The sequence below is a fragment of the Dipteris shenzhenensis genome, chromosome 18, assembly GCF_047967505.1.
Source record: "Dipteris shenzhenensis isolate YYH24624 ecotype China chromosome 18, Dip_SZ_1.0, whole genome shotgun sequence".
Taxonomy (NCBI): Eukaryota; Viridiplantae; Streptophyta; class Polypodiopsida; order Gleicheniales; family Dipteridaceae; genus Dipteris; species Dipteris shenzhenensis.
This window is the reverse complement of record NC_141613.1, coordinates 46,332,294-46,476,472: the sequence shown is the minus strand read 5'-3', so window position 1 is coordinate 46,476,472 and position 144,179 is coordinate 46,332,294. Positions and strand designations below refer to the sequence as shown.

The window sequence follows — 144,179 nt, the reverse complement described above, 5'->3', positions numbered from 1 at the left end:
AGTATCATGTAGTTGACCCGCTGAATGAGACTCTTGGTCAACTTAGGCACATGTCTCACATTTTTTTAAAAAAATGTAGACCCATTTGCAAAAGAAAACTTTATGTCACCTCCTCCCACTATGTCACATGCATAGTTATTTCCAAGATGCACACAACCTGTCTTTCCACTATCATAAAGTGGAGAACCATTCCCTATGGGGAGTAACATGGAATGAAGCACTAGAATCCAAAATCTAATCGTAGGAATATGCATCATCTAAAGTGGTAAGAAACTCTGCAGGTATACTAGATATGAAGAGAATTTCATTGTCACTATCATCAGTGAGACGATTGCATTGATCTCCTTGATATTCACTTTTCCTTTGTCCTCCCTTGGACTCTCTTTCTTCTTATTTGCACCCCAATTTGCATTTTTTTTCTTATCCTTTTGCTCTCTTTTTATCTTGTAGCAATACTTTTTCATGTGGCCCTTCTTGCCACAATGGTAACACTTAATGCTCCATGCTCTAGATTTGCTAGGAGACTTTTCCCTTGAACTGTGATATTCCCCTTTGCACATTTAAAGTTGCATCCTACTTGTTCCCATCCATAGAATTTCGCCTAATCTCTTGGTCCAACAAGCTACCCACAACATCATCAAACTTTTGTACTCCACCAGATGCAGAGTTACTGTGACAGCTGTACGGAAGGTATCCCATGAGGATGGCAATGAACACAAGGGGAATATTGTCTTAGTCTCGGCATCAAAATTCAGCTTTTGAGCCTGAAGCTGGCTGAAAATAATATTGAATTCATTCAAGTGAGAAGCAATGGAGACCCCTTTCTTCATTTGTAACTCAAACAGCCTCTTCATGAGGTAAACTTTATTAGTAGTAGTTTCCTTCTCATAAGTGGCACATAATTTCTTCCACAAATCTTCTGTAGTCTGCTCATATGCTAGTGTGAAATAAACTGACTCTGCAAGATGAAGTCTAATAGTAGACTTTGCTAATGCATCCAACTCATTCCAATCATCCTCAGACATAGCTGCAATCCCTGCCAAGGGTTTAATCTACTTTTTTTGAATGAGCACATCCCTTATCTATTCTTTCCACAAAGAAAAGTTTGTCCCATTAAAATGGTTGATGAATAAGAGCAAGAATTGCCAAAAGCACCCCACGAAGAGCCACAGCAACTCAGACAATCTACTAGGGAAAGCAGACCTCCAACTAGATTGACATATGCTATTTTATTGAGTGAAAGAGATTTTGTACATAGGTTCCTTCAAATGTTTCTTTGAGAGTATTTCTTGTGAGAAAGAGAAAGGTCTCCATTGAGAGATGGAGAACTTAAATCTCTTCCACTACTCCAACTCTACAAGTGGCTGTACTTTTGTGAATGAGGTTTTAGTGTGTGAATGCATCTCTTGTGTTTGGAAAGAGTCCCTTATAGCAAAGCTGAGCTCTGAAGGGCACATACAACAATAGAGAAAACTATATAGACCATCTAGAAGCATCAATAGCCACCTCCAAACAGCTTAACCACACACAACCCACAAGCCATCTACAACAACATAGAAGTCGCCAAGATTCTGCAATGCCCGCCCCTATCAAACTAACAACTGCCAATCCAAAATTGTCAAAAGGCAGAGGAATGATGAGGATTAAACTCTGTTGCCTCAGGTCTAGCCTGCCAGATACAAGCTATTAGAACATCAAAACTGCCACACTCAAGCTCTATTGCTTCACTTTATATACGATAATGCATCTCTCTTTGGCAATTGCTCCAAAGCACATCTCTAGCTGCTCTCAGGCTTCTTCAAAGGCTACTACAAGCACCTTCTATGAAGAGACATCACCATAGCTAGAGCTCGAGCTCTTGCCTTTTATCCATAGTCATGCTTGAGCTCACCATTGCCAAAGCAGCAAGAAAAACTCCATTCCTATTGTAGCAAATGCTCCTGTGCCTCTACCAAGGACCTCCTAGTGTAGCCCATGGCCAAAGCTACATTCCAGCCCGTCATCCCGATTGCCTCCATTCAAACAACTAGCCGCCTCCTACATGCATCTATGTCTCCCAATAGCTAGGCTCTCTAGTAGTAACCAACTCATCTACTAACAAATGCTTTGATGCCCACAGCTCCATCACACATGGGCACATGAGCTCACAATTGCTCTCAGGCTCTCAATCGATATCAGCAATATCTGCAAAGGCTCTAATGGCTAGGCCACGCTCATGATAGCCATCTAGGTCCCACGCTCCTCCAACCGTGCAACAATGGGTTGCATCTCCATCAACAGTAGATGGCTAGCCATAACCTTTGTAGCGACCCTTGTTGAAAACTCTCCACAGCAAGGCTCTAAGTCCAAGTGACTAGATACAAAAATGTTACTATGGAGATAAGGATAGGCTTGGTTAGTGAGGCTTGGTCAGTAATTGGCCACGTGGAAGAATGCCACTTGTCAACCATGTCATCAAGTCTAGTCATCAATGCCATGTCATAATAGACATGTCAGCAATGCCACCTAAGCACACAGTACCTTGCTAAGAACTGGTTTGTAAGCAGCATGTGACTCCCTATGCCACCTCATTAAAGACCTCCTCTTCATAAAAACTTTAACGAGCCATAACTTGCAATCCAAGAAGAATTTGCACACGCTCCAAAAAGGAAAATTGATAATATTTTCAAGCTCTATGCACTTGTCAAGTCAAAATCATTGTTAGCAATTAGATACTACCATTAAAGCAAAACAAAGCTCATGGTAAGACCTTTGCAACAAATGCTAAAGCAACGCATGAATGCAAAAAACATGCCAAAAGCATGAGTGCATGAGATGACCATATCACAAAATATGGCATCCACACATAAAGCTGTTCTCAGCCTCTCAATCAACAACAATGATCTCTACAAAGGCTCCAATGGATAGGCCATGCTCACGATAGCCACCACGCTCCCAAGCTCCCATGCTCCTCCAACCGCATAGCCCCATGGGCTATATCTCCATCGAATGGCCGGTCGGCCATCCATAACCTATGCAGTGACCCTTGCTAAAAACTCTCCACTGCAAGGCTCACGATTCGAAGCGACCAGACATGGAAAGGTTACTCTGAAGATAAGGATAGGCTTGGTTAGTAATTGGTCATGTGGAAGAATGCCACTTGTCAACCATGTCATCATAGACATGTCAGCAATGCCACCTAAGCAGACAGTACCTTGCGAAGAACTAGTTTGTAAGCAGCATGTGACTCCCTGTGCCACCTCATCAAAGGCCTCCTCTTTATAAAAACTTTGATGAGCCCTAACTTGCAATCCAAGAAGAATTTGCACATGCTCCAAAAAGGAAAAGTGATCATCTTTTTGAGCTCTACATGCCTATCATGTCAAAATCATTGTTAGCAATTAGACACTACCATTGAAAAAAAACAAGGCTCATGGTAAGACCTTTGTAACAAATGGTAAAGCAATGCATGAATGCTAAAAACATGCCAAAAGCATGCACAAGTGCGTGAGATGACCATATCACATAACATGGCATCCACACATAAAGCATTAAAGGAACAAGAAGAACAAAGAATCATGCATCAAGCTACATCAAGCAAAGAACAAAATGCCATCGACATCAAGCATTGAGAAGCAACAACCTTGCCACCTTTATCCCACATGTTTTTAAATCAATCCTGACCACCTGTAAGTAGCCATGCAAGCACTCTGGGGAGGTATTGACATGTAAAAACCACACTTGATAACCTTAAGTAGCACGGTATGCACTAAGGGGAGGTGATGGATTTGTAACTGACATCTGACCACCTTGTAGGATTATGGCACCAAGGGGAGGTGTTGAGATATGGTGCCATGTGCACATAGATTAAAGGCTAAGGTATAGTAAAGGAATGTATTAAAGTAGCCACCCCAGGATGTGGATCCATTGATCTGAGGATCAAGGACATCCACAAGGAGAGATGTGGATCGGAGGATCCCACAAGTGTTGACTATTGTAAAGGCTCTCTCTATATAAGAAGCCTATAATATATTTTTTATTATATACACATACACTCAAGATTTTGTTTATGAGTCCAAGCTAATCTATCATGGAACCTAATTGACTTGAGGTACATGTCATGAGTAATCTTTACATCATGTTTCCACATAGGTTCCATCCACCTTAGAGTACTCCATAGATCCTGAGGCACACATGTTTTCACAAGGGGCAGCGTACTTTGAAGACGTAGTTGACAAGACAAAATAGCAAACTACCATGAATAAAGAAATGGAAGCTTTGTAAAAGAATAATACTTGGGAATTATGTGACCTTCCACTAGGAAAGAAGGCTATCGCAAACAAATGGGTATACAAAGTGAAGTACAATCCACATGGAAGTATTGACAGATACAAAGCTAGAGTGCAAAAGGATTTGCACAGCAATATGATCTTGGACTTATACACTATTGTCTTGGAATTGAGTTTTGGAGAGATTCAAATAGCACCTTCATGAGTCAGCTGAAATATGTTGATAGTCTCTTGAAGAATTTCATATGGAAGATTGCAAGATTGCAGCCACTTCTAGGGAACAGAGTTTGAAACTTACAAAAGATTTAGAAAAGCCTACCCTCAATGAAACGTACTATAGGTAGCTCATTGGATCTCTTATATATTTAACTATCACACGGCCATATATTTATTATGCACTAAGCTCATTAGCACAGTTTATGGCAAATCCAAAATAGTGTCACTGGAATGTAGACAAAAGAGCCTTGAGATACATCAGAGGTACAAGACAGCTTGGGATAGAATAAAAATGAAGTCATCCAAGGTTGCATGGATACTGTGACAATGACTATGCTAGAGATCATGAGACCAGGAGATCGACATAGGGATATGCATTTTTCCTTGGTCAAGGTGCTATATTATGGTTGTCAAACAAATATCCAATGATATCGTTGTCTTCAACTAAAGCAGAATATAGAGAACTCACTACAAGTGCATGTGAGGCTATATGGCTCAAAAGACTATTGTCAGAAACAAACTTCTTTGATGAATCAAAGCCAACAACAATATACTATGATAATCAATTGGCTCAACATTGGCCAAGAATCCAGTCTATCACTATAGGACCAAGCACATTGATGTCAAAGAACAATTCATCAGAGAAAGTGTGTTACTTGGTGACATCACACTGTAGCATTGTGATAGCAAAGAGTATATTGCAGACATCTTTACCAAACCACTCAATAAAGAGCTTTTGAAGAAGCACTAACAAGCCCTTGGTTTGACACAGAGGAAGGAAATTCCCATGAAAGGGTTGTGATGGAATGCAATGCTCAGTCCTTCTTCAATTCCCTAAAATCATCATCTTGAGGGAAGGCCTACTTCATGATGTTGATCTTGAGGGAAGCTATTGAGAAACAATGCTCAACATCATGTGATCATATGTGCACATCACTAACACATATAGAGTGCTTAAAAGGAAAGGGTAGATGCCCTAACCCTAACCCTAAAAGCATTTGTATATATTCTACAATTTCAACTAAATCTAGTGTACCATTAGTCATTTGTGGTGTGCTCTCTAGCTGTGCCCTATCTCCTCATCTCCACTCTTCTCCTCTCCCCTCTATATATTTTGTCAGCATGTCCAATAATTTTATTGACAGTCAAGGAGAAAGCAATGCATAAATGCAACTTGCCCAACATTAGTTTTCCACGAAGGAAAACTCTACACATAAGACGGTGCCACCATGCCTTAGCCAATAATACGAAATGCATCCATTAAAAGAAAAATGACACCACCTTCCTTGGCCAATAGGATTGCACAATGTTTCTAAATACTTACAACCCTAATTTTCCCATTCACAACTCTCATACCTTTGCTTAGACCTTCCCCCCCGGGCAAGCCAAAAATATTCAAAGTTCAAGTAATGAAGTCGCAACTATAGTTAGTATTTGTATATATGTTAAATGAATCTTGATTCCACCATTGAGCCCTTTTAGCATGTTAGTCCTTAACAAGCTTCATGTTTAGCTACCTAGATATGGGATATACCTAGCAAACCACTTTAGTAAATGATTCCTTCAGTAGTTTCATGTTTAGCTACCTAGATATGGGATATGGCATATACCTAGCAAATCACTTAAGCACTTTGCTAAAAAAGTTTTGTGAGTGGGCTAATTGACCATATAGTCAAGGATGGGAGAGAACCCAACCAGCTTTCTAGACAAGTAAACATAGCCAACTAAAGAAGTAGAGTCAATAGGTGAAGAAGATTTCATCCAATATGATGGTATGAGGGTTGATAAGATTACAGAACAAGAAATGGTTGATGTGGTTGAGTCTAAGACAAGGGACATTGGATACAAGGAATTGGTCAAACAATGTTTGATGTTGGTGTGGCAGAAGGGTAAAGCTGCTTTGGTGGAATCTGATGCCTTAAAGGGGGGTAGTCAATAGAGCGAGCAAGAAAAAGCGAGCGGGCCCAAAAAAGCGAGTGATCTTTTCACAATCCCTTATAGAGGTAGCCAACATAGCTCTGTGAAATCCACTATTTGGAAAGAATCTCCAAAATGAAACTTAACCTACTTTCCATATTTGGGAGATAATGAAACTTAACCTACTTATAATTATCTTGATAATGTAACTTGGACTTGGTAGCATAGGAGAGACTAAAGCAACTAACACTTTTCCAACAACTCAATTCTCATATCCTTCAGTGAGTCTGTTGACGATGACTTGCACAATTTATTGATATTTCATAGTCCCTCATATGGCTGGAAGTTGTATATTCATGCCTATGAGTCTCACTATATATGCATGTCAAAAGCTTTTATTGATTTGCTTTCTCTTCATCAAGATCCTAGGTATTCATTTGCCTCATATAAAGTTGCAAACATATCTCACGCCTTTTTTAATGTTTTCATTGTATTTGACTATCCAAGCACAACATCTTGTACATTTTGCTTTCTCAAATGGTAATTGTATTTGTCCTTCCTATCCCATTTAAATTGTGCATGTGAAATACATTGTGTCTATGAAATACATGTTTCTTGTAGTTGACATGATTTGGGTGTCAAATGACCTGTATACAAACCCGATGTCAAAAAGTGATGTTTTGGACTAACAGTACAAGAAAAGATACAAAATTGATTAGAATTATCTCAATAATGTAACTTCCAATATGTGTCATTAGTAATCAAAAGAAAGTGAAGCGTCACTTCAAAACATGGGCTTGCATCACATACACAACAATTCTTCTGCATTCAAAATGGGTTTTATTTTCCTACAATCAAAACATCCACATTGCTTGAAATTATACTTAATAACATTAATACCACTTCACCCATATGTGGGAGAACCCAAGTGTCATTTGAAAGCATAGGAATGCATAATACATAGAGAAATATTACCGCATTACTGTTAGCTCACCCATATGTCAAGAAACCCAAGTGTCATTTGAAAGCATAGGATTTCATAATACATAGAGCAATATTACCATATTCAAAATGGGACTTCTTTTCATAAGCATCACCAAGCTCTCATCAAAATGGTCTCTTAAATCATATTCTACTCCTCTTGACACTCATCATCAACAAAGTAAATGCGAGCTCGTGGCCTATCTGAATGCCTCTCATCATATCTTCTTTCAGTTGATATGAATCTTCCATTTCTTCTGCATAGCATGGTAACAAACTACAATCAAACATACATTTGAAACCATAGTAAGTCAAAACGTTAAAGACACAATAACAACAATCCAAAAATATCCAAACATCATTAAAGAAAGATCTAAGTTTAGTACCATACTAATCATCATATGGATTTGTGATGGGGTCCACTCTATCTTCATCCCCATTGCCATCATGCTCTGACCTCACCCGTTTCCCGGAATGGTCTGCTACAAGTGGCTCAACAATGGTAGCCATAATACTGCTATCTGAATCAAAAGAAAAACAAGGTCTACCAGTTGCCTGACAAGCACGCATAAGAGGAGTTGTGCCACAACCCATCTCCAAAACCAATCCTCCTAGAACACATAAGAGAGACACAAGGCACCCAACAAAGTAGCAACATCGCTCAAGTCCACCTCGCGCCATCTGAGAAGACATAGGCGCTATTGTCTTCTCACTGAGAGGCACATAGTGAGTCCATAAATCAGAATAGCGGATCAATGGAAAGGTTTTGAAATAGTGGAACACTCTCTTTGAAATAAATTGATGGAGTCTTCTTAGCTCTACGTATTAGAGCCAACATAGATGACTGCATCTGTGAATCATGCATAGAGAACCACATACCAAAGAATGACCTTAGCCAACAAGTATCATAGCATGAAAGACTACATGTGACCACACATATGGAACACAAATGAAATATATGATTTTGCCATCAAAACCTAGCATGCATACTACATGTAACATGGCATCTATCAATCCCACATAAAGTGACACATTAAAAAGTTCATGAATGTAGCATTACAACACACCATGCATGGAATTGTAGCATACCTTAAGAGTTATACCATGGTATTTACAGCATCCATGTGGAAGCTTGTCATGAATGACTACACGTCTGACAACTTCCAAGCCTTGAACAAATGCAAAGTGCTCCATCCACGAAATACAGTGTCCTACAATCAAATGACACTATCTCATACAAGAAAAATGGGAATAGAGGACATATAACAACAATAGTGCTAGATATTGAACCTTACCTGCCATAGGACATATAACTGCCAGCCAACCACTATCTGATAATGAAGCTGTTGCAACGGCAAGCCCATAACACACATGGTCCTCCAATAAGAGGTTCCAAACTAGGATGGGTCCTCTCTCATCAAGTGGAAATCCAGTGGGAAAGTCAACCAATATAAAATCCACAGCCCACTTAATCTTCTTACCCAACCGCATGTAGTCTCGATCAGCAGGGCTAACTACATTCATGAAAAACTCATGCAAAATAGTATACTTTTCATTTTTCTCGGAGTGTGAAAAGTCCATGCCCATGGTTATGTAATCACCCACCATACAAGCATATAATGGAGTGATACCACGAGTCGATAGACTATCCGGTGACTATGCCTTATGAAATACATAATGTTGTACTAACTTTGTGATAGATTGTGAACCTACATGGAAAATTTATATCAAACACAACCAAAGGAAATTTTGAAACACTGATAGCAAGAACAAAAAATAACTAGAACCTTACTTGCATGCTCCATTTGATCCTTATCTTGCCTTGGTGGACTAGATGGCTCGTCATCTAAATGGATAGGAAAGAATAACGTTAGTATACTATTCCAAACCCTCATCATAAACAATATTAGAAACTCAACATGTATGTATATTTCTTACCTTTCTTTTGAGCTTGTTCTTGTCTTTGTGCTTGTGTTTTTGTTTTTCTAGAGCTTCCCCCCATTTTATCCTTACTTTCTTCAATGTCCTTAGATGAAGCATATTTCTTGTGAAAGTCTCTCTCACGTACCAAGACTTGTTCCTTGGGGAAGTCTATCCACCAAGGACAATTTGCAAGTTCCCATTGAGAGTGATTGTGCATGCCAGGAGGATACATACAAGCAGCATGGCCAATTTCCACCCAACTCTTGCACAAATTTGGAATCTCTAAGATCTTTCTCTCTCTTACCAAATGAGCAAGATACCTACAAATCAACAATCACTAATTATTTGGACCTCCTATATAAAGAAAGGTTCACAAAAAAATTGAGACAAATAAAAATGATTGTCAATTCAATGTTGTTATAAGCTTCACAAAACAAATAGAAAAGCACCATCATGAAAACTAAAAGGGAGCCCTGTAGACAACCCTGTGAGCGGCCATGTACAACTCAGAGAGACCGTCTGCTTTCTTTTCTCCCTTACTCTCAATCTTTGAATCCTTTGATCATAGAGCTAAGAACAAATGCTTTCTTCCTTCTAATTTTATGTCCTCCATGTACTATTGCATTGTGTAATCTTTTGGTGTCTCTAAAGGAACGCCCATGGTTGTTACAATCCTCAAGTCATCAAGAACTTTCAAAGCCTGGGTCTCTACTTTCTCAAGAAATATCTCTCCATTAATCCATCTACACAAGTGAAAAACAAAGTATTCACACAACTAAGACTTATGGCACTTCTATAATACATACTAACACTGCAAAATAAGTTTATTTATGAAAGGAACAACTCACCCTCTATACTCCACATCCCCCACAGGCATGAAATACATATCCCTCATTGGTTTGATAGCCTCCAACAAGGAAAGAAAAATGATTTTTTTCTCCAATCTCAAATCAAACTTTGCTATGAGTTGCAGCTTCTCCAAAGTTACACAAGAGTCCAGACCATCAAATCACAAGGCAAATAACTTTTCCAACCAGGCCTCACCCAAGCTTGGATCTATGTAATTTAAAACCTATCCAAGCATTGCATGTTAGATGCATAAAATGATTTAAAAATGTAACAACAAGAAGAATTAAACTCTCACCTTTCCCATCCTGTCAGCAATTCTCTTTTGAATCAGGAAGCGTTGCTTTCCTTCAGCTTCTGTTCTTTGGTCTATAGGCATCTTTGTGGATATCTTATCAATTGCTTTTTTAAGCTTTGTATTGTACTCAACCTACACAAAAGATTTCCTTTTATAGAAAGAAAAGGAATGAAAGAGAATAAGCACCAAGAGAAGTGTAGCATTAAACCTGAAAGATCAATCTTGCAAGATAGCCTCTTGTCATTGGAAATTAGGGCCTTTTTCCTTTACTCTCATGAGCCCTCCAGTTCTCTATGGATTTTACTTCATTAGGAGACAATGATTTCATAAATATCGTAGGATCACACTCATAAATGTTGTGTGCATTTATGAGTGTGTCTCGGAGGCTAGGTTTGACAATGGCATGCTCATTCATACTACAAGATACATCAAAAGATTAGTTCGCTTGTACAAAATAAAAATAATGAAGGTAAAGAATTATACAACACAAAATAATGAAAGAAAAAAAGGTATCAAAGTACTTACGAATTCATACGCTGTAGGCCAACCAATAGAGCAATCTCACTTATTTTTCTAGGATCAATTATCGTGCAAACCACTCTTATGTGTCATTTTTTGTTTGTAGGAAAGATATCCTTTATAACACTCATCCAAGCAGTAGTCCTATGATTTCCCTCCCAAACAAAAAACATCCTTCTTGACATAAATTTAAATTCATGACTTGATAGCAAGTCATTCTCAAACTCTTCATCAACATCTCTCCAAGTGGGAGACCACCTCTCCATCATATCATCTGTCACTACTACCTCCTCTCCATCACTTTTGAAATGGACACTATGAAAGATCCTTTCTCTGGAAGGTAGCCCTCCACTTTGAATGCGTTTTTTAGTGAAGACACATCATCACGCAGTCCTCGTACTCGTGCATAGGGGATCAATCTACATAATGGAATGCGAGGACAATGATCTGAATCAAGCATCCTGCATTTTCCAATCACATCACCTTCTCCTTCCACTTGCACTTCAGTGTCATCTAATTCAACCTCCTCCAATCTTGGTCCTTCATCTCTTAGAGCAGAGGATGTATCATGCTCAGAACCTGCTGCACTCCTTGGTTCTTCTGTCCCACCTACTAATGATTGGGCAGGGGGATCTATTTTCTTTCCTCTTGCTAACTTTGGAGGCAGAGCCTCTTGAGGCTTTTTACCTTTCCTTCCAGTCATCCTGAAATGAAATACAAAAATAACACCTTTTCATACACTGGTCACATATGAAATGAGATTGCAAGACAATGAAAATCTAATCCAAGAGCAAATATAGCATAGCAAACTATAGAAAAAATCTATTGTTCACAGCACATGCTATTCTTCTCCAAAACATTCTATGAAGATCAAGAGTTTAATGTGAGCGCAACTGTTAAATTTTTTAAACACTAATCAGAGACATGTTTACACTATCATTTTGAACACATGCATTTAGGATCTAGTTTATCTTAGAACCAACAGTCAAACTCCTATACTATTAAAGATACATAGAGCTAATAGTCAAACTAATATACTATTATTGATACATAGAGCTAACATTCAAACTCCTATACATAGATGTGTATAAAGGAATATCTAAACATATTTATTTATCTTTATACACATGTCTTTATTTATCTTTAAACACATTTGTTTTCACATATTTATGCATATGTATGCATATCCTTTTCTATGTACAAATAAGAAAACACATGTAAATAGTTTTATGTATGCATGTATAAACTTATCTATGTATGAATTTATATCTACATATACATACATAAGCTCTCAAACTCTCAACCCCATATAGCACTCATTTGCTAATGGAAGAGACCGCATCTTCCATGCATATGCTTACATTTACAACAGACTTCCATATATACATCTTGACATTTTCATACATGACATATGGACACAAATAAATGTACAATAAATGTATAACACACATACATGTCTATGAATACTTAAGCATGTCTATTTATGTACATGTATCGTGTAATACATGTACATGTGGCGATCTTTTGGGGGATTTCTCCAATATTCCACAAACTCTCACCCCCTTCCATAGAGGACTTTCCTCAATCAAGGAGTTCCTCCTTTAACTTGAGGCATGATTCAAGAATATAGATTAAAAGCAAAAGCATACAATGTGTTGGCAAAATCATCCTTGTGGTCAAAATAACTCGCAGAATTGAAAGCTACATAGATGACATTTATGTCGACCTTATATCTACTTAACTCTTCCTCTTTGAGATCTTATGTCCAAAGAGCATTCATATATAATAAAAATCTTAAAATGTACAGGTTGAATGCAACTGTGAAAGCACACATTAGTAGTGTGCATTTTAGTGCTATTTCTACCAAAATGGACAGCACATCAACACGTTGTCCATTTCAGTGAAAAGGGCATATAAAATGCTACCCCAATACAAGGCCACTATTGAGCAAGAGTTGACACAAGATGGCTTGACATAGTAACTTTGGGATCTGGAAGCTAACTTTATTTTCAAGTCACCATGCAGGTTAAGTGTGGGAGCATTCTTGATCCGAACAACCAATCTTATTGTAGGAAGACTGTTGCAATTGTGGGAGCATATCAATGTCCTAAACTGTGAAGCTCTTTCTACCAAAAAAGATAGTGCATTGACACGCTGTCCATTTTGAAGCAAAAGACATCTAAATGCCACCCCACTGAAAGCCTATTATGAAGCTCGTTGATGCGCTGCCCATTTTGGTGTCACAAGAATCAAAATTTCCTTCTTTACTCAAATATGAAGGTGGTACATGAAAGATACAATGGAGGATTTAGATATTGAAATGGACATCACGTCAACACGCTGTCCATTTCAATGGAAAGGGTATCCAAAATGCTCCTACAAATGCTTAACACAATTTCGAAATCAATTTGAGGATGTGAGGAGAAGAAGGATTCACAATTTCAAAATCAATGTGAGGTGCATAGACAAAAATCGATGAAAGTTTTTAGTATACCCCCAATGCTTTTTAGCATACCTCCTTTGACATGATTCTGATCTACTATCCATGAGAAAGGGCAGTGCGTTGACGTGCTGCCCTTTCTCATGAAAAGTAGATCAAAATCAGAGACGCGCTGCCCTTTCTCATGGAAAGTAGATCAAAGAGGACCCAATGATTTTGATCTACTTTCCATGAGAAAGGGCAGCGCGTAGTATTATCCCAATGCTTTTTAGTATACCTCCTTTGACATGATTCTAATCTACTTTCCATGAGAAAGGACAGCGCATCAACGCGCTGCCCTTTCTCATGGAAAGTAGATCAAAAAAAGAGATGATTTTGATCTACTTTCCATGAGAAAGGGCAGCATGTCAAAGGGCAGTGCGTTGTCTCATGGAAAGTAGATCAAAAAAAGAGATGATTTTGATCTACTTTCCATGAGAAAGGGTAGCACTTCAATGCGCTGCCCTTTCTCATGGAAAGTCGATCAAAAAAAGGATGTGTGTAGCTTGATTATTGTGAAGCTTGGAATTCCTGAAAACAAAAGCATGGGCAAGGAGCGTGTACCTTGGTGGGAGAGAAGGTGGAGCATGGAACGAGATCAAGGGAAGATCAAGAGGCCAACGACGATTGCCAACGACGACTGCCAACAACGACGACTACAGCGGGGGATGCAATGCTCAATCCCATAGCCTTGCTCGCCGATGGAAGATGTGGACAGGGAGGAATGTCCCCCCGAACATGCAGGCTAGAAGGAGCAAGGAATGGCCCCTCAGAATGAGGTTGGTCCCAAGATCCAAGCTCTCCCATGGGTGGAGAATGGACATGCAGACAAAGAACTCAGAGAACTCAGAGAGGTCCCTAGCTGCAAAACAGAAAACGAAGGCGAAGCGGAAGCGGAAGCGGAAAGGGAGGGAGAAGAGAAGCTAAGGTAAACAACTTCAGTGACTGCTCGCCTTCAGTAAACAACTGCTACATTCCACACGACCAATAGCTACATTCCACACGACCAACAAAAGAAGCATCAGTAACTCCGGCTAAATTCCACACGACAAAGCTTCAGTAACTCCGGCTAAATTCCACACGACCAACAAAAGAAGCAAGCGGCTAACAACAACAGAGGCTTCTACGACCATCAAGCAAGGCACCAGCAGGTGTGCCCACAAGCTCCTCAAACCACAAGCGCATTCCATCGACTCAGACCTTCAACGGAGCTCCAAACGCTGACACACCCCTGACGACTCCTTTAGCGCAAAGCCTTTAGGAGAGGGTGCTAGAGGAGCAAGGAAAGCTACGGCGAGGCAGGCGAGGAAGCTGAGCAAGCATCGACGAAGAGGAAGAAGAGGAGGACATCACCGACGAGGGAAGCTCAATCAAGCAACCTGCAGTAGCAGCAGCAGTAGACAGAGCAAGGAAATAGCCATAGCCATAGCCAGAGCCAGAGCCAGAGCCAGAGCATCATCTGAGCTCCCGTCCCCCTTTGTCCAAGGCTGGTGCCATCGTCGTCGTCTCCAGCTAGCCCGGCACTAAGGATTCTGTTCGAGCGCGAGCACGAATTGCTGGTGCAATGGCAGTGGCACCTCTTCAAGAGCTACGTGGAGGAGATACAAAAATCGATGGGGAGGACCTTGAAGAGCTATCTGTGCAACTACTGCTGGAAGAAGCTTGGCTATGGTGAGCAATGGCAGAAGAAGCTTCATTTCGACAATGGCGAAGACAAAGATGACAATGGAGACGATGACTGAAACTCAGAAGAGCAGCTCACTCTCTAGGCCTTCACGCAAAGCCTTCAGCACCAACACGATTCCTACGTTAATGCCAAGCCTCCACCTACAAGTGGCTCTACAGTGCCACAGCCCGCGACTCCATCAATGCTCGTGCAGCCAGTGAATCTGACTCCACGACCACCCAACGGCCATCTGCAAATGTCCAGTAGATGAGACCTCCAAACAAGCAGCTAACTAAGGCGTACCTCCATCAACCGAAGCGGAAAGGGAGGGAGAAGAGGAGCGGAAGCGGAAGCGGAAAGGGAGGAGCGAGCGAGGAGCTAAGGTAGAGAGAGAAGCTAAGGTCGCCCGCGAACCTTATCTTCGATTTCGTTTTAATAGAAAAATCGCACTGTTCTGAAGGATGAACTATGGAGAGAGAGATGGAGAAGAGGAGTAAGCATGCGATGTCGAAGCTAAGGTCACCCATGAACCTCTCTTCGATTTCGTGAGAGATGGCTTCCCTCCTTTCTCTTATCTTATGAATTCAAACAGGATCAGATACTGCAAGCGACCACAATGGAGAGCGCCAGTCAGTTTGCATGTTCTTCTGGTGTAGCGAAGGCTGCTCGCATGGATCAAGTGCTGCTTGCATGGATCAAGATGTAGGTGGCGAGGCCGAGGAGGAGATGAAGAAGAGGAGGAGGAGAAGCTATGAAGGAACATAAGAGACTTGCAATGGAGAGAGCTTGCAATGGCCAACGCTATTGTGTAGAGCTGTAACGTTACAGAAGTGGCAGAGCTGTAACGTTAAGAGCATTTGTTAAGATCTTTTTCTGTGCCAATGTTCCTCTACTAAATCTTGACTAAACTTGATTCTGTTCATATTGACAGAAGGTAACGGTACATATTGATTCGGTTCCTTTCTTGTTGATCCAACTAAGCTTTTGGAAGAACTAGACAAGCTCACTGGTTTCTTGCAAGTTCACTGAGTAGAGAGGCTATTGCATTCCCCTATCTTTCGGGAGATATATGACAATCATATCTCTTACAACAAATTCAACACTTCATGGAAAATGAGTACAAGGGAAAGAAGAACTAGCTGGATGGGAAATAAGTACTTGGAAAAGAAGACCTAGTAATCTTTCATGGCCTACTTGTCTCCTGGCATTTTAATGAATGTGAGAGCCTAGTACACTGAGCATACTGAATTGCACTATGTACAGTGCAGTGTACATTGAGCATACTGAATTGCACTATGTACAGTGTAGTGTACACTGCATATACTGTACACTAGTGCAGTGTCCACGATAGCCCATCTTTGCAGCCCGTCTTTAATAACTGCGATCACAGCCAACCTTGCATGACTAACCCATGTGTTACTAACTAATTCTGTCATTACTAAAATTAACATTCTTACATGACTAGCATTTCATGCGTAAATGTATGCATTAATTAATATTCTAGTTTTGTAGGCAATGATATTAAATTTTTCCTCTTACCAGATTCGTGTTTGCAAGTTATGGAGCCTTTATTCAGATTACCATCTTGTGAAATGATTACCATTTTCATGGAAAAGAAATAGGATATTATGAACCATGTCATGGAGCCTTTATGAAGATAATTGTAACAGCGTCATCTAACTCGCCACCTTTCAAAGACATAATTTCTTCATGTCTTCTCTTCTTTTGTCATCTCTTCCTTCTATCAACATCTTCTCTTCCGCTGCCATGTCCTCTTCTATCAACCTCTTTTCTTCTATTTCCATCTCTTGTGCTTCCATTTGCTCTTCTGATGTCACCTCTTCTCTAGCAATGTCATTTTTTATCACACTCTTCTACTGGCTACATCTTCTTTTGTAAATGAAGAGCCGCTAGCTATTCTAGAGCTTCGTCTTCTTTTGCGCTTGCAAATTGATGAAATTATTCTCGTAGTGGGTGGCGCTAATCCTTTAGTGTTCATTTGTGCATCTAAAACATGCCTGCATCTGTGTTCATTTGCTTTGGAGAATCAGAAACATTGTCCATTCGTTATGACACTCCTTTATTGGAGGTCTCCCTAGTAGATCTCAAGGAACACTTTCACCTTGCGGATGAGGAGATTAGTCTAGATCAAGAAATTAGAGTGGATGACATTGCCATAGTGCTTCCCTTGCTGGACTTGGAGGATGGTCAAAAAGGGTATAAGATCAATGGAAAACAACATTCAACCTTCAGAGTTGAGGTGATAAGAAGGAAAGATTCTCATAGTGACTTTCAAAATGCTGAAGTGAATAGTGTTATTTCACTTATAGAGAAGATGCCTTTGAATAGTTCTTTGCATGTTGCATTAACTTCTGCAGTTAGAGTTGAGAAGGTTGATGAACTGCCTAAAACTTATGATGGGTATGTTGTCTTTGAACTCCCCCCTTTGCCTGATGGATCTCCAATGTCTGGAATGGAACAAAATGCCGATGGTCATGTATGGACAAAATATTCAACATGTTCACAAGACTTTTTCAATGGAATTGTAAGGATGAGTAGATGTTCTGGATACTTGAGATGCTGTAACGTTCATTGTCCTTACCTTAAACGAATGGGAGTTCTGAATGATACACAATGGAAGGGAAAGCTTAGGAAGCCACCTGTGCCTGGTCCAATTGATCCAACCTTGGGATCAATTGTCTGCAAGCATTGTTTGGAAATCCCAGAGTGTGTTTATCAATGCAGTGCTATCATATATTATTGCTTGCCTCATGAAAGAGCGAAGACGACAAGATGTGCTCTGCATGTTGGGTTCCATGACCATCCTGTTGAGAAAGGAAAAAGTTGTGCAAAGGAATTTCTAGTGGATGATCTTGTTTCAATGTGTGCTAGGGTAAATGCAAATTCATCTTGCAAAAACGTTGAGGTCTCAGTTACACAAGACCTTATGATGGATATGTTGCTTGCAAAGGAGGGGGTTGCTATGGAACCTCTAGATTACCAACAATTTGAAGAGGTTTTGGATACAATCACACCAATGACACAAAGGAGAAGGCTTCAGAGAATAGTGCAGAGTGCAAGATGTGATGCTAGAGGAGGAGATGGTGAAATGGATTCAATACTGGGTTTGAAAAAGAGATGCAGATATCCATATGTGCAAAGTATCTTGTTTCCTGGGCAGTTGCAAGATGAACAACAACCACATATTTTCAAAATGTCGACCATTGGTCCAGGATCAGGGGTTGAGTTGGTGAATCGAATGCGGCCAGGAGGTAGCCTTGGATCACAATGGGTGCATTTTGACCACGTCCATCGAGTAAAAGGATGGTCAACTATGGGTGCTCATGTGTATGACCCTTACATAAGGGAACTCTTAACAATAGCTATATGTGAATTCAAGGTGGAAGATACCCATGCACAAGTGCAATTCTGGAAGCTTTTGAATAGTCAGATGGAGAAGAATGGTTTTGAACCACCTGAATTCCGAGGATTCATGGCAGATGGAGTAGGAGCAAATTGGCTTTCTATCCGCATAGTTTACAATGGTGGGCCTAAAAATGTAATGGAGGGTAAAGAAAGGACTTGTGGTTTTCACTGGGAGATGAGCATGGTTGAGCATACCAAAAGATGCATTAAGCCACAATTTCAAGAGGAGCATAAGGTTCTATGTAGGAAATGGAGGGAGGCAATGACAGCTGCTTCTACAGATCAATGCAAGAGAACATTGACCTTGTATTGGTCTCCATTGCATGTGAAAGAGGGTGAGTTTCCAGCACTCCACACATGGTTGGCTTGGTGGGATGTTAGAGTCAACCAATGGGGGGGAATGTTTTTGCAGCAAGAGAAAAATTCTGGGTTTGTTCCTACAGTAAATCTTTCGGAGACAAAACACTCTAGCATGAGAGTAGCACATGGGTATGCAAGACACATAACATTGTATGAAACTTGTGCTGCAGATCTTGCAATGAGTGTCCTTCAGAGTGCTCACTATAATGCCTTTTTGAATGGAAAACACTTGGGTACAGGTCCAAATTTGGATGTTCTATGACAAAGAATACTTGATGGTGGTGGATCTAGTAAAGGAGATAGAAATAGGCTTGTTGATTTGTCACACACTGTGATTGAAGAGGCTAGGTTACACTCTCCAGAGATGGATAGACCGATGACAGAACTGATGAGTATGAGAAGAAAGAGGAGTTCTACATGTTCAACTGTGGTCCATGCACTTGATAGTCATCGCCCTGAATACATCACTGTCACTACAAAGAGAATGATTGCAAAAAGACAACTTGATTTTTTAAATCCGACAAACCAAGGAGTTTGTAGAGAGGCAAACATTCATGATGCCAATTGGGCAATTAGGAGAACTGAAGCACATAGTGTTGTCACATGCTTTGGTTACTTGATAGAAAGTTGGAGACGGTGTGGGGCAATGATCAATGCGCTTGGTAGAAGTGCAAGCAATGGTGTGCCAGCGCCTTGCTTTAAGGGAAGAAGGCAACATTCCAATGGATTGATAGAACAATTTGTTTGGTTTTGCAATAGTACTGTGACCCATACATGGAAGGTGGATAATTCCATTCACGGTGTTCCTGGAAACTCTCTAGGTGTGTGGAAGGTTGCATGTGGGACATCAATTACTGTGGATGACAGGGAGACCCTGGTAAGGGCAGGATTTGTATTTGAGACTGATGATGCTATTGGTGTCATGAGCTTCCCATCTCGTATGCAAAAAATCTGTACACCAAGCCATGTGCGCCCATCTCGTTGTGATGGAAAGCTTGTGTCATGGAGAACTAGGTTGAATAAAGAATTCAAAGAAAGGATAAGCAAGGCAGTTGTAGAGAATGGGGAGGTTGTAAGAGAGAGCACTATTATTCCAAATGAGGTGCATCTTTTCCACATTCATACATCAGGTTCAATTTCCAAGGGGCTAACATACTGTGTCTCAATTTCAGAATTCCCACGTTGTACATGTCTTCATTTTACTCAAAGGGAGACAAGTAAAACTCCTTATATGCCTTGCAAGCACATATACTTTGTGTTCATTGTAGTGCTAGGATTGAGTGATACAGTGCATTAGTTTATGCATCAAGTAGTGTTGACTAAGATTGAGTTGTTTCAAGCACTGGCTAGAAAAAGAAATCCATCTTCCATAGACTAGATGATGTGAAAGACATTCTGTTGTTCTTTGCTGAACATGCAGATTATAGAGGTAGGGATCCTTCTATGTTTTTGTAATGGAAGTAAGGATATACTTCTGCAAGCATTAGAGGCAGGATATGTCAGCCTTTAATGTGAATAGTAGAAGATGCAATAGATGTAATGTGCTTTTTTTCTCTACATGCCTTCCATTTTTTGGATCAGATGTTTGGAAGATGTACTTCTGCAAACATGGAAGGCATGATATGTACATGTAGAGTATGAGCACGTTTTGGCTATATTCTACTTACTCCTATGTTGTTGTCTCTCCATAAGGATTTCAGTGTGAAAGTAAGGAGAGAAAGGTATTTAATATAATGTGTAGGCTACTCCTTTTCTTTGGATGGGTGTATGGAGGAAGATACCAAGTATGGGTAGGAAGGATATGTGTAGCCTGATATTTGTCTTCATGATGCATGTATGGAATATGTAATCATATAAGCATGGTAGGCATGATATGTAATGTAAAACTTGTGTGCAATGTTAGTTCTTTTTCAAATCTCATATTCAGTACCACTATGTGTTTGTTTGCCAAATTTATTGTAATGTAAATATATGAGAAGGAAGGAGATATGCAATTCGAAAAATGTGCCCTCTAAGTAGTCTTTGTTTTTGTGAATCATATATTTTATATACTATTGAATCTCTCTCCATAATGAGTCTAATGTGATAGCATGAGAAGGAAGGAGGGAAGCAATATCATTTTGGGGCATGACTCCTCTCTCCAATGAAATTTGATTAATCATATAGTGGATCAAGGGCTGCTTGCTTGCCTGTTGTTTAATCACGCTCGCTTTATTGAGCGAGCTCGCTTTTCCTTGCTTGATCTTTGGTAATACTCCCTTGAAGGGTGAGCTCTCTCTTGAGTCTTAAATGTGTTGAGTTTGGGGTGGTGGATTCTAGCTAGGTGTCACATCTTGTCTCAAATGTGGATGATTTGATTTCGTGTTGTTGAATGTCTATGGGTGGTGAAGATGAAGTCATGCTTTAAACTCCTTGTGATGACTTGCATCAAAAGAAGCATTGGGGAGGTTGGAAATGTTCCCAAGGGTCTCATTCTCCAATAATGGTTCCTAAATGCATTAAGGTGCATAGTATTTGGAGTAAGAAGGTCAAGAGGTTTCATTTTTTTCATGATGCATACAAGGTTTTGCCACAATAGGATTGAAATTTTTGGGGGAGTGGATATCTGATTACCTAAGTTGTCAATGGTGGTCATTTTGTCATGGAATCTGACAGGGATGTTGTAGTAGGGGGAAGCAGAGAGGTTTCTTAAGAGTGATTTGTGAGGATAAGGTGATCATCATACTATTGTAGGAGATTAGGTGGTGGGAGGAGGATTTAATTTGGCAAATGTTTTAGAATCTAGGGTTTGATGTGTTTGTGAATGGCTGTCCACCGAGAATGAATGAAGTAGGCATGAATAAAGACACAAGCATACACTAAGCACATACAAAACATGTGATCATTCCTTCTTCTTTCATCCCTCTACCTTGACGAATGTCATTTATTAAGAGTGAGAATTGGATAACATAGAAGGCTATGCTAACTTAGGAAACAAATATATGAGGATTCCATCTCCATTCTTCCCTCTATCTTGATGGATAATGTCCATAAAAAATGGATGAAGTGAACATGATGGAGGCATAAGTATTTTGATCAGTTGACACTTGCAAGTGTGGGGTTGTTTAGGGGCTTGGAGAGGCATCTCTTGATAGTTGAGATCTCCTATGTGCATGTTGTGTTTAATGTAGTTTGTTGTATGCTCCAAATAGGGCTAATGAGAGTGTTGAGTTGTAGAAATCCTTTGGAGAAATGATGATGGCGTAGAATTGGTCCATGCGGGGAGATTGGAATGACTGAGAGAAGTGCCTCTGGGTCACATGGTAGGAGGGATTTTCTTGTGATGGAATCTAAGGAATGGGAAGATTTGGTGCTATCTTGGGAGCTTGTAGATTGTGAAGAGGTCAACCTTGTGAGTTTGAGTGGGTTTTCCTAGAACAATAAGAGGAGATCCAAAGTTTTGAGATCTACTCTATATCTTGCCTCTCCACAAGTAGGACACTCTCTTGCCTGCTTATGTGGTCCATGTGGATGAAGGCAATAATAAAGGACTACTACCTATTCAACTCTATCTTATTAGATCATTTACCTCTATGAAATGATGGTTATTCATTCTTGTCATGTCTAGTAGATCTTTGGATATACTATTCAAATTTGATAAGAAGCATCTATTAAGGAATTTTGTGCTTGTATTGTGAAGATATGAAATTATTGTCGATCGTTAGGGGGTTAATCCTTACCTACGGTGCGATGGGATATCAACGGTGTTATGAGGTGTGTTGCACAATGGGATAGGGGGTTTAAACTTGCTAAGTGAATGGAGGTAGGTAACATGGTGTTGAGTGGAGAGAAGTTGTATGTGGACCTTATAGAATTTCTAAAGGACCCAATAGTGGGCAATTCGATTATTGAGGTAGATGAGGCTCTGAAATGTGTGGGACTATGAAAAAGTTGATGATGTTAGGCTGAACAGTAGGAAAATCTTGTTGGAAAATGTGATCATCCCTCTCATTTCTTTTTCCACATTGTTAAAATAAATCATATTAGGAAGGTGGTGGATCAGGTGTGCGAGATAACAATGGTGTCCTAGTTACTAGTTTTAGCATATTTTCAACATTTTGAGGAAATACTTGGGTCAAATCGTAGCCTAGATATAATGATTGGGAGCATAAAATGTATGTAGTGCTCTTGAATGTGGGAAATTGGGTCTCTTGGGTCCAATGTTTTGGGCTAGCTAGGCCTTATCTGTGAAAGAATTGTGGAGGCTTTAAGTTCTATGGAAAAGGAGAAATCTATGAGCCTAAATGAATTTCCTGTCAAATTCTTTGTGGCCTTTAAAAATGTTGTGAAGCAAGATCTAGTTGAGATGGAAAATGAAATGGTTCATAAGGGGTCACTCTCACTCTCTAAGGATGGAATGCTTGGTGAAACTTTTCCCAAAGTGACAAAGTAGATTGAAGGTGGGGGACTTGCATCGTATTACAACGTTGAATACTTCTTATAAAATTGTAGCTAAGGCCCTAGCTTTGAGGATCAAAGTAATATGTATGTCAATGGTGAATAGAGGTTTGTGAAGAGATATCTTTGAAAATATTTTGAATGTTTTATTTTCTCTAGATTTGGATTTAACCTAGAGAAATAGTATGATAGGATTCAATGAGATTACATTGGTAGGGTTTGATGTAGTTGGGAGTGTCTTTGTTGGGATGGTTGTGCCACAAGGCCTAGCCATGGGTGCTATCTTGCTTTTGGTACTAGTATTATACCATTAACTAGATTGCTCAGGAAAGGTCTTGGTTGACACCAGAATTGAGGGTTTGAAGTTGATATATAAAATGCAAATCTATTCACAAATGTTTTTTGATGATATAGTTGCCTTATCAATTGCATCACAAGATAAGGTCAATAATTTATTTGGAATGCTTTAGTTATTTTGTCAGGATTTGGGGTGGGTACGTATCTTCCCTTTACATGAGTGTGGGTGGAAGGGAGGACTACGAAGAGGATTTTCCTATGTGTAGTGGGTCAGTAGAGGGGATATTGTGAGGCATTTGGATGCATTGTTGGGCATGGTCTTGTCTATGAGACAATAGTTTGACTGGTTTCAAGAAGAACTAAGGGAGAATTTTTGTCATTAGCATGGTATGTTTTTGGGGTGGAATGCTTGTTTATTGTTGTCTGCTGCAACAATTTATGTGGCCTTGGTGTGCGGATTCAAAAAGTGTCATGGTTGGATCATTATATGGGTAATTGGAACATCCATAGTAAGAGATGCCATGTGTACATCATGATGATTCGGATTCAAAAAGTGTCATGGTTGGATCATTATATGGGTAATTGGAACATCCATAGTAAGAGATGCCATGTTTACATCATGATGATTCAAGTCAAAGACATTATGGTAGGTATTCCACAAATTATTAAAGTGGTAGCCAAGAGGATTCCCTCAAATGAGCTCAACTATCTAGCATCTGTAGACTTCCCCCATACATAGAAATTACTTATTGACTATAGGAGGCTCCAAAAACCTACCCCACTTTGAGGCTACCTACTCCATATCCTACCATTAAATCTTCCTATGTCCTTTAGATTAAATTAATATGAAATATCGCTCTACATCCTCACTTGAGAATCTCATAGATGTGGGGTGGATCTTTAGCTATTTTCTTAACCCTTATTGCTAGGTTTTTGGGGTTGTGATATAGATGGTGGTAGCCTATGGAGGAGCTCGCTACCCAACTTGGAGAGCCTATATTCATATTAGTGATCCCCCACTCCAACATGAGGGTTTAGAAAGGAATTCAAGATCCTACCACAACCCTACCACAACACATGAGTCATTTTGGTATATACATTCTTCTCCATTCAAATAGTTTTCTATCCATAGTGACTGCTAGATTTTATTGAGTGTGTCTTCTATCCATTTCCTTTCTTGAGTAATAGTGGACTTTTAGATTGTATTAAGGGTTTCTTCCCTCCAGTCCCTTACTTGAGTAAAAATGTTACAATTTTGGTCTATATTTCTATTACATAAGTTGGTTTTGGTTCTTGAAAGCATATTTGAGTGAGTGTTATAGTCTACATACACGTGGATCCATCATTGAATCCATGATTTCATGTCACTAAGTTGTAGTAGGCAAAATTGTCCTTCTTTTGGTTTGCTATTCTAGGACCACGCAACCAAGGTGAATGATTTGTAAGGTCTATTTTCATGGGGTCCTAGAGTAATTCATTATCCATGCCTAGTAATCCTTGGATCATTTGTTGGTCATTGGACCAACCATAGTAAACCAATACATGTTCAAAGACTTGGTTATCTAGCTAAAAGTTCTTCACTGGGCCACTTTGTAATGAAGGCCTTGCCATTTGCCCATCATGATGATTTAGGAAAAACCAAGATTATAGTAGAAAATACAAGACTTGATGAAATGGTATCTAGGAGCATTTCCTCAATTGAGCTAAACTATGTGACATTGCAAATTTCCCCGTTTTTGGGAGATAGCCCCTTCATTGTAGGAGGATCCATAAACCTAACTACCCAATTAAAGGCTGCCTACTTTAGAATCCTACGATTGGATACATATACTTTCTTCAAAATAAATGAAGCTTATACATCACTCTACGTTATCAACAACAAATGGATCTTGTAGATGCATGGTGGGATATTAAACTATTCATCTAACTCTGATTGACCTCTAATTGCTAGATTTCAAGGGTTGGTGAGAAAAATGGTGGCAATCTAAGAAGAAGGTCTTGATCTGTCTTGGAGAGCCTATACAACTCACTCTAGCAATTATCCCTCACCATATCAATGATCCCACATTCTAGCAAGAGGGTCTACAAATAAATTTGAGTTTAGTGTACATGCTCATCTCCATTTGACTAGTTTGCAGCCCATAGTGGACTTCTAACTTGTATTGAGTGTCTCTTACCTCCATTCCCTTTCTTGAAATAGTATTGCATTTTTTATCTATCGTACATTTTTTGCCCACAATGGATTTCTAACTCGTATTGAGGGTTTCTTACCTCCATTCCCTTTCTTGAATTAATTTTCCATTTTTTGACAATCCTATGTTTGCTACCCACAATGGACTTCTAAATTTTATTGAGGGGTTTCTCTATCCATTCCTTTTCTTGAAATAATTTTGCATATTTTGTTTATCCTATGTTTAATCAATTGTTTTGGTTTCTTGAGAGCATCTTAGAGTGAGTATTATACTTGCTATGCACATTATTGGTATTAGATCTTAGTTTTGGAAGAAGGGGTTCTATTTCACTTTGTGTTTGCATTTCTTGTAGAGTCAAATCATGGACACAAGGAGATGAAGCACAAGAACACTTGAAATGAAATGAACACTAAGCCCCAAGGAGTGCGAGCTTCTTTCTAATGATTGTTCTTGAGTTTTGGTCTCCACATAAAATGTAGGTCACATTACAAAGTGTATGCCAATAGTCTCTACATAAATTCTAGGTCACAATCCAAAGTGTATGTAAAGGTCTCTACACACAATGTAGGTCACACACAAAGTGTATGACAATTCAAAAACTATAGGTTGTAGTCTTCCTCTCTCTAATTTTGATTTGGTTCTCTCTAAATCATGATTTTGCAAGTATTTGAGATACTTTCTAGGGAATAATTTGGATCTCTCTATCCTATTAGATCCATTATAAATACATTTAAGCCCAAGCTACACTTAACTATGCTTTTGACCTTTGTTGCCATAGGTTTAACTCCACTACCCCATGGAGGTAGAGGAAGCAAGTACAGGGGGTAAATATTCTTGCCTTATTACATAAGGGACTGTAGCTCAATCCCAAATAATGGCACCAAAATGTTGTTACTTTTCCTCTCCTTACAAAATTTGAGGTTTTGTCATGTTTGATTATGTCGTTCTCATTTAGCATAGATGTTGACAAGTGTAAAATAGATCCTCAAGTAATTTTTGGTGAGAGATATTGGCTTAAGCGGGAAAATTAATTCTTGTATTAGCTTGGGTGGGGAAGAAGTATTGTTCATGGGGTTTGATGAAGGTTCTCATCTTCATAGGGGTTTAAGGATTTAGAAAATGTCTTTAGATTTTAGAAGGAGAATAGGGTTGAGAAATCTAGCTAGAGGATTAAGGTTGAGGAAGATTTTTAGGGTTTAGTAACAATTTAATATTGAGAAAGAGTTACAACATGGAGGAGTAGGTAGCTAGTCTCGTTCATGGATACAAAGGGTTAAGGGTTGAGAACAATTGAATAGTGGGAGGAGGAGAAGGGAGGAGGAGGAGGAGAGGCATACTTGGGAGGAGAGGGAGGATGAGGAGGAGAAGGGAGGGCAGGAAGAGGAGGACAAATTGGAGGAGAAAGGGGGGAGAGGACAAGAGGAGTTGGGAGGAGGAGGGCAAGGAGGGGAGGAGGATTTGGGGGAAGGAAAGTAGGAGTAGGAGAACAGAGGAGGAGAAGGAAGAAGAGGAGGAGACAGGAGGTGGAGGAGTGTTGAAGGAAAAGTGGTGGTGGAGGGAATGTGGAGGAGAAGTGGTGTAGTAATGGTAGAGAAGAGCTGGTGGCGGAGGAGGGTGGAGGGAAGGTGGAGGAGAATGGTGGACCAATTGTGGAGGGGTACAGGTGGAGGAGGAGGGGTGGAGGAGATATCAAAATATTTTTGACTTCTCCACCATGATGGTTTTCTTTTCTGTGGAAATTTCCTCTATTGCTATTAAATTGATCTCCTTGGTCATATTGCTACTTGCAACAATCTCTTTTATAATGTCCAAACTTATGATAGCAGCTGCATTGTATGTTTGACATATTAGTAGATGCATTTCCTCTTCTTGAAAGTCCTACATGTATGTTTGACAAATTTCCTCTGCATTGTATGTTTGACATATTACTAGATGCATTTCCTCTTCTTGAAAATCTTCCTCTATTTACATTAGTTTCTCTTAGATGTTCATGCTAATGGTTATGTTGCTGATGCTAATGCTGCTATTGATGCTAGTGTTCACTTCTTTGAGATAATCTACATCTACTTCTACCTTTGTTTGACACTATAGATGCTTACTCACTTGATTAAAATATAAGATCCCTGGCATTTGGCATTTTGCTATAGTGCTCTCATCTACCCCTGCTCTGCTCTCCAAGTGAGGGAAATTTCTTGTGAATAGCAGTATTATGGACGAAATCATCTGCAAGTTGATTATTGATGCCTTTAATTCTGAGTACGTAAGCTGATCACATTCATTGCTATTGTAAAATCTTTCATTGATCTAGCTTTTGGCTATCGTAGTTCTAGAAGTGTTCTTGACTCATAAAGGTTTGAGAACACATCCCATGCTACTTTGGATGTCTTGAACATGTTCAATTGTCCAAGCATGACACCTTGAATAGTTTAGCTTGATCGAATGGTAGCAGTACTTATCTTTCTTATCCCATTTTCCTCTATGCTTGGGTAATCGCACAATCTGCTATGATAACACTTGATGGTTTCGGTATAGATGCACCTACATAATCCTTCCATCTTGTTGAAAAAATATTATTTCCATTGATATCTCCAAGGACCATAGTTGGATTTGTCTAGCTTAGCAAATGCCTCCAAGTTGATGTTGCTAGATGTAAACATGATGCAAATACTACTCAAAGTGCCTATGAAAATGCTACCTGTGTGAATTGCAATTTGCTCTACTTGTGAAGATAGAAAATACAACATTACCAAAAAGATGTGAGGAATGGCCTATAGGATTTACAAGGCTTAAAAAGTGCACAAAATGCAAGAAAACTAGCCAATATGGCTTTATGATGATGAAGTGCAAAATGAACAAGATGTGAGTTGCCCATTCAAACAATGTCCATATCTTTGTATACTATGAAATCTCCTCAATATATTTTAGATGCTTAGATTTTGGATACGTAATGAGTGTGAAACCAATGCAAGCAAAAGTGTTGACTCCAATAGGAATTAGTCAAGTGAGTTTGGGCAAGGAATCAGTTGTCTTTGTGGTGTTGAATCTACTATGAGATAAAATAATCTATGCTATACCTATCATCATAGAAGTGATGAAAATCAATGAAGTTAGTTATTTTCTTAATTCATTTTAAAGTGCTAGGTTCAGATGCGTCAATGCAGCTTTTAATGCCATGCATCATCGACCCCATGAGGAGTCTGAAGCTGGAGCGATGGAAGACGTTGCATACGAGTCACTGGCTCACTGTAGTTGAAGCTATAGAAGAGCCACTTTGAGCTATAGGAGAGGCTAGTAACTGCATACGAAGGATAGGTTTTGTAGCCCTTGTCGGAGCTTGCAGCTTGTAGAGAAGGAGCTTGCCGGTTGAGGCGCCTTAGCTCTATTGCTTTGTTGAATTAAGGTTGAAGGAGAACAGAACCTCCCTACAAATAACCTCTGAGAGGACACAAAAAAATGAGAATCTCTCTCTCTCACACAAGCAAGGTCTCTCCCTTTCTCTCAGAGATAGAATGACTAGAATTCGATGGAAATTCTATTCCTTACGACGAATAAATATAGATCTCTTCCTCTCGAACGAAGATCACACTCAAAGAACTCTCTCACAAACAATGAATCAAATGGAAGGAGATTAACGAAAATCTCTCATGGACGGAAATTTTCACATGAACAAAAATTTCTCTTAACGGAAGTGAAGGGAAGGATCTCACAATCACTCAAGAGGACTCTCAATCTCACAATCTCTCTCACAAGAAGGATGGTGCCTCAGCGGAAGGCAGAACCATGCTCTGATACCATGACAAAATATGAAGAGGGGAGAGGAGAAGAGTGGAGATGAGGAGAGAGGGCACAGCTAGAGAGCACACCACAAATGACTAATTGTACACTAGATTTAGTTGAAAAAATAGAATATATACAAACCCTTTTAGGGTTCGGGTTCGGGAATCTAACCCTTTCCTTTATAACACTCTATAAGGTTAGTGCTATGCACATATGATCACGTGATGGTGCTATGCACACATGATCACGTGAACTCTCAACACTGTGCTAACAATTTGAAGAGGTTAAAATTCAGCATATCCCTCGAGCTCAAAATATAGTTGCTGATTTCTTGGCACGTGAAACTTGTACTTCAATCACGCATGACGCGAGTGGAAGCACCACCCCAATAAAGCTGCAAGCCATGAAGGAGGATGTATCATTTGTAAGGAATGCAAAGGTTGTGGTCATCATGAAACTAAGTGTTGGGCATACTTGATACGAGTTTACCGACTTCGGAAGATCATCAGAAAGGTCCTCAAGGACATTGATCAAAAGAAGGATGCCAGACCGCACACCCCTTGAAGAAATAGCATGGCGACTACAAGAGCTGGAAGAAGCTGAAAGTGATGTGCAAGCTCTCCAACTGTTGACATTTGTCATGGCATTCTTGTTTGCCTTGATGAACAACCTCATGCAGCGCTGCATCGCTAACCCTCGCTTGTAAAGATGGCTGTAATATCATGAGGGTTGGTCCTTTTAAGATTGTCTATGAGCTATTCTATGCTGAAAATTCTTCCCGTGTAGTATTTCACAATACACCAGTCACACCCTACCCTACCTATGTGTGCTTTGTGGATGTATCTTCACCTGATTTTCAGTTCAATCTACCTCTTTCCATTGTTTGCCCATAGATAAGCCTCATTTCGTCTCTCTCTCTTTTCCATTTTCCAAGCATGGCTGACATTCCTGTATTTTGTGGACAGGTCGAAGAAAATCCAAATGAGTATCTTATGGCCTTCAAGCGCCGTTGTGTTTCTCTCAACTTTCTTACTGAAGACAGATGGCTGTTGGTTCTTCCCACATTTCTAGAGGTTTTGGCTCAAGTGTGGTATGAGAAGCAGGCCGAAGACATTCACCAAAGCTGGCCAAGGTTGACAGTAGCGATGATTGAGTATTTCGGCAAAGAAGAGGAGCCGGAGAATGTGTACCTACAGGTGGCAAACTTGAAGCAGTCAAAAGGTGAGACGATGTGTCGATATGTGGATCGAGCAGCCATGCTCCTAGACTGCGTTTAATTGCCACACAGGAGGACAATGCCAGATTTCGAGCTGGAATGACTCAACATGTGCTGGGCTACTTTGTAGCAGGAGCAAATGACGAATTCCGCCTCAAGCTTAAATGGGAGAATCCAAAAACTCTGGTGCTAGCAAATGAGATTGCTCAAAAGTTTGATAAAGTTCACTCTGATCCCGCTTCAAAGAAGACGATTGTCCCTCCGCAACCCCCTCAATTCTTGCAACAACAACCTGGGGGGTCTAACTCAAGGGCATACCCCCACCCCTCATCAGGGATGTATCCACCACCTCCACCTCAAATGTATGGTCCTCCCTTAGATGCTTACCCTCAACAAGGTGTATATTCTCACCCCCCGCCTCAAAGATTTTCCCAGCCTCGCCCACGAGCCCCCCTCCTTTCTACTCCCTCAGCCCCTCCAGCTAAAGAGGCCCCTCCTGCAAAAGAACCCGAAGTCAATGACCTAGCCAAGGCCCTGAATGATCTTCAGCTTGAGATGGTGGGCATCAGAAATCAAGCCAACTGCCCTCCAAGAGACCGAGCTAATGTTGTATGCTATGAGTGCCACCAAAAAGGTCATTATCGCACGAAATGTCCCAATATTCCAAGGGTGAATCTTCTAAGTGAATCTGGCACTGAGGATTTTGATGTAGAGATCCTTGACCTCAGGAAAAGAAGTCGTACCTCCTCGGACCCCTCTCTAAACCGTGGACTAGCCCACCCCAGGAAGAAGGTGTCCTTCTCAGAGCCCTCAGATGCTAAGATGGCAGACCCACTAATAGAGGACTAAAAGATCTCGCAGGAGTAAGTGGTTGCCCTCGGATTTTCCCATCGCCTCGAGGCAAGAAGACTATTCGGTCGTTCAAGACCTTGCTCATCATTCTTTGAGCATCATGCTCCCTCAACTAATAGCATTAAGACCTAAGGAGAGATGTGAGCTGTAGCAAGGGCTCTCAACAAGGAGGAACAAGAAAAAGGGAAAGGTAAGAGAGGTATCTTCTATCTCTAAAGAAATCGATCGGCACCCACATACAGTCGATGTCATCATAGATAATTGCCATGCCAAAAATGTGTGTGTTGATGGGGGAGTTGCATGTAATATCATGGTGCCCCGAATCATGAAGAAATTGAATTTGAAATGTACAAGGTGTTCCTCCACTCGAATCAAGGTAGCAGATGGTCGACGACTCGCCACCCTAGGAGTCATTGAGGATTTGCCCATCACTGTCAATGGGTTGACCGCCACCGTCAATTTCTATGTAGTGGACATTGAAGATACAGGTAGGAGTTACCCAGCCATACTCGGGAGACCATGGTTGAGAAAGAGTGATGCAGTCAACTGTTGGAAGACAGGATACATGTCTTTTGGTGCTTCTAAGGAGAAGATCCCGATGCAACCAGGTTCCACGGAACCAGAAGAAGAAGAGGAGCAAGACAATGATACTCTCTCATCCTCAGTGTCTGAATCAATGGAAGAATCAGACGGGGGGGAGGAGTTCTCAGAGGAAGAAGTTTACATGATGGGGGTGTCTCCGACCCTACCACGTGTAGAAAAGGTAACAATTAGTCCTCAATAGCTTAATTCTATGCTTTTTCCAGACCTCACTCCAAGTGAGAAAGACGAGTTCCTAGAAATGTTCAAAGATTTCCCTGGCCTCTTTGCAACTAGCTACCACCACCTTCGCCATGTGACTACCATAGAGCACAAGATAGAGCTGAAGCCTGATGCGAAGCCTGTGGCTCAGAAGTATCGGAGATTAGGACCCCTACAAACCGATGCTTTGCGCTCGGAGTTGCAGAAGCTTGTAGAAGCTGGGTTTATTGTTCCGGTTCACAATACTGAATGGGTTTCACCAGTGGTAGTCAACCCAAAGAAAAACAACAAGTGGCGGGTCTGCATCGACTATAAGAAACTCAATGCAGCCACCAAGAGGGACCATCATCCTCTTCCCTTTCAAGACCTCATTCTTGAGAAGTTAAGTGGTCATGAGATGTATACTTTCTGTGATGGTTACTCTGGGTTTTATCAAATCAGAATTGCCGAAGAAGATGTGCTTAAAACCACATTTGCCATGCCCTGGGGGACATTTGCATTCAAAGTAATGCCATTTGGCCTCACCAATGTTCCTGCTACCTTTCAAAGATTTATGCAAATGGTGTTTGCTCCTTATTTGGGGGATTTCTTGGAGGTGTTTTTAGATGATTTTTGTATATTCTCGTCATGTAAGGAGCACGTCATGAAGGTTAGGTTGGCCTTCCAAAGGTTCAATGATGCGAATGGCAATATCAACCTGGAGAAATGGACCATTGGAGCCACTCAAGGGAGGTTACTGGGACATATTGTCTCATCCGAGGGTGTCAAGCCTGACCCCGAGAAGGTAGAAGCCATCCTCAAGCTCTCCCTGCCAACAACCAAACGTCAAGTACACTCATTTGTCAATCTAGCGGGATACTATCGCCGCTTCATTGATCAATATGCTGCTTTGACATGACCCATGACTATGCTATTAAAAGATGGGGTTGATTTCTCTTGGGATGACGATTGTGATCATGGGTTTGCACAAATCCAGAATGCTCTGGCTTCAGAACCCATTCTACACAATCCAGATTGGTCAAAGACTTTCTATATCAATCTTGGGTTTGATGAGCACACTCTGGCAAGTATTCTTCTCCAGCAAGGGGAGGATCGGTTCATGTATCTCGTTCGATTTGCTTCTCGACAATTGCTTGACACCGAACGACGCTACTCAGAGACTGACAAGCATGCCTTGTATTTGGTTTTCTGCATTAAGAAATTTAAGCATTATGTGGCTCAAAAGTCCTTCATTATAATCTCTAGCAATGGTCTTGCAAAGCAGGTTCTTCAATCACCAAATCCCATGGGCCGGTTGGCCAAATGGTTGGCAGTTCTACAAGAAGATTTTTCTTTCAAAATTGTAAAAGGGGGTTGTTTCAACTTGAAGAATGCTTTGATTGATTTAGAGGAGTGCCTCGATGTAACCCTTGTAGCAGCCATAGAAGTGGGGGATCCATGGTATGTCGATATCTACAGGTTTCTGACTATTTTCTCCTTTCCTCTAGAAAGTACTAGCTATGAGAGAAAGAAGATCCGCAGAGATAGTAGGCGCTACACCCTCTTTGATGGGGTGTTGTACCGTCAAGGCATGGATGGGATACTAAGATGGGCCATTGATGCAGATGAAGTATCTAACGTATTGAAGCATTATCATGATGGATTTTGTGGAGGCCACTATGCCAGTGACTATACAACTAAGAAGATTTTACATGCTGGATACTATTGGCCAACCTTGTTCAAGGATGTCACTTTATATTGCAAAACCTGTGAACCATGCCAATTCTTTGGTAGGAAGGATTTGCATCCTGGGCAACATCACCCAGTGATGTCCATCCATCCGTTTTAGAAGTGGGGAATAGATTTTGTTGGGCCCTTGGCCATGATTGCCCACAAAAAGAAGTATCTTTTGGTAGCCGCTCAGTATGTCACTAAGTGGGCTAAAGCTATCGCCCTCCCTGCTGCAAATGGTAAGGCAGTTTCAAATTTCATATTTGAACGTATTTGCACAAGGTTTGGGACACCCATGGAAATAGTCTCCGACCATGGGAGTCCATTCTTAAATGAAGCAGTGGAGTTACTCATGGATCGCATGGGTATTGATCATCGCACTTCTAGCATCTATTATCCAGCATCCATGGGTCAAACGGAGAGCAAACCAATGGCCTCCTTTGTAAAACCATGGGAAAAATGGCCACAGGCAACAGGAGCCAGTGGGATCAGAAGGTCACAGAAGCATTATGGGCTTACAACATCACTCATAAAACATCTACAGGTCACACTCCTTTTGAGTTGGTATATGGTACTGAGGTCGTTTTTTCCACTAGAGATAAAGATTCCAGCTTTGAGATTGGCACAAGAACAGAGGATGACAAAAGATGAACATGTAGAGGCTCGGTTGGTGCAACTTGAGAAGCTAGATGAAACCCGATGCCTTGCCCTACATCAAACAGAGATTCAAAAGAATCGACAAAAGGCCCGCTTGGATGATAAGATTTGCAAGGGATGGAAAAGACACTTTGCTGAGGGGGATATTGTGCTATGCTTTGATAACAGATTAGACCACCAAATGGATAAGAAGTTTCTGCCACTGTGGACTGGTCCATACAAAATCATCAAGGAACGTAGCAATGGGTCTGTACAAGTTCAGGAACTGCATGAGCCATATGGCAGGAAGGTGATCAACAAGCGTTATCTCAAGCCCTTCTTTGTGTGTGATGGACCTAGGCATGAAAATGTTGTGCATTCCCTGCCTGGGAGGGAACTGTTATGGATAAATTTGTCTAAGGAAAAAGGCATTAATATGTGTGTGTGTTTGTATGTGTGGCAATAGTATAATAAAATATGGTGTGCATAGGGCCCAGGGTTGAGGTGGCAGGGCATGACCATTGCCACCCTTCCACGTAAGAGGACCCATAAGGTGTGATCCATGGTAGTAATATTATAAAATGTAAGGTGGCATGGCTCCTCCATGTGCCACCCCTCCAGCTAGGCTGCATTTAGTGAGATATGGCTCAAAGTCCATGGGAGAAGTAATACAAAATAGGTGGAGAGGGATATTATATTGGGTTATTCCCTCCATATAGGATAGGCCCATGTGGGGGAGGTATAGATAGTCCAAGGATGCAAGTTAAACAATGGGGAAAGTAGGATGAGGTGGCAAGATTCCTTGTGCCAATCCTCCACTTGTCCTCCTAAATGTTTGAACATATTATAAAGTTGGAAAGAGACCAAGGGAGTATCATAGACTTGGGATATGGGAGTTGATATATGTGAAAAAATGTGGCCAAGCGTTATCGCACACAATTGAGAGTGCGTAACCGCCTAGCCCACATGGGAGACTCTTCCACACACACCATGCATGTGGGAGGATGCATTTATTGGGAGAGACCCTCTCTCTTGGCTATAAAAGGAGGGGGCTATTCCTTGATGAGACACGCTCATTCTTGTAAAGCCACCTAGCTAGTACTTTGATTTCTTCCTCCCTTCCTTTCAAAATAAAGCATGGTCCTCTTCCCTTGATGTCTCCATCTTTACATTCCTCCTCCCATCATGTACATGCTTCTCTTCCCTCTCTCCCTTTCCCCTTGTGTCATAGTCTCCCTCTTCATTCCCTCCCCTTCTAATTCCTTTTCCCCTCCCATGATAATGTTTCGCCCTCATGTTCTCCTTTCCTCTATGGCCCCTGAGCGTCGCCATGCTTAGCCTCTAGCCTCTGGTCCTAATTTCTTTTCCGGCTAATAGTGCTTCTTGCTATTGATACTTTTCTCAGTCTTCTCATGATTTGATTATACCCAATGTATCTCCATAGTTTGGATGGCATCATCTTACTTGACCATACTCCCTACTCATTGATGAAGGTTGTCTTTTCTAGGTCTTATTTGGCCAACGTGATTTTATTATAACCATTGTATTCTCTATATTAATCAATACATCTCATGCCTTGCTAGTTTTATTTAGGATGGTATCCATGAATGGTAATTTGAATGCATCTTTGATGGTCCATTTGTTGAGCTTTTTGGTAGTCAACATGGACTCTCAACTTGCCATATTTCTTTGGAAAGATTATGATTAGGAATAACTAATAGCTTTGATCAAGCTGGTAAATGATTCTTGCCTTGAGCAGCTGGTCGCTTCTAGCCTTTACCAACTTGGCATAGTTGGGAGTCACTCAATACCTCTAAGTCATGCTTGCCTTGGTATCCATACCTTAAAACAGACTCTGACTTCTCTTGTGAGCAATCTTTTGTACTCATCTATTAGTGCATAGTTTGTACATAGGTTTGTAAGTCATGCTGATTTGGTCTCCACACCTTAAATAGACTTGTAAATGTTAGGAGGAGGGGATGGAGGCTAACTTGGATGGGATATCCCATCTTCTCCCCTTCCTTTGCCCTATAGACTTTGGCACTCAAGCTCTCAAAGAAAAAATTGGGTTACTCCTTTCTCAAGACATGGCGATGTCATGTCCTTTGACAAAAGTCCACTAGTAATTCTAGGTCCCCTTTTGCACAAGATAAAGAGCTAGGAGATACTCTCCTTTCCCTCCACTTTGTGATGCAAGGAAGCTTTGTCCCTTTCCTTATAGATTCGATGATGAGCCACCATCCAAGAGTCATGGTGAAACAGTAGCAAGAAGCCATAGAGAGTCATTTCCCAGAGGCCACGGTGCCACATCAAGTGGACAAAACCCCACTACCTCTAGGATCGATTACATGTCTATGTTCTAGACTAGTAGAGGAGGCTTCTTCTTAGTCCCTTTCCCCAAGTCATGCAACAATATTAGTGATTCCAGCTCTAGAAAGGTGGAGCTCATCTAAGAAGTCTCTATTTAGCTCCAAAAAGGAAGACCCTATCACAAAGCCAGTGATGAAGTTACTATGCTGAAGAAGCAAATGTGCCACAAGCTCGGTCAGCCCAAATCCTAGAAGGAAATGTTGCTGGCACACTAGGATATTGATAAAATATTTTTTATGTGAGCTTGCCACCTTCATCTATAGAAACCCTTGGTTGCACGAGTATTTTTGTTATAGATGAGGATTTGCATCTAGATTTGGTGGTCTGATTGAATTGCATGTGCTAGTTGGAGTTCCTTGTTGCAAGTTCCCGTCCCCCAAGTAGTGGTCACAAAACCTAGGTGAGGTTGAGATGGGTCAAGCTGAACTAGGTCAAAAGGGGAGGTTTTACGCAATGTTAGATTTTTGAGATACTTTGTATTAATTTTTGAAAAGGCCGACATGGTAGTCAAAGCCCTTTAGCAAGGGCTTTGGAATATTAGAAATGAGCAACTCTATTTGGAGAGTTGATTACCAAAATTCTTTCTTGACAAATAAGATCCACTCGAGCCCTAGTTTGGGTTAAGTTGCTAGGCCTACCCTTGTCCCTAAGAAACCAGTATGTCTCCTTGCGCAAAGGGTTAGGTGAGATTGTGGGGGTAGAAAAGGAATAGTTTCTCAATCCATGACAGAACCCCCAAGTTTATGTGAAGATGGATATAACTGAAGATCTTCCTCACATAGTGAAGAATTGTCCTAAAAAAGTGGCCTATCTAGCCACGTAGTGAAGAATTGTCCTAAAAAATAGGGAAAGGTAAAGCCACCAGTAGAACCTACTAAAACTACCCCGGCGGCCAAAGACAAGTGAAGAATTGTCTTCAAGAAAAAGGGAAAGGTAAAGCCACTAGTAGAACATGCTAAAACTTTCGCAATGGCAAAAGCCAAGTGGGTTACCAAAACTACAAAGGGCCAACTCAAGTTTGACTCCCCTCCAAAGGAGCAAGCCATCCCTAGTGTCCTCAAAATCAAGGTAAAAGAGAAAGAAGATGTATCTTTTGTCTCAAAAACTGATTTTGAGGCACTAGTGGATCAAGAAATAGATGAATGGATCTAGGCACAACAAAATGACTTTGAGGATGAGATTATGAAGAGAAATGACATGGTAATTGACCCCCTTGAGGAAAATGACTCTGAGGAGGTGCTACCACATACAAGGATAGGAGATAAATATTTTAGAGTTCAAAGCAAAGCCTTGGCAGTTAAGTAAAACAAAAGAAGACATTCTTAGATAAAGGATGCAAGGGGAGGCAGCCTCACAAGAGAGAAGACATTATCAGATAAAACAAAAGAAGACATTCTTAGATAAATGGCACAAGGGGAGGCAGCCTCACAAGAGAGAAGCCCCAACCCCATGTCTAAAAAGGGGCTTGAAAATAATGGAAAGTAAACCTATTTCTCCTTCCTCACACTCAATGTGTGACCCCTCAAGAGGGGATGAAGTGTCTAGTTGGCTAAGGACAAATTCTCTCTCCCATATTTTTGGCTTTCCAAGCAAGTCAAGGTTATTAACTTAGAGTGTGGAGGCTAGGTTGAAAAAGATAAATAGGATAAGAATTTGGTATTACACCAACCGTGAGGAGGGAAGAGGAGGAACTGCAATAGGTTGTTTCTCACTTCTAGCATTGTATAAGTAGAGATTGGAAACTAGAATTAAAACTTGGGAGTCTCTTACAAGGATTGTTGGTAGTGCGTTTATGGTTGGAGACTTTAATATGGTTGAAAGTAGGGCTAATAGGTGGCTGGGTAAAGGTTCAGTTACTAGATGGGTACAATTGCAAGCTTGGGAGAATTTGAAATATACTCTTCAACCTATGGACCATGGAGTAATAGACAAACTAGGGAAAATAAAAGAGACTAGACATATGTGACCTTCTCAAGACTTGCTTAGCCAATCTTTCAAAATTTCCTCTCAAACACACTCATGTTTAATGATATCAGATCACAAACCATTTTGGTTCTAGTAAGAGAGCACCCTTTTGGTTCAAGGGTGCTGACTTGAGCCTTTTCCAGCTGAAGAGCATGCAGGATCAAATTCAGACTCTCTGAATTTCAACTTTGTTGAACAGAGATCTATTTCAGATTCTTTATAATTGGTAGTGGAAAGCACGTAGTAGTTACTCAACACTACCAGAAATAACAGGGCTAGAATTTGGGCTAGGAGAATGGCTTGTATAAAAACTACAAGGTTTTATGGGAGCTCGTTGGCCCTTTTCTCCTTTGTGTATGGCAAGAGAGCGTCTTGGCTCAACAACTGCCTAGTCATGTCAATGGAGGAATAATCAAGCTTATCCCCAAAGAGGACAACAAGAGGAATTAAAAAATTGGAGACCTCTCAAAATGCTCAACTGTAGCTACAAGAAGTTCACTAAGGACCTTGATTTAGAGGATACATCACAGAATGGACACCTGGATCCTTTAAGAGCAAAAAGGGTTCATAAAAGACATACACTTTCTTGATGCCATTGTCAACCTATGGGAAGGGTGTCAGTATGCCAAGACACAAGTTAGGACACATGCTTCCTTAAGTGCACTTTAACAAAACATATGATAGACCTAAATGGGATTTCTTGGTTCAATCTCTGCAAGAGCACTAGGCTCAGTATATGTTTCATATGTCAAACTCCTCACAAATGCTTCTGCAAAGGTGCATGGGAATGGGGAGATGACTAAACACTTGACTCTCAAAAGGTCTATAAGTGAGTCCTCTTTGTCCCTTTCTTTTTACATAGCTGCTGCTATTGACTCCCATGGATGGGTATTGCACAAACAAGTAGAGGATGGCAATATCAAGGGTATAATATCTACAAGAAAGCATCTAGTAAACCAATAGCTTGCTAATGACACAACTTTAACACCCAAGAATACTATTTAGGATGTTAGTGGGGGTTCTTGATTGTCTAAATACCTTTTGTAAGGCCTTAGATTCTGTCATCAATCACTTTAAAACAAGGGTATTGCACAAACAAGTAGAGGTTGGCAATATCAAGGGTACAGAAGTATCTACAAGAAAGCATCTAGTAAACCAATAGCTTTCTAATTACACAACTTTTACACCCATGAATACTATTTAGGATGTTAGTGGGGGTTCTTGAGTGTCTAAATACCTTTTGTAAGGCCTTAGATTCTGTCAAATCAATCATCAATCCTTTTGTAAGGCCTTAGATTTTGTCCTAAATCACATTAAAACATGGTATGGCACTCTTAGTGGAGATGACCAACCTTTTTTGCATCAATTGGGTTGCAAGAAGATCCCTAAAGGAGTTCTTTTCAGGCTACTTGGTATGCCAATGGGGTTTGACATCTCCATGAAGGATAGATGGGATCGTTCCTTGAAAGGTTTAAAAGAAACTAAGCCATTGGAGAGGATACAAATCTAACCTTTCTAGTAGGAAAATGGTACTAAACCACTACATTTATTCTATAGGCATCTTCTACCTTTCCAATGGGGCCCCCTCTATAGCAGGAGTCTCCTTTTCTAAGCAAGGTATACATCTAATGCAAGAAGATGGCAATCATATGCAAGATTCATCAAGTTCCAATATTGCACCATTTCCTACATATGAACGATAAGAGTTTTTACTCACCTTGTGCTCACTTTGGCGTTGAACTTGATGCTAAGCCTCTTAAGCGATTCCCAATTTATTTGGCATTCCAATTTATGTGAACGATGAGAGTTTTTACTCACCTTATGCTCCCTTTGGTGTTGAACTTGATGCTAAGCCTCATAAGCGATTCCCAATTTATTTGGCATCACCTCCTTCACAAGCTCACACTTGAAGAGAAGTATTTTTCAATGCTCTTATTGTGCTCCCCTCTAGTGTCCAGATTTGTTTAACAATACTTCAAAAGCACTCACCCTTAAGTATTTTTATATTTGGTTTGACCTTTTGGGATTCAATGGTACCAAAAACATAGCCTCTTTTCCAATAACGTGCACATGTTAGTAGAGGCCATCTTTGATCCCTATCCGCCACTCATGGAGATCTTGGGCACTAACTTTGTCCCTTAAAATTCTATTATCAACATAGCTTGAATTTGGCCTTCAAACCACCACTTTGTGGTAACATGCAGATATTCACATATATGAACAGCTTGGCACTTGAATTGTGGTGAGATGGCAAGGATGTAAGAGCAAGAGAAGGATGAACGGAGTAGATCAAGTGTAGGAGAGAGTAGGGCAACGAGTTAGTGAGGATACACTTGCTCCAATTGCCAAAGGGAAACCAAAAGCACTTATACTTTCTTGGTTGCTCATTTTATTGAAAAAACTTGCTTGTTTGATCATCATGGATGGAGACTACATAAAATGCAGTCAAATTGGCATTCTTAACATTTAACTAAAGAGGATGTCTACCAAAACAACACAATTCGATACGAATAGTGAGTATTATTCTATATGTGGATGACCCTATAGTGGAAGGCAAATTTGCCATGGATGAGATGTAATGTCATATAATGAAGATAATTGATAAGGGCTATAGCATTAATACGTGGAGACAAAGGTATAGCAAAAGGAAGGTGGCATACCTTGTCACAAAGCAAATACGCCACGAAACTTTTAGAGTCTCGAACGTCCTATGGCCACCAACTGATACCACAACCATCGTGACAATCAAACAAAATGAGAGTATCTCATTGTACATAGCTTGTGTTCTTTTGTACCCATATGAACCTGCAAATTTTGAGATGCTTGGCTTGGTGAAGATAGGTATGGACATTGAAGGTACCATAGTCACACATCAAGCATCGACACTATCAACTTAATAAAATGGCCCATTGCACAAATAACACTTTTATATGGAACTACATTAAGAATCAATGACACCATGACTTCCCCAAGTGGATCTTAGAAAAAGCGTATAGAAGACGACCCAAATGACAAAAAAAGAGGTGCTACTCCATGATAAATAGGAAAGCCAAGAAACATGGCATGTCATTAGCATCTCTATACCTAGATGAATCCAACAACATTCCCAAACTCATCCTCTAAAAACACAACGTAGCGCAATTTCAATCTCACGATAGTTGCACATAAGATTGACAACCATAAACTCCATCACACATAGCAGAGACTAGCTACTATGACATCCCCACTGACGTCATCAGCGCCCAATAGTGGGTGTAGACCATATACCTATTTATATACCTAGATGAATCAAGGAACATTCCCAAACTCATCCTCTAAAAACACAACATAGTGTAGTTTCAATCTCACAAGAGTTACTCATAAGATTGAGAACCATAAACTCCATCAGGCATAGCAAGGACTAGCTACTATGACATCCCCACTGACGTCATCAGCGCCCAACAGTGGGTGTAGACCATAGTATAAAAGTATGCTCTCACACATACAAATCCACACACCCACACATACTTGAGCATCCATTTATACAAAGTCTTCGTACTGAGTTTCTGTCGGCACTCTGAAGGTGAAGGGCAAACTCAGCCATGACGAAGGCTAGCACTAAAGGAGAAGGCTAATCAAAAAGTAGTCCAAATCTCTTCATTCAAAGCTACAACTGCTTGTGAAGTCTAAACGATTTCATTTTAGTCTCTCCCAAACGAGCATCTAAATCTAAATCTAGTTGGTAGGGCAACGCACCATTTAAGATAGAAAGAATTATCCCAATACCAACAGGCCGCAACTTGGACGAAAACTTCACAAGGTGAAATTTGCATGTCCGCTAATACGGCATAAGCATATACCTAGATGAATCCAGGAACATTCCCAAACTCATCCTCTAAAAATATGCTCTCACACATACAAATCCACATACCCACACATACTTGAGCAGATATTTATACAAAATCTTCGTACTGAGTTTCTATCGGCACTCCGGAGGTGAAGGGCAAACTCAGCCATGACGAAGGCTAGCACTAAGGGAGAAGGCTAATAAAAAAGTAGTCCAAATCTCTTCATTCAAGCTACAACTGCTTGTGAAGTCTAAACGACTTCATTTTAGTCTCTCCCAAACAAGCATCCTCTAGACTTACAAGGATATCATTAGCATCCTCTAGACTTACAAGGGATGCAATCACAAAAGTATCTATTATTGATTTTTGTAAACAAAAGTGCTGCCAATTTGCTAACGTCAAATGCTATCCAATTTTTGTACAAAGTATTGGGGCCATATTTTGCAGGCCTGCACCGATGATGTATATGACACTCTTAGGGTCGCTTGCCGAAAGATGACAATTGGAAGTTCAGTTACGTCTATGCATTGAACAGCATTCACTTTTATTATAGAGCCTGATATGAAATACATGGCATTCCAAAAACAACATTTTATCGATACTGGGAGCAATTCAAATTTGGTATACGGAGATGCATGCACGGCAATACAAGAATCATAGGGAGAGGTTGGGAGCACACAGAAATGGATAGAGGCATAAGCCAAGATTTTGTGGATAACAATTCTGATTGCACACCACACAAAAGTATAACTCTTTTAGACAGATCAAGGGAAATACAATTGATTATACTGGATGTATACAAGTAGGTAAACATGTAGATGAAGCACTTGGATTGCAAAGAAATGTCAATTTCTAAGTTCAATCTCGCAGAATTCAAGCATGTAACTTGTTAAAATAACCTCAATTCCTTAGTGTGGTTTATGTAGTGCAATCAAGGCACAGCTTGCAGCGACAAAGTGTCAACATGAACACAAAGTTGATAGAAGATAAAAGAAAGCACAGGTTACAAAAAAAAGTTGTAGAAATGTATACTACACATGGCGGAGGTATTCTGATGTATATTCTCAGACAAACTTGCGCATTATCCACGATAAGATGAACCAGAAGAAGACCACCATCCTAGATCGCGCAATCAGCTGAAGACTAGAGTATTTCATTTTGGTCTCTTCCCAAACGAGCATTTCTAGGTGCATCTGAAACTTTTGGCACCATGGGTCGAAGAACCCTGCAGATACTCAATCATCGTCTGAAAGGTGCATCTCGAAAATTTGGCACCATGGGTCCTTCGACATCAGCTTCTAGATCTGTACCAACTAAAAGAGCACACTTCAAAGTAGACTTTCAAAGAATTCATGTCAGCGGCTGAAGCTAAGTATTTTGTGTAATTATTCTTTTGACAAATAATGTAATCTAGACTCTCCGAATTTGAAAACCATGTCCTGCTGTGGTGTCTCATACATCTCTGACATTGGCAAGCGATACGCTCACCTGTCAGCATATTCATAACACTTTGAAACCTCCAAGCAAACCGAATCCACCTGTCTTTCTCCCTCTCCTCCTTGAACCCACACAAGATGGAGTCTAGTCTTAAGCACGTTTCTCAAGGACCTGACTGCATTTTACAGAGAACACCAGTCCCTAAATCTGGATAAGATGAAGGACCCTGGATACGAATAATCATGTATAATCCCAGGAAATGATAACTACATTTCCCATTCAAATATTAAATGAGCAAAATAATATTTTCTGCAATATTCCAAAAATAAGTATGGCCAGTGGATTTATAGGTAATGACTACACGTCCTTCGATGGCATATCAACGCTCAGAGAGCTCTTCACAACAAGTCATGCATTCAACCACATACCCTCCAAGCAAACTAGAACCTGAAAATTTGTTCTCTGACTTTTCACCATTACTTTCAAAGCCTTCTTCAGTGCTCCGCTGTTCCCATCTTCCACTAGAAAATTAGAACACAATCCTAATCTCCAAATAGATAGATTCTCTTGAAGCAGGAAACATATGTGGCCTTCCAATCCAACAGCTCATAAGCCTAGACAGTATTTCTTGCACTCAGCACCATCAACCAGTGGCAGAAAAAACCATGCATTTAATGGTCACTGTCCTGTTTGCTCAGGTTTGTCAAAACCATCCCGCATTCTTTCCAAAATGTTTCGCCTCTTTTCATCCAGCTTTTCCCCAACCTTTTTACCTAGGTTCAACATCCTAGCACGTTTAGAAGATTTCTTGCCTTCTGCTGGTTCATCACTGCCAAAGCTAGAGCTGAGATTGCCATAGGAAAATATTTCTCGCTGCTTTGTCAGCAAATTTGGTGTGAGAATCCCTTCTACATCAGCCTCCTGTGTCGATTCTAATTTCTCTAATAGGGGTTTTTCCAACTCAGAGGATACAGCCCTTTCTGCTGAGATAGGACCTCTTGTAAAAGGAGCAGTGCTGATGAATACATCTCTTTCCCCTGCATCTTCCATAGAATACATATCGTTTGCTATACTAGGCTTGCCACCATCTCTTGATGTTTGAGCTTCCTCATGTGGCAGGGAATCATGAGTATCATGAGGGCTCCACGGCACTGGCATAGCTGACCGTGGAATCCAATCATCTTTTTCAGAGATCATCCAAGGAACCCAAACACCTTCACAGTTTGGTAAGACCAGCATATCTTGTACAAGCATCTGAAAATTTTGGCATTATCAATTAACTTAGGGAAACAAAGAAAAGTTACACACATTCTAAATACGTCCAAATTCATCCTCTTTCTACAATCATTCAGCTTAATTAGTCAAAGTTTCTAAGCCTTACTAAGTAAATTGGCTCCCTGTTCTCACAGCATAGTGTTTCAAATATGAACATACACTGTTCAAGCAAACACAAAAAGGTCGGTGGCATCCTCAAAGTTCTTGTAAGAGTAATTTGCAAGAGAATGAAAACAAATTCCTTCCCTCCGTCCCCCTTCTCTCTCTCTTGAGCCTACATCAGACCCCTTCTCTCTCTCTCTCTCTCTCTCTCTCTCTCTCTTTCCAGCCTACATCAGACGCCCCATAGCTATCTCATCCCACCTCATGTTAACAATTCACTACCACCGGTGACATCAAACATGCAACTCTCGAGCTACACAATGGCTGAGCCAAAGATCATGAGGGGCTATATACTGAGCTATTGGACATGGAATTAAGACCCTAGCCTCAATCCTGGCAAATCTATTCAATCAAGTGGTTCGCACGATTTTCTTTACGCCTACACCATGAACACCATTATCCCAATCCATAAGGCGAGCCTAGAAAACTGTAGGACCATCATGATCAGACATGTTATACCCAAGATTTATGCACCAGCACTTGACATTCAGGTCGGTTGGTTTGCGGAGTGGGATTCAGAGCTATGGGGCAAGCAAGCTTTCGAGAAGATCATGCTGCACTAGATCACATTTTCACGCTGAGAACTGTTCATTGAGAAGGTCCGTGCACAAAAGTAAAGAGTGAATTAATGCTTTGTGGATTTCTCAAAGCCTTTGACAAAATACCATGAGGCCAACTATTCCAATGACTACTAGATCTGGGATACAATCAGGACATCATTTGGGCAGTCCGGACACGATATAAGCAGGTATCAAGCAGAGTCAGGACTTCAATTAGGTGGTTAGAAGAGACCATGATCACAGTTGGGGTCACAATGTTGTCACCAGCCTTGATAGGCCTATCCATCAACAAGCTCCAAGTCCTTCTCATCATTGAGAGGAGTAGGTTCAACCTTAGCTGGTTCTACTTTCCTCATCACTGGCATTTGGATGCACTCTAGTCTTTTTGTGAGACGCACGATTTAAGGCCAACTTGTATAAAACCAAAGCGATGATCTTAAACACATCCTAGACAACTGCACATCGAGAGTAGTTTTTACCTTGATGGAGCACTAGTATTGTTACGTATCTGGGAGTTCTCTTCATGGGCCCGATCTTCAAGATGCAACTAGGCATGCAAGCTCATGTGAGCAGAGCGTATGCCATATTAGCCAAATTCGAGCGTTAGTGCTCTCAGTCACATTTCCAAGATCCTAGTACCAAGTCTCTTCTATTTGATTCGCTTGTTTGCGCAGCTGGTATGTACGGCAAGCCCCCATCAGTCCACATCAAACCGTACTAGCAGAGGCTGGGACTACCGCTATACACCTTGATGCAGTCTTTCAGGTGGTCATTTATCTCCATAGGGTCAGACTCTAGTACTACGATATCCGGAAGTCACATGTTTGCGCAGCTGGTATGTACGGCAAGCCCCCATCGGTCCACATCAAACCGTACTAGCAGAGGCTGGGACTATCGCTATACACCTTGATGCAGTCTTTCAGGTGGTCATTTATCTCCATAGGGTCAGACTCTAGTACTACGATATCCGGAAGTCACATGTTTCCATGGGTAGTCCTGACTTCATCTATGACATTGAAGGCAAAGGGGGACCAAAAGAGCTGGTATAGCACACACACAGATGGTTTACTCACTTGGGACCACCAATTTAGTATAGCCTTGAGGCTCCATCATTCCGCTCAACTATCAGTAGGTGAACCAGGTCATCAGAGAGGATTTATTGCAGCTCCACACATACAAGACCTGGTTACTATCTAATGAGCTTTCGGTCTTAAAGAAGGGTCTTACTGGGCTACACCCAGATTCATCTCCCACATGCATTGAGGATCTTTATTGGACAGTTCCAAGTATCTTCACACAGGCTACAGGTTGAGACAAGACGATGAGGACATCCAACATGAGAAATGGGTCTGCACTTTATGTGATATGCAGTAGACCGAGATAGAGGATCACTTTGCACTCCAATGCCCTGTGTACTATGAGACCCGTGGACGACATCACTGTCTTTTCAGCGCGCGTTTGGTCCACTCAAAGAGTTTTTGGCACGCCCTGATTAGCACATGTGGCTGTTTTCCTCCTTGAGGCCTAGAAACATATAAGTCAGCTTATAAGAGCGCACCGGAGGACACAGGAGGGACTGTCAAAGCCCAATCAGTGGAGGATTACTGACTTTTTCTTCGACGACCCGAGCTAGGGGTAGCAGGGGACTAGACGTAGCAGAGAATCGAAGTGTACGAGTCGGGAGACCAAACCTTGGATGGACACTCACATAAGGACCATGAATATCATGGGGCGACAAACCAAAAGAGTGACAATAGGACTTGCCAGATGACGAGCTTCCTCTCGGAGGCTACATAAGAAAAGGGAGAGACTCAGACAGTCTGGACGTGCTCATCAACAGCAGCGGTCCATCACTGATTTTCTTCCTCGACAGACGCCAACCTTCATCAAATCCAGAGCCACTATCAAACAAGATCATCTTATCTCTCCTCAGTCAACTAGTGGAGTAAGACCCACCGACAACAAACACACGTCCAATCACCCGCATGGACAGCTGATATAGTGGTCAACCACCAGCTTCCCACCATCGCTCTTTACATTTTGAGTTCTCTTTGTCGTAGCGAGACAGGGCAATGTATCTATTTTCTTGTTTCAAACACTAGCCTTGGCCCGTTTTGAGTGGGCCCACCCCTTTGATTTTATTGTATCTGTTTTTCTTCCGTTTGATAGACTCTTCAGTCTTTCAAAGATCCTGTTAATAAACAAACTCTCTCTCTCTCTCTCTCTCTCTCTCTCTCTCTCTCTAAACAGGGAATTTCAATGCACGAACAAGATCAATGCAAGGTGTTATAACAACAAAGGGGAGAAATTCCAGATGGATGGATGAAGTGGAAGACTATAATGAAGAAAGACGAGGATGAAAAAGGACATCAAGTAAATAGGAAGGCAACTCCTCACATTGTGTGGATGCTTTGGGCTGCAAATATGTAAAGGTACAATGAATTTTCAAAACACGGGAGGATACACATGCAAGCGAGTAGTGGATTATGTAATGGTACAATGAATTTTCAAAACATGGGAGGAACACGTGCAAGGCAACTCAAGGATCAAGTGTAGTGAATTACATGATCACAAACTCACATGCAATGCACATGATTGAATATATCAAGATTGAGGAGGAGTCTCTTGAGTCTGACCATAGGGCAATATCCATAGGCATAACAGGGACAAGTAATGCTGTGAAAAAGTAGAAAATTATTACACATCCTGGGTTAACAAAAAAGCTCATATTTATGAAAGATAGATAGAGGCAGCAATGGCACAAGGGAAAATGCCTTCTACATGCCAGGAAATGAGCAAATACGTAATAGACATGCTGCTGTCAACAGCCCAAAAATGCTTCACCAAAAGCAAGGAGAGAAATGCAGATGTAATCATTGGTATGACCAGGATTGTAAGGATGCAGGTTAAGCTTGGAAAACAGCAAATACAGCAGAGAAGGAAGACAAAGCTTGAACATATAGACAGATGGTAAGGAACAACAAAAGAATATTTCTCAAGATCAAGCAGCTTGAGAGCTTTGACGAGATGAAACAAAATCCCAGAAAGTGTTTTCAAAAATTGCACAACAAGAAACCCAGAGAGAGGAAGGCACAATGGGAAGATATGATCCGGTTTGTCAAAAGCCTTTGCGAAAGAGATGAGGAAGAGAAGATCAGCCATAGCTATACAATGAAGGCAACAAGTGGAATCATATCAGAGGAAGACATGGGAAAAGGCCTGAAAAAGTTAGCTTATGGGAAAGCTCCAGAGACACAAGGGCTAGTAGTGGAAATGCTGACATGGGGAGGCAAGAAGACAAAGATGATGCTTACCAAGCTGATGATATGGCTCTAGGGGAAGAGTTCCCATCAGATTGACACATAGTAGGATTGTAAAAATTATCGGACAATCATGGTAAGCAGCCCACCCCATTTAATTAATTAGTTTTGGTGCATGGAGGCTTAATTGAGCTATGTTTATCTATGGCTTAATTTATTTATGCTTTCATTAAGCTATGTTTATCTATGTCTATGGCTTAATTTTTGTATGCTTTAAGTTATGTTTCTCGCTAGCATAATTTATTTTAATGTCCAAAGGGGGTTTCCCCAAAGGTTCAAGAAAAAAATCGATCTCAAAACCTTCCTTCTCCCACACGTGAGTCCTACCACTAAGCATGAAGCAATATTGACCCTTTCCTTATAACACTATTATATATGTCCTTTCCTATTTAATGCCCTTCATAAGTGGTCCCCTCTCTTCCCAATATCACACATCCCTTCCTCTTTATGCCCCTCCCACACCTCCCTTTTTTTAATTCAAGCTCTCCCCCTGCCCCCACGTGAGACTAACTATTGCCCCTCCCCCTCCCCCTTTTATCCCGAAATATTTTACATCATATACCACTCCTCCCTCCCCACACCAACTAATTAATTAATAGGAGTTTTCACCAACTGGGGGGCTCTATTGGCAAAGTTATATGTCACTATCCTTGAGCAAAAAATCACCAACTGGGTGGAGGAACAAGGAGTTAGGGCACAATCCCAAGCATGGTCTTTTCCAAAGCACTCGACAGTTTATCATTTGTTTGAGAGATCTCAACAATGGAAGCGGAATGGAAGAAGGTGAGAGAGAGAGAGAGAGATCCACACAAGTTTTGGTGGGAGCAGAACACCCTAATCTTCTATGTCATCCATATATATATATGTGTCTGAGTATTGTACATAATTGGGGTTAAGGTACGATCTCATGATGCACTTAACTACCTCTCAATGCCTCTTTCCTGGATTAGCCATATACCAGCTAACAACTCCCATCGAAAATGCAATGTCCGGTCTAGTAGCTATCATAGCATACATAAGACTCCCATCCGTTGATGCATAAGAAACCTTGGCCATCATGGCCCTCTCCTCATCTGATTTTATTTGCCTGACTTAGTTTCACATATGGAGGCAATGGAGTACTTTTTCCCTTTTCCCCCTCCATATTGAAACGCTCTAATACTTTTGTAACATACTCCTTTTGTGAAAGCCAAGGGAGATTCGTACTCCGGTCACGCATGATGCGCATACCAAGAATATGACCTACACCTCGCAAATCCTTCATGTAAAAGGCCTCATGCAACTTGGCCTTCAATGCATCGAGCTCATAAGTAGTCTTGCTAGCCAATAGCATATCATCCACATAAGGTGCCCAGAGTATCAAGCTATTATCCTTAGCTCTTTTAGTGTAGAGGAAGTGATCAATCTCGCTTCTTATGAAACCCTGGGATCGAATAAAAGCATCAAACTTCTGATACCATTCTCTAGGCGCTTACTTAAGGCCATAGACTCTTTTCAGCTTGCAAACCAAATTCTCTTTGCCCTTTTCTTCAAGCCTTCTGGCTGTACCATGTAAATTTTCTCATACAAATCCCCATGCAAGAAAGCTGTCTTGACATCCATCTGCATAAGCTCCATATCCTCTGCTGTCACAAGTCCAAGTACATATCTAAGTGTGGTCATCTTCACAACCGTAAAGAAGATCTCATCAAAGTCCACACCCTTCTCTTGCTTGAATCTTTTAGCAACCAAACGAACCTTATCCTTAGGCACATCATCACCTGTTACCTTCATCTTGTAGACCTATTCACATGGCAATGCTTTCTTTCCATGTGGCAAAGAAACCAAGTCCGAAGACTTATTCTTCATGAGTGAATTCATCTCTGATTGCATAGCATACTCCACTTGCATTGAACCTCGTGCATCATAGCCTCTCTATAGCAAGAAGGCTCCCGACAATTAGTAAGCATCACATAGTTTGCCCTTGGAACAAATCTCTCAGGCGGTTTAGAGAGGCTAGATGATCTTCTCAAGGGCATTTCAGCTTACTGTCCCACCTGCATATCAGCCACATTTGGCTCATCATTTCTACCCATAGATGATGCATCATCTGCCCTTGATTGTGTACCTATGGGAGTGTCCGGTGGCACCATTTCCTGCACATTCGGTGCATGGATAGCTTTGTGTCTATCAACATATGCGGGTGGATTCACATCCTGGAAAAAGATTCTCCTCATATCCACATTCCTCATGGGTGTCTTCTGCATCTTCTTCTCATTAAAGACCACATCATGGCTTCGTATGATCTTCTTTGCTTCACCCAGAGACGATAGCCCATCTCTCCACTTTTACCATAATAAAAAAAGATGCATTTCCTTGGACTTAGGATCTAGCTTCTTCCGAAGCTCTTTTGACACATGTGCATATGCCTCACACCCAAATATACGCAAATGAGAGTAAAAGGACTTCTTGCCACTCCATGCCTCTTCAGAAATACCACAATCCAAACTCTTACTAGGTAATCTATTGATCACATGCACTGCAGTCTTCATTGTCTCAATCCAAAAACCACCAGAAAAATGTACATTGAAAAGCATACATTATAACCTTTCCTGAATGGTGCGGTTCATCTGTTCTGCAAGCAATTGGATTTAGCTCTGGAGTACGAGGGGATGCGAGCTCCCTCTTGATCCCACATGTATCACAGAAACGCTGAAAGCATATGAGAGATACTCTTCACTATTGTCAGTCCGTAAGCATTTAAGCGTTTTACCTAACTAATTTTCAACCAAAGCCAACCATTTCTGAAATACCTTAAACACATCGGTCTTTCGAGCTATAACATAAGCCCATACTTTCCTAGTTGCATCATCAATGAATGTCACATAGCATTCAACCCCGCCTAATGACCGTGCAGACATGGAACCACCTACGTCTGAATGCACCAAATCAAGCCTTTCAAGCTCTTTCTTACCCCTTCATTTATGGACTGATCTAGCATGCTTCCCATAGAGAATGCTCACAAAATTCAAAGTCAGAAAAACTCAAATGCGGTACATAACCCAAACGGCATAAGAGTTTCATTTCATTATGGCTCATGTGTCCCAACCTACAATGCCACAAAGAAGTACTTGGCTGCTCGGTTATTGCAACAACATGATCAGACACCCCCAATACATGTAAGGGATACAATGTCCCAGACTTGACACTTCTTGCCAAAACCATAGAGTCCTTACGAATTTCCAACTCTGAAAACCAACATCATCTAGCTGACCGGCTGAAATGAGGCTCTTGGTCAACTTGGGCACATGTCTCACATTTAAAAAAACAAATGCTAACCCATTTGCAAAAGAAGACTTTATGTCACCTCCTCCCACTATGTCACATGCATAGTTATTTCCAAGATGTACACAACCTGTCTTTGAAGAACCATTCCCTATGGGGAGTAACATGAAATGAAGCACCATAATAAAAAATCCAATCCTAAGAATATGCATCATCTGAAGTGGTAGCCAAGTCTGCAGGTAGACTAGACATGAAGACAATGTCATTGTCACTATTATCACTAATTACATTGATCTCCTCGATCTTCATTTTTTCTTTGTTCTCCCTTGGACTCTCTTCCTTCTTATTTGCAACCCAATTTGCATTCTGCTCTCTTTTCAGCTTGTAGCAATCCTTTTTCATGTAGCCCTTCTTACCACAATGGTAACACTCAATGTTTCGTGAACTGGATTAGGGGTTTCTTGGTGCCTCCTTGGAGGTTCCTGTCCTCCATTGCTGGCCTAGCTGATTCAACAGGCTAAAGGCCAGCTCACTCACATCCAAGCTTTTAGTCTCGTTATCCTCCTCCTTGCTTGACTCTACACTCGAGGACCTAACCGATGAAGCTATTTCGGAGGAAGCTGAGGCCTTGTCTGAATCCACCTTGTCCATCATGTTGTCACATATACGAATGGCCACCTTGCTGCATAGATCAAAGGAGGTGGGGTTCATCTCACCATGAGGTTGATCTACCCCTTTGCACATTTAAGGCTGCATCATGCTTGTTGCCATCCATAGACTTTTGTTTAATCTCCTTGGCCAACAAGCTACCCACAACATCATCAAAGTAACTCCACCAGGTGCAAAGTTACTGACAGCTGTACGGAAGGTATCCCATGAGGATGGCAATAAACGCAAGAGAAATATTGCCTTAGTCCACCCATCAAAGTTTATCTTCTGAGCCTGAAGCTGGCTGAAAATAATATTGAATTCATTCAAGTGAGAAGCAATGGAGACCCTTCTCTTCATTTGCAGCTCAAACAACCTTTTCATGAGGTAAACTTTATTAGAGACAGTTTTCTTCTCATAAGTGGCACATAATTTCTTCCACAAATCTTTCGTAGTCAGCTCAATTACTATTGTGAAATAAACTGACTATGCAAGATGAAGTCTAACAGTATACTTTACTAATGCATCAAACTCATTCCAATCATCCTCAGACATATCTACAGGCTTAACTCCAATCCTTGCCAAGAGTAATCTGCTTTTTTTGAATAAGCACAACCCTTATTTGTTCTTTCCATTAAAAAAAGTTTGTCCCATCAAACTTTTTAATGTTGAAAAACTCCTTTTCAAACATGGAAGAGGATGCCATGATGCAAATGAAACAAAATCCCAAATGCTAGTACCTGTAAGAGAGAAATCACACCAAATACCAAGTGCACCCAAATATGTATGTCCGTAATGAAGGAAGTGTCACCAAAACTCAAGGTTCAAAGAATCAAAATGCATCTGACTCATGTGCATATACTATGCATCCATATCATAGTTGCTAGACATTTGTAAAATTTTCCAATGTGTTTCGATTCAAAATTTTCCCCAGACGCCTATTTTACCAAAAATTATATGCCTACTATATAAGTACACATTCCTGGGACCTAAAATGCATGATTTCATACACTAATGGCACTTAGAACATTGAGAAACATATAGAAAAATATTTCAGCATTCTAATATGTTCATACACTTAGAAGTAAGCTTGGGAAGGCGTTTTTCAACAAAGCGTGATGGCGACGGATCCTTTGACTATTTTGATAAAAAATAGCACCAAAATTTGACCTTAGGGTCATTTGCTTCAAAAACCACTGTGAAAAAATCGCATTTTTTATTTTCAAACATTGCAACTATGATCCATATGAGCAAATCTGACCCAAAAGAAAATGTCAACCTGCAATGACAAAACAATGGCAAACCCAATGCCAATAAGAGCCAAATGCCTTAACCATAAATACCGTCCATGGACATAAGCGTCAATAATGTCTCATCCAAGAGAGCATAGCACTATGAGTGCATCAACTGTAATGTGTCGAAGCTGTCCCTCAGCATAAAATAGCATCTGTGTGCTAAATGTCCATCAATAAAGCATCCCACAAAGAAATATGGGCCTATCAATGCATCTAACAAGGATCGCAATGCATCCAAATGGCCTGTAAAGCATCCACTGCAACCCTATGCAAACCACGACTGAGTGCACACGGCTCAAACTGCAACTAGAGTGATCTGCATAAGGCATATCCAAGAAATCACGACCCCACGACAATGACTGCTAGTGAAAATAGAACCTGGGAGGCCTCAAAACATGGGCATCACTGCATAATCGGACTCAGCAAGATAATATGCAAATATCTCTCTTTTGCTGAAACTCAAAAATCCCAACCGATGAATGGGAAATGAGGAGTCAACCCTTACAATTGACTTGTAATCCAAAACTCAAAAATTTGAACCTTTGAATGGATTTTCGACAGAGAAACAGACGATGCGGCACCTCAGAGAGAGGGAACTTCTCCAAATCTCTACGGAATCACGCAAGAGATAACAAGTAGGGGTTTTTGGGCCTCTGAAACGCAATGGAATAGATGATTTTAAAAATCGTGATCCCAATCACCGAGTCCAACACACGGACCAAAAAATGTTCTTGCAAACAGATCTGTTTGTAAACACCACCAGAGTACAAATGATGAGCAACACATAAGTTTTAAGACATCCTGAGTCCACTGGAATTGACAGATCTGCGAATGGTTACTTCAAACTCGAGTTTCAACACACTGGTAGAAAAACGTTGAAGTAGAGATAGTGAGTCAAAAATCCAACAAAATGATGCCAAAGTTAAGAATAAAGGTGTTTTCGAACTCCCAAAGTGCAATGGATACCAAAAGCAAACAATGATTGCCTCTACAAATCATTCCGAACTCTCAGTCATCGAAAGAAACAGGGGGATCATTGTAAAAACATCTTTTTTTCCTCCAAAACCACTCAGTGAACTTTCCAAAGGTTTTTGCAAGGTCTCTGTACACCAGGATGTAGGTAAAGTCACCCAACGGAGCTTCTCCTTCCTCCCACACTGCTGCAGCAGCAGACTTTGGGCTCCAGGCACACACTCGAGCTCAGCTAGAACACCCACGCTCTGATACCAGTAGAGATCTTAACAACGGAAGCGGAATGGAAGAAGGAGAGAGAGAAAGAGAGAGAGAGAGACAGACACACACACACGCACAAGTTTTGGTGGGTGCAGAACACCCTAATCTTCTATGTCATCCATATATATGTGTGTTTGAGTATTGTACATAACTAGGGTTAAGATACAATGGCCTTTAACCCCCACATTGTTGCCATAAGGGCTGCAACTAGAGGAGTCAAAAGTAACAAAGAGGTTGTATACTGCTACTTCATAGATTTTAAGAAAGCATTCGACACAATATCATGCAAGAAGCTATAAGAAAGACTAGAAAAGCTTAAAGTCCCCCAAGAACTCAAAGAAGCCAGATACCGACTCTATGAGAAGGTTCTAGCAAAGTTAGCACAACCGCTAGTAGATGGGTCTTGCTCAAAGGTTTGGAAGAATGAATGAGAATGCACAGCAAGAAAGGTATTCGGAGGGTCCGCTTTGCTAAGGCTTATCTACACAGATGATGTGGTATTCTTCGCAAAGAACAAGGAGAACCCACAAGCACATTTGGATGCATTGAGAGAATTCTGCAAACACTTGGGAATGCAAGTCAATATAGATAAAACAAAAGTAATGGACGTAAGAGGAAAGTGGATGTTACCTTCGAAGGGAAGCCACTCGAAATAGTCAACACATATAAATATCGAGGACTGGATTCAAAGACAACTACAAATGGAATGCATGCAAGGAAAGGAGGATTCTGGGAGGTTTGAAAGCTTTATATAGCTTCCAAATTAATGCAAGAAGGCACATTGGGAAATGAGAAAGTTTCCATACACCATGCTTGTGCAGACAGCAATCCTTACGGATGCCTAGCTTTTGCACTTGCGCTCTCTAGGATATACTGGGAAAGAATAAAAACTTCACATAAATGTTTCCTGATACGGAGTTAGGAGTCAAGGCAAAGATTTACCCTACCCCATTCTACTGGCTGAAACATGTAGAATACCTCTAAAAAGGAAAACATTATGCCAATTCATGGCTTACCTCAACAAAGTCGAGAAAATGGATGCCAGTAGGATACCACACAAGGCGATGGAATCTATGCAAATCATGAGTTGGCATAGAGAGGGGATGAAGTGGATGGAATCGTGGGCTATAACAGCTGCTGGTTTACTAGAAGATGCACAAGAAATCAGGGAGATAGTGACACAGAAAATGCTACAGAGACTATGGCCAAACCCGGGGACAAAAATGTAGTTCTACAAAGCAGGAAATTAACTCAATGGATAGCTATGGAATGTAGGAATTCCTCAGGGAGACATATCAATATTCAAAAGGCATCTAATCTGCAAAATCAGAACTAGTTCACATGATATTTTGTTCACAAATTTCCCTAGAGTGCAAACAGGATTATCATGAGAAGTCAAGATACAAGAAGGCCAACAAAATCCACAAAAAGAAAAACAAAAGACAAAAGAAGATGGAGACTCCACACCTGAATCAATACAACTCAAATAACAAATGAATGGCTTGAAAAGCTTTTAGAGACAAACCTTGATTCGATTGGTAATAAATGCCACTATAGGGCCTGTTGTGATCCTATGATCTCCAATAGAGGGCTCCAGCTGTAGGTCAATGGTAGGCATGGAAGTGAATCCAAACCAGATGTGATCTGTTGGTGGTACCTTTATTTGAGTGCGCAATGTTCCCTTTAAAGATGCTACTCTTAGTGACAATGTGATTGGCACCTAACAAGAAGAAACATCACTCTAATTAGAAGATTTTTGCCATGTCAGTCACATGACACCCCAAGGCATATCAATAGAAAGTCTTAATACTAAAAGAAAGCATTTCACATGATACAACCAAATAATATTGAAAACTCATTTGATATATTAAATGACCAGCTATAACAAGAATGTTAAAGCTGCATGAAATGAGATATCTGATTGGACTATTTGCACTCTTGAAGTGATCAAGAAGGTTATGGAGACCCATTATTATAACGGTTCAAATATCATGTGCTCCAAGTCTTAAGAAACTTGGAACCACAATGGAAAGTTCGGCTTGAAAAAGCACATGATCCGGTCGTGCACATGATTGGCTAGATGGCTGGTACTGTCCTCTGAGATGGGCAGGATTCTTCAAAATGCTACAGGTCTGAGCTGAGTACAAGAGGGCCCAGCTTGACCCAGTTTGGAAGCCATCAGCCATCACAGGAAAGAAATAGGTGGTAAATGTACACTATCCACGCACCTCAACAAGGGGCACGTCTTGAAGCTATATATGCAGGATTGGTGGATATTGGCCTACTCTAAAATATGTGATATTAGAGCCCTACTGACTGTGCATGCTGTTATATGGATGGAAATCATTAGAGAGCTTTATTCGCCTAGAGAGACAAATGCACTCAACCTAGCCTCCAATGTCCATGCTTGGGAAATCCCGTAGAACTGTCTTACTTGTTCACATGGTTGAACAGATTGGAAACAAGCGGATGGAGGCAAGAGCTTTTTGAGTATCGCTTATGCACATGTGACAAGCAATGCATTGGAGACAAAATAACATACACTTCTTCTGTCTCCTTCCCTTTCTCATGATAGGGAACGATTCAAGCACTTATTGGATGGGTACACCCATTTGCCACATCTTATCCTTCCTCATGATCGACAGGCACATCCTTTGCTCAAATGCTAGAATCCAAGGGACGACTTTGTCCCAGTATCTCAGCCCCCCACGCAGCAAAGACTGAGTATCTCATCGGCATCAAGCTGGAGGACAGTTGGACGAAGAGGCTTATGAGGTCTCCTTTTTTGAAAATTGATACTCAGCAGTCATGATCCTAACTTTTATAGATTTTGTGTCCCATAGACCACATTTGGAGTCTAGTGAACAATAGCATCTATCCATCTATCTATCAGCTCCCGCCACCCCACCACCCTTAAAACACACAGTCACGCTAATTGCCTTCCCATGTGAAAGATCTCAATAGAGACAGGAAACCTCTATTCACTAATTATGTATGCAAACTAGGTTGTACTTAGCATAATTATACAAAAGGGGTAGTTTAGTGACTTTTTTGTAGGCCATCTTCTGGTGGTTCTAGTGATGCCCTATAGGCCATGGTATGTGCCTTGTAGGCATAAATGTAGCCACTTGTAGTGTTAGTGCCTTTTAGGCCACATAGGACACTTAGTCCTATGTGACACCTAGGACACTTGGTCCTAGGTCTAGATACAAGTACCTTGTACTCCTATTTTTTCATTATCCTAGATTTTGGTGACAGACTCTATCGACTCTTTGCAACTTGCACTCTCTCTTTGCCTATCGATCCTACAGTGGTATCAGAGTGAGGTTTGACTCGTCTTTCTGCCCCAAGACTCCCTGTTGTACCTATCCGTACTGGTTTCCTGTGTCGTATAGATCTGCACCTATGTCGTACGAATCCGTACCTTCATTGTACTTGTGCTGTACAACTTCCGAATCTGAGCTGTCGTACAACAGTACAGTTGTGTATCTGTGACACCGTACATTAGACTCCGTACACCAGTACTTGTTACGTACATGCGCCGTACCAGAGTCACCGGACTTGCGCCACCGTATAACTGTACGTATTTGCGTCGCCATACAACTGTCACCGTACCTGCACAATCTACGTATCTTTTGCACCTACATCGCCGTACTGTCTGTACAGATCGTCGTGCCACACTACGTACATCTTCCGTACCTACATGTGGGAACGTACTGTTCCGTACAATTTTTGTACCAGGTCCGTATTTCAACCGTACACTGTACGGTGTACTTGATCTCTACTTGATCCGTACTTGATTAGTACAGTAACTGTACACTGTACTTGAGCTGTCCGTACAGCTAGTACTTCTTTCAAGTGATCCCCGTACAGGTGGTTGCATGTACAAGGTTACATTCTGGACATTGGTATTTTTTGGGGCTTTCAGTTCATTTCCGCTTCTTTGGTTGCAAATTCCTGCAAGAACATTGGGCTTTGGGATTTGGTATGCAATCTCTTGTTATTTGCAGTACATTGGAACAGATTGCAGAATATTGAGTCACACTTGCTAGACATTGAGTCACATTTGCAAAATTTCAGTAAAATTTGGGGCTTTTCTGAATTTGCCCTCTTTTTGGCTTATTTGCCCTCATTAAATTTGGGGCTTTTGCCAGATTTGCAGTTTTTGCAGTGAACATTGCCTGTCACAGTCACATTTGGGTCAGATCTGCATTTGCCCTTTGATCTGGGTTGGAAATTTGCAGATATTTGCTGTCATTTTTTGGACAGCCAGCTTTTTGCAGTGATAGCCTTGAGGCTTTTTGTTTTTTCAGGTCTCTTTCAGGGTATCACATTTGCTATGGCTGGGAACAATCAAGATTTATTTGGTGTTCTTCGTGAAGATGATAAGTTGGATGGCACCAACTATCCGATGTGGTCTTATCTCATGAAACATATCCTTGTTGCAAAGCATTTGTGGAATATTGTTTCCGGGATTGATCTAAGGCCAGCCAATGCTACTGTGGTTGCCTCTACTGCTGGTCCCTCTGCAGGGAGTACTCCTCCTGATGCCTCTTCTTCTAGCACTCCTGCTGCTACTCTTCCAACACAGGAACAGTCAAGATGCGATGCAAGAGATGCAAATGCACATTCATGTATTGCTTTATCATGCAAGAGAATCATTATTCCACACATCCGATCTTGCAGGACAGCAAAGGATGCTTGGGATAAATTGGCTTCTCTTTATCAGATTCGCAATGAAGCACGTGTTGCATATTTGAGAAGGCAATTACAGGAAGTCGACATGAATGAGGTGACTCAATGGATGCATACTTGACAAAGGTCAAGGACCTCATGGAACAACTTGCCAACATTGATGAGGTGGTGCAAAATTCACAGCTTGTCAGTACCACATTGAATGGACTGCCAGATACATATCAAGGGTTTGCTACAACCCTTCGATTAGTGGCCATGGGTAATCCAAACCACTATTCTTTTGATCAGCTAGTTACTTTGATTTTGCAGGAAGAGCAAAGTAGAGCTAATAGACAAGCCATTATTCCTAATCATGCATTTGCTTCACAGCAAACATGAAGACATGGTTGTAAGACACGTTAAGACACGACACGTTAGACACGCTTCAGACACGAGTGTCTAAAGTGTCTTAAAGATAAGACACGTAAGACACGCCATTGTGATTATAATAATAAATATTTAATTAATATATGTATAAGTATACAAATGTACAACTTACTAGCATAGCTCGCTGCTAGATTCAAGAAGTACAATAAGCTACACTTAAACAATGCAAGAAGACACTTGTACAATGTAGTTAAGAGTCAAGACTCGTCACTCAAGACTTAAAACTTATAGTTAAGACTCGCGACTCAAGGGCTCGCAAGTTTTAAGTACTTAAAGGTTTAAATGGACAATTGAATCTTGTCACATGTGATATGAATGAAATCTGCATCTCGATACATATAATTGAAAGGAAACTTTTGACTCTCAAGACTCAAATCTATGAAGATTCATCCTAATCTGAATCTACGAGGTCACTGCCACTGCTAGATCCAAAGTCACCATTGATGATAGCATGGCTAAGTCAAACTCAATGTTGTTGTTACGTCCCCACCCACCAAAAAAAAAAAAAAAAAAACAAGTGTCTAAAGGTGTCTTAAGGTAAGACACGGTAAGACACGTGTCTTAAGTGTCTTAAGGGTCTTATGATAAGACACGAGTGTCTTAACAACCATGCATGAAGAGGCAAGGCTTCCAAGCCTATGGGCAAGCCAAAATCTGCGCATAGCAGCTGCAATTCCTCCCATGCATCTAAAAATACAGCAGATAAGGCAAAGAAGAAAAGATGCAACTATTGTCGCAAGCCTGGACATGACATTTCAAAAATGCAGGAAGCGCATTGCTTCAGAGAAAAAGAAAGCAGGATTGACAGTTAATGCCTCTCATGCTATTGAATCCCATGAGCCTGAAGATGCTTCACATGCACATGCTCTTCAGGATGATTGGGCATGGGCTGTCCATTGCTCATTTGATCCATCCAAAGCTGATGCATTCTTTACTGCTAACGATGCTTAGTCCTGGTACTTTGATAGTGGTGCTTCCAAGCATGTCACATCTTGCAGACAGTTGTTTCATTCCTTAGCTGATGCACCTCGAAGGAGAACTGTTACATGTGCTAATAATGCTTCATATGCTGTAAAAGGAGTTGGAGATGTTCAGCTCACATCCATTTCAAGCCATCCTGTCACTCTGACAAATGTTCTTTTTGTGCCTAGCATTGAAGTCAACTTGATTTCAATTTCAGCAATTGCTACTTCAAGTTTCAGAGTGATTTTTGATGGCTACAGATGTCTAGTTTATGATCTTCGTGATGACAATGCCATAGTTCTCACTGGCACTTTGCAAAAAGGGCTTTATCACCTTGATCATCATTCAGCTGCACTTTCTATTGAAGCATTGGCTATTTCAAATTCACAGCTTGCTGAAAGTCATCTTTGGCATGAGAGAATGGGCCATCTCAATTATAGAGCTCTTGCAAATCTACATTCACAGCAGATGGCAAATGATGTACCTCAGACTCACACAGTTTCCAAACATGTGTGTGAGGGTTGTCTTTTGGGTAAGATGCATTGATTTCTCACAAAGGAAATTGCAGCTAGTACACAGTGATGTCTATGGCCCAATGAGGACAAATGCCATTGATGATTTCACAAGATATTGCTGGGTATATCCTTTAAAGGCCAAATCTGATGTTTTCTTATGCTTTCAGAGATGGCTGAATATGGTTGGGAATGAATCAGGATGCAAGCTTGTCACCCTCAACACAGATAGGAGGGAAGAGTATATGTCAAAGGAGTTTGATGCATTTCTGTCTTCACGGGGCATTATTCACTCATGCACTACTCCTTACACTCCTCAGCAGAATCCTGTTTCTGAAAGGAAAAGAAGGTCCACAATGGAGATGGCCAGATGCATGCTTAAGGCCAAGTCTTTGCCCAATAAATTTTGGCTTGATGCAGTAATGTGTGCCAACTATGTGCTGAATAGATCACCTACACAGGCATTGAAGACTATTACACCTTATGAAGCATGGAAAGGCAGGAAGCCTTCACTTTCACACATGAGAGTTTTTAAGTCTCTTGCATATGTTCATGTACCATCTCAACTAAGACATAAGCTTGATGACAAGGAAATCAAATGCATATTTATTGGTTACAGCCAGGAGAGCAGAGGGTATCGATTATATCAACCAAATACTGGGAAGATTATTGTCAGTAGAGATGTAATCTTTGCTGAACATTCAGCTTCTCCTCTTGTGGACTGCAAAGCAAAGCCAGATGTTGACATTTTTAATGCCTTCGAATCTTGGTTACCTCTGCCATCATCAGAAGAGGACTTTGACCAGCACCATGAGCCTCCTACAGGCCCTCCACCAAGCAATAATCAGCCACTACCTCATGCTGATTTGCAGGTTTCTCTTCCAGGACAAAATGATCCCATTATTCATGATGCAGTCATTGAAGAAAGAGCTGTCAATAGACAGCAAAGACAAGTTCCCACATGGCTTCTTGATACATTGAGGGAAAGCAAACAAGATCAACCTTTTGCTGCCCGGACAAGATCAGGGAATAGACAGCATGGTCACTTTCTTGAGTTTGCACTCCTTGCTACTGCTTGCAATGAAGAGCCTCTATGGCATAAAGATGCTTTTGATAGGATGGATGCAATGAGAGCTGAATTACAATCTATTGCCAAAAATGACACATGGGAATTAGTAGATCTCCCTCCTGACAAGCATGACATTGGAAAGCGATGGGTCTACAAATTAAAAAAGAAATCTGATGGCAGCATAGATCGATACAAAGCCAGTCTTGTTGCAAAAGGGTATGCCCAACAACAAGGCATTGACTTTGAGGAGACATTTGCTCCCACATCCAGGATTACTACCATTAGATGTGTCATTGCCATTGCAGCCCATCATCATTGGCAAGTGCACCAACTTGACATCAAGACTACTTTTCTTCATGGGGATCTGCAGGAAGAAGTTTATGTCACACAACCTCTTGGCTTTGAGGTTGTTAATTCTAAAAATAAGGTATGCCGACTTAGAAAAGCCCTTTATGGTTTGAAGCAGGCACCCAGGGCATGGTATGCCAAAATTCATGCACACTTACTATCCCTTGGTTTTCAGAATAGTCCCACAGAACCCACTCTTTATGTCCGTGGGAGTGGATCTAATTTTTTAGTGCTGATTTTATATGTGGATGATATGCTCATCACGGGCCCAGATACTCAGCAAATTGCAGCTTTCAAGGCTGATTTGCAGCAGATTTTTGACATATCAGACATGGGACGGCTCCATTATTATTTGGGCATTCAGTTTACTCATGTTGAGGGGGGTATCATGATGTCTCAGTCCAAGTATATTGGACAGCTCCTTGATCGTTTTCAGTTTAAGGATTGCAAGCCAATCTCTACTCCAGTGGACCCTGGCTTCAAATTCTCAGCTCATGATGAGAGCCCACCATGTGATATCACTCTTTATCAGCAGGCTGTTGGATGCCTTATTTATTTATGTCACACCAGACCTGACTTGCAGTATGCAGTATCTCAGCTCAGCAGATTCATGCACATGCCCAATTCACAGCATTGGCAGGCAGTGAAGAGAGTCTTCAGATATCTCAGAGGCACTCAGGATTTAGCCCTCTTCTATGGTGATCAGGGTTCACTTACCATGCATGCTTACATGGATAGTGACTGGGCAAGATGTTCCGACACCAGAGTGTCACATACTGGCAATTGTTTTTTGCTTGGCAATTCATGTATCTCTTGGCTCAGCAAGAAGCAACCAACAGTTGCCACGTCTAGCTGTGAGGCTGAGTACAAGGCAGCTTTCACCGCTACAGTAGAGTGTGTTTGGCTTCCACAGTTACTTACAGATCTTGGTATTCGCCAGACATCCTCCACTATTGTCTACACTGACAGCCAGAGTGCTTTGGCCATTACGCGTAACCCAGTGTTTCATGCGCGTACCAAGCATATTGAAGTTCACTATCATTATGTTTGGGAGCAGTTGGCGGCAGGAGACATAGAGTTGTCCTATCTTCCCACAGAGGACAACATAGCAGATATGTTTACAAAGGCACTTCCTCGTCCCAAGTTCGAAGTCTTCCGACAAGCTTTACATTTGGTTCCCTTTGTTACATGATCTGACATCCCTTGTACATTCATAGGTGGCTATATCCTTTTGGATGAACATGTGCCACCATGACCAGAAAATACCAGGTATTCTGAGACGCTTCCAGAGTACTTCAGCCCATCCCATGGAGGGGGGTTTGTAGGCCATCTTCTGGTGGTTCTAGTGATGCCCTATGGGCCATGGTATGTGCCTTGTAGGCATAAATGTAGGCACTTGTAGTGTTAGTGCCTTTTAGGCCACATAGGACACTTAGTCCTATGTGACACCTAGGACACTTGGTCCTAGGTCTAGGTACAAGTACCTTGTACTCCTATTTTTTCATTATCCTAGATTTTGACATGACAGACTCTATCGACTCTTTGCAACCTGCACACTCTCTCTTTGCCTATCGATGCTTTATTTTTAATTAACATTGTAAATAGTACTTTGTACTTTAGGCTGTTAGGATGTTGCCATGTGGTAGTTTTGGGGAATTATCCCATGAGCACAGCTGTCAAACAGCCTGCCCTAATTTCTATAATAGGCTTGGCTGTCTCACATGCATTCATCTTATGACTGTACTTCCATTCATTGAATGAAACTGGATTGTACAACAAAGCTAATTGCTCAGCTGGGAATTCAATAAGCAGTAATCATTTTCTGTCCTTGTGCAGCCCAACGCAAGTCACTGTAGTAAGTCCAGCCCATCTCCCCAAATACTAAAAAAATACCCCAATTCTACTCCAGGCATTCTCTTGCTAAATTTGCTGATTTCTGTTCTAGTTTTGAGAGGAGGCTTGACTGAGGGCCAGAACTAGGTTAGAGATAGAGCTAGTTCTGTTTCAGTGGCAAAGCATCATGAAAATTATGGGAAAATGTGGGTGGACCAGGTTCATTTCACTTGAAACTTGAAGCACTAGTTCTTGATGCTAGGGCACACCTCTATGCAAATTTGGTCGCTATGAGTTGCCCCAATCTCTGTGGGCCACATGTCAACCTGTAAACACACCAAATTTTCAAAGTTATCAGATTTGAACAATTTCTATGACAAAATGATTGTAATGATCTACCCTCATGGACCAATGTGAAATTCGATGAATTGGACCTGTTCTGAGTACATACGTTTGGTGCAGGAAAAATTCTTGCAAAGCTACAATTAGCAAGATCAATCTGTTAAATTCCATTCAAAATTGATATATTGTGTGCATTCCCAAGAGTTACAGTAGTTTCAGGATGATTGGATCATGAATGAATTTAGTTTTAAGGCTAGTTCTAAGGCAAAAGTGCTTGGAAGTTGTTCTTCAAAATCTGCTTCAATTCCCTAGAATTTCTGTTTCAAATTCAGTTTTGTCATCATCAGCTGGGTCGCTAGTGCATCTGGAAAAATTGTGCCAAGTATTATTTCCATCAGATGTGATTTGCCCCAATTTTTAAGCACAATTTCTTCCTGCCAGGCGCGACTGTTAATCTCTCCAAGTTCCATCTGATTTCCATCATTTGTGGGATTACTCTATTATATTCTCTGCTTATGCTCAAATGACTCCAGTACATGACCTAAGGTTGGGGAAATTTCGAATTTGGAGCTGAATTTGGGCCTGGAAGCTAAATTTTGAATTTTCAAGAAACTACAACGATCTCTTGATGTTTTGCTTCAAATTCAGCCTTGACAACATAAACTGAAAATCAATTGCTGTTGGAAAGCATGTGCAAAGTCTGATTTCAAACAGCATTGATGTGCCCCAATTTTGGACCAAAACCCCTTGATGACAGGTGCAATATTACTAGAGTCTTGTAATCTCAGCGAAATCCCAGCAACTTTAGAAATCTACTGTTCCATTCTTTGCTTATGCCCTATTGAATCCTGTATATGCACTGAGATTGGAGAAAATTTGGAAATTTGGGACAGTAAATTGGAAGACTACCTTTTATTATATCCTAAAGTGGATCAAGATTTGTTGTGCTTCATCTTGAGCAATTTGCCCACCCATGGTAGAGGTATTTGCAATACAATGGCGTAATGATTGGTACCTGGGAAGGATTCAAAAGAGAAATGTTCCAGACTTTTATTTCTCCTCTAGCTAGGATCAATATATATGTAGATGGTATAATTTGACTCAGCAAGGACCAGTGAAAAACTAAGTCAAATAGTTCTGGAAACTGCTTTTATTCATCCATGGCATTGATGATAGGAGTAGGATGCTTAAATTCATTCATGGATTGCATCCTTCCTTTGTGTCAGATGTGGTAGCACAGAGGCCAAGCTCTCTCAAGGACGCTATGCAGCTGGCTGAGTTATATAAACCCAAAATATAATATGAAGGCCACTTTAGTACTAAGACATCAATTAAAAGAAAGCCATCCTGATGAAAACAAACCCCTTGCATCTTCTCCAACCTCTTCTATCCCTAGATATCCTATTGTTTATGGTGATAACATGGGGCATGCAAAAACTTATGAGGCTGAGGATGCAAAGGCCTCATCTAAGCCTTACCTAGGGACAATTTGCGAAGAAAGAGAAGGTGGTAAGCAACTATCTCAGGCCCTTATGGATGAAAGGAAGAAGAAGAATCTTTGCTACTTACGTGGTGAAAGTGTTGGGTGCGGGAAGCAATAGAGTGGAAATGGAATGCAAGAGCAAACAACAGCTAAGAGAACTCAAAGTACTTGCAAATGGTTAATAAAGAAAGTACAAGAGTGGCCACTATATGGCTGCAAAGTCAACTGGTTGACCAAGACTACTAGCCTACAAGGCCATCCTAGGGCTAAGTGCTAACAAACCCCCCTCCATGGTATGGTTGAAGTATCTTGGATACATCTCAGGAATACCTAGAATCTATATCATGGTGGTTGCACATATTCGTCCAAGATGGATATAGCAACCTATGATAGTACAGGGAGATCAACAGCACATCAGTGGTGCCAAGTGCAAGGCATGTCTACGAGCTTCCTTCGTGAAAAGATCTGCTAGGTTATCCTCCGTGGGGACGTACGACAATTGTATATCTCTAACTGGCAGGCGTTCTCGAACATCACAATAGTGCACCTCAATGTGCTTGATACACACGTGAAAGACAGAATTACACGCAACAGCCAAAACACTTTGGCTGTTAGTGTATAGATCATGTTTGAGGTGGTCTGGAAGACATCAAGATCTAACTTACGAAGCCAAACACACTCTACAATGGCTGTGAAGGCTGCCGTGTACTCAGCTTCAAAACTCGAAGTAGCAACCGTAGGCTGCTTCTTGCTGAACCATGAAATGCATGAAGAGCCTAGCATGAAACAATTGCCGCTATGAGATGCCCTCGTGTCATAACAACCTGCGCAATCACCGTGCATGAATGCATGCAAATCCAATGAAGACTGATCACCATAGAACCCGTCCCAACTGTTGTGTGGCGTCAAGTAACAGAAGACCCACTTCACTGCATGCCAATGTTGTGTGTTGGCTTGCGCTTAACTGGGAAACGGCATACTGCAAATCAGGCCGGGCATGATGTAAGTGAATAACGCAACCCACAGCCTAAATGATAAAGAGTGGCATCAAATGGGGCACTCCCATCTTTGGTGGAGAGAAGCTAGATTCCAATGGAGTACAAACCAGCAAACCGGATGCCCCAATAGTGGTGCAACTTGCCCATATTTGACATTGCAAATGATTTCTGCAAATCGGCCTTGAAATCTGCAATTTTCTGTGTATCAGGCCCACTGATGAGCATTGCATCCACATAAAGAATTAAGATAAGCAATTTTGATTCACTCTTCCAGACATAAGGAGTGGCCTATAAAGGGCTATTCTGCAACCTGAGGCATAGTAAAAAAGAGTATATCTTGCCATATCATGATGCTCGCGGTGCTTGCTTTGAACCATAAAGGGCCCTTTTCAGCTGGCATACCTGAGTTTCAGAACTTGCAACCTAAAATCCTGGAGGCTGAGTGACATAAACCTCTTCCAATAATAATCCCCATGAAGGAAATCAGTCTAATATCCAAGGGTGGACATCCTGTAGAGTATCCAAGAGCCATACTTCTAAACGACCAATCTGAGCGCAGTGAAACGTGTAGCAAATTTGAGGTGGAGCAGCAGAAGTGCAAGTCGGGAGGAGTCGTATGGAGAGCAAGGACCCGCTCTGATACCACTATTGGGTGCAGGAAGCAATGTAGTGGAAATGGAATGCAAGAGCAAACAACAGCTACGAGAACTTGAAGTACTTGCGAATGGATAATGAAAAAAATACAAGAGTGGACACTGTATGGCCCCAAAATTAACTAGTTGACCAAGACTAGGACCAAATGTTCTAACTAGCCTCCAAGCCCATACCAAGGATAAGTGCCAACAAAAAGTAGACCCCAGAGCATAAGAGTCTAAGGCGGGGAAAAAAGTCAGCAAGATATTTGAGATTGATTATGATCTACCCTCTAATGATCCACTGGTAGATTCAAAATTACATGATTGTGAGAATGATGGCAAAGATGATGATGAGGTCGTTCAAGGATCCAGAAAAGAGAGTCATGATCAATGGAGGCTACCAGTCCAATTACCCAAGAGTATGCCAACTTGAAATTATTGATGAATATGTGGATGCTGGCTGAGATTCTGAAGGTAAAAGGATGATGACATGTTTTGGGACACTCAATCTGTCTTATACAGCATCTCACTCTAGAGGCTATAATGGGCTCTAGAGGTGCCCAAACTCTCAGATTGAAGGGGATGATTAATGGCAGACCTGTCCAAATTTTGGGTGATAGTGGAAGTGCCCGTTACTTCATCAACTCCAAATCTGTCCAAGTCATGAGATTGAACCATCCACATTGAATCATGGGCTGAAGGTTGAAGTGGCTAATGGGGAGCACTCCATCAGCAAACAATGTTGCCTAGCCACTCAAATTAAACTTTCTAAAAACTATATCCTTTTTGGTGATCTACTTGTTGTTTTAGATATGGGGCCTATTGGTATTGTAATGGGTTGTGAATGGATGAGGACCTTAGGAGAGTTTTCTATGGATTTTGACGAGATGTATATGAAGTTTCTGCATTCTGGAAAAAAGATCACACTTATGGTCTTCAAACCTCCTACACTGACAGTTATAGCCTTCAGAAAATTAGCAAGGGATCTCTATGATGCACATTTAGTTGAAACAGAGGACACAATGGACTGTTGGTGGAGGATAAGGATATGCAGAAGTTGCTGCAGCAGTTTACAGATGTTTTCGCTGATCTTCGTCATCACTACCTCCCATGTAATCCTCCCTCGTAAAAAACAGCAAAGACACTCTCCTTTTCTCAACACTCTCTCCCTCTCTCAACAGATACACTAGGGCCCAGGACAATCGTCGGGCTTGACCCCCCCGAAGGTTTTTATTACTTGAGAGAAAACTGAGTACAACAGTTCAGCGTGGAAGCTGTTCATACAAAATCCAAACGTGAATGAATCATTACATGAGCTCTAAGGCTCCCCTTCTTGGCAACAAGCCACTTGTCAATTTCTAAATTACTTTCCTAATTACATGCCACTAAGGGCAACTCTAGAGTCTTCGAAGCACTTGGTCACGCGAACCGCCTCCTAGACTCTTAGTAGGCTCCCGTAGCGCTTAGGAAAATAACTCTTCCTAGTACCTACAACAATTAATTAAAGCGCACCACCATGGTACCCATTAATTGTTGGTGCTTTGCATGCAAATAACACACTGTGGACTAATTCTAGTCACGATGGGCGTCCCCACTGAACACATGTGCACACAAAACAAATATAAAAATATATATTTATTCTTTGGTTGACCGAAGCCAACGCCCTTGATCATAATTAAGGGACTTTGTTTGACCAAGGATCAAGGCGCCTTAATTATAGTCAAGTCTCTCCAACCGAAGTTGGCACATCTTGGTTAACCGTAGTTAACCCTCTTGGCGCATGCCAAGTCTCGTTGACCGAAGTCAACACTCTCTAACCGTAGTCAGCTCTGTAGTTCTCTGGTTAACCGCAGTTAACCCTCTTGGTAATAAACCAAGTCTCCTCGATCGAAGTCAAGTTTACTTGACCAGAGTCAAGTATCTTTGACCGTAGTCAATTCTTTGACCATAATTAACACATATGAAACTCTTTAATTATGATCAAATAAATGGTCAACTGTACTTTGACTTAGGATATTTACATTGTGGTGACATCCCCTCGGCTTATATTCAGTTGAGCTCAATTGAAAAGTTTCCTTGTAAACATCCAAAAGTTGTGGATGATCGGACAACATATCTTCATCCATCCACTTGGCATCCAATGCCGTATAATTCTTGAATTTTACAAGATATCTGTAAAACTCTTTGCCCTGAGGGCCTTTGCGTACAGTATGGTACACAATCTGTTCTGGCTGAAGGACCTCCTCCAGCTCATCCACTTCTGGTGGATCCTTTGATATTGGCTCTGTAGGCTCTGGCCCCTAGAATTTCTTTAGAAGACTCACATGGAATGCATTGTGAATCCTCCAATGCTCTGGCAATGCCAACCTATAAGCAACTTCATTTATTCTTTCTGTAACCCTGAAAGAGCCATAGTATCTGGGAGATAACTTTACATACACTTTCTGTTTGCCTTTAAACTTATGGAGCCTAGCTTTCTCGAACTTTAAGAGTACCCAATCCCCTTCCTTGAGATTTAACTGTCTCCTATGCTTATCTGCAGCTCTTTTATGCTTCTCTTGAGACCTTTCAATTGCTGTCCGGAATTGGCTATAAGCTGTCTGGAGGTCTCTCATAAACTGATCAACTGCAAATATTTCATCCTTAGTCCTCAGGATAGGTGGTAGAATCACCTTCCCATAAATGACTTCAAAGGGGGCTTTCCCTGTAGTGCTGTGTAATGTATTATTGTAAGCAAACTCTACCAATGGTAGGTACTTTTTCCAGTCTGAACCTTGGTCACCCACGTAGCATTTCAGCATATCCAATGCTGTAGAATTTGCTACTTCACTTTGACCATCTGTCTGGGGATGGAAAGAAGAAGAAAAATTCAGGTTCATCCCCATGTTATCAAATAAAGTTCTCCAGAATAGACCGGTCATTCTAGGATCTCGATCACTGACAATGGACTTAGGCATACCATGGTATTTAAAAATCTGCGCCATGAAAAGCTTAGCCATATGATCTGCCTTTATGGTTTTGCGAACTAGAATGAAATGAGCTTGCTTGTTGAATCTATCAATGATAGTCCAAATCCCATCATTCCTTGACTTTGATCTTGGCAAATCAAAAATGAAGTCCATTGTAATACTTTCCCACGGTGCCTGAGGCACAAGAAGAGGCATAAGTAGGCCAGGTGCCTTCCGTCTATCATACTTCACTTTCTGACACGTAAGGCATTCAGTAACAAACTGATGTATATCTTTTCGCATTCCTGGCCAAAAGAAATACCTCTCTAGTACTAGAGTTGTTGCTGTAATTCCTCTATGTCCAGCATAAGGATGTGCATGGCATTCCTCCAAAATCTTTTTCCTCATCTCTTGGGTGATGCATAGGCAGTCATCTTTCATTAGATACCCATCTTTCAGGGAATAGTCACTGGTGGACTGCCCCTCTTGCATTTGCTGTAAAATCTTGCCAAAATCTGCATCATTAGCATATTGCTCCCTCATGCCTTCCAGGTCCTGATGATAAGCAATAGTCACATTATTGACCTGGGGTCTTCGAGACAAGGCATCTACCATTCTGTTCCAAATTCCTGGGGTATGGACAATCTGAAAATGACACATTGACAGCATATTTTCCCATTTCATATGCTTCTCGGAAAGTTTTGTCTGAATTAGAAAATATCTCAGAAAATGATACATTGACAGCATATTTGCCCATTTCATATGCTTCTCGGAAAGTTTTGTCTGAGTTAGAAAATATCTCAGACTTTGGTGATCTGTTTTAATAGTAAAATCTGCACCCAAAAGATAATGCTTCCATGTATGGATGGCATGGATTACAGCCAATAACTCAAATAGGATTAATGCTTGCTGATCTCTTATCTTTCCCCATGATAGCAAAAGCTCTTTTTCCTTTGGGTCTGAGGTACTCCCCAAAACATCTCGGACTGATCCCACCATCGGCCTTGGTGGTACTTGTGGCTTTTTCTGCTCCTTAGAACCCGAAGGCTTCTCAGGGCACTGGGCAACCATATACCCCTCTTTCCCACACTTAAAGCATTTCCCATCTCTGCGGAATTCAGCTATCTATTCAGGAGTGAATGGGGATTTGCCTTTATATAACTTTGAAAACTGAGTACCCCTCGGCTTCTGAGGCTGAAACTCTTTCTTTTCAACCTTGGGATATTCTTTCTTTTCTGATTTTGAAAAATCAGTTTTCTTTCTTTCAACACGTCCTGCATGCAAGGATAGTACCGTGGATGGATCTTGTAATGGCACAAGACTAGCAACTGACGTTGAATGCATAAGGTCTTGAATGTTCTTTGCCCCTAAAGCATTCACTATTGCCTGGATTCTTGGACTGAGACCTACTCTGTACTTTCTCATTTGGGTTCCTTTGGAGATCTTTTTGAAAGGTGCAACCTACAAATAAGCATCCCAAAACTTTTGGTTATACACATCCACTGTATCTCCTGCATCCATATGCAAACTGTCCCAATCTTGAAGAACATGATCTCTAAACTGTTTAGGCATAAACTGCTAGTAAAAGGCTTCCTTGAAGTTCTTCCACCTCTTTAGGGCTGACCCATCTGTGGTCTGTGCACTCCACCATGCACTAGCTGTCTCACTGTCAAGTGCAAACTGGCCATTCTTAACTTGGAGGATTCTGAAAACTTTTCTGCACCGAATGCAGCATCAAACTGCCTGATGAACTGCAATGCTTTGTCTGTATGACCATATTATCCATTATAGGTCATAAACTTGACAAATTTGCCTCCCTCTTTGAATTCCTTGGTCTCTCTGGAAGACTTACTCTTCCTAGACTTCTTGTGTTTTCTTCTTTTCCTGGATGGTTTATCTGATAAGAAGAAGATATAGAAGTCGAGCTCGAGGTAGACGGTGAAGGACTGGGAGATCGGTGATGATGCTTCGATCTCTTCCTGCTATGAGACCGTCCCCTATGAGATCTCTCTCTCTCTCTCTCGCTGTACGCGAGAGTGTGCCTCTGGCATTGGCACATCATAAGCTGCATTAGGCATATTTTCTACTTGAAACAAATGCTGAGCTCTTGGATCCCTTCTGAAATTTTCCATCTCTTGCATACGAGTGCATACCATCTAATCAAATTCTTGCTGATTTTGCTGCACACTTCTCTGTCTTGGATGTGCATCCTTATCTTGTAAATCCCACTGGATAGGTGATTGGGCCATTTTCTTACAACTTGTCTGAGATCTGCAAGTTTCTCACACACACTGTGTATGCAATTGATGCACGTTGCCTTTGCTTTTCAAAGAGAAAAATTACCTCAACAAAACTTGAGCCAGGGTCAAAACCAGTGAATAAACCACCCTATAGGCTTTCAAAGGCTAAAAGGGAGGAGGTAGCAAAGCAAGTCAAGGAGCTTTTGGACAAGGACTTCATCACAGTCAGTCTCCTTTTGCTTCCCATGTTCTCTTGGTTACGAAGGATGGCTTATATACGACGTGTATGGATCACAGGGACTTGAATAAAATGATTGTAAAGAACAGATTTCCTATCCCTAGAACTGATGATTTACTGGATGAGCTGAGAGGAGCCAATACTTTACAAAGATAGACCTAAGGTCACGCTACCATCAAATAACAATGAAGGAGGAGGATGAGCCAAAAATAGCCTTCAAAACTGAACCAAATCCTATCTGTTTAAATCTGTCCTGGTTTTCTTTGATGATATACTCATCTACAGCAAGCCTGAGGAGGAGCATCTAATGCATGTAAAGAAAGTCTTTGAAGTATTGAGAACTCACCAACTCTTTGCCAAGGCAAGCAAGTGCACATTCGTGGATAATGAAGTGGAGTACCTTGGTCATATCATAAGTAGCAAGGGAATAACAGTGGACCCCAATAAGGTCGAGTGCTGTCCGGTTTGGATTACTCTTAAAGCGTTGCCTGTGCCTCTTCTTCAACATCTTCCAACTCTTGCAGCTTTATTAGGAAGGCCTCTTCATGTTCCGAGACAGGAGTTCTTGCAAGCTTCCCGTGATGTTCGTCTCTGCATTTTGTGGGATATGATGCAGCCCGCACGTGCTTGCCCTTCTACTTCCAAGCCCATACCTCCTGCTCCTTCTTCAGTTGTCAAGGTTACTCTCCCTTCTCCTCCGGTTTCTGCTATGGCTTCTTTGGTGAAGCCCTCTACTGCTCCGAAGCACTACTAGAGGAAGGTTGATAAATCATAGGCAGATCTTCCTTTTGCTGAAGAAGCTCAGGATTGCACCCTTGTTGAGCACCATCAGTTTCTTTCTACTCAAAATATGGATGTACCTCATGACTACCTCATGGCTTTTGCTCTGAGGTTTTACTTGTAAAAACTTTTTTCTTGTACTTATTGGTGGGTTTTTACCTCCTTTGAGGTTTCCCACACAGAAATATAAAGATTTCACTTTTAAAAAAAAGTGTGTGTATGTATATATAGATGTGTGTGTGTGTGTGTGTGTGTGTGTGTGTGAGTGTGAGGAAGAGGAGCTCTGCTATTCAGCCTCGCCAGGGATCCCGCGCAGCCCCATCCGTACAGTCGCTGTACGGTATCCGTACGTCAATACGAACACCCGCGTCAGGTCTGTTGTCCTCCGCACAGCTCCGTACATAGCCCTGTACCTTTTTGCATTGTCGTACCTTTTTCTCAAGACCTTTCCGTACGTCCGTACAGCTATCTGTATTCCCGTACAAACCAATCTTCCCGTGCCCGTCTGTATTTCCATACAGTCAGGTTTCTTTTCGTGCAGCCCGGTGTGTAGTTCCGTACAGTCCAGCCTTGTCCGTACAGTCCCATACTTTTTCCGTACAAGTCCCGAGTCTTGCTCTGGTGTTTTTCCGTACAGTCATGTGTCTCGCTTATTTCATTTCATACTTCTTCGTACAGTCCCTCTTGCCTTGTCGTATCCCAATCATGGCTTCAGGTTCGGATGTTTGTACATATGCTCGAAAAGAAAGACTTGCAGATGCTAAGCGACATCCTTCACAGCCTGCAACACAAGATGATGAACTTACTATGGAAGCTCAATACGATACCCTAAAGGATGACTTTCAGCAGTCACGACAGGAATGGGGCAAACCAGTTCCAGAGGTCACGTACAAATTGAAATTGCCATCCCTTGTGAATCCGCTCAGGAAGTTATCTCAAACCACGGTTATAATTTTCTTTCCAGGAAGAATCCCAGCAGCCAGTGATGTTGCACAATGGATTAAGTCCATCCTTGGAGGATGCTTTGTAGAGGGAGTATATTTTGCATCTAGAGGTTTTCATGAGGTGCATTTATCAGATGCTTTGTGCAAGCAGAGGCTACTTGAGCTTTCTCCCCTCTTTTACGGGAAGTAGATGGTACATGCTATGCCTTGCTCCCCAAACAAGGATTATCAAAGTCTTATACGACATCATTGTCCTGTATGGGTTGAGGTTGTTAACTTCCCGGATTATATGCATGAAGAATTGCCTGGCCTGGCTGCTTCTTTGGGACAGGTCATTTGTCCTCCACGCCCTATGGGAAACCGTAACAGGTTCTGCATTCTCTGGGACACCGACACACCTACCCCTCCTTCTATTGCAATGGAAGTTGAGGGAGTGCAATTGGGAAAAATGTTTTTTGAATTGAAATGGGGTGTGTTTGCAGGAGCTTGTTTTACCTGCCACAAGTTTGGGCATCTAACCTCTGAATGCCCAATAGTTCTGCATCAGGCCCCTCCCAATGCCTTGCTGCCCCAAACACGGGAAAAGAATGAGAATTTGCAAGCTAAGACAGCAAATAGAAATGGAGCAAAGAATGCCAAACCAATTAATCAGGTGCAATCACTTGCTCGAAAAGGAAAAGATAAAGAAAAAGAGAAGATGAAGGAATCTCTGGGAACTGATCGGGATGGTTTTCAACAGCCTAAGAAGGTAGTTGTATTGAAGCAACACCCCTTTCAATCTCGTCAATGGGATGCTTCTTCTCCCTCACCAGGACAGGCTTCTACTTCAGCTCCTGTCCTTCAAAATTGGGTAGGGGTTTTGAAGAAGGTCATCATGATTATTTTGGCGGCTATGACATATACTATGCTGGTACCACTACCTACTTAGGTGTATGCATAATGGTTAGGCATGAGCTGGAGCCTCAGTTAGCCTTCAATGACAGCAGTGGCAGATGGATGGTCATACAATGTAATGTCAATGGTGATATTCTTGAGTTTGCATCAGTCTATGCCTCCCATACCTCTGCCATAAGAGCTTCTCTCTGGGATTCTTTAAGCACGTATCCCTGGAGATCTAATGCATTCATCTGTGGAGATTTTAATAATTCCCCTCTCCCAAGAGATAACACCACTTTAAGATGTCATATGCTATCATTGGAAAGGCAGAAATGGGATAGCATGCTTCTTTCTGTGCAAGCTGAAGATTTATGGCTGCTTCTCCAAGGGTCAGTGCATGGATATACTTTTCATCATAATGCACTTACTACATACTGGGCAAGGCTTGACAGATGGTATTTGTTTTACCCACAACAATATGCAGATTTTAGCCCTCATCTCCTCATAGACTTGTCATTGGGCTTGTCAGATCATGCCCCATTATGGATGAATCTACACCTTGGTATGGCACTGGATGATTTGCCACCTCTTTCCAGTAGATTGTTGCATGTTAATCAGGCTTATTTCCGACATCACTATTTCCAGCAAATGATCAGATTTGCAATTCATCCCTTGCCTTTGCATGCCCAGGAGGACATAGATTATGCTTGGGACAGCTTTGTCTCTCGTATACAGAATATCATTAGGGAGTATGGAAACTGGCATATGACTAAATGGAGGAATGAGGTTAAATGGGCAAAAAGGACAGCACAACAATTGACTGAATTTTCACATTTAAGGCCTCTCTCTGAATCAGAAAATGATTCCCTTTCACATGCCCGGATTAAATTGACTGCTAATGATCAGAGGAAATTGCACAAATGGCAGATTAGAGCAAGAATGAAGCCCCTCATGGATAAGGGCTGCTCATCAAAAGCCTTTTTCCAGGGCCTGCATGCTACTCAAAAGAAAAACTCATGTCTCAGGGTAAGGAAGCTAGATGGCTCTTGGACGCACTCTTTCTCTGATCTCCAAGATGAATGCCAAAATTATTTCCAGAAATTGTTCTCTGCTCCTGATTCCCCATCAAATCAAATGACTGATGCGAGGACTGAATTCCTCCAATATGTTTCTGAAATAGTGGAAATGGATGATGCTCTTACCTTGGAGAGACCTTTTGCTGATATTGATAATGCATTGTTCCCCCTTAGCAAATACAAGTCCCCTGGAATTTTATATTTCTTTTTGGGATGATTTGAAAGATGTCCTCTTGCAAATGATCAATGTAGCCTGGCAAGAAAATCAGTTACCGCACTCTTGGAAGCATGGCATAGTCAAACCTGTGCCCAAAAAACATCTGTGTGACCATATGTCAGATTGGAGGCCTATTACTTTGATGCCTGTAGTTTACAAACTCATTGCCAAAATGATTGTGTATAGGCTTCAAGGGATACTGAATGCGGGCCTTCATCCTCATCAGTATGGGTTTGTGCCGCGAAGACAAATCCATGACAATATCTCCAATGCATTGACTGCAATTGAATATGCTAAGTACTCGCATCAAGATGTGCTCATATTGCAGGTAGATATTGCTAAGGCATTTGACACTGTTCAATGGGATTTTATCTCTCAAATCATGACCAAATTGGGCTTTGGTCCAAAGATAGCAAATGCAGTTTACTGGCTTTATTCTGGCTCTACTTCTCAGTGCCATTCTTGGAGGTCATCTATCTCGGTCATGGACATTGGGTAGATCAGTTAGACAGGGCTGCCCTCTTAGTGCTCTCTTCTATGCCATAGCGACCCATCCCCTTTTAATGTATCTTGATCATCTTACAAACACAGGACAGATGACTGGTCTTAAAATCCCTGGGGCTGCATCTTTTTTGGCACAAGCATATGCTGATGATTCATTCTTTATGCCACAGAATTCTCCCCGGGAAGTTCACATGTGTATGACCACTCTATCATTGTATGGATTGACAGTGGGATTGCATGTCAATTTTGACAAATCTAAATTGCTTCCCCTGAAACAATGTGATTGGCATTCTATTCTCTGGCCAGGTCAGGTGGTGCATTCCAAAGATGTAGTCAGGCATTTGGGATATCCTATAGGATCGCATATCACCAGGAAGCAGCAGTTAAAATGGATCTTCCAAAGACTTCAACATAAACTGGAATACTAGAAAATTTCTACTTGGCCACTTCATGTCAGGCTCAGAATAGTACAGTCCATTGTAATGTCCTATGTCCAGTTCTTTTTGCCTTTGCTGCATTGGTCCTCCAGAGATATTTCAGCCTTTATGTCTCAAGCTATGGAGATGTTATGGAGGACAAAAACTGCTGTGAAAGCATTAAGACTGATGAAGATGGAAATGGTGTGCTCTCCTAGGATGCATGGTGGACTTAATATCCTCAACATAAGATATCATGTACTTGCAAGGAAGGCGACTATGCTCCATACTTTTTTCCGCCAACAACAGCCATGGACTTGTATGACAGCATCCATGTGTGTCAACATGAGGACTTCTGCTTATGGTCATTGGACTACTGATCATTGGGAGGTTGTCATTGGGAGATTTGTAGGGAAGATACCTGGCTGTCCTTTCTCTACTGCTCTGATACTTGACTGGAAACAAGTCCTTTCTAAGGTCAAATGGACTCCTGATAATTGCTCGGGGGCTAACTCAATGAGGCAAGAAAGTATTCATTGGAGTGCCATCTTTGACATTCCACTTGCTTTACAGGAACTTGTTCGGGCATACAATCTCATGAAATTGAGAATTAGATACATACATGATGTGGTAGATAAGTAGGGCTATGTTCTATCTTTTCCTCAGGCCACTGCTTCCTATGCATTGGGAATGCACCATAGGTCGATATGGAAGAAAATTGCTGATTTGTTACATCCTTTTCTACCTGTTCCCCCTGTGGCTGACACAGATAGGCTTCTGGATTGGCAATTGCAACCCTCTGCTACATACTCTCATCCTGTTCCTCTGCCTGCCTAGACCTCCATCAAAGCCTACAAGCTTCTTCAGCCTGCTCCATGGATTCAGCAATATGCTAATACTCTGTGGCATATCAGGAAGCCTCTCTCATGGTGGCGGAAGAATCTCCGGATATTATCGAAGTGTAAAATGCCTTTGAAACAAAGACTTTTTCTTTGGAGATGCATGACAGGCACATTGTCAGTAGGAGTCACACTTGCCAAATGTCGCATTGCACCATCCACATGTTTACGATGTCAGGCTCCTTCAGAGATTGTCCCTCATTTGCTTTGGCACTGCCAGTGTTCTAAGAACCTCCTCGGGAGAATTTCAGATCATCTTTGGCTCCGTTTCCTGGGTCACAGATTTGGGAAACATTTTTGGTTATTTGGCAGATTTATGAGGTCTTTGTCTCAATACTCACTATTTCTCTCTTGGGTGAGATATTGGGCTCTTTGGACAATCTGGAGTGAGCATAATTTGGTATACTTGGGTCGGCAGATTCACAAGTCATATGAATCTTTCCGAGCCTCATTGCGGCAATCCTGCTATGAGGGTGATATAGATGCTTCTTGCATAGAGCTTTTCTTTTTCTGTTTTTGATCTTTGGGATACTCTCCATTTTGGAGACTTCCCATCTTGTAAATTTATGAGCATATAAATGCAGCACTGGATATTACTATTAAAAAAAAAGTGTATGTATGTATGTATATATATTTTTTTAAATTTATTTATTTATTTATTTTTATTTTTTTTTAAAAAATTATTATTAATACATATGTCATACAACAAGGCCTGAGAGGACAACAAGGAGGAGAAGAGAGGGCAAGGGCTGAGGAGAGCAAGGAGAAGAGGGCAAGGGATGAGGAGAGTAAGGAGGAGAGGAGAGCAAGAAGAGAGGTTGGAAACTAGAGCAAGGAGGGGAGGAGAGGGCAAGGAGGAGAGGAGAGGAGGGCAAGGAGGAGGGGCAGCAGGCTGAGAGGGGGGCTGTAGGATGAGAGGAGAGTAAGAGGAGAGGCTGGAGAGGGAGAGCAAAACTGCCCTATCTGCCAATGGGGTTCTGAGTTCGACCCCTGGCTAGGCCCCGGAGGCCATGGAACCCCCCCCCCCCCCGGGGGGAAAAAAAAAACTGCCCTATCTGAAACACTGTTTCGGGTGTTGTGGCTATTGAATCGCAGGAGAAGTGGCTAGGGAGAGCCCATACCACTGCCTACCAATTAAAGAAGCAGTCCAATCACATCTCAGAAGCTTAGGGCAATGATCCTCAAAGAAAATTGCAGACGAAGATGTACTAAGTCATACAAAATATTTCCAAACATGACACTCTCAACCTTTTAAGGCGTTTTAAAAGTCCTCCGCCCCACAGTTTCAAAATGTAGGGCTGTACTTTTGATGTACACCACATATGGCCCTTATCTATGGTAGGCCCAATACATGCAATAATGTGTTTAACAAGACCTGAATTATCCAAAAATATGGCATGCAAGTGGAAGCTTGAAACTTGGAACCAAACTCTATGCATGAACTGTGCACATTAAATGAGAAACAGATTCACTATGACATGAATAACAAATTATTTAAAAAATAATTCAGTCGGCATTTATTATCTCAACTTTCAAAGTTAGAATGTTAAAGAATCAACAAATAGTTTTTTGAAAAAAATAAGCAACAAATTGTTGCACGCATATGAATTACACGTTACTCTATAGGTGAAAGCTTACAAGCTTGAAGCAATAAGATAAATGTTTACTTGCCAAATGACAATGAGTATAACTGTTGAGGTTAGAAACCAACAAAGTGTAAATATAAATTGCTAAAATAATACAAACCAAGTAAAAAAGTCCAATGCCCCTCTCAACTAGAGTCTAAAAGTACAATACGTTATTAATATCAACCACTCATGCCCCTACACCCTTCCCCCCCTCAAAATAAAAACAAAAATAACAAAGGCTTGTGCTCACTCGCCCTTATCACTAAACAAATAATGCGACCTGTTTTGTGCTCATGTCATAAGGATCCCCCTTGTGGAGAATATTTATGAGGTTAGCTCCTTATGCCAAGGCTTGCCAACAACCATATTTACTCCAAGTATTGATGCCACCATACCCTTCAATATGCACTCTCATTTTGCCCACACACACATAAAGCTTCTTCTCTATCTTGAAAAGTCTCGTGGGTTGAGGCACTCCAAGTTCTTGGGCAACTCATGAGAGATGAGATTATGAGTTGCTGCAGTATAAAAAGTGAAGCATAATATTATACCTACGCCAATGATTTGAGCAAGCTATAGATTAAAGAGTCTCCATGTAAGTATAATATTATACCTACACCCATGATTTAAGCAAGCTATAGAGTAAAGGCTCTCAGATTGATATGAAACGTCCATCAAATGTGCTATTGGAGCCTTTTTTGCAGCACCTCCATCCTTCTTTCCAAATGTTGGCAGTATTTTATGGTGCATTCAATAAACTTGTGCCCAATTGCCACACTCAACATCTTTCATTTTCATTCTCCGATCTCTGGTCAAGGGAAACTTACCATTTTATCTTCCTTGAATGACTAGTTGAGGGTGAACTGTCATGGAGCATCAGGCAACCTCAATAAGACTTTTGAATTATGGCCTCCTTTGTTTTTATGTTTTGAGAAACATTTTTTTAGAAGAAAACTTTGTTCTTCTCATTACATCAAGCAATATCTATATTCTCGTCCAGAGTCTTTTTATTTCTAACAACGATTACTTTCTTAGTTGCTGGAATATACTTTTCTTGCTTAAGTAAATATGCTTTCTTCCAATGTCTTCGGATTTCTAACAATGCTTTCTTTGTTCCTCAAAGATGCTTTTGTTGCTTAAAGTTTAGTAAAGTATTTGAAAACCTATATATACCTTTGTAAGACTAGAATAAGTCCAATCATACAATTTTAAATTTTTTGTTGTTCTAAAGATCAAAAATCTACACAGAAAATAAAAGAGAAAATAAAAGAGAATATGAAAGAGAAGAAAAAAGAGGTAAACAAAAACTTTTAAGAAAAACAAAAGGAAGACATACTTAGCAAGCAAAGCAACACTTATGTCGTCATCAGTGCCCAAGCATAAGCAGCTATACTGGGTTTCTAAAGACCCGCGGAGTCTCTTGGGTATAAACCTTCTTCTATAAAGTTGTATTGATAGCCAACGCTCCCATTCAACAATCATGCCTTGTTCAAAGCACAATGGAAAAGCCGTAACTAAATATCCTCTTTGGAGTTGTTCCAGCTATGAGGCATCTTGATGGATAAGCTTCATGGTGCCCAGTGCTTCTCCCAATTTGACTTTGCCTTCTCTGAATAATTACCATTTTCAAAAAACGAGATCTGGGTCCTTCAACATGCCAAAAAAAACTTCAGGCCATCAACACATTCATATATACTGGATTTCAAAAGCCATCTCCAAGCTTGATGGGAGTCCTCCAATGAACATGTCTTCTCTAGAGAAAAGAGAGAGAAGAAGTGATAACGAGCAAAATCCTCTCTCTCTCTCTTTTCTCAAGCTGAAGATAAATAACATCTTCCATGAGACATAGCTCTTCCTTGGAATATGGAATCATTCATGCCTTCTTGTTGTTGTCTAATGGAGGAAAGGTTTCCTTCAAGAGGGTAGAATACAACATTCTTTGAGTTTATATCAAATCCATGGATATCATGTTGCGCAAAAATAATTCAGATACACAGTTATAAATAAGCTTCTCAGGCAAGGAGAGTAAGCTTCTAAAAAATGAGAGAACAAGAGGTTACAGGTAAATCCTGGTGGCACCTCCACCCATGTAATGTATGACAGCAACAAGGGAAGAACATGAAGGCAATAATGGCACCAAAACATCTTAACCAAGGCATATTTAGACTCATGTAGTTTAATCATAAACAATTCCAATTAAAGAGCTGGAAAACAGGATGTGCTGCTATAGGAATCCAACCTGAGAAACATGATTAGCAACCCGTGACAAAGCAGCCTTCCAGCCTCCCTTCGATGATTGCATACCTTTACTGCCCCTTGTATCTCCTGTGTAAAAGTCCCCAAAAGAACAAACAGACCTTCATATTTTGCACAGAAGCTACCAAGGCAGGTATATGGAATCCTTATCACATAAATAAAAAGAAAGATAGAAAGCAATATAAAACTGAATTCGCACATCCACGAAAATGTAACAGGACTTTCTTCTGGTCACGCACATTACATCCATCCACTATTCTAAAGAGAGAGCTTATTTCACATGCCAAAAGTTGCAGGTTTGAAGCATAAATAAGTTGTATGGCTACTCAAAGTGGTGCCTCTAATAGGTGGTGGCCTTTCAAGTTGACTAACACTCCCCAAGTATCCATATGTGCCCAAATTTGCACCTTAATCCTCAACCACTAGCTACTTAAAGGTTTCACCCATCTTGGTATTAATCCATCTGCTTTTCCCTTCATGGAAGCGCTCTGCCGGGAACTTTCCGTACAATTGATTCTTTCTTCTGAATCCAAGCTACTCAAGTTGAGTCAATGAGGAAAAATTATCACTTCAAACTTTTATTCACATGACAAAGTTCCCAAACAAAGCCAATCAATATTACTACCCCAGATTCTATCTCTCCTGCAGAAAATACAAACCTTGCAAGTAGTGTGACAAGGTTTTCTATGTCTACAAAAGGCTACATAGATAGTAAAAAGATCCATTGTTATTATTAATTATTTCATTAAAACATCTTCCGTTTCATGATTGGGAGTCCTACAATATATGTCACATCTTGGGGTAGCTCATGCTACAATTATCCCCTATGAGTTAGCTTGCTATAGTAAGTTCATCTCCACCATGTAAGGTAATTTGTGCTAGAACTATCACTTTTGAGTTACCCTGCTAGTATTTAAGTCCAGCTTCACCTTGTAAAGTGATCTAGGATCATATTCTTTGGTCCATGTGTACAGGGATTTGGTGCACACACCATCTTCGGCCTCAGTGTCATTCTCGGTCTGGTTTCATCTTCAACCTAGACTCCATCTTTGTCCTCTTTTCATGACCTTCAGCTTTGTTCTCGATCTCAGCCCCGACCTTCGTGGGCTTGTCAAGACTCAACTTCAGCTTTGGCCCAAACCACAAAGACCTTGCCACCATCGGAGGGTGCAAAAAGACAACAGGTTTCAACTTGGATGAACACTGCCTGACAAGGAGATGGGAACATTGAGTCCATGGAATCATCAAGCAAAGATCAAGAAGCCATTAAAGAGGAGATTTGGAGTCAACTGAAGGAGCCAAGGAGACTAAGGCTCGGAAGAGGATCTTTCCCATTGCCATTGCAGCTAGCCATGAGAGAGAGAGAGAGAGAGAGAGAAAGAGAGAGAGAGAGAGAGAGAAGGAAAGTTTATTAACGTCTTTGGAAGACCGATGGGTCTCTAAGACTAAGAGAAACCTGATACAATAAGCTGAAGGGGTGGAGCTACTAAATGAGCATCATGATCCATGCTAAGCGCTAAGTACTACATAGTCATTTCATCATCATCATCATCATCATCATCATCATATCAAATCTGATATCAAGTCTGGTCAAATACATCCGGTACGTGAATAGGAGTCCCAAAAAGGTGTGGGGTATCATGGCAGGCCCCATGATGGGTGGGGTTGTACTGGCATGAAGCCAAAGATACAGCCTTGACGGCTATCTATGGATGGGGTCCATCGTGGTCTCCTGGCAATGGCTCTATGTCTGACAAGGGCCACAGTAACCCTTGTTGGTCGTGGTCGAGGGGGAGGGGGGGGGGGGAGAGAGAGAGAGAGACAGAGAGAGAGAGAGAGAGAGAGAGAGAGAGAGATTGGATCAAAAGGACCCTAGGACTGTTAGCTCAAAAGTGAGGTTCATGGGCAATCCAAGCCCAAGGTGTAATGGTGGACATTTGAGGGACTGCCACATGGCAGCGCCCTTGATTAATCCCACATGCAATAGGGGGTTGTGATGTGGAAGGCATATAAGGAGGAGACCAACACCCCGATGGAGGGGGTGGGTGCCTTGAAAGGTGGTTGTATGTACACAATTGGAGGCCACATGAGTTTCTTATCATGGGGTCGGAGCTTGAGGCCATATCCTGCACTAATTGGGCACAAGTGGCAGCACGCCTCGTCACGTGGCATGGGCAAGGCATATTGATCAAGAATTCCACCTTCTTGCTCCACTAGACAAATAATAGTGCACTAAAATGATGGCACTGGGTGGCACCACAAATGATGGGGGTTCTGCTCAAAGCAAAGACATGTGAGCAACAGTCGCCTGTATAGATTGCGGCGGCACAGGCAAGCATGTACAAAGATAGATGATGATGAGCTACTGCGGACCGGACATGGCAATTGGTTGAAAGAAGCCTAGCTAGTATGCTAGCATGGCAGCAATAGATCTGCACTCCTTGCGTTGACACTTGGCATCAATCAAAACTCCCCTCGTACTTGGATTGAGGGGGAGTGTTAGAACTCAAATGTGAGGTGTAATGCGCAATCCAATCCCATTTGATATGGGGTCATTGTGTGGCACGCTCCCTTGTCCCACATATAAGTGGGTGGTTAGGTTATCAAGCCATATGTAGCCATGAGAGGAGAGGCCTCATTATCCCCATCGGCAACCTTATTTGGGGTGGCTAGGCAAGTCAATGTGTGGGACCCCTAGCATGCAGCGCTAGTTGGTTGGGTGGCTAGGCAACTATAGCATGGAGCCAAATTCATTTTCTATCAAGAACAAGGGGACGAGGAAGAGGCCATGTCTACCCTTGGCTACAAGGAGAAAACAAATCTTGGGAGACGAAAGCTCGCATTGGAGAGCTAGTAGGGACAACTAGTGTTGGAGGAGTACAAGTTGAGAGAGGATGCCTGGTAAAGGAGATTCGCTTTATCCACAGTGAGGGGAAAAAAATAGTTAACCTCTTAAGAAGGAATTTTGTTCCTAAATGACTGGTTAATGATTTATATACCTTTGTAAGACTAGAATAAGTCCAATCATACAAATTTCAATTTTTTGTTGTTCTAAAGACCAAAAATCTACACAGAAAATAAAAGAGAAAATGAAAGAGAAGAAAAAAGAGGTAAACAAAAACTTTTATAAAAACAAAAGGAAGACATACTTAGCAAGCAAAGCAACACTTATGTCGTCATCAATGCCCAAGCATAAGCAGCTATACTGGGTTTCTAAAGACCCGCGGAGCCTCTTGGGCAAAACCAATGCTTACTAAAATACGTCAAATAAACAAAAGAGAAAGAAAACAAGAAATAAAGAAGAAAGGAAGAAGGTGACTAAGCAAAAATAAACAAGCAAGTCAAGAAACAAAATTTTCCGAAAAACCGGAATTACGCTCTCTCTCTCTCTCTCTCTCTCTCTCTCTCTCTCTCTCTTATTTAAAACATAAAAAGCTGAAAGGACCCCTTACACTTATGTATCGCTTCCTACAAAGAGGCAAAAATACAATCCTAACTTAGAAAGCACAAGCATACTCAATCAAACTCTCTTTTGAAACTAAAAGAAAAACGGGCTATTCAGCTCCCCGCTTTTTGTTTTCAGCTTATGTTCAATCATTCTAAACATACCTAAGGCCGATACACCATAGATAAAAGACTTCATATCTAAGATTGTGCATACGTTTTTCATTATTTTCCTTGGATTATACCTGTGTAATAGTAAAGTGATCAAATTACTACATTGAGTGATAAAAAACTCCTAAATAAGACGTTGCATAAACTCAAATTCATAAGTGAAAAGATGAAAGTTTGCTAAAAAGACGGCACAATTAGCGCCCATGGGGATTCCCATAATTGTTGAAACAAAGAATCACCTACTGTGATGTTAAGATTATCTAAAAGAAAATCTATCCAAGAGCAAACATCTTCAATACTTACTACCTTTGTGTATCTTTTCTTTTTAGAACCGATGTCATGATCTTTATTTTTTAGCCACAAAAAGTCAAAGCATAAGGATGTTTTCTCAACTTTTGACACTTTGCATCTATCTTTGTCAAATCTCAGCTTGAAAACTTCAGCCACTAGCTTTTTTATTCTAAACTTCAGGTCTTCCAGACCGATCTTTGTGTAAAGCGTGGTAAAATCATAGGTTTGAAGGAGAATAGGAGACTCTTTTTCATGAATGCTTCGAGAGGTATTAAAAAATTTTTACAACAGGAAATCACTCCCACAGAGTCATTTAAAATCCAGCTTAAGTGCGAGGGGACAGTCTCCTTTCATAAGTCCCTCTAAAGTTCATGGACACTAGGCAACATGGCTTTGAAGCAATACTTAGCCATTTAAAGACATCCATCAAAGTAATCTCACAAGCAGCTGCAATAAATCTTGGCTTTTTTGGAGTTTTGTGAAACTTCCAAGCAGCACAAAGAAAAGGGATACTTTTTTAAAAGTATCTTGACTAGTTAATGATTGTATATATTTTTTTAAAGTAATACAATAACCCTTTTTTTCCCCCAAAAAAAAAGAGTGAGGAAAAAAGTATCCACCATTGTTTAAAGGGAAAGAGAAATAGAAAAATAATTTCTCCATAATTGGAAAGATATCCATGGATTGAAACCTATTCCAGCAAAGTTGCAACTAGCCAAAGCTCGTTTATCTTTAGGCAACAAAGCATATACATGGTAGACAAAGTTGCACGATAGAGGTCAAAGTCCAAGTGCCTAGGTCACACTTTGAGAAAGTATTTCTCAAAGACTTCCTTACAAAAAATGAGCAAGAAAAGTCCTGGGAAATGTGGGATGGCAAAGTTTCCATCCTAAGGAAGTGGTTGAGATAGAATTGGATCTTCGTGGGGAACTCCTAGTCCCTCCCCAAGTCTGTATCATGTAGAGCTGTAATAGATCCAACTGTATGATATGGTTGATCTCATCTCGTGGGACCCTTCAAGATATAATTACATTAAAGCCTGCATGAGATCCTTCAAGATCTACAGGACTGGCGATTACTCGTTAGAAATGACCCAACAGAGGGTACGCACAACGGAACACTGATAGTAATTACCCAGGAGCTCACACAATGTGATGTGGGGTGTGGAATCACAAACTTCTTAACTTATGTGCATAAAATAGATGTGCAGACTCATCAATAGACAATGAACGAGCCAGATAGAGAAACCGCCAAAATAATATATTTCCATCCAAAGCTATGGACACAATACAAAAGAGATAGATCCAGAGTCCCACCAATGGTGTGGTCCTTTGAACTTACCACAAGGTACTTCTCCTATCTGCTGGCTATCTCTAGACTCGAGCTCGCGTGCTCCACCTCAAGCGTCTGTAGACTTTCTGTCCAAAATGGTTCTCTACCTTACTGCTTGTAGATCAGCCTAGGTAGGCAGCCCTTTCTCTGCTTTGTCTGCAGCTTCTATGTGCCTCCTTCACCTCCTGGATGTAGTCCCAAGGAAGGTCCTCCTGCTGCTTCAATCTGCTGGTGGTTGGCTGCTCCAGAGAAATTGAGATATGAGGGCACAAAGGCCCTCCTTAGATAGGGCACAAGGCCCTCCAGAACCAACCGACCAGCCAGCCCTAATTGGGCCGACTGGCTGGTCTGTAGCAGCCCTAACCAATCGACCAGATGGCTGGCTGGTTGGCTGCCTATCCAGCCCTAATTAGGGCCCTTTTCCAGCCCTTTGTTCCATGCAGGGCCCAGCCCCTTTGGACTGCTTACCCCGCCACCTGCCAGCCCTGTTTGCAGGCCATAGACCTGCCCAATACCTGCTGCAACAGTGCGACTCCATGCTGCTGCTGATCCGCCTTTGCTCAGCCCTTGTCCGGACCTTGGCGCACCCCGCACACCTTCCGTACACTGCCCTGCAGCAGCCCGTACTGATCCGTACAGTGGCTGTCCCCTTTCTCTGGGCATACCTTGCCCTAGGTCTCCCTCCCCCATGCTCTCCTCATTTGGGGGCTTACAGATGGGGAGGTGACCTTTCCAACACCCCCTCTTACCGACACATCTCGGCCCAATGCCAACACGTCGATGACGATGCTCCAGTAACTCCCTGGTCGTAGTCCTCTGGAAAATTTCGGTGTCAAAATCTTTTCCTGGCTTTTCATCCAGTGGCGCTCTTGCTCCACCAAGTTTGGTTCCGCTTCCGCACACCATCCTGGTACACAAGTCCATCTTTGGTAGCACCTCCTGGCACCACCTCCTTCAGTCACGTTCCCGCCTTCAAAGTCGAGCAATCCAGTCGTCACGATCTTCCAGTTGTCCCCCTCATAATGAGAGAACAACCTGCAGTCTTCCAGGCACCATGCTTTGAGGGTATGTTTCAACCCGTCCTTCCTTTGGCAAGGTCTAGATAACTTGGACCATGAACCAAAGAATATTTCCAGATAACTTGGACCATGAACTCTCGATGAGTTCTCAAGCAGGTACTCTTCTGGCTTTAGTACTCTTTGTCCATCACCTTCTAGCAATCTGCGTCCGAGATTTGAAGAAGCACCAATACTTCCCCTTCTGCCTTCGAAGAAGGCTAATTCCTTCCAATCTCGTATCTCCTGAGAAAAATGAAGAGCAGAGTCTCTCCACAGCATGCTACAAAGGCTCAAATGCAAAATATCAAGTACATACCAGACTGTTGTACTGCGTGTGTGTTTACTTTGAAAGCAAATCCTGTACCTCATCGAGGCACCCACCAAGTGCCTATGTAATCCTGTACTGTCCCCTTCTGAAGTACAGCATCCATCTGACCATGAGACCCCTGGGCCTCCATGGAATCCACCCTCATGTTAGTGTCAACAGCCACGCACCTGGAAGGTACCAAGCGCTCCATGCTGTCCTTCACCTTCACAAAGGCATCTGACTCCTCGTCGACCCACATCTCTATGTCAGACGTTCTCATTGTGATTTCTTGGTCAACATATCTGACCTCGGTAACACTCGGTGATGTCACCATAAACAACTCTTTGATACCACATTTGCTTTGGCCTCTCCTTCTGAATCTGAGTTGGACTCCTTTTTGTTTTTTCCGATCTGCCTTTTTCTTTCTGCAGTCCTTTGCAAAATGTCTTGGCGAATCACAGTAGAAGCACTTCTTCTTCTGCTTCCTCTTCGACGTCTCCTCGTCGTCAGAGTCGTCTTTCTTGGACTTGCCACCATTAGGCTTGCCCTTTCCTTTGCCAATGTAATCCTTCACCAACATCGCCTTGTCGCCTTTGTCGTCGTTGTAGAGCTTCTCCCGAGCTTCCTCCTATAGCAGTAATGGACCCAACTCCTCAAACATCAGAGGTTTGGTCCTCTATCCTACTGTCACGATTGTAACAAAGCTCTTGAAACTCTGAGGTAGTCTCCTTAATACCATCAAGGCCAAATGGCATGAGTCTGTCTTCTGACCAACTGCCGCCAGTTGATCCCTCACCACCTTGACCTTCGTTAAGTGGCTATGTACCGTATCTCCTTCTTCCATATCAAGATTATAGAGTTGATGTTGAAGAAGCAAAATCCGGGTGGTGTTGTCAGTCTCATATAGATCCTTCAGAGTGACCCATGCCTCTACTGACGTCTCGGCCATCTGGATATGTGGAAGAACAGAGTCCACCGTAGTCTCTATGATTAATGCCAGGGCATGGGCATCTCTGTCTTCCCAAGCTTCGAGCTCCTCTCTGTCTACTGCCATGAATATCTTCCCTTGCCTATCCACTACATCTTCGGCTTCGCCTCCACTCCCGTTGTCAGCTTCCACAACTTCTGAGCCACTAAATGACTCCGGATCTTCACTTTTCAGATCAGGTAGTTGGTCCCATCCAGTTTCCCAGACTCTCCAAAGTTAGGGATAGTGAATGAGAGAAAACTGGGGGAGGAGGAAGGAAGAGCAAGGGCTGAAGAGGTCCACATCTCTGTTGTTTATACCACACAGCAAAGTCAACCAAACTCAAATTTCAATAGACCAAAACTCTGAACGGACCTAACTGAACCTGAGTCACCCTCCTTCTCGCAAGGGCACAATCCTCCAGTCGTGGAAGTCGATTCCCTAGAGCTTCTGAATCAGGGTCGTCCTTCAGCAAGGTCCCTGCCTTCAGGCTCCCACACCTGTGAGCCTCCTACTTGGGCTCTGATACCATGTTAGAAATGACCCAACAGAGGGTACGCACATCGGAAGACTGATAGTAATTGCCCAGGAGCTCACACAGTGTGATGTGGGGTGTGGAATCACAAACTTCTTAACTTATGTGCATAAAATAGATGTGCAGACTCATCAATAAACAATGAATGAGCCAGATAGAGAAACCACCAAAATAATATATTTCCGTCCAAAGCTATGGACACAATACAAAAGAGAGAGATCCAGAGTCCCACCAATGGTGTGGTCCTCTGATCTTACCACAAGGTACTTCTCCTATCTGTTGGCTATCTCTAGACTCGAGCCCGTGTGCTCCACCTCGAGTGTCTGTAGACTTTCTGTCCAGAATGGTTCTCTCTACCTTACTGCCTGTAGATCAGCCTAAGTAGGCAGCCCTTTGTCTGCAGCTTCTATGTGCCTCCTTCACCTCATGGATGTATACCCAAGGAAGGTCCTCCTGCTGCTTCAATCTGCTGGTGGTTGGCTGCTCTAGAGAAATTGAGATATGAGGGCACAAAGGCCCTCCTTATATAGGGCACAAGGCCCTCCAGAACCAACCGACCAGCCAGCCCTAATTGGGCCGACTGGCTGGTCTGTAGCAGCCCTAACCAACCGACCAGATGGTTGGCTGGTTGGCTGCCTATCCAGCCCTTTGTTCCATGCAGGGCCTAGCCCCTTTGGACTGCTTACCCCGCCACCTGCCAGCCCTGTTTGCAGGCCATAGACCTGCCCAATACCTGCTGCAACAGTGCAACTCCATGCTGCTGCTGATCCGCCTCTGCTCAGCCCTTGTCCGGACCCTGGTGCACCCTGCACACCTTCCGTACACTGCCCTGCAGCAGCCTTGACTGATCCGTACAGTGGCTGTCCCCTTTCTCTGGGCATACCTTGCCCTAGGTCTCCCTTCCCCATGCTCTCCTCATTTGGGGGCTTACAGATGGGGAGGTGACCTTTCCAACATTACTATCAACTGATAGTGGTCCCTTACATCTAGTGAAAAAATATTAAACTTGTTATGTATTGAGTACTTCTTGGGCTAGGTTGTGTGCTAGTCATCAGCCTCTTTAATTCGGAGCTCTTCCAGCCTCTCCACGTGCTGCTATGTGCATTTCGGAGCAGACCAAGCCATCGAATTTCTACTACAGGCTTCTACAACTGCATTACTTCAGCCGACTTTGCTTTCGGACCTACCTGTGGAGGTTTTTTGAGTGGTTCCAGCCTTCGACCAGCTGCTCCAGCAATCTCTAAGACCTTTTCCTCACCCGACTTGTCCACGTGAGGACCCAGTAACCTTGTTGCGATGTTCCAGAACCTCTTTCAGGGAGCTCCCTAGTTTCTTGGCTGGCTGCTCCAACAGATTTTTCAAGTTATCTATGCTGTCCTAATAGCCTTCTCTGATGTGTGCATAAGTTCTACATCTTAGGAGTACATGCTGCCCATTTTCCACCTCCACGGTGCATGTCCTTTCTTCTCTGGGGATCCTAGGTCAACAGCCTCCCTTGCCTAACTCCTAAGACGGGAGGTGAATGAACAAAGTGCAAATGTGCACTATGCTTGAGCAGTCTTGCTCTTTTGAAGGGATGAAAAAGGGAAGAGACGATTGAATGTGATGGAGAGTGGGAACGGAACAGACACTTACATAGCCCAAGAGATGGACAGGGCACAAAAGTCCCCAACTGACCAACCTGCCAATCCAAAGGCCGACCAGCCTGAACTTGACATACGTGGCAAGCTAACTACCATGTCAGTAGTCAAATGCCATGTCAGCCTACCGACATGCCACAAGAGTACATCTTCTGATTGCATATTAAAACCTTGATCCAATGAAACTCAGTGAGGTCTTTAAACTTCACAATGGCCTTATCTGGAGGACAGACGTGTCTCACATTCATTGAGGATTGCCATGGGCTAGATGAGAGTCTCATCCCATCAGTTGGGGATAGAAGCAAGTAGATCTATTGCCATACCGAGGGAGCAACGGATATGCAGACTTTGCACACTAGGGAAGGTGGAGATGGAGGAGCATTATCTATGCTTATGTCCAGCATACTATGAAATTCGAGGCCGTACCACTACCTCTATCAGGAGGGACTCAGCTTTGGACCACTCTCCCACTTGATCCACTTCCAAGACAAGGTCTATGGCGCTCTTTATCTGATGGAGATGCGACAACATAGAGGAACCCTTTTCAGACATATCAAACAGCCTACACCAACAGTCCTACCCGAGCCAGAGATAGATGCAGCCCAAAGACATATCACAGATTTCTATGCCTTTTGAGTCAGCCCCAAGACACAGCGGAGTGGAGGAGGAGGAGATTGAAGATATGACAGCAGAGTGGGCTAGTGGGAGGAGACGACATGGAGTGGGAGGGTAGAGAGTGGCTAGCGCCAAAGTCGAGGGGTCACTCTTGACATGGCTCGCCGGATACAGAAGTCTCAAAAACCACGCCCTCCTCCGCCATTGCACTAGATGACATGACAGACGCAGCTGCGAGATATCCTCGCATCTCACACCATTGCGCCAAGATATGCCTTTTGAGTATTTTGGGTATCTATGTCATGTTTTTGAGTTATGATTTTCTTGAAGTTTTTCTTAGCACTCGGCAAGGGTCATAGCGAACCCCTTGCTTCAGCCCATAGCAGATTGAATGAGTCACCTTGTGATTGTACTTTGTCTCATAGGCCCGCGAGGCCTCCCGAAGACATTAATGCAACTCTCTCTCTCTCTCTCTCATATGTATGCATGAACTATTCTAGATGAAAGACTGCTTCCGTTGTTGTGCATTACATGCATGGTGAATTCTCTCACAAAAGAAAATTATATGACTATCGTGATAGTCCGACTGTTGGGAATCCAAGGATTCAGAAAAACTTTCATATGATTATCATATGTCATGAGCATCACGCTCGGCGCCTTGTTACAACGAGGAGCAGGGCAGAGCAGCTCGAAAGGAGATGGGCCGGAGGAGGCCCTAGGGGAGCAAAGAGAGCTCCCGAAGAGGATAGAGCACAGGGGGAGGCACAGCCTCTCATAGCAAGAGGAGAAGCCAGGAGGCAGAACAGAAAGGCTGTATGGGGGAACTGAGGGTTGGAGGGAATGGGGAGTCTGAAGCAGCCCCAGGACAGGGCAGCGTGGAGCTCATGGCCACTGGCCAGCAGGACCCACCACAACACAGGAAGAAGTAGAGGTTTAAGGGAGGAGGACAAGGGGGAAGGAGTTGAAGAGGAAAGCAGGAGGGGCAGCAGTGGGGGGGCAGAGGGAGATTAGAAAGGGGGAGGGGGAATGGGGGAAAGGTACGAGCTCAGTTTGAGAGCTCTAAAACTCTCAGTGCACACAAGAGCAGCGAGCTTTTCAAAGAATCCTATAAAACAGCCTTCTTTGAAGCCTGTTGATACTAACTGCATCAGTCCTAGAAAGAAAAGTATACCTGCTTCAGGATTCGAACTCCCAATTGCATATGTCATATTCCCATCAGCTCCAACATTCTGTTCAAGACTTTCCAAGCCCTTTTGTAAAATATCTGCTGCTGCTGCACCAGCTAAAGTGGGTTCAAGACTTTGAGTTACAACATCCTCTTGTGACACTGAATCATGTACATCCAAACGTGTCTCTAATTTTACCAGTGCTCCACCAGAATACTCAATGCCTGCTTCAAAGGACCACATAAAATCCGACTCCTTAGGCAGCATTTGCATGCTATGAAAAAATGGAGGCATCGTCCCAAGCTCCAGGCTGCTACACTTAATGGCACCAATGTAGCCAGGAGTGACGATCTTAGACAGCTGCTTCTGCAATGTTGATACAAAAAAGCATTTGTTATCTCAGAATCGTATTCTAATCCAACTTTCAAGCGAAGCACTAACTGAATAAATGATAAAGAAATACCAAAAGGGGCGCTAAGTTTAGGGCCAATCTGGTGTTTGTTGCAGTCAGGGGCAATCTAGCTCCTGATTTTGGTTTCTGTTATTTATTTTGGTTTGCTGTGGGAATTTCTAAATGGCTGAAAATTAAGTATTTATTGGTTATTATCTGTTAACTATGCAACAAGCGCGTCTCATATGGCGAATATGAATGAAGCTCAAGAAAAGGACAAGCAAGGTTGAAGATGTCTTCATTCTTGGAAATTGGGTGGAATCATCTTCAGCCAATCATCTCCTATATCTATGTTAGAATGATTCTATGGGTAGCCAAGTAGAAGAATCATTGTTATTGGAACACTCCTATGTCACTTCTCTTCACAAAAAGACATATTCACTTGCTTGGTAGTTCATTTATTGCATATCTTTACTTGCTAAATTTCAAGTTCTTTACATTCGTATGTTTGCCAAAAGAATGCATATGTTTTCCTAGGTACTAAATCGCTAGGTCTAGCATTTGAGGGTGGACCTCCATTGAAGGGGTTACGGGCATTAGTGTCCCACAAGTTGAGATGTATCTCTTTAAGAGAAACGTAAAGACCACACCCCACCCGAGTACCCAAATATGGGACAAATCAAAATACATGGAATTCAAACCGATCCATCAACTTTTAAAGATGGCTGTGCGCCTGTTAGCATGAAAGAGTCCAAGAGATACAAGACAAGACGACAAACTAATAGGCCTAATAGGTTATGCGAGTAGGCCAACCAAACTCAACCCTTTGAAAAGAGCTAAATGCCAGAAACCTAAGGTGAAAACAGTAGTCAGTATTGGTCACCTAAACTAAATTTTTAGTCAGACAAATAAAGAGTGCTTAAAATAACCTTAGTCCACAATTTCAGCATGACACATGGCATGCTGACATGGCAGCCTTGACATGTGGCATGGACACATGACAGCCCTTGCGACACATGGCACCCTAGATGACCATGCATGAGCCATGGCATCACTTGTCACTTCAGGAACTCCTGATGGAACAATAGCAAGGAGACAATGGAATGAAGCAAATGGAGAGTCTTTATTGAAGAGTGGAGAGCCCAATATATAGGCACCAAGATACATCCAGTGAACATCATAGATGATGTCATAGTAGAAGCCACCAAGATCCTATAATCATGCCACCATCTCCATGAATCTCTCAATCACACCTAGAACCTTCTACAACCAAACCTGGTCACACTAACCAACACACAACCCTTGTATCCCTAGGTACACCCCATTACATCAATTTGTCCTTCATCCCCCCCCCCCACAAATTGATGACCTCATCCCTCAGCAGTAGTACATGGGATGCTCCATGGCTTGCCCACCATCATGTGGCAACACACATGGCCCCAACCTGTGACTCACTCCTAGGACTCTTGGTTTACAACTAGAGGATTGGACAATGACAATGTATGGAAATCCCCATGGATCCAACAAAGGACTAACAATCATTTAAGGATGGAATGGCAAAGTATAGTCAATCAAATACAAGTTCATTTCATACATCATGAAAGATGCTTAAACCATAACTAAGGCATCTTCAATCAAATAAGCAACATAATGGCTGTAGTTGAAACCTTTGTTCCAATCATATCCATTGGAAACCATCATGCATATCATGATATACTCATTTATCATATAAGCCTTTGTCACTATAAACATGAGTATAGAATACTTCTCCAAAACACTTTCAAAGCATAATGCCATAGTCAAACTTTGACTTAAAAGTTCAAAGTTTCCTCCAACTGTCAAGTATAATGTTGATTAGAGCTACACGAAATACTGATTTAACACTTTCAGCATTCAAAACAAAGTCAATCCTTGCTTTGACAATCAAAAAGCCCCAAAAACTAGTTGACTTAGTCAACCGTTACCAAGGATACCAAGCTGAAAACTGCATTTTCAGACACAGGTCGAATGGAGCCCGAAATTGGAGCTATCAGCAGCAAGAGAGAGAAAGCTGTTGCAACAGAAATTAAGCTCTAGTACCAGAGGACTCCCACCAGAGAGGAATTGCGCCAATGCGCATTGGGTCGTCTAAGAAACTTGCATCTTTTTCGACTGGTTTTTTCGTGTTTTCTCCTAAAATACAGAAGCATTGGTGCTCAAACTTCATCAGAATCCTCCTTATAATGTCGCCCACCAGCAGCTAGAACCATTTTAAAAATGGTGACTCCTATGTTAGAATTATTGTTATAATTTAGCAGGGACCAATGTAATGTAATAAGTAGGTTAGGGGCACTTTTCCCTCACTTAGAGGTTTTTCCCCCTAACCACTGTTAGTTCACTAACTACGGTTAGTGAAGGATAAGGTTTTGTCACTTAGACAAAACCTATCACTCTATTCAGTTGTAACACACTCATCTAATTGCAACTATCGTTTTCAGCTCTCTCTCTCTCCTGTTCTTGCTCTCGCACTTTGCTCTCTCCCTATTCTCACATTTGGTATCAGAGCAGTGTCCCTTCCTGGACGTGCTCCCAGCTCCTTGCCCAAGCTCCTCTTGCATCGTCGCCGTACAGCCCCAGCCCGTACAGCCTTCGTACCTTTTCGTACCATCTCGTACAGCCATCGTTGGCTGTTCCGTACGTACGTACCAGGCCCAACCGCCCTACGCCATTTGCACGCCGTCCGTACCTGCTACAGCGCCGTCCGTACATCTGCCCCGTACAACTACAGCGCCTGTTTCGTACATTCCGTACACAGGCGCCGTACAGCCATACAGCTCGTCGCCAACCGTACAGCTCCCGTACCATCTGTACAAACTGCCGTACCGTCTGTACAAACTGCCAGTCAACTCGCCGTACAGATCCGTACATCCGTACAGGTGTACGGATTTCGACCGTACAAGCTGAGCTGTACAGTTTCGTACAACTGCATTCGACTGGACTGACAGTTCCATACTGTTAGTCCGTACAGTTTGAAGGTGAAACTGAGTTCACATTTGGTCACTTTGTAGGTGGGCTTGGAAAGTTGCATTTTTGCAGGATTTGCTTTGCAGAAGGATATTGGAAAGTGTTTTGTCAGGCTCTTGTGCATACAACCATTGTTTGGTTGTATTTTTGAGAGCACATTTGGAGCTTTGGCAGACGAATTGCAAATTGGAGCTTTCAGTTAATTTGTCCTCTTTTGGATGCAATTTCCTTGAAGAAATTCGGGGCTTTTGCAGACAGAGAGCAATTTGTGCAACATTTGGAGCTTTCAGACCATTTGCCCCTTTCTGGTTACAATTTCAAGCCACAAATTGGGGCTTTTGTGTTGGGAGAGCAATTTTACAGGTTTCAGTTCACACTGCCTTTCTGTGAGTGTTTTGAAGCACTTTTGGCAGGTTTTGGGAGAGATTGGATGCTCTGGCAGATTTCTGACAGAGACATTACAGAGATTTGAGTTGCATTTTTAGCCAGTGTTTGGCTGTGTTTTTTGGGATTTGTGCACTCCATTCCCAGCAAGGGAATTCAGATTTGCATTTGCTGTATTTTCTTTCTCAGACATGGCCCAACAAAATCAGAATGATTTCGGTTTCAGTGGTCTCTCACAAGAGGATAAGCTGGATGGTACCAACTACTCCCTCTAGAGTTTTATGGTACGCAATATTCTGATTTCCCGTAATTTATGGGACTATGTAAATGGGGATGAGTTCCGGCCAGCAAATGTGGCACCTAATACCCCTCCCCAACAAGGAGGAGGTAGAGGTCGTGCACAGGGTACAGCTGCAGCACAAGTTATTGGTGCAGTTATACCTACCACTCTAGAAGAAGAGATGGGATTCACGTGATGCTTTAGCTTTGTCGTGTATTTCTCTTTCAGTGAAAAGATTCATCATTCCGCATATCCGGTCGTGTAAGACCTCAAAGGCAGCATGGGATATTTTGGAGAGCATGTATGCAGCTCGGAATGATGCCAGGGTGTCTTTTTTGAAAAGAGAATTGTCTCATGCACATATGGAAGAGGGTGACTCCATGTCAGTGCACCTCACAAAGCTACAGGATTTACGAGAGCAGTTGCTGAATATTGATGAGATCATTCCTGATTCAAAGATGATTACCACTACTATGAATTCTCTTCCTGAGTCTTATCTCAGCTTTCATACCTCGCTGAATTTGTCGTTGAGGGGGGGTGCAAATCCTCTCAATTTTCAGGAGTTGATAGGACTTCTGCTGCAAGAAGAGCAGACTAGGAAAAACATGGCTTCACGAGCAGGTGAACATGCCATGCTTTCAAAATTCAAGCCTAAAGTAAAGGGACAGGCAAAGACTTCAACAAATCAACCTTCCAGTGGTTCAGGACAGCCTTCTCAAAAGGCTAAGGGTGATGCATGTAAATAAGGGAATATGTCATTACTGCAAAAAGCCAGGTCACTACATTGGAGAATGCAAGAAAAGGCTTGCAAAAGAAAAGATAAACAGCTCCGGTATGGCTGTTTCAGATTCAGCTCCTCATGCATCTGACAATGAGCAAGCTACAGCCAACTTTGTGGAGCACGACTATGCCTTCTTGCCTTGCATTTCAGACTCTTAGTTGGCTGCTCCGGATAGTACAGCCACTTGTAATGATGACTCTTATGCTTTTCTGACATGCAGTTATGATTCTTCCAAGGATGCATCAGCTTTCAATGTCAATGAGACACAAAATACATGGTATTTTGACAGCGGTGCCTCAAAGCATATCACTTCCTAAAAGTGTCTTTTCACATCTCTGCATCCACCACCCGTTGGTTAAAAGGTCACATGTGCCAACAACAACTCCTATTCAGTTCGTGGTACACGAGAAGTTGAACTTACAGCCATTGATGGCTCAACATTCAAAATTTCTGATGTCTTGTATGTGCCTGGTATCACAAAAAATCTACTTTCAGTGTCCACTCTTAACAAAGCTGGATTTCAGGCCATTTTTGAAGATGACAAGTGTGCACTCCATGACAGAGAGCATGACTATGCCTTGAGATTGTCTGGCACTTTGTTACGTGGTCTTTTTCAGCTTGACATGTATGAGAAAAGACCAGCACATGCTCTTGCAGTGTCCACTCCTACTGTTGCTATGCAGAATGCGGAGTTATGGCATGCCAGATATGGACACATGCATTATGGCAGCTTGATGACGCTTCAACCATGGTTGATGCATTGCCTCCTCTTGAAACACCTCCTCCACATGCCTGTGAAGGGTGCATTCTTGGTAAAATGCACAGATCTCCTTTTAAGAAGGATGGATCAGTAAAAGCTGTTTGAAAATTACAACTTATCCATAGTGATGTCTCTGGTCTCATGAGGACTCCATCATTGGGTAGTCATCTGTCACTTTTATAGATGACTACTCCAACTACACTTGGGTTTATGGGCTGAAACACAAATCAGAAATGTTTATGGTTTTCAAACACTTTGCAGCCATGGTTGAGAATGAATCCGGACTCCAAATACAGACATTACGCACAGATAGAGGAGGGGAGTATTTGTCTGCAGATTTTGATGCTTTTTTGAAAGACAAGGGCATTGTACATCAGCTTACAGTGAGGCTAACTCCTCAGCAAAATGGCAAAGCTGAGAGGAAAAATCGTACTCTTATGGAGATGGATAGATGTATGCTAAAAAGCAAAAAATTGCCTTGCAAATTTTGGCTTGAAGGTCTCATGTGTGCCAATTATGTTTTGAATCGGGCACCCACAAAAGCTTTGAAGACCAAGACTCCCTATGAAGTTTGGCAAGGGAGAAAGCCTTCTGTGGATCATTTCCGTGTCTTTGGATGCCTTGCATATGCTCATGTGCCCGTTGAGTTTCAGCATTAGTTGTCTGATAAGGCCATCAAATGCATTTTTGTTGGGTACAGTGCAGAGAGCAAGGGCTACCGTCTCTACAATCCTGTCACACGCAAGATTATTGTCAGTAGAGATGTTATATTTTCAGAAAATTCAGCTCACATTCAAGCTGAATTTGATTTGCCTTCTTCTTCCGATGATGTCTTTGAGGGGTTACTACCCATTGCCTTGGGTTCCCCTACTAATATATCTGATGCAAATCAGAATTTTCAGATACCTCCACATGCTCCGATTCAGCCACAGGATGTCTTACCACCTCCACAAGCCGTGGAAGAGGTTGTTCAGCAAGAAATTGCAGATATACATGCAACAAAAACAGTCCCAAATAGGCTGTTACAAACTCTCAGGGAGAGTAAAATTGATGCTCCATTACCTGGCAGAACTCGGAGTGCAGTAAGGCATGGGGGAGGTGCTCTTTCAGTTGAATCAGCTTATGCAGATACTCTTCTTGATGAGGAGGAACCTGAGACATTTGAAGAGGCACTGGATAATGTGCATTGGATGAATGCCATGCACGATGAGTTGCAGTCCATTCAGAAAAATCAGACATGGGAAGTTGTCGATTTGCCACCAGGTAAACATGCCATAGGTACACGGTGGGTTTTCAAAGTTAAAAGACAGCCAGATGGCACCATTGATCGGTACAAGGCAAGGCTGGTTGCAAAAGGATATGCTCAGAAAAAGGGCATAGACTATGAGGAGACTTTTGCTCCTACATCCAGAATGACAACCATCCGGTCAGTTATAGCAATGGCTGCAAATTTTCAATGGAATGTTCATCAGTTGGACATAAAAACAGCCTTCCTTAATGGAGACTTGTTGGAAGAGGTTTATGTCAAACAACCTCCAGGCTTTGAAATTGCAGAAAACTGTACCAGCAGCAGCTCCTGTAACAACAGCCCCCTGCAGCAGCAGCAGCAGCCCCTTCTACAGCAGCTCCTCATTCAGAACTGCTCAACCATTGACCAAACCATCTGGCTGACTATAGTTCAGCCACCTACAGACCCTGGTCGGGTGATTTTTTCAAATCAGGTCAGGTCTGTCTCCACCGCCAGTCGGCCTGACTCAAACAGGGTGGCAGACTGCCCACCTCCACCTATATATATGAGCCTATTTTACCTTCCCTCAGTCACCAACTGAATCAAAAGCAGGCACGTCGATGTGAGGGAGGCCAGCAGGTATAGGATCAGGACCATGGCCCACTTTAGTTGCTCAGTTGGAGCTCACTATAGTCAGCTCGACCCTGAGGCAGTCTGTGTGGAGCTTGACAATGACACCCTTGTATCAGCTCATGTCCATACATTGCGGAGCATGGCCATGAGGTTCCTTTGCTGCCTACTTTGCTGTGTGTATATCCAGATCTGAGTGTGTGTCTGTCTATCTACTTGTGCCACAATGAGAGGAGATCTAAGAGTACTGAGATACATGGGCCACCATCATCCACTGCGAGAGTAGTATTGGTGTATGCTGCCCTAGTATCTCTGACAAGTCATGTATGTCAAAGTCAATTCCCATGGGTTTGACCTACATTAACTATTCACCTTCAGAAGTCATACACGTGTTGTAACAACCCCTTCCTGTTTTGAAGCTCTTGGCCTCCAATGAGGCTTTACTCAAAGAATCCTCCAACAGCTCTTTGTTAGAGATCCTGGATCCCACCTGTGAGCCCCCATATGAGGAGGAAAAAGGAGGCAGGTCGGGAAGGGACGGTGATCAAACAGAGGTGACTGCCAGCAAATTAGGGTTACAGCTTGCAACCCGTAGGAGCGGCAGATCTAGAGCGTATTTGCTGCTGCTGCAGAAGCAGACGCTTGGAAGGCGTGCAGGACTGACCTGTTCAATCAACAAAACTGACAGTTAGGAATGGCCACCTGGTCGGGTCAACACATTTACCAAGCCTGTTGACTTCTTCACAGAAGCAGGATGATCGGCTGGATCTGGTCCGGATCTGGTAGGCTGGTTGGCTGAACCCAGTCAGCCAGGTTTTGGGCTGGAATGCACTATAAAAGGGAGGCTCTAGCCTCAGTTAATGCATCCCCTGAAGCCATCTTCACCGAGGCACGCAGGGGAATCCACAGGCAGCAGCAGCCTTACCTTCTCTCAGTCTTCTGTCAGCCACATCTGGCTGTGTTTTAACCGGCAACCATGTGAGGTTTTGTGCTTATCCTTGAGCTACTGTCTTCCCACATCAGTGGATGAATAGAGTGAGTATTTGGTGAAATTTTTTCTGCTGTTTTATCTTCTGCATGTGTTACTGTAAGTTCACTTACAGCATACTGTTGGGTGGGTTTTGGAAAGAGTTCGCATTTGTTTTTCACTGTGAAAAGGTGGTTCAATAAGCACTTGACCTCTGACTCTTCAGGTTACCACTAAGTATAGTAACCTCAAAAGCCTTTTCAGGTAGCCATTGAGCATCTACACATCTGAAAATGTGAAAGTTAAAGGGGAAATTGTATCATGGAGTGTTGTTTCGAGAGATTACTTGTAAAGCAGAATGTAAATTAGGTTTGATGGCCTGTCACACGACAGCCAACTGTGGTAATAAGCCCATATTGGTTGCCCTGCAAGCAGCCATGTGGAGCCAAAGGACTCACACAGGCAGCTTTGGAGCAGGCCACATGCAAAGACAGACCTGGGCCAGAAAGGACACCGGCGAGCAGCAGGGGTAGACAGCCCATTGGCGACCTCAACCCTTAGATCAGCCAGCACAAAACAAAATGCAATGGATCTTGAGCTCACATAGCAAGTGTTACATCCAAGCTAGATATGGTTAGCCTATACCTCACCTAGGTAGGGGAACTCCCGGGCGTAAGGGTCCTGGTCAAAAGTTTATTGAGCATTATATGAAGGTCGAGAGTTAATTAGGGTTAGGCTAACTATAGCCTAGAATTTGGGGCTATACAAGCCCATGCTCATAGTTTTAAGGCATAGATCACCATATGCCCAGATCTCCCTGTGAGGCGGCCCAAAGGCCTGGTCTACGTAAAAGTGGAGGTACTATGACCTCTGGTTGGGACGCGAGTCCCACCCCCACAAACCTATATTGTTACAATGTCATATAAATACTCAAGGTGGTAAGTTTAGAGCTAGAGGCCTTTACATATCAGATCAATTGAGAGTTTTGAGCTAGCTCACTTTTTCGTAGCTCTATGATTGCCTCGTGATATTATTCATGAAAGGGGTACAAAGTTCGCTGCACAATTCCGGCAATCAATATTCCAAAATTAGCATGAGCTCATCAAATCGTCCTGAATGGAATGGACAAACTAAACAAAACATCAGGCAGGAATGACATCAGCAAGAGTACGTCAGCCTGCATCAGCCTGTATGAATCTGATTGGAGCTGTTTTGGTGCATGCAAGACGTCCAGATGGATACAGAAATGCACCAGCAGTAAGGCACCTCAATCATGGCAGGTTTGGGTAGGAAAAGACAGGTTTGGGGTCCAGTTTAGGGCTGGTCAGGCCTGGGCCAGTGAAATCCTGCCAAGTGACCAGGCTGGGCCAGCCACCCTCAAAAGGTGTGCCCCCAAAGGGGGTTTTATACGTCTTTTATAGGCTGCAACTGGGTTGGCCAGTAGGGGATTGCTGGTTGGCCAGATTACCCCTGCTGGGTCGGTTAGTTCAAGAGGGCCTTGTGCCCTATATAAGGAGGCCATTTGGGCCTCCATTGGCATCACTTGGAGCAGCCAACCAAGAGCAGATAGGAGCAGCAGTTAGGGCTTCCTTGGGCCTATACTTAGGAGGTGAAGGAGACCTAGAAGGAGAGGCAGACTAAGCTTGAGGTGCTGCCCACCTAGGCTGGCTATCCAGGCAGCAAGGTGGGAAGGGATTAATGGACAAAGAGTCTATGTAAGCTCAAAGGAGCACATGCGCTCAGAGATCAAGAGGTGCCAGGCAGATAGCAGGAGGACCTTTTTGGTAAGATCGGAGGACCACGGTTTGGTGGGACTCCGCATTTCCTTTTGTATTGTGTCCACTTTGTAAACGGACAGAAATATGTATATACCTAGATGAATCCAAGAACATTCCCAAACTCATCCTCTAAAAACACAACATAGTGCAGTTTCAATCTCATGATAGTCACTCACAAGGTTGAAAACCATAAACTCCATCACGCATAGCAGGGACTAGCTACTATGACATCCCCACTGACGTCATCAGCGCCCAACAGTGGGTGTAGACCATAGTATAAAAATATGCTCTCACACATACAAATCCACAAACCCACACATACTTGAGCATCCATTTATACAAAGTCTTCGTACTGAGTTTCTGTCGGCACTCCGCAGGTGAAGGGCAGACTCAGCCATGATGAAGGCTAGCACTAAAGGACAGAAATATGTAAGTTTTTCTTCTATATTTGTCTTGGATGCACTGACTATTCTAGCTTGCACACACACATCTATGGTTGTGAAGTACACGCAAGTTAAAAAGTTTGATTCCGTAGTGAAACACTGTCACATGCACCCCTACACTTGGGTGCAAGGTGACACACTGGCTACATCGACAAGTGCATTATAGTTCCCAGATAGGAGATTTTGTCGTATGCTGTGACCCCTTTGTGAGCCCTTGTCCAGGGACAGTTAGGCACAAGCTACGTAGGTCAGTCTCTCAGCCTTAGGTCAAGTCAGTAGTCAGTTCTTGTTCTCTAGTACCCACTGGAGAACAGTAGGTTAAGTGTTTCCATCTTATAGTTTAGGTCTTAGCCTAGGTTAGGAGTCCCTTTAGGGTCCCCAAAGGCTGGACATGTAAGCAGGGAAGGCAGCCTGCAAAGGCTACCCAAAAAACTCCCCTGGCAAATGAGCCAGGGAGGGCTTTTTATAGGCTGGTTGTAGGCCAGCCAGTCTGTAAAACAGACTGAGTTGGTCTGTTTACAGACTGGGTTGGCTCAGTCCAGCCCTATAAAAGGGCCCCTTGGCTGCCCTGTTTTCTCATTCAGTTTGCTCCTGCCTTCAGTCCTCCTACAGCTCCACTTCAGCCTCCTGTGCAGCCCCTGAGATCCTCAGATCTGGCCCTGCTCTAGCCTCAGTCCCTTGGCCATCAGTTCAGCCTGATCTGAAGGTGACCACGCAGCACAACAGCCGGAGGTTTGGACCAGCAAACGGAGAGAGGTTTGGACACTGTTTCCTCAGCTTTCTCAGCTCTCTTTTACACTTTACACAGCTCACTCTCAGCTCTATATTTCAGTCATCTCTCAGTTCTCTCATAGGATCTATCACTTCTAGTTTTCACTCTCTCACTCACGCTGTAACCCTGCATTCCGGTAGACAGCACAAGCCTCTTCCTTGCCTTGCAGAAGCGTCCTACATCGTCAGTGTGGATAGCATCAAGGTCTCGGTATTGGTCGGCATTGCCTCTCAGGTCCTTGGGTCTGCTATACGTGTGCACAGTGAGCTCTTCAGAAGCGTGTTCCGTGCTCTCTTGAAGAGATTTCTTTGTATTTCTCAGTTCTCTTAGTATAAAGCAAATTCTCCCCTGATTGGGGGAGGGGGCCCTCAATGGGTACAGGGACCCAATCGGTTATCAACTCTACTCTCTCTCTACCCTCATCTCCTTTCTCTCTCTATGGTAAACAACGCTCATTCCTTGCTAAAGGTTTAAAGAAGGTCTTGCTGTGAATTACACGATCAGATAACCGTTGCATGCTACATTGGTATCAGAGCTTCGGTCTGTATCCAGCTTGACTACCATGAGTGTATGGCTGTGTTGAGATCCGGAAACAACACACAATCAAGCGCCATGGAAGGGTTAGGAAAAGATTTCAACCGCGAAGACTTTAAAGACTACCAACAAGATACGCTTCCGCCCAATGCTCAAGAAGTGATGGTGAACCTTCTAGAGCAGAATCGGGTCGTCCTGCTGCAGCAACTCGAAGAACATTCATCCCAGTTGGAAGAAAGCAGAAGACAACTGGACCAGACAAAACAACGTATGGAGGAAAAAGAAGCAGAAAAGCCACTGGAAGAAAGAGGAACCACAGATTTTGAAAAACTGCTCATGTTGATGCGTGAGGAACGCAAAAATGAGGAGGCACTGCGACGCGCAGAGCTCGCCCAGGCAGAGAGGCAACAAAAGCTAGACCGAGAGGCGATGCTTCTCCAACACAAACAAATGTTAGCCGCTATGCAGGCAAGTTTGAGCACAGCGGCCGTCTCCGCCACAGCTTCACCATCGACAAAGGTAACACCACTCACTCGGTCCACTCCAAATTTTGTTAAGTATGATGGTAAGTGTGACCATTCGGCAATTTTGCAATGTATTCATCAGTTTATAGCTCATTTTCCGTTAGCACGGATTCAAGATGAGCAAGATAAAGTCCACCTTGCAACCCCTCATCTTATAGGTGAGGCGGTGACTTGGTGGCAGCATTGGGCTAGTAAGCATACTGACCTAAAAACGTTTAAGACGAATTTCGTTTGGGCAACGTTTGTGGCCGACCTCAAAGCCCGTTTTCTCCCACCCCAATATATGCTTAACCTAGAGGATGAGTTCGCTCGTCTCTCCCAAAATGGTTTGCCTGTGTTGACATACAGTAATAAGGCCATCACATTGGCGCAACAGTTGGGCATGACAAAGAGCGACAAGATACAACAATTCATTCGAGGTTTGGACATGAACATACGTTTTACCATTCGGTTCGACCCGCCGGATTACGAGCGGGTGCTGACTCTCGCACAGAATCAGGAGATGATGCTGTACGGGGGAAAGCCCAAGCAGGTCCAGAAAGATTCCAAAGCCCCGCAGCAGTCAAACAACACAGCGGGTAAGGATCAAAGAAGGACAACCAGTCCCAAAAGAAAGACGGCCAGGCTTCTGGTCAAAAGAAGGAGTCCAAGCCAAAGATGACTCCAGATGAGAAGGCTAAAGCAGGTATTACGGGAGGCTATCTACAGCCCGACGAGCAGAAGCGGTACCACCAACATCGCTGCTTTCATTGCCACCACATCACTGGGCATGGCAAGAAGGATTGTCCGAAGTGGCTTGCCGAAAAGGCTGCAAAAGCACCTACTTCGTCCGACGCTAATGTGTTGGCTCTTCGAGCCCCGCCTCCATCCTCAGCTACGAATGCCGTCTTCCCTGCCTTGAACACCGTTCCCACAGTGGTCTTTCAAGGTAAGAAGGAGGGCGACGTCTCAAATCAACAGAAGGCGCTCATTTGAGCGTACGGCATAACTAACGGGCATCAGTTTATTGTCTTATTTGATATCGGGAGTTCAGAAGATGCCATCTCCCCTCAGCTTGCCAAGACAGTGGGGTGCACCTTGGTGCCTCACGAGCTTGCAATGGACAGGTTCACGCCCGGCTTGCGCACACACGTCACGCATAAGGCCATCCAGTTCACTTTTTCAGTTCAAAAGGCCATGTTTACACGGGATTTTATATTGACTCCTTTGATGGGGTGCGACATGATCCTCGGGATTCAGTGGTTCCATGAGCATGTTCCGACGCATGATTGGCGTCAGGACACCTTCACGATTGTGGAAGGTTTACCTGAGCCCGCCGTGATACGCGGTGATCGGAGCATACCCGAGATTCCAATAATCTCTCATATTCAAGCAAGTCGCACCGCCCACAAGGGTGCCATGTGTGCACTTGTCTATGTCCAGTGCCAGATCACTGTAGTTCAAGCTGCTCCTCCGATGGGGCAAGCAATGGTGGATCTACTCCAAGAGTTCAAAGACATCATGCTCTGGGACGATCTGCCACCCCAGCTACCTCCCAACCAATCGGAAGACCATCGCATCGATCTACTTTCGGACTCGACACCTCCAAGTTCCCTTATCGACTTTCAAAGTCTATGGAGGGGGAGTTAGAGCAGCAATTGTCTCAATTACTGCGCGCAGGGTTTATTAGACCTTCTTCTTCGCCTTTTGCTACACCCATTCTATTTGTGGCAAAGAAGGATGAGTCCACACGACCATGTGTCGACTACAGAGCACTCAACAAGCTTATGGTAAGCAGCAAGTTTCCTATGCCCTGCATCAAGTACATCTTGGAAAGACTCAATGGTGCAAGATTTTTTTCAAAGATTGACCTCAAGAGTGGCTACCATCAAGTCCGGATTTTTGAAGCTAACATCCCAAAGACAACTTTCCAAACTGAGCAAGCTCATTACGAGTTCGTCGTCATGCCCTTTGGTCTGAAGAATGCACCACCAACATTCAACAAGATGATGTCCCGGGTATTCGCAGAGTATATTTTGAAGTGCATGTTCATCTTTCTCGATAATATCCTTATCTTTTCCGCGACAGCCGAGCAGCATATTAAGGATGTGCAATGTGCCCTACAGTTATTACGTGATAACCAGCTATATCTCAACGCAAAGAAAAGTGAATTCGGATTGCTGGAAATTCAGTATTTGGGCTACATCATTAGTGCTCAAGGGATTCGATTGGACCCTGAGAAGATCCAAGCTATCACAAGTTGGGCTGTCCCCACGATTGCCCAGGAGATCCGATCCTTTGTGGGTTTGTGTCAAGCATACAGCTCGCACATGGAGGGTTTCTCAACATACGCAGCCCCTCTTACAGATTTACTCAAGGGGGTAAAGACACGCAGACAAAAAGTTCAAGTCACAGGCAAAGCTTTGCAGGCCTTCCATGACTTGCAACGGTTGGCCACGACAGCACCAGTTATGAAGATCGCCTCTTGGGATGATCCATTTCTGGTAATCACAGATGCTAGTAATGTCGCCATAGGGGCAGTTTTACAGCAAGAAGATAGGCCCGTGGCATACTACAGCAGAAAGCTTAACGATGCCGAAAAGAACTATTCAGTGTATGATAGAGAGCTCCTCGGTGTCATCCAAGCATTAAAACATTGGAAGTCTTTCCTATACGGACGGACTTTCACGGTGAAGACAGATCACCAAGCCCTTAAGTGGCTTCAGACAATGCCTAGTACGCAATGGAGTGATCGACAGCAGCGGTGGAGTCAGATATTCCAGCAGTTTGGGGAAATGATCGAGTATGTTCCAAGCAAAAACAACCCCGTTGCACACGCTCTCAGTTGGAAAAGTTCCATCCAGACCATTGAGTAGGCCACTGTGCTCGAAATCAAAGGAAAGGATCTTGATAGCATGAAGGCACAGTACGCAGAGTCAGCAGAGTTTGGCACGCAGTTCCAGTTAGCCACGACGCTTGCTCCAAGCCATTACTCATTAGAGGACGGTTTGCTTTTCTATAAGAAAAGGTTATGTGTACTCAAAGACAAACGACAGGTGCTTCTTCATGATGCCCATGACGCCCTTACCGGTGGTCACAGAGGTATCAACATGACTTTGGAGAAGATGGAGCGCTATTTCTATTAGCCAAAGATGCGGAAGTACATATACAGCTATGTGCAGAATTGTCAAATATGCCAAAAGGTCAAGGCTTCCCACAAGAAAGCGGCAGGCTTACTTAAGCCATTGCCAATCCCCGACAGTCCTTTCCAGGACATAGGTATGGATTTCATGGGACCACTTCCAACATCTGCAGGTACTCGTAATACTCAATGTCTTACTATTGTTTGTCGCTTTAGTAAATATTGTATGCTCATTCCCTGCAAACAAACGGCCAGCGCTGAAGATGTAGCTCGTTTGTTTATCAAGTATTGGTATCCCATTGGAGGGTTTCCAAAGACCATAACATCCGACAGGGACTCCAAGTTTACGTCTAGCTTTTGGCGAGCCTTGTTTGATAATTTTGGTACTAAACTGCAGATGTCCAACGCTTTCCATCCGCAATCGGACGGCGAGACGGAAAAGTATAATGCTATGGCATTTAATATTTTGAAATCATATCGTCATGATGCTAAGGGAAAGTGGGAGCAGTTTCTTCCGCTTGTGCAAGCCATTCTGAACGATACCTATTCTTCGAGTATTGGTCGCACACCTTATGAAGCGGCGTTTGGACGGCGATTTAACTCACTCCTCACCTAGATGGTGTCTCCATCTCTTGAAGCCAACAAAACCACCGAATCCATGGCAGAGATTACGGAGCATGAATGATTTTTTCCTATTAGTTTCGTTAAGAAGCGAAACTTTTATATTGGTGTCGAAAGTTTGTATGCCTTGATAAAAATAAAGGTTTGAAAAATTCGCCAAGATTTGAAACTTTTATGAGAAAAAATTTAAAGTTTCACCATAATTTACAACTTTTTCTTTAAAATTCAAAAGAAAATATATAAAAGTGTAATCTATTATACAAATATTGTGAAACTAAAAAAACTATCTCGATAAACTTTCGCCAAGATTTTATATTAATATATAAGCATAGCTTCGATAAAAACATCCCTGTTACGGAGTCCGTGAAAAGCCGCATCGCCAAAGCTCAAGCATCGTATACACACCAAGCTAATAAATCCAGACGAGATGTCCAATATAAAGAGGGTCAATGGGTGTATTTACGCATTATCAAGCAACGATTGAAGCAGGTGGACAAGCGATGCCCTAAGCTGTCCTTCAGGAGCTTCGGACCATTCCCTATTATTCAAAAGATCAACGATATCTCAATGAAGTTACGCCTACCAGACAGTTGGACTATGCACAATGTGTTCCATGTAGCTTGGTTGAAGCCATATTTTGGACCTCCTCTTTCAAAAATTTCCGACGAGCAACAACTTGAAGTTCTTGATGAAGCCGAAGTTTTGCAGCCAAAACAAATCCTTCTTCATAAATTCAAGCATGGGTCAAGACGCAAGATCCGGGAGTTTTACACCAAGTTCCGTGATCGAGGTACCCATGAGGCAGTGTGGTTGGACGAAGATTTTTTCCAGGAGTTTCCCCAGATATTGGCGGACTACTTGGAAGCAATGAACCTACCGCCAAGTTAAGAAGGAGGAAATGTCACATGCACCCCTGCACTTGGGTGCAAGGTGACACACTGGCTACATCGACAAGTGCATTATAGTTCCCAGATAGGAGATTGTGTCGTCTGCTGTGACCCCTTTGTGAGCCCTTGTCCAAGGACAGTGCGTAGATAGTCAAGCACAAGCTACGTAGGTCAGTCTCTCAGCCTTAGGTCAAGTCAGTAGTCAGTTCTTGTTCACTAGTACCCACTAGAGAACAGTAGGTTAAGTGTTTCCATCTTATAGTTTAGGTCTTAGCCTAGGTAAGGAGTCCCTCTAGGGTCCCCAAAGGCTGGACAGGTAAGCAGGGAAGGCAGCCTGCAAAGGCTGCCCAAAAAACTCCCCTGGCAAATGAGCCAGGGAGGGCTTTTTATAGGCTGGTTGTAGGCCAGCCAGTCTGTAAAACAGACTGAGTTGGTCTGTTTACAGACTGGGTTGGCTCAGTCCAGCCCTATAAAAGGGCCCCTTGGCTGCCCTGTTTTCTCATTCAGTTTGCTCCTGCCTTCAGTCCTCCTACAGCTCCACTTCAGCCTCCTGTGCAGCCCCTGAGATCCTCAGATCTAGCCCTGCTCTAGCCTCCATCCCTTGGCCATCAGTTCAGCCTGATCTGAAGGTAACCACGCAGCACAACAGTCGGAGGTTTGGACACTGTTTGCTCAGCTTTCTCAGCTCTCTTTTACACTTTACACAGCTCACTCTCAGCTCTATATTTCAGTCATCTCTCAGTTCTCTCATAGGATCTATCACTTCTAGTTTTCACTCTCTCACTCACGCAGTAACCCTGCATTCCGGTAGACAGCACAAGCCTCTTCCTTGCCTTGCAAAAGCGTCCTAAATCGTCAGTGTGGATAGCATCAAGGTCTCCGTATTGGTCGGCATTGCCTCTCAGGTATTTGGGTCTGCTATACGTGTGCACAGTGAGCTCTTCAAAAGCATGTTCCGTGCTCTCTTGAAGAGTGTTCTTTGTATTTCTCAGTTCTCCAAGTATAAAGCAAATTCTCCCCTGATTGGGGGAGAGGGCCCTCAGTGGGTACACGGACCCAATCGGTTATCGACTCTACTCTCTCTCTACCCTCATCTCCTTTCTCACTCTATAGTAAACAACGCTCATTCCTCGCTAAAGGTTTAAAGAAGGTCTTGCTGTGAATTACACGATCAGATAACCGTTGCATGTTACAAACACTTCTATGTGTAATTCTTGGGCACATCTATTAGTCTTCTGCTACGGGATACCCTCTCGTGGGATTTCCATTTTTTAACATGGTATTAGAGCCTTGACGGAAGTTCACGGGAAGTAGAGCTTGAAGGGAAGGACATTGCACAAGGACGGCCACTTGGGGGAATTAGCTTCCATGTCTGAAGGAGGAGGGACACTCAGGTTCAAGCAAGTGATGTCTAAAGGATTGTACCCTCGGAGGGAGGCTCAGGTTCAAGCAAGTGTACGACACTCTGTATTCTTTACCCCTTTTAGTTCATTATCATGGCCAACAAATATCAGACCCCTAATTTTGGTGAGAAAGGCAAGCTCGATGGGACCAATTACCCATTATGGAAAATGAAGGTTCGAAGCCACTTACTGCTAAGGGAGTCGTGGGGGATTGCGGCGAGGACAGAGCTGTTGCCTCAAGCCACCGTGACTACCTCAATCACATCAATGACAACAGCAGTGCTAACACCAATGGGCCCTCTTTTTGTAAGAGCATGGCAGATCCGTGATGCAGAAGCCTTGGCTATCATTGTGGGTACAACGGCAAATATGGTGCTTCCTCACATAGAGATGGCGAACTCTTCTTTCGAGGCCTGGACAACATTGAGGGACATGTATGAGCTCAACAACAAGGCGAGAATCTTGGACCTCGAGACGGAGTTGTACAACATGAGGATGGATGAAGGGACATCAGTACATGAACACATCACCAAGATGAAGGTGGTGCGCGGTCGGCTGGCGGCGTTTGGTCAAAAGACGAGCTTGACGAGGATGGCAAGGCTGTTGCTAGGAACACTCCCCGGACCTATAGTAGTTTTGTGACTACAATGATTTTGCAAGGCGCAAGGCGGTGCCACTGAAGACTTTTGAGGAGCTGGTTCCATTGCTGCTACAACAAGAAGCTCGAGAAAGACATACGATGGTACGGATAAGGATGATAAGGCCCTAGTAGCTCAGGACAGGAGCACAGGCAAGGAAAAGGGTAAGCCTAGCAAAGGCAAGCCCAATAAAGACAAATCTAATGACGGAGGGGACAGTTCAACATTAAAGGAAAAGAAATGCATATATTGTGATGAGCCAGGTCCTTTTGTAAAGGATTGCAGGAAAAAAAGGGCTGATCAGAAGAAGAAAGGGGGCCAACTCAGAGTTAGAGGAGTCAACTTAGTTGGTGGTAGAGGAACTTTCTTGGTGGCATCTCCTAGTGCTGTTGAGGTTAGGGATGTGGACCCCGGTGTTACTGTCAGGATGGTCGTCATTGAGGATTCGTCACGAACTTTGTGAAGGTGATGGACAGTGATGAGTGCCTGGATCCATCTGGGTGCTTGGCTGGTGTCGCTGAAGCAGAGGACAAACTCACAGAGGCCGTGACTTAGAGGGGGACAACATTACAGAACCACATATGAAGCTTCATGGTCCAGGGATATGATGTCTCAGGTATGTTGTTTGGTTGCAGACCTAGGACTTCAGGCTGTTCACAGTTGGAGGACAGTTGGAGGATGCTTGTACCTGAAGCACAGTTACGCTGAAACGCGTTTCAGAGCCCAGCCAGGCCTGAAACGCCGTTTCAGAGAAGCGCCGTTTCCTAAAACGCGTTTCAGGGTCTGAAACGTTTCAAGACCCTGAAACGGCTGGCTGAAACGTTTCAGCCAGTCTGAAACGCGTTTCAGAGCCCTGAAACGTGCCGTTTCAGACAACACAGGCTGCTAGGTCTCCAAAATCACATTTTTTGTCTTTTTGCTTTTGATTTTGGTCTCCAGGCTCCTTCCACTCCTTCAGCCTCATACTCTCTCCATCCTCAAGGTTTTCCAGCCCTCCTTCAGCCCCATTCACTCCTTTCCTCTCCTTTCTCTCCTGCAGCCTGCTTCAGCCCTCCATCATCATCTACTCCCCTCCCTTGCTGACGTGGCGTTTCCCCGTTTCAGCCCTCCCAGAAATCCCGAAACGTTTCCGTTTCCGTTTCCGTTCCCCGTTTCCGTTTCCCCTAACTATGACCTGAAGTGCTCAAGTTCAAAGGCGGGTTCGTGATTGAAGGTGGTGGTGCCATCAGGTGCTTCCAAAGATGGACCTGTGTACCAAAATAGTGTGTTGAAGTAAGAGCCACTGGATGAAAAGCCAAGAAAAGACTATGATGACACCAAAGTGTTCCAGAGGGCTAGGACACGGGAGCTACTGGAGCACATTCATCGATATGGCCACTGTAGGTCGGTGAGAGGGGGTGTTGGATTAGGGTTGGTTACCTCCCCACCTGTGAGCCCCCAAATGAGTGCATCGTGGGGTGAATCATAGGACAAAAGCAAGAGTTTTGGGGCTGCCACATGGGCAGCAAACAGGCTGCCATGTGGACAGCCAAGAGAGGCAATGTCCTGGGACAAAACATTGTGAAAAGGAATGTGCACAACTTATATAATCATGCCACACAACAGCTATAGAGGCTGATTCTTTGCTGGGAGTTTTAGCCTGCCCTACTGGGCAGTTCGGTAGACATCCTAATGCTTTAGGAGCTTTACCCTGTCTGGTGGGCAGTTTGGTAGACATCTGAATGCTGTAGGAGCACATGTTTCCTGCTTACTGGCATTCGCAGTGTGGCATTCTTCACCTCAGCATCTCCATCGGGACCCCAGTAACTCAAATGGAGTGGGGGTCTAGGCATCCAGTTGGGTCATCCCTGAAATTTTTTACCAGAGCAAGCTGACCAGGCAGAGCCTTGGCAACGCAAGATAGGTATTCTCAATGGGTATGATCAGCCTAACAAGAGAAGGGAGGCCCTTTTTGGAGGTATCAGCAATGAAATATGAGATGCAGCTCTGCCTCTACCTTGTACGATCTATAGATCCTTTGCAATTAGATATGCCAATGTATCACCCAGTCTCAATGGACACAGTCGGTGCGAGGAATCCCAAAGCTTGGAGAGAGAGAGAGAGAGAGAGACACACACACACACACACTGTACACACACACAGACACACACACACACACACCCACGAATTTTAAGGTTCTCTTTCTATGAAAAAGTGTGACAAGTTTATGAAATGAAGACTTAATTGAGTAAAATATTTAAAACAAGTTAACCTGCCTGGATAAGCCTGTGACATGCCATCTGAAATCTGTTGGTATGGTACAAATCAAAGAATAGCCTTGAAAACAAGATATTGCAGCATATAGTTCCTTGGTCAACTACAGGCATTATTGACTCCGGGGAAAACGTATGTTCCAAATTTTTGCGAACGTCTGACAGATCATACTTTTCTTCTGTGAGCACTTTATCAGAGTTCAAATGCTCTGATGAGCCGCTTGCCATGCAAAAATCATGTTTCTTGGGAAAATCGCCATCATTTTCACCTCCAGATTGCAGAGGTACTGAAGCATTCAAGCCGTCATGCCCGCTGCCTGAGTTAGACTCTAATGAGCTCCCTTTTGGACCTCCGTGTCCACTGCCTGATTTTGATTCAGGTGCATTTCCTTTCCATGACACTTTTTTTGCTAACTTTTTCCAGAGTTTTTGCCTTTTAGAAAGGCTAGCCTCAGCCTTGCTAGTTCTGCCTTTTTCATCCACAACAGTGTCTCTTCTGCTTGAGATAAATTTTGCGAAAGAAGGATATGCTTCACGAAGGCTTGCCGAATATTCACGGAATTCTCTCTTTTGAGCTAAGTACAAGTCTTCTGTGTTCCTACTCCATCTGGAAGCAGCGCGAAGCACTTGACACCAAGCTTCCTTCTCTCTGCCTGTTTCTAAGTACAATAGACAAATGAAGCTTCCAGCAAAAAGTTGCCGATCCCCGCTTTCCAATTTGATGGGATACTTCTTAGCCCTTCATTCAGCAGAGAAACAGCCTATGAGTTTCCAAACAATGAATCAAAGACAAATCTCAGACCATAAATTCTTTAATTCTCAACAAAAAGCAGATGCCCAATGAAACGTATACAAATATTTTTCAGAGATTACCACTTCCTAGAGACTTCTTTCCCCCCCGAAACAGAGACAACGCTGCAACCTGTCATATCTATACGTTCTTCAGAGCCATTATCAGTCACAAATATGAGAAACTGATCTTCTAGTCTGGCATGCCTCCGAGATGGACATATTTCAAAATTATCATTGGCCGCATCCTTCTTCCACTTGGACTCCTTTGGAGCCAGAGCCAAAGCTTTGGTAGCATCCTTCCCTGATATTGATACAGGCGCCGCAGCTACCCATACATCACCCTTCAAGTCGAGAATTGCAATCAGTCAGAAACCATCCACATCTGTCCAACTGCATTATCATGAAGCAGAATCGAAAACCAAACATTTACGTTTGCCATGTAAATAAACATACGACTCAGAAATTTAGCGCTGACACACTCGGAAAGGATTAAAGGGCAACCAACTACTTGACTTTAGAGCCCATTATAAGCAAGTGATTAAATTTCACATGCTTAATGTTCCCTTAAACGTTTCCAATTGCTCAATAGGAGTCCTTTGCATAGCTCTCTAAGAAATGCAAAGATTGAATGGCAAATTTCTATTGTATTGTGGATCTTTTTTCCCTTTTGAACTTGTTTTTCGTCACTTCGAAGTTGTGACGTTTCGATTGTTAGAATTGTCAGAAGCGCCTAGTCCTCATAGAACGGGCATCTTGCTGCGGATATATGCACTGTCGCAAATTTAAATAAAGTCCTGCGGCACCAAGGGCGCGTAAATGGCCGTCATTAAAACGGTAAGACACTGAACGGTTGGCTTTGGACGACATCAGTTTGATAGAATACCCTACGAAATTTTCCGACGTAATCATTCCTTGCGCCAAGAATGCATACATCTTATTGATCATGGATCAACCAGTGCTTGGAGATTAGCATTGTAGTAGACACAGCATACTTCGAACCGTGGATCATCGACACAGGAAGAAAGGCATGCTGTTGTAAATGCAAAAACAATCTGGCATAGCGTCATTTGTCGGAATCAATGATGCAAAGCGCAGCACGTGAGAGACAATTACCTCGAGCGAGAGGTGCGAAGCGAGCGGGGAGAAGGAGAGGGAGGAAGAGGTGGGGGGGGGGGGGAGCGGGCGGGGGCTGAGGAAGCGTTTGAGGAAGAAGATTGCGAGGCAAGTTTGGGCGAGGGCGAGGGAGAGGAAGCCAGAGAGGAAGGCGAGGGAGAGGGCAAAGAGCATGGTGAAGGAGGGGGTGGCATAAGGGCAAGAAGCATGAGAGCTTGGCTATGGCGAGAAACAACAGAGCTAAGTGGCTATGGCGATGGCGAAGCTCCCAAAAAGACGAGAGCTCTGAAGCTCAAGCATTTCTGTGGAGAAGACGACCCTTTTAATCTTCCCTATTAACCCCCTCTTAGCTTAATTAATCCTGATTTTCTTCCGCCAACTCGGCATCTCTCCACATACCGACACGTGGCTGCCCTCCCCTCTCTCCCCCCATTTTCTCACTCACAATCTTACTCTCTTGCCTCTAGGGTCAAAGCTCCTCTTACTCGATTGCCTCGACGGATGGATGACCCCCTCTTGTGGAGAGGCTACTTAGAATGTACTCGATTCTTTCCCGTCACCAAAAGGATGGCACCTGCATGACTTCTCACTAAAGAAGGAAAAATGATGGTAACAATAACAAAGGAGCACATGATGTGCTCGACAGCGCTGCCTTTTTTAGGAGTAGATCAATAGTCTGTGTGTGTGTGTGTGTGTGTGTGTGTTTGTGTTTTTGGGGGGGGAGCGAGTGCACGCACAAGAGAGAGAGAGAGAGAGAGAGAGAGAGAGAGAGAGCAAATAGAAAGAATTAATGGAGGGGATCAGCCCCCAAAGGATGTGATGAGTGTCCAAAATTGATTGGGAGGACACTTTTTATGAAAGTGCTAGAGCACTAATAACAAGTGGATCCTCTTCTGGGTTTCTCACGGCTCCATGCTTCTTGCATTCAGTCACTTCGAACATCCACAACTAAGCAAAAACTATCATGCGGTTCGTGTAGCGTTCTTGCACTACAAGTAATATTAGTCCAATGAGGCATGCATGTACCTTCTTTTGCCCCCTATGTATGCTTAATAGGATATAAATCTTGGGGTCATTCTATCCCTATTTAGATCAATCATTTCACTTGCACTTTATAGAATTTAAAGTCTCTCGTAATAAGATGTACTTAAAGGAGGCTCTTCAGCATCTTTGTCCTCTCACATATCTCCATTGAAGTGTGTAGGTATCTCCCAACTTCAAAAATAATTTTTCCAGACCTATAGATGTTCACTATGGAACAATCCAAGGCTACATCACTTTTTGTTCAGTTATGTATGCCATACTTACGATTAAAGTAAGTAGGTATCTCCTGACTTTGGGAATATTTATTCAAGAAGTAAAGATGCTCATTATGGAACAGTTCTACTATTACAACTTTTGCCTCATGGAGACAAAATGTATGTACTCTTTTTTATCTTTAAATACAAGTCAAAACACATTTTGATCCTTTTGAGCGCTTAATTTTGTAAATTATTTCTTTTCGGTTTTAGCCTTTGCGTTCCTATGTTTTTTATGTTGGGAAATGGTCATGCAAACAAAGATGGCATCTTTCAGTGTGACAATATCATATGAAGTACAAAAGTAAAATGGTCCTTTTGAAACCTCTTTTCATTTAAAGCCCAAATATGCAAGTTATCATTCTTTACTAAAAAAGTGAAATTATGTCCACACCTCTTACATGCAAGGAATTTATTCTCCATTTCTCTACTTATCACACTTTTTTGCTTCCTATCTATTATGGCTACTCCAAGCACATAAGCGCAATCGAACTTTCTCTTCTTTGTTCCTTTGAAAGATTATTCCAACATATATGACAATTTGAAAACTTTGAAAGCTCTTGGTTGTTTCTTTGAATACAAATATTCTATCATGTATGTTCACATCGTATTACAAAAAATTGCGCACCAAGCATGAAAGTTTAGCAAAATTGGGCGGGAGCCTAGGGTTTGTAGGTCAATAGGGTGGTTGAGCTCTAGGCCACTTGGCTGTAAATTGAGTTTGTAACTTGGGTCTATAAATCCTCTGCCTCGTTCTAGTAACTTTCTGCCCACTCCAATGAGAGTTGTCATGTTGCTTGGGCAACAATTATAAGGCTATGTGCCTATTGAGCTTGGATTTGGGTTTGCTGGGCTGCGCCGAAGAGTCTTTCATGTGCCTCTTTATACCTTCGTCAAGACCTGCTTTGGAAAGGGACGAGCAGGTTAGGTAAAAATTAGAAATGGGGTAAATGCAATTATTAAGTACAAGCCTTCTACCAGCTAAGTTATCCTAGAAGCCTCTCCATTTCTCTATCTTTTTTTGTAATCTATCCATGAACCATTCCCACCTCTGCTTTATTGAAATGTCAAACCCCAAAGGTATCCCCATCAATATGAAAATAGTACCTTGCTTGATTCTGTGACACCCCAGATCCTCTAGGGCTTCCTTCTCTTCTCCTCTTAAAGTGGTATATTCAATCTTAGTCTGATTGATCTTAGATCCTGAGGCCTTGCAAAAAGTGTCGAAACAGTCCATAACCCTTTTTTGTATCTTGCTCATTGTTCTTAGGTGTAAGGTTAGTGTCATCAACTGCTGGCAGATCAACTATTTTCCAGAAGGGAGCTCTATACCTCTAAGGTCTCCAGTTTTATTATGACTCTAGAGAAGCCAACCCAAAGAGTCAGCATCTATAGCACAAAGAAGAGGAGCTATTGGGCAGCCCTGCTTGATGGGATATTTTAAGAGCAAAGGATTGACTCATTTGTCCATTTACACATATCTTTGCTGAAGAATTGATAAGCAGAAGCTTTATGAAAGAAATAAGCTGTTGGCCAAGACCCATGTCTATTAGAGCTTGAATAACAAAGTCCCATTCCAATCTATCACAGGCCTTGTCAAAGTCAACCTTGAGGAAACAAATATCTTGTTTGGTCTCCTTTGCATACTCACAGCCCTCCAAATGCTGATTATAGCCTCTAACAAGTGTCTCCCTTTGATGAAGCCTTTCTGCTCTTGAAGGATCCAAGTATTCATTCTTTTTTTAATTCTGAGAGCAAGTGCTTTAGCAAAAATCTTGTAATTGTAGTTGAGCATGGTTAGAGGTCTCCAGTTTATGAGCTCCTCTTTAACTCCATCCTTAGGAATCAGCTTAATGACACCACCATTAACATGAGGAGGAAGGGCCTCATTCATGACACTCTCTTGCCAAAGCAGTAGAAGGTATGGTCCAATAATTTCCCAAAACTTCTTATAGAATTCTATTGGAAGTCCATCTTCACTTGGTGTTTTGCCATCTGCCATTACTTTGACTGCTTCCTTGAGCTCCTCCAACGTGAGGGGTTTTTCAAGGTAGACATTGTCAAAGTTGTGAACAGTTCTCTCCCTAGTCAGTCTGCAAATGTCCCTAGCTCTATTGACTTCATCATCAGGGGTTATAGTGGAGGAGATCCAAATTTTGAAGTGTGATTGTATAAGCTCTACATTCTCTTCAGGGGAAGCAACTAGAGTGTCTGCATTTATAAGTAGAGGTACTTCTTCATTTGCTTTTTTTCTTCTTATAAGTATAAAGTATTCTCTGGAGAGTCTGTCTACCCTACCCACCCACAAGTCCCTAAAGTACACCTTAGAATCATTGAGAATAATTTGCTCTTTTCTCCTCACCTCCTCTCTTTAGCCAAATCAACTTAAGCCTGAGGATCTCCCTATCTAGCAAGTACTTCTAGCCTGCTGATTGTATCCTGCAACGTGTCCATTCTTCTAGCTTTGATTTTGACCCTATCCTTTCTAGCCTTTTTTAGCACCTGTTGAGTCTTCTCTACTGCTGTTTGCTAGGCATATGAATCAATTCTAGTATCAGTAAAGGCATTCTGCCAGACACTCTTAACACTCTCCTGAACACTTTTCAACTCAAAAAGCTTGGGGTCAGCTTTGAACAAAAAAGAGGACCTCTATCCCAGACCAAAGTCACAAATAAGAAGCACAGGTTTGTGGTCAGAAAGACAGAGAGAAGAGAAAGTCTGACTTTTAATAGAACAAACTTGACTAAGAATATCTTGAGAGGCATATATTCTATCCAGCCTAGCCTCCCTATTTGTTTGACTGTTGCATGAAGTAAAAGTTCCTTTCACACCAGTGTCCACAAGGCATAGAGATTCTTTGCAATCTTCCTAGGCTATAAGCTCACCTCCTCTGATGATTGTCCCTCTCCCAAGCCATGTGTTTGCACTGTTTTCCACCATGTTGAAGTCCCCCAAAATAAAAGTGTTGCCATCTATATTCATTAGAGACTCCCAAGTGGCTTTTCTATCCTGCATACTGTTTGGAGCATATACATAAATTAAATTGACGTTCTGTTTTTTAACTGAACATTTGAGAAGGATCCACTTATTATTATCATCCAAAATAGCATTGTTGATACCATTACTATAATGGGAAAGCACCCCTATAGTAGTTCCTCCCTTACCTTCCTCATGCTGTGTGACAAACCAAACTCTTATTTTATCAACAGCTTTCAATCTACTTTCCATACTTAACCCAATAGCTTTGACCTCTTGCAAAGCAATAAAAGTAGGGGACAAATTATTAGCTTTGAGCGAGTGAGCCAGCTCATAACTTCTACCAGGGTCTGTAAGACCTTTAACATTCATAGACATAAAAGAGATCTATTTATTTACCATTCTTTCTTTGTCCCTTGTGTTTGGGATGTTCACCTGAGGTGAGGACACCTTCGCATGAGACATTGTTCTCTTATTTCACACAAGAGTGAAAGCTTTCCTTTGGCATGCTACATCTTTTTCTCCTACATTTAGAATCTCCTGTTCATCTTCAACTCTTCCTCACTTAACCTTGTGTTGGTCATCTCATCATCCCTATTAATGTCATCTTCCAAATCCTTGGACCAACCAGCTTCAACTTGAATGTCCATGTCATCCTTTTGGTTTTCCTTGATCCAGTATTTAGTTTCTTTGTCATCAAGAGCATCAAAGACATTCTTTGGGAGGAAGGGCGTGGGCATCTTCTCCTTACCTTTATCAGCAGATGGTTTAGGACTAAAGGAGGTTCCCACTTGAGGACTAGCCTTGAAGAGCTAGGAGGCTTGGGTAACCACATTTCTGTGGCTCTTAGTTCTTTAGGTGTCGAGGTCTATCCTTGGGGACCCATATGAATTGGTCATTTGGGAGGTGGGGGACCACATCTAGCCCTTTCTTTTGCTAGGTTGTTTGTCTTGATGATCTTGGTTTTTGTATGGCCTTGGGTGGCTGAGGGGTCAAAACCTTAGGCATCCTTGTGACCAAAGGGGCCAACACCTTTGGGGGTGGCTTTTCCACTGGTTTTGTCATCTCCTACTCAGTTTTCTCACTTAGAAGGAGTACTAAAGTATGTCCCCCATAGGTGAGGATGACCATACACTTGTGCCAGCCGCTCTGGCAATCTATCTGCTGCTAGCACCACCCTCTTCCTAGTATCACTTGCTCCTTGATCAGCCTATGGGTAAAACATAACAAGACTAGTAGAAGGGGGGGAGAGATAGGGGAAGAAGGAATGAATCCATTTGAGACGTCGACTCTAGTAGGTCCTCAGGTGGATAATCATTCATTGGTTGCAGCTTTGGGTGGAAAATCATGGCGCCAAGGTCAAATCTGCTTGTTTGTTGACATCTCAGGACCTATGGTCCAATCTCAAAAAATTCCTGATCATAATTGCTCAAGGACCTTATGAGGCCTTTGTGTCTACTGAGTATGCATATGATATCATGGCACAGGAATTGGAGATGCTTCGAGCTACAGCACAAGGTGCAAAACAGAGACAAATGCCCATGGATGATGACACAGCATTGTTTGAATTGAAAGCAGAGCCTGAGAAGCCAGCAACAACACACCAATAGAACCTATCAACACAAGTGGATGCAAAGCACACAACATTCATGGATGCCACATATGAGGACACCGAAATCATAGCAACCCCGAGCCATGCCTTAGCCCCCGCTGCAGATATTGCAGAAGAACAGACAACATTTGAGGAGGAACCAAAATTGAATGAAATTTGCAAAGAAGATGCAGATGAGGAAGACCCAATTGTTGCTAAGGGAGCATTCATAGATCTTAACTCCACCCACACCATCAATTTTCAGCTGATGGATTACTTCTAGTGAAGGGTTTGAGTCCTCCACTTTTTTGCAAAAAGTTTTACCACCAGGTGTGCCAAGTGTTGAGGATGACCCTTCCACCACGTGGACCTCAACCAAGGAGGGTTAGTAGACCTCTAGTAAAGGGGGGTTACAATAGCCAAGTAGCGGATAATTTTGTAACTGTAGGGATAGTTATAACTATCCCTAACAGCCAGTAGTAGTGGCCTTATCCCCACCACATCATTTTTGGGGATTGTTTGTTTCTGACTATTATCCGACTGAGGTCAGAATACCATCGGATGTTGTTATAAGCTAATCATCATCTCCTGCATGAGGGTGGTTGTTGCTATCTCTTGAAATACAAACTATACGCAATATTTCTAATCTGCAAACGATTGTCTCGGCTATTTGCATGTTTTATATTATCTCTTCCTTTTTCTGACATTAGTCACCAACCCTAGCATTCCCATTGCCAAGAGTGGATATGTCACCAAATCAATAGATGATGCGCACGTCATAAGAATAGATACCGCTAGGGTGCCTCGAAGGTTTCATGTGGAGAACAAGACAATTCAAACTTGCAACACACTCACCAACCCGAGTGCAAGCCATAACTTCGTATTGCAGGAGGTATGGGAGAAACTGTCACAAGTACATCTCGTTTCTAGTCTCAAAGAAGTATGCACCATAAATGGAAAATATATGTACGCCCTAGGATACATGACGATCAATGTTGCGATGGTAAATAACCATGTTATCCTAGTAATGCCAGCTGATTCTTCATATCTGTGATTTTGGAGGAGTTGAGGAAAAATCCATCTACTTCTTCTACCATTTCCTTGAGCCATTGATCAACTCCTTCCAAGGCATGAATTCATTCCTTCAGTATAAGATTCTCAATATTCAAGTCTATGCTGGCTGCACCCATTTGAATCTAATTGCAAAAAAAATTATGCTTTCATTTCCTCTAGCCAAGTTGTCAAAGTTGGCAGGCATTCCTTTTGTACTCTCACTTGGGCAATGAGTCTGGAGACTTGCTTGTCCTGAATAGCTCTGTATTGGGTGTATTCCCTCTTGATTTCCTCTAGTTCTAACTAAGTGGCATGGAACTGTTTTTGCATATCAAATTGCTTAAGCATATATTCGTGTTCGGCCTTCTTATCTTCTGTCAATTGCTATACTTGTTGTTGCAGCTACATCTGTACCTTTCTTTGCTTATCGACATAGTTCTACAAGACTCAGAGGGCATGTTCTGGCTCCATGCTGGAGTCCATTCCTCCTATAGGCAGACCGGTCGTATCTTGTTTTGGGGATTGCTACAAGTCTATCATGTTGTGGATAGGGGAGAAGGCTTCAAAGGAGCTCTGGGAGGCATTGTAAGTAATATACTGGTGGCAATGTTCTCCTCTAGTTTTTTCAAGTCTCTGTCTTTCCTCTGTCAAACACTATTTCAATAGGAACACCAAATCTGGGGACAATGTTATGATAAAGGAAATGTGCCACAGTCCTAGCCTTGCATGTTTTGAGTGCTGCAACTTCTACCCATTTTGTATAATAGTCAGTGGCACCCAAAATATATTTGATTACTTGAAAATTTTGCTGGAGGTTTGATGGGTCCAATAAAATCTAGTCCACATTTCTGAAAAGGTCCCAAGGGGAGAATTGGTTGATGGGGCATCCTATCACTGTTACATCTCTCTGACATGGCAAACATGATTTGGCCCAATTATGAGCATCTTTACCATAAACTAGCTTGCAAAATATTTTTACTTGTAATATCTCCAAAGAAGTGTCCTCAGTTTTTTCACTAAGTAAATGAGAGCTTGATGATCCACATGAAAATTCACTTTGTTGCCCAATAAATAATGATGAAATTTGTGCAATGCATAGATCATTCCAAATGCTTCCCTCTTTGTGACTGCATAGTTCTTTTGATGCTTTGTTAAGATTCTACTGGCATAGTAAACTGGTCTAAACCACTTAGGTGTTTTTTGCTACATAAGCACTGCAACCACTGCTGCATCAGAAGCATCAACAAAAACCTCAAATGGAAGAGTCCAACTGTAGTATAGGTGCTATCATCAACATTTTCTTCAGGATATGAAAAGCATATTGTTGTGCATCACCCCAAATGTATGGCTCAGTTTCCCTTGTGAGATTTGTGAGAGGATAGCACATGTCAGCAAGGTATCTAAGAAATCTATAGTGCCATTTAATTTTGCCTATAAATCTCTGAAGCTGCTTAATGTTTTTAGGTGGTTTGGCATGTTGTACGGCTGACACTTTGTTGGGATCTATTTCCATTCCATTCTGTGACATAATGTGCCCTAGGAGAATTTCTCTACGCATAGCAAATGCACATTTGGCTAGGTTTAAGTTGAGACCAGCCATTCTACACTTTGCAAAACATAAATTCAAGTGTTGTAGATGTTCCACTCTTTTCCCAAATACTAAAAAATCATCAAGGAAGACTTTCATAAAAGATGTAAGATACTCAGCAAATCATCCTGGGATGTACTTTTGAAAGGTTGGCAGAGCATTCTTAAGGCCAAAGGTCATGACATTAGAAGCAAATACTCCCCACTAAGTGACAAATGTTGTTTTGTCCTTATCTTCAGGTGCCATTCTTATCTGGTTGAAACCACATCAAGAAAACTTTAGATTTCATGACCTGCTACAACATCTAGCAAAGAGTCACAAAATGGTAGAGGGAAAGGGTCAATAATGGTGGCAGCATTTAGCTTTCTGTAGTCCACACATATTCTGAGTTTTCCATTCTTTTTGGGCACAATGACAATAGGTGAAAGCCATGTAACATGGGTGAGAGCATATATAAAACCAACTCTGAACAACTTATCAATTTCCTCTTTGACTTGTTTTGCATAGTTGGGATTCATTCTGTATCTTCCTTGCAGCACTGGGATAGCATCTTGCTTTAAGTTGATCCTGTGTTGACAGAACTTAGGGTCTACTCCCTTTATATCAGCATAATGCCAAGTAAAGACGTATTTATACTTTGTCAATAAGTCCTTTAGTGCCATTTTGAAAGGTGGAGGAAGACTGTACTTACCAAAACTTGTCAAGGTCTCCAAGGTTCATCTCTTCCAAGTCACCCTGTCTAACTCTAGCACTCTTTTGTATATGCTCCTCAAATTGAGTTTCACCTTCTAGATAGCCTGTGCAACTGATTTCTAATTGTCCTCTTGTAGGGTTTCATCTGGGTCGGTATGATTGTCACTTGTTATATTGTGGTTGATAGAATCTGGTCGGTTGTAGGTCATGCTGTTGTGTTTGTTGATTTGAGAATGTATACTAATCAATGATTTTGATTACATCAATTTCAAATATGGGGAAAACAGTAGGATTTCTCCTAAGGAAAATCTCCTCATCTTCCTCAAATTTAGCTATCATGTTGATGCCCTCTGCTTGTAGTGGCTGAACTTGTTTTGGGAAGCTTCTCTTTGAACAGAGATTAATTTTAAACTTCTTTTTGCCTTTCTTGATTGTTATTCTCTCTGATCCCCAGTCTTGTTTTACTTTGGCAGCTCTCAGCCATGGCCTACCCAATAACATGGAATAGGCACAATCTCTTTCCTCCATTCTGAGTACTACAAATGTGATTGTAAAGGATAGTCCCATTATGCTAATTTCCTATCCTCTTAGCATTCCAAGGGGTTGTATTCTTCTTTGGTTAGCCATTCTGACCTAAAATGGTGATGGTGCAAGTTCATTGCAACAAAATTTATTAAATAGATCCTCAGAGAGGATGTTCACTCCTAATCCTCCATCTACCAATACTTTTGGTATCCTTTGCCTTTTATAATTCACATCTATGAGTGGGACTTGAGAATCCACATCTTCAATGATGGATGTGTAAATGTTAGGTGTTTCCTCTTCTTTGTAAATGATTTTTTGTTTGAGGAATGTCCTTAAAATGCAAATTCTGATATAATTGGTCCTTGAATGCTGGAACAAGATTCATAAGTTGATCTGAACTTTAGAGTCCAAAAGCTCTTTAAATAAGAGTGTCTTCATGTTCATATTTTGCCTTTTCTTGTATTTGACTTCTGTTCTTCAATGTGTTGTCTGCAATTGGAATGGCTTGCTCCTCTTTGATTTCCATCGGGTTGACCTTGTCACCTCTATTTTTCTGCTCTACTGAGTCCGAGCTAGTTCCTTCCAAAAAATCCCTTTTTTCTTTGGGAATATATTTTGGGTTGGAGGAAGCTTATCTTGCTATGTGTGTATCTCGAACCCTATTAGGTTGTTGGATGTTTCTTTTCTGAATTTTATTATCTATATGTTGATGTCAGACGTTTTCTGTCGGAAGACTGTCGGATTGTGTTTGGAGTTCTCTGAGGTCGAGCTTAGCCTTACCCTTGTTTTGGAGCTGTGATGATCTTGCATCTGTTGCTGCATGAGAGTGCTCTCAACGGAAGCAAGAACGGAAGAAGGAGAGAGAGAGACAGAGAGCCACACAAGTTTTGGTGGGTGCAGAACCACCCTAATCTTCTTTTTCATTCATTTATATATGTGTTTGAGTATTGTACATAACTGGGGTTAAGGCACAATGACCTTTAACCCCCACAACCTCCCACTTAAAGGACAATGTGCCTTTAAGGGAGAATAACTAGTGAGCATACTATCCAATGCCCATCAATACACGACAATACTCAAACCGCTGACTAGGAAGACTCTTCGTCAGCATATCTGCAGGGTTATCATCTGTATGAACCTTGACAAGCTCTATGCGCTTGTCATCAAGTACCTCCCTGATGAAATGGTACCTGACCTCAATGTGTTTGGTCTTTGCATGAAAGACCGGATTCCGTGCTAGCTGAATAGCACTCATGGAATCACTATGCAATGTTGGTACACCTGTATGAATCCCCAAATCTCCCACTAGCCGATCAAGCCATATAGCCTCCTTGCAACCCTCTGTGGCTGCAACATACTCAGCCTCTGTGGTAGACAAAGCAACGCACTTCTGTGCGCGAGACATCCACGACACTGCACCACCTGCAAAGGTGAACACATAACCAGAAGTGGATCTCCTACTATCCACATGCCCTGCATAGTCTGAATCTGTGTACCCAAGTACATGCATGTCTCCTTTACCAAAGCAAATGCACATCTCCTTGGTACCCTTCATGTACCTCATGATGCACTTAACTGCCTCCCAATGCCTCTTTCTTGGATTAGCCATATACCGACTAACAACTCCCACTGCAAATGCAATGTCTGGTCTAGTAGCTATCATAGCATACATAAGACTCCCAACTGCTGATGCATAAGGAACCTTGGCCATCATGGCCCTCTCCTCATCTGACTCAGTTTCACATATGGAGGCAATGGAGTACTCACTGCCTTCCCCCCCGCCATATTGAAACGCTGTAATACTTTTGTAACATACTCTTTTTGTGAAAGCCAAAGGAGTTTCCTACTCCGATCACGCGTGATGCGCATACCAAGAATATGACCTGCAAGTCCCAAATCCTTCATATCAAAGGCCTCATGCAACTTGGCCTTTAATGCATCTAGCTCATAAGTATTCTTGCTAGCCAATAGCATATCATCCACATATAGTGCCAGGATTATCAAGCTACTATCCTTAGCCCTATTAGTATAGAGGCAGTGATCAATTTCACTCCTTCTAAAACCCTGGGACCGAATGAAAGCATCAAACTTCTGATACCATTCTCTAGGTGCTTGCTTAAGACCATAGAGACTCTTCTTCAGCTTGCAAACTAAATGCTCTTTGCCCTTTTCTTCAAAGCCTTCCGGCTGCACCATGTAAATTTCCTCATGCAAATCCCCATGCAAGAAAGCTGTCTTGACATCCATTTGCATAAGCTCCATATCCTCTGATGCCACTAGTCCAAGCATGCATCTAAGTGTGGTCATCTTCACAACTGGAGAGAATATCTCATCAAAGTCCACACCCTTCTCTTGCTTGAACCCTTTAGCAACCAAACGGGCCTTGTACCTAGGCACATCATCACCTGTGACCTTCATTTTGTAGACCCATTTACATGGCAATGCTTTCTTTCCATGTGGCAAAGAAACCAAGTCCCAAGTCTTATTCTTCATAAGTGAACTCATCTCTGATTGCATAGCATACTCCCACTTGCGTTGATCCTCACGCATCATAGCCTCTCTATAGCAAGAAGGCTCCCCGCAATCAGTAAGCATCACATAGTCTACCCCTGGAACAAACCTATCAGGCGGTCTAGACACTCTAGATGATCTTCTCAAGGGCATTTCAGCTTGCTGTCCCACTTGCATATTTGGCTCATCATTTCCACCAATAGATGATCCATCATCTACCCTTGATTGTATACCTGTGGGAGTACTTGGTGGTACCATTTCTTGCACATTTGGTGCATGGACAGCTTGCTGTCTATCAACATATGCAGGTGGATTCACATCCTGGAAAGTGATTCTCCTCATTTCCACATCCCTCATGGGTGCCTTATGCATCTTCTTCTCATTGAAGACCACATCATGGCTGCGTATGATCTTCTTTGCTTCTGGATCCCAGAGACGATAGCCCCTCTCTCCACTTTCACCATAACCCAGAAAGATGCATTTCCTAGACTTAGGATCTAGCTTCTTTCGAAGCTCTTTTGGCACATGTGCATATGCCTCACACCCAAATATACGCAAATGAGAGTAAGAGGGCTTCTTGCCACTCCATGCCTCTTCAGGAATACCACCATCCAAACTCTTACTAGGTGATCTATTGATCACATGCACTGCAGTCTTCATTGCCTCAGCCCAAAAACCACCAGAAAGACTTGCATTGGAAAGCATGCATTGCAACCTTTCTTGAATGGTACGGTTCATCTTTTCTACAACTGGATTTTGCTCTGGAGTATGAGGGGATGTGAGCTCCCTCTTAATCCCACGTGTATCACAGAAATGCTGAAAGTCATGAGAGAGATACTCTCCACCATTGTCAGTTCGTAGGCATTTAAGCATTCTACCTGACTGATTCTCAACCAAGGCCAGCCATTTCTGAAATACCTGGAACACATCACTCTTCCGAGCTATAGCATAAGCCCACACTTTCCTAGTTGCATCATCAATGAATGTCACATAGTATTCAGCCCCGCCTAATGACCATGTAGGCATGGGACCACATACGTCTGAATGCATCAAATCAAGCATTTCAAACTCTTTCTTTCCCCTTCTTTTATGGGCTGATTTAGTCTGCTTCCCATAGAGACAATGCTCACAAAATTCAAAATCAGAGAAACTCAAATGCGGTACATAACCCAAACGGCATAAGAGTTTCATTCCATTCTGGCTCATGTGCCCCAACCTGCAATGCCACAAAGAAGTGCTTGGCTGCTCGGGTATTGCAACAACATGATCAAATACCCCTGATACATGTAAGGGATACAAAGTCCCACACTTGGCACCCCTAGCCAAAAGCATAGAGCCCTTTTGAATTTTCCAACTTTGAAAACCAAAAGTGGTGTGAAAACCAGCATCATCTAGCTGACCTACTGAAATAAGACTCTTGGTCAGCTTAGGCACATGTCTCACATGTTTCAAAACAAATGCAGACCCATTTGCAAAAGAAAACTTTATGTCACCTGCTCCCACTATGTCACATGCATAGTCATTTCCAAGATGCACACAACCTGTCTTTCCACTATCATAAGTGGAGAACCATTCCCTATGGGGAGTAACATGGAATGAAGCACGAGAATCCAAAATCCAATCTTGGGAATATGCATCATCTGAAGTGGTAAGCAACTCTGCAGATAAACTAGACATGAAGAGAACATCATTGTCACTATCACGTGTGACTGCATTGATCTCCTCGATCTTCACTTTTCCTTTGTCCTCCCTTGGACTCTCTTCCTTTTGATTTGCACCCCAATTTGCATTCTTTTTCTTATCCTTTTGCTCTCTTTTCAGCTTGTAGCAATCCTTTTTCATATGGCCCTTCTTGCCACAATGGTAACACTCAATGTTCCGTGCCCTGGATTTGCTACGTGACTTCTTTCTGTCTTGGGACTTCCCCCTGAACTGTGATCTGCCCCTTTGCACATTTAAGGCTGCATCCTGCTTGTTGCCATCCATAGACTTCCGTCTAATCTCCTCGGCCAACAAGCTACCCACTACATCATCAAATTTCAGTACTCCACCAAGTGCAGAGTTACTGACAGCTGTACGGAAGGTATCCCATGAGGATGGCAACGAACATAAGAGAAATATTGCCTTAGTCTCCGCATCAAAATTCATTTTCTGAGCCTGAAGCTGGCTGAAAATAATATTGAATTCATTCAAATGAGAAGCAATGGAGACCCCTTCCTTCATCTGTAGCTCAAACAACCTCTTCATGAGGTAAACTTTATTAGAGGCAGTTTCCTTCTCATAAGTGGCACACAGTTTCTTCCACAAATCTTCCGTAGTCTGCTCATTTACTACTGTGAAATAAACTGACGCTGCAAGATGAAGTCTAATGGTAGACTTTGCTAATGCATCCAACTCATTCCAATCATCCTCAGACATATTTGCAGGCTTAGCTTCAATCCCTGCCAAGGGTTTAATCTGCTTCTTTTGAATAAGCACATCCCTTATTTGTTCTTTCCACAAAGAAAAGTTTGTCCCATCAAACTTTTTAATGCTGAAAAACTCCTTTTCAGACATGGAAGAGGATGCCATGATGCAAATGAAACAAAATCCCAAATGCTAGTGCCTGCAAGAGAGAATCACACCAAATACTAGGTGCACCCAAATGTGTATGCCACAATAGAGTGAAATATCACCAAAACTTAAAGCTCAAAGCATCTGAAGATGCATCTGACTCATGTGCATATACTATGCATCCATATGAGCAAATCTGGCCCAAAAGAAAATGCCAATAAGTGCCAAATGACTCAAGCATAAACACCATCCACTGGCATATGCATCAATTATATCTCATCCAAGAGAGCATAGCACTATCAGTGCATCACCAACAATGTGTCAAAGCTGTCCCTCAGCATAAAATAGCATCCATGTGCAAAGCGTCCATAAAAAATAGCATCCCACAAGGCAATTTGGGCCTATCAGCGCATCCAACAAGGACCGCAATGCATCCAAATGGCCTATAAATCATCCACTGCAACCCAATGCATACCATGAATGAGCGCACATTGCTCAAGCTGCAACCAGAGTGATCTGCATAAGGTATGCTCAAGAAATCACAGTCCCACGGTAATGAGTGCTACTGAAAATAGAACCTAAGATGCTTCAAAACATGGGCGCCATTGCATAATCGGAATCAGCAAAAAAATCTGCAAATATCTCTCTTCTACCAAAACTCCAAAATCCCAACCGATGAGTGAGAAATGGGAGTCAACACTTATCCACTGCCATGTGGCATAAATCTAAGGTTTCAAAACCTTAGAATGAAAAATGCATAACAGAGAGACGAAATCGAATACACAGAGATCTATAACTCTGAAAATCCTCCACCGAATCACGCAAGAACTGATAGGTAGGGGTTTTTGGGCGTCCGGAACGCAATGGGACAGACGGTTTTGGAAACCGTGGTCTCAATCACTGCGTCCAGCACACGGACTGAAAAACGTTTTTGGAAACAGAGCTATCTGTAAACTCCACCGGAGTGCGAATGATGAGCAACATAGAAGTTTTAGGACCTCCTGAGTCCACCGGAACTGACAGATCTGCAAATGGTTGCTCCAAACTTGAGTTCCAACACCCGGGCAAAAAACGCAAAAACTGACACAGTGAGTCATAAATCCAATGAAATGATCCCGGATTCAAGAATAAAGGTGTTTCCAAGCTCCTGAAGTGAAGTGGACGCCAAAAGCAAGCAATAGTTGCCTCTACAAGTCAATATAGAGTCTCTGTCATCGAACGGAATAGGGAAAAGCTCAAAAAACGACTTTTTCTTTGAAAGCTCTTAACAGGCTCTCAAAACCACTTCGCAAAGCCAAAGTGACTTTTCCAAATGTTCCTCCAAGGTCTCTGCACACTCGGATGCAAGTAAAGTCGCCCACAAAGCTTCCCACAGAGCTTCTCCTTCCTCCCACAGAGCTGCTGAGCTTCAAGCATTCACGCACGCTCAGCTAGATCACCCGGGCTCTGATACCAGTTGAGAGTGCTCTCAACGGAAGCAAGAAAGGAAGAAGGAGAGAGAGAAACAGAGAGCCACACAAGTTTTGGTGGGTGCAGAACCACCCTAATCTTCTTTTTCATTCATTTATATATGTGTTTGAGTATTGTACATAACTGGGGTTAAGGCACAGTGACCTTTAACCCCCACACTGCATTACTCTCAAGTACTTGTTGTAGAGCTTTCTTTCAGACCTGTGCTTGATTAGGCCAATTCATTGGCTTTGCCGTGATTCATGGTGCATCTCCAAGGCCAGGCATTGGCTTTGTACCTTTGGATCTTGTCACTGCTAGTGCATGTATCTTCCCCTAATTTCTTTGATTTTGTTGATTGTAATTCTCATTTATAGGATCCAAGTACACCATATGAACACCTGGTGGTGGTTGCTGGTGCTCCTGCTAATTTTGGTTACCTCTTGCATTATAATTGATTTTTGGGATTCCTCTTTCTTCTCTATGTTTGCACTAAAGCTCACATTGAGGACGTTGTATGTGGCCTTCCATGCCACAGTATGTGCATGCTTGATCTTGGTTTTGTCCTTGTTGATTTCCCCAATTCTACTGATTGGGTCTTCTTGGTGGTGCATTGTCAATCTTTGTTGTCCTTGCCTACCTACTGCAATTTGATTAGCTGCCCACGGGTGGGGCTTGATTGTTTGAATTTTGCACATGAGGAGGGACTCTCCCCCTATAATTTGGATTATACTAGCATCTCTCTTTCTCATGATTGTCTTTCCCACAAAATGCACAAGCAACTTTAGGCAGGGGTGGGGGTGTTTTTAAGGTTTCCGATTGCTCCTTAATCATTTGCTCTAACTTAGAGTGCTTGTTTGTCTTCTTCTTGGTTTTTTATTTCTCTCTATTCTTGCTCTATCTTTTCTTTTTCTTTGAGTTCTCTTCTTCTTCACTCTCGTCATCTGACATATTATCTTGTGTAGCATCACTATCCTCATCTTCTGCATTAGTGTCTGCAAAGTCGGAATACCTTTTCTTCATTTGTTTTTTAGACCTTGACTTTGTGCTTAGTCTTCTTTCTTCTCTTTGTGCCACATCAACCATGTTGTTAAAATCATTTACTCCTCCAAGCTGATCTTTGCCAGCTATTGCTATTCGCAATTCTTTGTTTAGTCCCTTATAGAAATAATCTCCCAATTGCTCTCATCAGTGGGTTGTTGATTGTTTGTCAACCTTCCATTCAGATTTTTAAACATTTGGGCATACTCTTCAACTAAGAGATGTTTTTGCTTCATATTCTGAAGCTTCTTGAGTATGTCTTCTAGAGTTTTTTTCTTTACAAAAATGGTTTAAAAATGCAGTTTTCAAATCATCATAAGATGCAAAATGAGCTACACCATATTGCATAAGCCAAATCATTGCCTCACCATTAAAAGTTGATGCAAATTGCTCTTTCTTGGTGAGGTCTAGAAGAAGTCTGAGTCCACTCGTATCCCACCTTGTTTCAAATTGTCCGAGTGGCTAACTTTACCAAAGGATTTTGCATCCTTGGCAGGCGTTGTTGTCTTTAAGCTTGAGCTAGTAATTTCTTTTTTGGAGATGGAGGTAATGGATTGAAGTCGAGTTTTTGATGAGCCTGAAAAAATAGGTGTGCTACAAAATTTGTTGCAATACTCCTTTTGAGTAATTCTTCAGTAGGTGATTGCACCACCAATTTGCTAAGTTTGATTTGAACCTCACTTATTTTTGTGCTATGCATAGAATTATTAGAAGAGCTTGTTCCACTCGGTGTGTAATCTGGATTGTGAAAAATGTCACAACCTTAGGGCAATGCACGGCTCACAATCTTGTTTCATGAAACTTCTCAAGTTCTATTAGGCACTCAAATAGGGCATTCTTGGTGAGCCATTCCCTCATTGTAATGTGTAAGCTAGGTACCACATACTCCATCAGCATAACTACCTCCACACCGAAGGCTAAGCTAAAGGGAGTGCAGTTACCTTATATGACATGCAGTATGCCCACGGCACTACAATGAGCTTGTGCTCCTAGTTCGTGCAACTGCATTCGACTATACGATTGATTATTATGTGGCAAGTTTTGTTGGAGATTTCAGCTAAGCTATTCACTCATGGGTAGTAAGGAGTGGATTTTTGATGGATTATCAAAAACTCACTCGGTTAGAATTGCTATAGTCTTGTTTATAAAATGGGTTCCTCGGTCATTGATGAGCTCCAAGGGACATCCGAACCTTGTGACATGTTTCTATAAAAACTTGGTTGTGGACCTTGCATCAACCTCTTTTGTGGCTTTGCCTTTCACCCATTTGGTAAAATAGTCGATGGCAAAGATGATATATCTGGCTCCCGCTCACTTAGTTGCTTGGCTTACAGGGACGATGAAGTCTATACCCCATTTTTCAAATGGTTGGTCCGTTAAGATACTGGTTGGTTCATTTTTCAAATGGTTGGTCCGTTCAAATGCCGGTGAGGGGCATCATGGCCATTTTGGCTTGTTGGCAAGGATCACAATGTTTAACAACTTGACCGATGAATCTTTGAAGAGTGTAGGCTACCAAAGACCTACGTGTAGCACCTTTCGTGTTGTCATTTCTATAGCAAATTGGTTGTCGGCTATGCCTGAGTGTGCCTCTTCTAGCACATCTATGTACTCATCCTCCCTCACATGCCTGCGTAATAGTGGACTTAAAAAATGACTTTTGTGGAGTATCATGCATGGATACAGACTCTTTTATGATGTATGGATTGATACTTTTCATGAACACAATAGTATGCATCTTGCCAATATAAGCTAATAATTGTTGGAGAAAAGAAGAATAGATACATATTTGGCTTGTGCTCTATGTTGGTTGCTTTGAAAATATTTGAACAAGTGGAAATAGGTTTTTATCTATTCACCACACATATAAAGACATAGATCAAATATTTACTGTTATATTTGGGGGGTTGAAGTCAAGGGATGTTTGACCATCACATCAAATCAAAAGAGTTATAGCTCATAAAAGGAAGAATCAAAAGTGGCTATCTTGGAGAGGATGGTAGACTAAAGGATGTTCATAAAGCCACATTTGAAACAAGGAGATGATGCACTAATAGGGCATATAAATCCACTTTAGCATGCATGACAACAATCTAGTGATGGAATGGAAGCACTACTCAGTAGAAAGAAATGATTTATGGAGTCATCCATATGCTTATTTAGAAATAATAACACAATTAAAAGAAAATTCATTTGTTCAAAGCACTTGACACAAATGAAATGAAAAGCTTGCAATCCTTCATTTCTCATGATTCCAATATAACTAGAGCATTAAAATAAAAATATTTAGATAATTAAGTTAAATGAATCTCTTGTTGAATATTTAAAGTGGTGAGAAAATTTAATGAGTATAGAATACTCATATTTGTTTGGCCCATAACAAGGTGAGTCATGAGGATTTGAATTTGTTAGAGATGCTATACCTATATAAATAGAAGAAGCTACGTAATGAGTTTTACCTCGCAGGTTTTGTAGTAAGAAGGGTGATAAGACCGTACCAGAGTTTGCACAATCTGACGAAATCCAAGAGGTTCTTTTCTTACTATTTGGGCACCTAATCTGGAATTATACCTTGACAACCAAGGTGGCTCAATTTGGGTGGAAAATATTGTTTTGATAGCAAGGGATGAAATGGGAATCCCTAGCACATTCACAACTTTGTGGTATGAACCAAAACAATTGAAAAATCTCGCAAAAAAAAGATAAAATGAAACAACTTTATGAGGGTTGTTTGCAAAAGAAACATGAATGGGATTCAAACAAAGGCCCTTCATTGAAGTGGAAATTAGTAGCATTATTCCTTGTTGGAAATTTCGAACTCAAAGTCCAAAAAAGAAGCATGGATATGATGTCAAAAAATGTATCACAATACTTAATAGTAGGCACAAACATATTAAATATCATTTAAATAGAATTGATCCATGCCAAAATGTAGTATCAAAGTCTAATGGCTCTAAAATAGATTTGGAAGCACAAGAGATGATAACCTATTCATGTTAACCCCATGGGCGCCACATCTCAATACAGGAGCTACTAGTAGGAGAGAGTGGGAAAAGATAGGTGAAATCATGCCTTGGTGCCGAATGGGCCCAAGTACCTTTGTAAAAAGAGAGAGAGAGGTTCAAGAGAAAGAGTTAGCCCTCCCTTCAAAAAGTGGATTGTATATATGACCACATTATTGACTTTGGTCTTCATTGTGTATTGCAAACTTTTGGGAATACAAGCTCTCTATATCCTTGTTGAGTTGAGACTTCTTGCTTTCCATTGTTTGTTGCCTTGTGATTTCCAGTCACCCCCTTCACTCTTCCCCTCTCTTCCATACTCCCCCCCCTTCTTTCTCTTCCCTTCCTCCCTCCCTTCTCCCCCTTCCCTCTTGTGAACTCACATTGCCACAGTCTAGTAGGCACTTGTGTGACACAAGTGATAGGTTTTTGCTTCGCAAAGCTCTCATGAGGAGTTATTTGAGAGAGGAGTCTCCATTGGAATCCCTTCAAGATCCCCACGATCTATGGAGTCACCATCGGATGACACATCTTTGGCACCATTGTTGCATCAGGGAGGGAAGGTATGCTTTTGCATAGCATTTGCCTCCTTTCATAAACTACCCATTGCATAGTGCTTACCAGCATAACTTGAAGTGTTGTTAATGGAGATTAGGAGTGGTTTGAGTGGAAAAGGAGTGTGTTTTGAGTTAAGAACAAAAAACCATCTAGAGAGTCTTTGATGCATTGAAGCCTATTTGGGTTGTTTATTGTTTTTAGATCATAGGAGACCTCAGTTTGAGTGATTGCCAAGGTGCATGCATTGTCAAATCTCATGGAAAACAATAGAGAATGAAGATTCAAGCCAAACTCAAAATGGTTTTTGAGAGTTAACACTCACCTCTTGAAGAAATCTCTCATTTGCATTCCAAAAGTTGTTGTTTTGCCTTGCTTTTTTGTTTGTAGAGGTAGTTTAGGTATGTAGAGCACCCCACAACACTCAAAGCAGGAGCAGAAACTCAAAAATCACCAAAAATCATCATCCAAACATCGATAACTCATGTGAATGCCAATCCAGAGGGGTAGCCTTTGTCTCGCCAACCTAGAGGGATAGGCCCCTATCCCCCCCCATTGACATGTGTCTGACACCTAACCCACCTAACAAATTAACCCCATGACAACTATTATGTTGATTTATATCCCACCAACCTGATAGATTAAGGCTATATCCTGACAACCTAGATTTGTATTGATGGATTTCACTCAGTAGCCTAGTTAGGAAGCGATCCTAGATAGGCCATTCCTATGTATATCAAGTTTAGTACATGATTGCCACTCATACAATATTTACCTATGCCACGATGAGCATGTTGTGCGAGTAGACCTTCAAATCTATAAGGCCCACCCCCTATCAAGATGCCTATTCACTTTGCAGAATGAGTGCAAAACCTGACACTATAGAGAGGAAAGCATCCTTGAAAATGGTCCGAGCATGGGTGATGGCAAAGAAGAGGATGACCATTGGTATGCCTCCCTTCCCAAGCCAGAGTTTTCCCATAATTGGATTCATATCCTTGTGACCATAGACGTCCCAGAGAGAATAGGCTTCCAACTAATGACCTCTTACCTAGAAGAACAAGGAGCGATAGCACCCCTCCGAGTGTTCAACATGCTCAAACCCCATGAGGTGAGCAAGGGGGAAGTCAAAGTAAAGTGAGACCTTCACTAGCTAACATATGTAGGAGCCACCACTGGGTTGAGCAAGGTTACAACTCCATAACAATAACGAGGGAGCTCCCTTTAGATCCAAAACTCCCTATATCCATGAGCTCCAAGAACCCCACCAAGGGTAAGGAAAAACTTCAAACCGTGGTGGAGGAGGTGGAGGACAATGATAAGGAAGACCTAAAACAAGTCCCTCCCCACCACAAGGCCTATATAATAGATGACCACAAGATCCTCTACTAGCAAGCCAAGAGCACACAAGAGGAAGGTTGCTTCCAAGGATACGATGGCCAACTATCTAGATAGTTGATGACCTCACCCTCAAGAGGAGAGAGCCCTCATTGCCCTCCTCCTAGAGTACAAGGATTGCTTCGCCTGGAAATACACACATATGAAGGGTGTGTTAGTAGAAGTCGTGCAGCACACCATCCCCATGATGGATGATGCCAAGCCAATAATGCAGCACCCTTACCCTATGAATCCCAAGTATGCACTTATAATAAGGGAAGAAATACAAAAACTCATAAATAAAGGCTTCATCTATGAGATTGAGCATATGGACTGGGAGTCATTGATTGTGATAGTCCTACAAAAGAATGGCAAGATAAGAGTATGCATAAACCTCAAGAAGGTCAATGTTGCCACAAGGAGAGATCATTACCCCTTGCCCTCTACAAAATATGTGCTAGAGAGGGTAGCAAGGAAGGAGTCCTATAGCTTCCTAGATGGGTTCTCAGGCTACAACCAAGAATCCATCATCCTAGAAAATCAACACAAAATAGCATTTGCCAATGGATTGGGGAGTCCTTGCCTCTAGAGTGATGATCTTTGAACTCACCAATGCTTCATCCCCATTCCATTGATTGATGATCACCACGTTTAGATATTATCTAAGAGACTTCCTAGAGGTCTTCTTAGATAATCTGTGTGAATTCTATGTGGAAGGATCATCTTAAATATCTAAAATTAGTCTTTGAGAGGTGTAGACTATATCAAAGTGCCCTAAACCCTCTCAAGTGTTAATTTTGGGTAAATCATGGAGTGATTCTTGGGCACATAGTGTCCAAGAATATGATCTCCACCACCACCAATACAAAAGGGGTGCAGCGGTTCATGGACGACACTCGCTACTACTGGAGGTTCATCCTCTTCTATGTTGATATAGCCAAGCCACTATACAAACTCCTAGTAGTGTTTGAATGAACTGAGGAGTGTCAAAAGGCTTTTGACACCCTCAAGTTAGCATTGGCCATAGCACTCGTGCTAAGGGCACTAGACTGGGATTTGATATTCCATGTTCACATCGATGCCTCTAATTATGCCATAGGGTGTGTGTTAGCACAACCAAGGGAACACAATTTGGACTATCTCGTGTACTTTGTTAGCCAACAACTCAATGATGTTAAGATCAATTATACCACCATTGAGTGAGAGGCCCTTGCCATGGTGTACGCGGTTAAAAAGCTTAGACACTAGAGTTTTTTGTAGATCACTAGGCACTATTGTATTTGGTCACAAGCCATGTATGACTTGGTGCATAACCAGATGGATGCTAATTCTCCTCGAATTTGAATTTACTATCGTGGTTTGTAAGGGGAAGGCCCATGTCTTGGTAGACCATCTCTCTAGAATACCTAATAGGGAACCCTCAACTGGAGTGGAAGATGACCTCCTCGATGCCCCCTTGTTTTGAATTGATAAGATTCAAATTTCTAGAGAGTCTAGGAGAAAATTTGCCTAGGAGATTCAAATTGGAAATATAAACTAAAAGTGCAGGAGGATTTGAATTTAAACTACAAACAAAAGAGCCGACATTCTCCTTAAAAAGAAACCTAACATTCTCCCAAACATTATTTCATCCTTTCCTCACCGAAAATGCATGACATTCTCTTGCACGACATATTCTCTTTCCCAAGATCTCTTACCGACTAGTACCGAACCCGGGAATCTATCTTAGCTGAAGTGAGCTTAGCATAGTTGCAGCAGATAGCCCGGCGTGGAAGGAATATGTTGAGTGGTGATGTATGGCATGATGATCAAGCCAAAAGAGCTCCAACATTTTTGAAGCAACGATGCGAAGGGGGTGGGACGGGGGCGGGGAGAAAGGGGGTAGGGGGGGAAAGGGGGTGGGACGGGGGCGGGGGGAAAGGCCCGTAGGGGGGGGGCTGGTGGCCGCAACCACCAGCCCTGGGGAAGGGGGGAAGGGGGTGGGACGGGGAGAGCAGAGGGGGAAGGGGTTGGGAAGGGGGGCGGCAGGGGGGGAAGGGGGTAGGGGGGGGAAAGGGGGGGGTTGGCAGCCGGATGGAGGGGGAAGGGGGTGGGACGGGGAGAGTAGAGGGGGAAGGGGAGGGGGGGAGGGGGAAGGGGGGGGGCAGAGGGGGAAGGGGAGGGGGGGAGCGGGAGGGGAGGGGAGGGGGGGGAGGGGTCGAGGGGGGGAGGGGGTTTGGCAGCGGAGGGAGGGGAGGAGGGGAGGGCGGGGGAGCGAGGGAGGGAGGGGTTTTGGCGGCAGAGGGAGGGGAGGGGAGGGGAGGGGAAGCACAAACACATCTCACCTCCCATCCTTCCCCATGCGATAAAGTTGGCCTACAATCAGTTTCCCTGCAATCAGTTTTGGTAGGGTGTGCTATCCTTGATGAGCTTACGGGCCCTTTCTTTGTTGACAAGCCTATCGGTTGGGAATTTGTTAGCAAGGTAGTGGCCTATCTATCCAAAATTTCCATGATTTTTCCATTAATGGTGATACAAATGGCCTTATTCATGTTTGATATAGCTTTCTCCCTTCAATAAAATACAATCTTCTAGCATCGTGCACACAATATAAATTGATTTCTCACCATTTTGTATGCCTTCTTCAAAGTTGATCACCTT

General features: G+C 42.4%; 1 protein-coding gene across 2 annotated transcripts; it reads right to left on the bottom strand.

Annotated features, from left to right (window-relative positions):
- Nucleotides 1–43,941: 43,941 nt before the first annotated feature.
- LOC147891306 (uncharacterized) lies at nt 43,942–119,605 on the bottom strand. Of its 2 annotated transcripts, XM_087389469.1 has the most exons (8): nt 119,328–119,605; nt 118,296–118,555; nt 117,426–118,161; nt 96,031–96,391; nt 84,483–84,568; nt 57,699–57,893; nt 45,798–45,851; nt 43,942–45,670 (listed from the first exon to the last, which is right to left on the bottom strand). In XM_087389469.1, exons 1-8 carry the CDS (start codon nt 119,499–119,501, stop codon nt 45,095–45,097), a joined length of 2,442 nt encoding a protein of 813 aa, XP_087245595.1. In that variant the 5' UTR covers nt 119,502–119,605; the 3' UTR covers nt 43,942–45,094. The 2 variants fall into 2 exon arrangements, with proteins under 2 accessions (XP_087245595.1, XP_087245597.1); XM_087389471.1 differs by lacking the exon at nt 45,798–45,851 and having other exon boundaries at nt 43,943–45,670.
- Between the last annotated feature and the right edge of the window lie 24,574 nt (nt 119,606–144,179).

What these genes read in the sequence shown, in the direction of transcription:
- LOC147891306 (XM_087389469.1), bottom strand. Translation starts at nt 119,501, where the DNA reads ATGCTCTTTGCCCTCTCCCTCGCCTTCCTCTCTGGCTTCCTCTCCCTC. An exon ending in TTATTACCAATCGAATCAAG is followed by an intron (nt 45,852 to 57,698) that starts GTTTGTCTCTAA and finishes TTGCTTGAACAG; the next exon opens with TGTATGTTCATATTTGAAAC. An exon ending in ACAGGGAGCCAATTTACTTA is followed by an intron (nt 45,671 to 45,797) that starts GTAAGGCTTAGA and finishes CAAAATTTTCAG; the next exon opens with ATGCTTGTACAAGATATGCT.